The 144,179-nt window shown below is 37.4% G+C and overlaps 1 protein-coding gene and 1 pseudogene across 2 annotated transcripts; one reads left to right on the top strand and one right to left on the bottom strand.

Annotated features, from left to right (window-relative positions):
• Positions 1-2,659: 2,659 nt before the first annotated feature.
• On the top strand, positions 2,660-3,756 carry LOC136316237 (S-phase kinase-associated protein 1-like; annotated as a pseudogene).
• Positions 3,757-8,208: 4,452 nt separating this feature from the next.
• Positions 8,209-102,673, bottom strand: HBS1L (HBS1 like translational GTPase). Of its 2 annotated transcripts, XM_066247781.1 has the most exons (19): positions 102,486-102,673; positions 97,222-97,287; positions 90,310-90,435; positions 85,899-86,093; positions 84,130-84,273; positions 45,971-46,079; positions 40,040-40,299; positions 39,412-39,577; positions 36,782-36,899; positions 32,581-32,727; positions 29,646-29,720; positions 28,964-29,081; positions 28,476-28,544; positions 25,027-25,131; positions 21,363-21,453; positions 20,851-20,959; positions 13,530-13,630; positions 10,005-10,149; positions 8,209-8,851 (listed from the first exon to the last, which is right to left on the bottom strand). In XM_066247781.1, exons 1-19 carry the CDS (start codon positions 102,526-102,528, stop codon positions 8,840-8,842), a joined length of 2,199 nt encoding a protein of 732 aa, XP_066103878.1. In that variant the 5' UTR covers positions 102,529-102,673; the 3' UTR covers positions 8,209-8,839. The 2 variants fall into 2 exon arrangements, with proteins under 2 accessions (XP_066103878.1, XP_066103879.1); XM_066247782.1 differs by lacking the exons at positions 8,209-8,851; positions 84,130-84,273 and having other exon boundaries at positions 9,987-10,149; positions 102,486-102,672.
• Positions 102,674-144,179: the final 41,506 nt, after the last annotated feature.

Genomic DNA, 144,179 nt, shown 5'->3' on the forward strand with positions numbered 1-144,179 from the left:
CACCATCTTTAACAAAGTGAGCATAATATATTTCATCTGCCCAACATATAGTTACATAAATGTCATATTAAATGAACTGGTGTGTAAAATTGCCTGGCATATGGTAGACACCTAAGCCAGGGTAGTTATTTTTACTTCCCTGATTGTTGAGCAAATAAGTTTGTAAAATTTGTGTTATTCGGTTTTGCTCACTTTTATTGTTAAAAATGGCCGCTGACCACGTGATTGCATTGCCCAGGTGACTTTTCTGTTTGGGAAGAGGCTTGTTTATGCTGTGTCCTGGAGGAGGCATTGTCTCCTGAAAAGTTGTAAGAAGGAGGAGCTGGGAGGCCATTTTTTGTAGAGGCCACGTGGTTGCAAAGGAGATAGGCAGCCTAGATGGAGGCATGCGGATGGTGATGTCTGAGACCAGGGGAGCCTTTGATTCTAGGAAAACTCAAATTCTCCTGGTTGTGGAACCGGAGAACATGTGAATAAGTTTTGGCACCCATGTGTTTGTTTTTACTTGCTTGCCGGTGAGAGTTAGAATAAAAGGATGGCCCACCAGTTCTTAACTTCGTTGTTTCATTATCGTCTGTCTGAATCAAATAGGAACCTGCACAAGTCAGGTGGCTGTGATGGCCACGACTACTGGACTTACACCTGATACATCTGTGACTTTATTTCTTGCAATCTCTGGTTTCGGGGCATATCTTTTATAAATAGCATATCATTAGCTTTGCAGTTTGAGACTATCTTTTTAAGAGAAAAATCTAAACTTAATGCTTTTTCTTTCCCTACTCAATGCCCCCCCCCCCATATTTGAGGTATAATTGAATTGACTTATTTTGTTTTATACTGTTGCTACTTCTGCACATTGAAGTGGTTTCAATGTGAGAGAGAAAAAGAAGCTTCTGGAACTACAAGTTGGCCTGGAACTCACAGCCCAGCCACGAGGGATACCCTACTGAATTTGAACAACTCCTGGATCAGCGCCAGACACGGTTACTGTGCAAATCATAAAAACGGGCAACCCCCTCTTGTGGCTAACATGAGCAACTGCTGCTGCTTTACCTTGGTTTATTTCTACCTCCCAAATAAAAACTGATAATTCCAGAATTCCTCTCACTTTCTGACAGCACCCAATCCAGAAGAAACCCTCGCTCACATGAACCTCACTCAAAATTACCTCCACAGGTTCAAATTCTTTAACAAACTCCTCCTTACATCTTCTTACCAAGAAGCACCAAGGTCTGTGGTCTGTGTTGCCACAGCAAGCCTCAATGAAAATAATTTTGACTCCAGTTGTCTTCGTGGGTCTTTGAGTAATGACAACAAATGAAGGCACCAGCATATGCCTTCTGAATTTTCTACCATGACCTCCCCGATTTTAAAGCTTTGAGCTACCTCTTGATGATGAACATTTTAAATCTTGCCTCCCTACTCCCTCCACCCCTCTCCCAGGACATCTTCCGAGACCTTCTTCCCTTCACCTGTACGCAGTGCCCTCTCTGAGTAATGAATCTGGGGTTCACGGCCCCTCTAACTTACAGTCCTGTAGAGGAAGCTCCTATGTGCCTTTGTCTTCTGTCTCCTATATGTGCTGCAGAAAGACTGAGGCTCATCTTGTGTTCTTGAAGATGACTTTGGAGAGCTTGTTTTGCTCCCAAGGTGTCTTCATCTTACAATTTTAAACATTTTAACAGAAAAAGTGGCTGTAGTCCCTTTGTGGTGCTTTACATAAAATACAGTGCCGTCTCCCTGTGCAATACTGGGGTGTTCCTGTTCATCTACCTGCAACCTAGGGGTGGCTCCCAAGGACAAGGTCTACATCATCAATTCCACTTCCTATCATGAGTAACTATTTTTATAGCCTCCCATGAATATTTGCACTTTTGTATCATGATTTAGGTGCCCATGCAGTCACTTGTAACCTATCCTGATTCCTCAACTCTGCAACCGCTGCTTACACTTACAGACACCACGCAGCAGTCACTAAAACATGTTTCCTGCAGTGCCCCTGCCTCCACGGCTGAGAAAGCTACTCTTCGTGCACTGCAGACGTCTGCACAGGCCTATTGCTGTATTTTTAAGTTATCATGAAATAAATATACCCAAGCCCAGCGTTGGTAAAGCAAGAATGCATCAGTTCCCCTCCGCCTCTCACAGGCCCCTTGAGAGCTAGGCGAGTCCCTGGCAGCCGGTGGATGTGGCTGCCTTTCTGAAACACAAGCCCACTTGAATCTTCAGGCCCAGGAGGCTCCCCCAGTTCAGGAAAGTCCAAACCAGGGCTGTGGTTCACCAGACAAGAGGACAGAGAGCAGCAGTCCTGAAGTTTGCTTGTAACAGGTTTTCCTGTTCCTTCACTATAAAGATAGCCCCCTACACACAGCATTCTAATGGAAATTAAACCTTATAATTTTCAGGGCTCACTAGACAGAAATTAAAACCAGCCATTATGTTACCACCATTAATGCTTTCATCCATATAACAATCCAATGTGCTAGAGACTAATTTCTAAATCAGCAGAAGTTTGTGATTACAAGTTGAGTTACTTGCACTCAAAAATCTTTTCTACAATTTGGCTTAGGGCAGTCCCTGCCTGAAGGACCCTTGCAGGTCACGGAGTACATCGTCCAGTTCCTGTTGCCTCTGAGGATGGCGAGGCCAGCTTTCGAGGATGTCCTCAATTAAATTGCAGAGTTCTGATGGAGAGATATTTGAAGTCGATGTTGAAATTGCTAAACAGTCTGTGACTATCAAGACCATGTTAGAAGATTTGGGAGTGGATGATGAAGGCGATGATGATCCAGTTCCTCTATCAACTGTTAATGCAGCAATATTAAAAAAGGTCATTCAGGGCCCTGGCCGGTTGGCTCAGTGGTGGCGCGTCGGCCTGGCGTGCAGAAGTCCCGGGTTCGATTCCCGGCCAGGGCACACAGGAGAAGTGCCCATCTGCTTCTCCACCCCTCCCCCTCTCCTTCCTCTCTGTCTCTCTCTTCCCCTCTGGCAGCCAGGGCTCCATTGGAGCAAAGATGGCCCGGGTGCTGGGGATGGCTCCTCGGCCTTTGCCCCAGGCGCTGGAGTGGCTCTGGTCGCAGCAGAGCGACACCCCGGAGGGGCAGAGCATCGGCCCCTGGTGGGCAGAGCGTCGCCTCCTGGTGGGCGTGCCGGGTGGATCCCGGTCGGGCGCATGCGGGAGTCTGTCTGTCTCTCCCCGTTTCCGGCTTCAGAAAAATACAGAAAAAAAAAAAAATAATAAATAAATAAATAAATGGTCATTCAGTGGTGCACTCACCACAAGGATGATCCTCCTCCTCCTGAGGATGATGAGAACAAAGAAAAGCGAACAGGTGATATTCCTGTATGGGACCAAGAATTCCTGAAAGTTGACCAAGGAACACTTTTTGAACTTATTCTGTCTGCAAACTATTTAGACATCAAAGGTTTTGCTTGATGTTACATGCAAGACTGTTGCCAACATGATCAAGGGGAAAACTCCTGAGGAGATTCGCAAGACCTTCAATATCAGAAATGACTTTACTGAGGAAGAGGAAGCCCAGGTATGCAGAGAACCAGTGGTGTGAAGAAAAGTGAAATGTTGTGCCTGACACTGTAAGGATTGGTCCAAATACTAGTTTCACTGCTCTGTTTATAATTGTTAATATTAGACAAACAGTAGACAAATGCAGCAGCAAATCCATTGTATTAGCAGAATATTGTCTTCATTGCATGTGTAGTTTGGGTACAGATTCCAAACCTATGGCTGAGTTTCTTCCAGTATGATCAAAAGTTTTTTTCTTTGCTCTGAATAAAACTGAATTGTGGGTTCTCTATATATATAAAAAAATCTTTTCTATAAATGAATTTTTCCTTCAGGATCACTGGCTCCCCTTCCTCCCCTAGTCCCTACTACATTGTCTTTAGAATATATCCCTCCTGTATGTTTTCCTAGTATGCTTTATTATCTGAGAGAAAGAAGGGAGAGGAAGGGGGAAAGATAAGCATGAACTCATTGCTCCACTTAGTTGTACATTAATTGCTTCTCATGACTTGACTGGGGATTGAACCAGTGACCTGAGGATCACATTGTGCCCTTGGGCTCAAGCCTGAGACCTTGAAATTATATTAGCAGACAGCGACCTTGAGATCATGTCAGCGGCCTCAGGGTTGAGCCAGCAAGCTGGCAACCTTGGGTTTTGAACTGGCAACTTCAGCATTCCAGGTTGACACTCTATCCACTGTACCACCACAGGTCAGGCTGTTTTTATGCTGTTAATTCTCATCTGTAGTTTCTGGCACTGAACACCCCACTGATGGCTGTTATCCTGTGAAGACCTGAGCTCCAGAGCTCTCTGCTGTCCCTGGAATATGGCTGGTTCATATTTAGGGAGAAAAGAATATTTTTCTATTCATATACTTCTTTGGCTATTTTAGAGGGAAATTAGAAAATGGTGACCTAGCACTTTTTACTGGGCCTTCTTTTCTAGAACTTATTGATATGCTTTTTTGGTTTAATATCTTGACTAATTCCTACAACTGAGGTTCTATAATTTGCATTTTACATTACTTTAATCCTTTGGGTAGTACAACCGTTCATGTACATCCTTGTGCCTCCTGACCATCCAGAGTACGATTGATTTATTTTAAAAATGTGTAAGGCAACATTTAAAAAAGGCAAATGTAAATATGTTCTTCTTGTTTCCATAAATTGGTTATCAAACAAACATGATTTTAAGTTATTAATAAAACTGTAACCGGAATTAATTTCATTTTTTGAAAAAGAACTCATTCCCACGCATCAGTGAGCATGAAAATAACTCACTACTCTCAGGATTAAGAAGCTACTAATATTTCCAATGAAAATCTTCACTATATTAAAATGAAAAGATTCTAACTAATGATCACTCTATGTAAAACCATAAATATGCAATGGAAAGACAAAATAAATCCATCAAAGCCTGACCAGGTGGTGGCACAGTGGACAGAGCATCAGCCTGGGATGCTGAGGACCCAGGTTGAAAAAGGTCGCCAGCTTGAGCACGGGCTCATCTGGCTTGAGTGTGGGCTCACCAGCTGGAGTGCAGGGTTGCCAGCCTGACCATGGGGTCATTGTCTATGGTCACTGGTCACTGGCTTGAGCCCAAAGATCACACTAGCTTGAAGCCCAAGGTTGCTGGCTTGAGCAAGGGGTCACTGGCTTGGCTGGAGCCCCTGATCAAGGCATATATGAGAAAGCAATCAATGAACAACTAAAGTGCTATACAACAAGTTGATATTACTCATCTCTCTCCTTTCCTGTTCCTACCTGTCCTTCTCTTAAAAAAAAAATCCATCAAAATGTTAGCAGTAATATAGTAATATTTAGGCAATGGAACTATAGATGAATTTTATTCTTCCCTCTACTTTTCTGTATTTTCCAAATTTTCTAAAGTCAATTATTCCATTTGAGCAATGGTTGAAATTATACTGCTCACAAAACTTAGGAGATATTTCAAAATGAGTATGAAGCTATAAAATATGCCCTAATTTTTTTTTAGAGACAGAGACAGAGAGAAGGATAGATAGGAACAGACAGACAGGAACAGAGAGAGATGAGAAGCATCAATCATCAGTTTTTCGTTGTGACACCTTAGTTGTTCACGGATTGTTTTCTTTTTTTTCTTTTCTTTTTTTTGTATTTTTCTGAAGCTGGAAACGGGGAGGCAGTCAGACTCCCGCATGAGCCCGACCGGGATCCACCTGGCATGCCCACCAGGGCGATGCTCTGCCCATCTTGGGGCGTCGCTCTGCCGCAATCAGAGCCATTCTAGTGCCTGAGGCAGAGGTCACAGAACCATCCTCAGCGCCCGGGCAAATCCTGCTCCAGTGGAGCCTTGGCTGCGGGAGGGGAAGAGAGAGACAGAGAGGAAGGGGAAGGGGAGGGGTGGAGAAGCAGATGGGCGCTTCTCCTGTGTGCCCTGGCAGGGAATTGAACCTGGGACTCCTGCACGCCAGGCCAACAACCACGGGCCTTCATTAGACCGAGTAACCCCTTGCTTGAGCCAGCGACCTTGGGTCCAAGCTGGTGAGCTTTTTGCTCAAGCCAGATGAGCCCGCACTCAAGCTGGCAACCTCGGGGTCTTGAATCTGGGTCCTCTGCATCCCAGCCTGATGCTCTACCCACTGTGCCACCTGGTCAGGCAAAATACGCCCTAATTTTTGTGAGCAGTATATTATCAAGGTACATATTCATGGAAGGAAAAAACTATCTAGAAATAAGTTTTATAAAACACCTCTCACAATACAGAATGCTCAAATATTGTCAAATAATAAACATGTGAAAATATCCTAACAAGTATAAAAAAACACGGGTCTGTAATGCTTTCAGCCCAGGTCACCCTATAGCAATCTATCAGAAGAGCCTCACAAAGAGGCAAGAACAGAGGACAAAGCGACTAGAGTGAAGAAATGGTGAAACCATAAATAGGAAGAAGTCAAGACAAGGAGAACATGAAACCAAACGACACAAAATGGATATACTATTTGGTGTGGACAGATATTTCATCCTAAAGAGTATGAACACAGTATGAGAAGACCAAAACCAAGCATGGGCATTATTGCATGTCTTGTCACTTAACCCACTTCCAACACTCTTCTCCCACAGTGGGCCCTCTTAGTATCACCACCACCTTCAACAATAATCAATTGCAAACGTAATATGCATAAAAAGATTGCACCTTGTCACAATTTAAGGAGCAAAGAATAAATGCGCTCACTTCTCTTACTGCTACTATTACTAGTTTTATACTAAATTCTTAGTTAGAATTTGTCATTCTAGCATGGCCTATCTCATAGGTTAATGTTTCTTGTTTTTGCCACTGTCCCCGCCAATCCATTTCCCCTTCCTCATAGCACCCTGGATTCCCAACCTTCCCACAATTCTCAGCTGTGTTTTAAGTGATATTCACTTCACACCCAACCTCAAGAATGCCCCAAGGAAATAAACCCAACTACAGTCAATGAGGACATGTTTCTAGGGCTTCTGGTAAGACACGCTTTTCCCCTGTCATCGCCCTGGACGAGGGTCTGGAGCTCTAAATGTAGACTCTCGGGGGTCCTGCAGGGAGACCGAAGGCAAATCAACACTAGAGAGGGCAGAATAGAGCGGCTCCTCCTAGAGTCTAGGGCAGGGGTAGCCAACCTTTTTACACCTACCGCCCACTTTGGTCTCTGTTAGTAGTAACATTTTCTAACCGCCCACCGGTTCCACAGTAATGGTGATTTATAAAGTAGGGAAGTAACTTTACTTTATAAAATTTATAAAGCAGGGTTACAGCAAGTTAAAGCACATAATAATAATTACCAAGTTCTTTATGTCGGATTTTCCCTAAGTTTGGTAGAATAAATCTTTATAAAACAACTTACTAGAGTTAAATCTGTTTATTTATACCGGGTTGCTCCACTACCGCCCACCGGGAAAGCTGGAACGCCCGCTAGTGGGCGGTAGGGACCAGGTTGACCAGCACTGGTCTAAAGTGATACGAAGTCCGGGCTACTGCTCCTCTCTCTTTCTGCTTGAGTCACTTTAAATTAAGTTTCGGTCAGATGCGTGTGCTAAACTCCTGATGAATATAATATACAAATAAAACACTTTCTCACCGTAGCAAGTCACTCTGAAGTGGTAACTACACAAACACTTCTCAGTAAAGAGATTAGACGGGTATGTTCACTTTGTGATCACTGTGCACTTTACCTTGGATGATCTTCTCCAACTAAGAAGAAACGCCGTGTACATGGCGAGCCATCAAGACACACATCACGCCATTTCCCAATTTTAAAAGCGTGTCATAGGATCCACCAGATCAGAACTCCAGGCCCGGCTGAGGATGAAATCTATTCTAAAGCAGCCTATATCCGGGAGCCAGCCCAAATACTTATCTAAATATACCTTAGTTTGATGTGAAAACTTTAAGAAAATCATAACTGACTCACAGGGGACTTAACAGTCTATAAGATATGCAAGATAAAGATAAAATGATCATATATGTAGTTCTAAAAGTGGGAATGGGAAGAATCAAGTTAAGTTATGGCTAGAAATGGATAAGCCTAAATTTGATCTGCTATTAGGGTAAAAAGCAAGGATTCATGTGAAGGAGTTGGGAAACTCTTAGGTGAAAAAGATCCCATAAAATCCTAGTAGAGAATCTTATACACATTTAAGAAACAAAACACATTTTGCTGTTATGCTCAAACTAAGACATTTTATTAGCTGGCTTGTCACCTTAAATAATAGCTTGAATAACAAAGGAAGAGTTTCCACTAATTCCAAACTAATCCTTCAAAAGTTTAGTTCTTGGAGGAAGAACATACCTTATGCTCAACACGAAATACCTTTATTATAACCTTTAGCAATTCATTTCTTAGAGTTAACTAAAAAAATAAAGTGTGCTGGTCAAATATTAACTATCTCAATCATCCAATTTAGTTGTTTTTCTGTAAAATGTATGCTGTAGAGTTGAAAACCAAGAGAAAACTGTAAACATTCTGTGGTTTGGCAGGAAGTAGAGTTCATTTCAGGATGATTCAATGTCTTCTAATGCATATTTCAGACAGTTTCCATAAATCTCAGCAAAGTAAATCCACTTACTAACAGTTCAAAGGGAAGGCTGGTTTGTAAAACGAAAGTGCAGTATTAGCTTCTCCTGCCAGCTGGCAACTTAACTTTTTGCAGGAGTAATGAGTAATCCTTCTTTAATTTTCTCTCTGACTTAAAAAAATATCAATTGCACATTGCTCCTTAAACTGAGTAATTGGATTCTTCAGAAACAGAGGTTAGTTATGTCCTTGCATGTGGAAATATGGTAGAAATTCTGACCCATCATTCTTTTATCTGTAAAGGAGAAAGATATATTTGCTTAATCAGTTTAATCAATCACATTAAAACAATCAACAACAAAAGGCAAATAGTAAAATCATTATTCAAGGTGAAACTTTCTTCCTTTTTCCTGCTACTTTTCCCTTTCCTACTCATACTATTTCTAAGATTAACTATAATCTCTCCATTATTTCCCACAAGAAACTGTATCTTATTTTTAGAATGCTCTTTTATAAAGAATGCTTAGGCAAGTTATACATAGTGTTGTCGACAATGATATTAGATAAGATTTATTGAACACTTTATATGCCCCAGTTACTGTGCCAAGTCTTTCTACAGATCACTTTATTTCACATTCACAACTTCACAACTCTGGGAGGCAGACTTTATTACCCATCTTTATAGGAGGGTAAATGGAAGGAGAAACGTGTACTTGTGCTGCTAGGAACCCATGGGTGGTTTAACTCCAGAGCCTACATGATACACGTAGAACTGAATTTATACAACCTAAAGCCCTATGTTCAAAGTTTACATCTAATTAAATGACTTGATAAGCTTTATGCAGAAAATATATAAATGAATAAATCCCCACTTAAAAATATAATACTCATAAGATTTCTATTAATCATGACAGTGTAGAAGAAAGTTTAAATTACTGAAATTTTCTGGCTCATTCATTTCTGGCTATTTTCAACAAAATTCAACTGCACCTCACTTTATATAATAGGGTTTTTTCCCCAGAAACATTACTAATATGTTAATGGAACTTTTTGAAAAAATTATTTCAAATGCCCTGAAAGCCAATTATTTAAAGGAAAAATTTTAATGAGGGCTAGACTATTAAATAAAATTATTACTCTGAATTCACTTGACTTTCAAAGTCTGAATTCTCCTAATTTATAGGGCAAATTTATAGATTTCTCAATGGATTTCTTTTCATTCTGAGCAATGTTACTAGTGGACAAAACAGTTTGGAAGTCTCACTATGGGAAGTTCTAAGACCAAATATATATTTTGTCCTATCTTTTAACTTTTTAATCTAAATTTTAAAATTTATTGTTCTAATACCATAACTATGTTCCCTTAAGCTGTAAGATCTCAGTAATCATTCTTAAAAGGGAGACAATGACATGACAACATGGAAACACAGTCAGTCCCTGTAAAATACCTCAGTGACCACCCCAGCAGCTATTGTAGACCCGCTGTAGCGCAGCATGAATCTCCCCAGCTCCTTAAAGTCTTTGTAGAGCTCCAGAGCGACCGGTCTTTGTGTCTGTAGCTCTACCAATGCATTCTGGCCCTTAGTCAACAATCTAGCAAGGAAAAAAGGAGAACAAATCAATACCCAATTGTGGTGAATAAATGAAATAATCAGAAAAATAAAGAGTACACACTCGATCAACAAATCAACCCATTCTTTCAAATATTTAAAAATAAAACTTTTTTTTCTTAAAATGATGTGTTCTTTGAATTTTAGTGGATTAGCTGAAAACAACAGAAATTCTAGATTTAAAAAATATTAGCTAGTTCATATAAATTTTTAAAGAAATATCAGCCAGTTCATATCTCTCTCTCTGCATCTATCCATAAAACTAATCTTTCAGATATAACTCTGTCCCCTGAAGGGTGCTATAACCTAAAGTATGATCAAGGCCCCCTCTACTAAAACCTTCCCTGTCATTTCCTTAATGAAATCCAGAGGTTCAATTATCTAATAAAGAAAGTGAGGCACTTGGCACTTTAAAAAAAGAATGCAATGCCCTCTGCTATGCCTTCCCTAGTAAAATTCTAACTGGTAGATTATATGTTAGGAAGTTATCTGTAAAGAGGGTAATCTAGCACTAACAGACTACTCTTTCTCTCTCTCTCTCTCCTTCCCACCTTCCCTGCTCTCTCTTTACTCATATAGAAATAGTGATTCTTTAACAGAGGTTCAAGACAAAAATCACATAAGAAGATTTTTCCACAATACAATGGTTCTAAGGAAATGAAGAGGGTAGGGCATGGGGCCAGCTGTAAAGAGGTTCACACAGAAGAGCAAACCAATAAAAACCCTTACACATGGGCACAACACCCATACTTTCTAACAGAAGTAGAACACAAAAGGGGACATTCTGAAATTGTTCTCTAATTTAATTTTGATGTGCTCTAGAAAGACAGAGACAGCAATCATAAACCCACCTTCTGAAAAATTATTTCAGAGACACACTGATAGAATAAGTGAAACAAGTTTCTTAAAAAAGTATTACAAGCCCTGGCCGGCTGGCTCAGCGGTAGAGTGTCAGCCTGGCGTGCAGAAGTCCCGGGTTCGATTCCCGGCCAGGGCACATAGGAGAAGCGCCTATCTGCTTCTCCACACCTCCCCCTCTCCTTCCTCTCTGTCTCTCTCTTCCCCTCCCGCAGCCGAGGCTCCATTGGAACAAAGATGGCCCGGGCGCTGGGGATGGCTCCTTGGGCCTCTGCCTCAGGCGCTAGAGTGGCTCTGGTCGCAACAGAGCTTCACCCCAGAAGGGCAGAGCATCGCCCCCTGGTGGGAAGAGCGTCGCCCCCTGGTGGGCATGCCGGGTGGATCCCGGTCGGGCGCATGCGGGAGTCTGTCTGACTGTCTCTCCCCATTTCCAGCTTCAGAAAAATACAAAAAAAAAAGTATGACAAAATTTCCAAATACTGGTTTAGACAATTTCAGTCCAAAGTCTCATTCCTCAGGAAGGAGAAAGTATACGGTCTACCAGAAAGTTCTGTCTGTTTTTGGAATAAAACAAAATACAAATTTTTCTTACCGTCAATAAACTTTATTAAATAATATAATTGCCATTATTATTAATGATTTCTTGCCAGCATGAGGGCAATTTGTATATCCCATTTTTGAAAAATGTTTTATATTTTGATGCAAAAAATTGAACCAAGTGCTTGTTTGATATCTTCTTCATTTTTGAATTTTTTGCCCTTCAAAAAATTTTGTAAGGACAAAAACAAGTGATAGTCGGAGGGTGCTAAGTCCGGGGAATATGGTGGATGCAACAGACATGCTTCTGTAGCATTTCTTTCTTGTTGAAATTCGTAAAAATTACAGTGGCATAAATGAACTTTATCAGTAGCCATGGGTACACTATGGCTTCACACATAAGACTAACGTGAATCAACTTTGTTTTAGTTAATTTGCTACGTCAGTATGTCTACATTAAATGATAAAAATAGAGAGGCACACATGCGCCAAATAAACGTGCTTACGTGTCGAAACTTGTTGTGATGGAAACGGATAGAACTTTCCGGTAGACCTTATATTTATGATTGAACTTAAGTTTCTAGAAAGCTCAATTCCCCTTCATCTGAAGCAACCAAGTCTACATGGAGCCTTTAGTGGAAATAAAAAGGCCAAAGAGCGCTGGTGTAAAATAAAAGGGCACAGTTAAAAATAGGATGGCAAGAAAAACTAACATGAAAATATACTGAAAACTAATATCACTGAATGGTAGGACTTCATAGCAGGAAGGGGAAAATTCAGGATTAGATCTGATGAGCCAGTTTCAGATTGAGAATTCTTCAAATCACTTGTCTGGGTCAAACCACCTGTCTCCTGTCAAAAAGATATAATTTATGTGAACCAACTCACTGCGTCAGAATCCTGGTTCTGCTACTTGCTAGCTTTGAGACCTTGAACATAATATATAACCTCTAAATCTCAGTTTCCTCATCTAAAACATTGGGAAAATAACAGTATCTGCACTTCATACGGTTCCTGAGAATAAAACCATGTGAAAACATTCACGACAGAGCCCAGCTTCAGTGGTCCTCAAGAAGTGTTAGTCGTTACTTATAATATCACATTTCTCAGAACATTATGGCAAACACCCATGCTAGAAGCTAAAGGCTGAGGTTAAAAATAAAGAACTATCTTTAAGAGATTAAATAACCATTTTTTCATAACTAACGGAGAAACAGGATGAGTTTAGAGCAGTGTGAAGATCCTCTCTCCCACCTGCAGCCAACCCAATAACCCACTAACCACCTCTGGCCTCTTACACAGGTGCAAATGAGGAGAAACACCGAGGGCTGAAAAGGGGGGATTTTGAGGTGGGATTCCCCATAGAACTGAAGAGAGGAAAACCCCAAAGCTGAAGCAGCCAAGCCAAACTGTGGTTAGCCTTTAGTTGAATTAGGTTAAGAAACTTAAGTTTCTCAGGAAGCACTTCCTTTGAAAAATCCCAAACTCATCCACGCCAAAGGGGAATGGTCCACAAGTAGGTCTCGATATTAATGGTAAGCAGAGGGTGAACATGATGGCGATTAGCTCAGCTTAAGGTTCCAGGTGGACACTGAGCAGGAGGAAAAGACTTTCCAGATAGAAAAACTAGGAGCTACAACGTATGCAGTTCACCTTCTCCCTGGGCGTTCATAGCATGGGGAGTGCTCTCATAAGGAGATGACAAAGTTAAGAACACTCAGCTGAATCTGGAACCAGAGGCAACATATGATTCAAATTAATCTTTTAAAACATAGGACTGGTTTTTTAAATGGCTTTATTTTTACATGGCTTGATGCATACATATGAATTTATATTTCCATTTTTATTTATATTTCACACCCCCCCCCCCCCACAATACAGAACAGAAATTATACCTAGCACTCGAACCTATGGAAAAGCTTAAATATTTCTTTTTGTGTCTTATTATTTATGCATTAAAACACTTACTTAGGTTTCTTCTTGGTGACTTCACCGGTGCTTTTGTTTAAGACACTAATCAATCGTTTAATAACAGCAGGTTCACTGACAGTTTGGTAGTGTAACAGCACCTAAAACAAAAAATTAGAACACTAAAACACTGCTTATCGTAGTATCTTTGGCCTACTATTTGGATGCTCATGTTTAATCACATTAAATGCAGCCTTAGAGCCTTCTCAGGATCTCCAGTTCTTCCTGTAAGTCTCACAACTCCAGTCAGGCCGTTCTTTTACGGCACTTACACCCCTTACAGTGTAAAGTTCAGTGAATTGCGTAACCTTCCTTAAAGGGTGTTGCTGAGAATTAAATAGGATCAGAGACAGTGTCTGGTACAGTAGCTCTTCATGAAAAATGTGACTTGTTTCATCAAAAAAGTAAGGGGGTAAATAATGATATTCAGCAGGAATTAATATATATTCATTGTCGGATAATGAAAATAAAATAGTATATGAAAATTCAGACCAGCTTTCCAGTCAGATAGACCTGAGTTCAAATCCTAACTCTACACCTTCCAGCTACACAATCTGGGGCAAGTCCTTTAACAACCCTTCACCTCCCACACCCCCAGCCTCAGGGTCCTTATCAATGAAATGAGGAAAATCTGATGTTATTGTAAAGTGCTGCCTAGGCACTTTAAGACGGTACACATTCAGCTAATTAATGGTCTTACTTCTTAGCTGCTATTGTTCATATTTTATATTTAAGAAAATTTAATATCAAAAAGGCTAAGTAACTTAATGTGGTTGCAGTGATGTGTGTCAGAGAAAAATTTTTGCTGAGGGCAACAGGAGTCCATTAGACTGTCCTTCCTTCAAATAATAAGGATGGAGTGTGCACTATGTCTGTAGTTTGGGTTAGCGGAGAGATCAAATACCCAGGAAGTGGCGAAGCTATCAACATTTGTTTGGTTTGTAAATACCATTTTATGCTGTTTTTCTGAAGAAACACTGACACTTCTACCCTAAAATTTCCTGGCTAAGAGTCTGCACGTTTGGAAAACAGAAATACTGGTAAGTACAAGGAGGACTTGTGGATACACATTCTTGGACTTAAGAACTTTCTAAAAACAGAGTCCCTTAGTCGGCTGTTTTCTAGTTCTGTCTGGTTCTCGCTTACCTCTGTGACAAAAGTCACCCAGGATGATCATGTCTCATCTGAATTAAGTCTGCTTCCTGGTATCACTGCCCCACTCCTGTCCTGCATAACCCATTCTTCATCCATCTACCAGACTGATTTCTCAAATACAAATGTAATGATATGTCCTTGCTATTTAATGCTATAGAGACAATTCCACTACGAGGCACCAGGCCCTTCTCAATCTGACCCTGTTGATCTCTCTAGCCTCAACTTTCTCCGTCCTCTCTTCCATTCTGTGCTCCAGCATATAGAGCTTCTACTCCCTACCTGCACCAAGCCCTTTCTAATTCAGCCTTTACAGGCACTATGCCCTCTGGGAACACACCCTTCCAACCCTACAGCTTCGTCTAGCTAACTCCTCCTCATCCTCGTACAACCGCGCATCGCTTCCTGCAGGAAGCCTGAACCGAGGCTGGGCTCGATTCCCTGCCTTCATGTCCTATAGTCCCATTACGTAACATCTCACTTTCACTGCACGTGCTACTTTGAATGTCTGTCGTCCATGCAAACATGAACTCTGTGAGGAAAGGGTGCACACCAGTGCCCGACACTTAACTGGCACTCAGTAAATATTTGTGAAATGAATGCAAGAATAAAAAAATTAAGAGCACCTAAAACACATGGAGAAAATCAGTCACATGGTTTGGTTTTGTTTGTTGTAAAGGCACAGCTGAACCTCTGTTACTCTACGGAGGCAAATTAGTTTCCTTTCTGAGTGTCATTTCACTGCTAAAAACTGCAAAGTCCAGAAAAAAATTAACAACCGACTCAGGGAAAATAACACAACGTCTACAATGGGTGGTAAGTAAAGTGGTGAAAACCGTGTTTGTACATTCAATCAATTCTGATATCAAACAGCACCAATGTAACATAAATGTAGGTCTACATACTCAGAAGCATCTCTTTCACAACAATGAGGTAAACAGGTTGCCCCTTCACGGGGCTCAGATGTAATTGAGAAATTGGCACCGGTCTTATGGTTTGCCAAATTTAAAAAAAACAGAGGCACATGAACTTAAGTTTCTTCTAACCTTTGTGAGCTATGTGTGAGTTCCAGGGAAAATCAGGTGGATGAAAAATGGGTTGTGGCAGTGAGGTGTTAGGTTTTGTCTGTCTCCACCGTGTCTTACAAATAGTAGCAGAAACAAAAGGCTTGTTGAACACAAATGAAAAATCTATACGGAAATAAACAGGAAGTAATGATATATTATCTTAACATTTTAATTCATATTATATATATATATAACCATAGTCACCTGTAATTCAAAATGATCCATAGCATAATGTAAAAAGAAATTAAAAAGTAGTACATTTCAAAGTGAGAAGTGCTAAGAGTCATCACTTAATTCCTTATTACTCAGACAGCTACAACCTCTTACGAGTCTCTGATTCCTCATCTGTAAGTGGGTACAATACTACTAGAAGTACACAACCCTGCAATTTCAAAATCCCAAAACAAAGAAAACCGAAGTTCTAATTCTGTTATAAATGCAGTTAAGTAGTATAATGGGATTTGTATTAAAGTGATGCCATTTATAGTCCTCACTTATTTTACTTAAGCATACTTTTTTTTTCAATAATTTTATTTTTTTATTTATTTTTTTATTTTTTCCCCCTGAAGCTGGAAACGGGGAGAGACAGTCAGACAGACTCCCGCATGCGCCCGACCGGGATCCACCCGGCACGCCCACCAGGGGGCGATGCTCTGCCCATCAGGGGCGTCGCTATGTTGCCACCAGAGCCACTCTAGCGCCTGAGGCAGAGGCCACAGAGCCATCCCCAGCGTCCGGGCCAACTCCGCTCCAATGGAGCCTTGGCTGCAGGAGGGGAAGAGACAGACAGAAAGGAAGGAGAGGGGGAGGGGTGGAGAAGCAGATGGGCGCTTCTCCTGTGCCCTGGCCAGGAATCGAACCCAGGACCTCTGCACGCCAGGCCGACGCTCCACCACTGAGCGAACCGGCCAGGGCAATAATTTTATTTTTTTAATGGGGCGACATCAATAAATCAGGATACATATATTCAAAGATAACAAGTCCAGGTTATCTTTCGTTCAATTATGTTGCATACCCATCACCCAAAGTCAGATTGTCCTCTGTCACCTTCTATCTAGTTTTCTTTGTGCCCCTCCCCCTCCCCTTTCCCTCTTCCTCTCCCCCCTCCACCTGTAACCACCACACTCTTATCAATGTCTCTTAGTTTCACTTTTATGTCCCACCTACGTATGGAATAATGCAGTTCCTGGTTTTTTCTGATTTACTTATTTCGCTTCGTATAATGTTACCAAGATCCCACCATTTTGCTGTAAATGATCTGATGTCATCATTTCTTATGGCTGAGTAGTATTCTATAGTGTATATGTGCCACATCTTCTTTATCCAGTCATCTATTGACGGGCTTTTTGGTTGTTTCCATGTCCTGGCCACTGTGAACAATGCTGCAATGAACATGGGGCTGCATGTGTCTTTACATATCAATGTTTCTGAGTTTTTGGGGTATATACCCAGTAGAGGGATTGCTGGGTCATAAGGTAGTTCTATTTTCAGTTTTTTGAGGAACCACCATACTTTCTTCCATAATGGTTGTACTACTTTACATTCCCACCAACAGTGTATGAGGGTTCCTTTTTCTCCACAGCCTCTCCAACATTTGCTATTACCTGTCTTGTTAATAATAGCTAATCTAACAGGTGTGAGGTGGCATCTCATTGCAGTTTTGATTTTAAGCATACTTATTATTAAGTCGGGATACAAAAATGTTCGATTACAGTGTGTTGCTCCATTCCGTTAGGGGTATATGTAACATGCCTACATCATATAACCTTTCTAAAATCTGAACATTTCTGAATTCTGAAGCACACTGACCTAAAGGATTGGGACTCTATACTTCATGTGGGGTTGTAGGAATCAAACTATTTAGTGTTTTATAAACTATAATAAGCTACATAATCTTTTAGATGGCAAAGGTAATTTCTTAAAGGAAAATTGAAGGGCTATTTTCCAAAGGAGGTAAGAGTTCAGGGTACTTATCAAAAGATGAATGAATAAACAAAAAAATGGCATTTATATACAATAGAATAAAATTCAGCCTTAGAAATGATTGAAATTCTGATATGTGCTACAATATGACTGAACCTTGAAAACATTATGCTAAGTAAAATAAGCAAGGTGCAAAAGTAAAATAGTATCAGATTCTATTTATATGAGGTACCTGGAATAGTCAAATTCAGAGACAGAAAGTGGAATAGTGGTTACCAGAGGGTGGGGGTGGAGATGGAGAGTTAATGTTTAATGGGTACTGTGTTTCAGTTTGGGATAAGGAAAAGGATGGGGTTGATGAATACATAACAATGTGAATGTACTTTATATCACTACACTGTACACTTAAAAATGGTTAGATGGCAAGGTTTATGTTATATTTTACCACAATAAGAAAAAAATTAAACATGACTTCAACTAAATTCTTCCATTTTCTCTTCTTAAATATATAGAGGTCCTGGCTGGTTGGCTCAGCAGTACAACATCGACCTGGTATATGGAAGTCTCATGTTCAATTCCAAGTCAGGCACACCTGAGAAGCAATTATCTGCTTCTCCACCCGCCCCCTCCTCCCTTCGCCTTCTGCTGCTACGGCTTGATTGACTCTAGTGCATTGGCCCCGGGTGCTGAGGAGGGCTCCCTTGAGCCTCCGCCCCAGGTGCTAATAGCTCCGTTGTGAGCATGGCCCCAGATGGGCAGAGCATCAGCCTAAGACAGAAGTTGCCAGGTGGACCCCATCAAGGCACATGCAGGAGTCTGTCTCTGTATCTCCCCTATTCTCACTTAAAAATAAAAAAATAAATAAGTTAAAAAAAAATATATATATATAGAGAGAGAGAGAGAGAAAGAGAGAAAGTTTACCATATAAATCAAGGGAGACAGATATATAGGGTGGGCAAAAGTTGTTTGTATAAAAACTAATACAATAATTAATAAATAATAATACAAGAATAAACTGTTTCACATAAAACTGTAAACCTACTTTTGCCCCACTCTGCATTTATGTAGCATCAAGGAATTAGTCCCTAAATAGTAAAATTTTAACTACTTAGGGAGCCTTTTCTTGGTTAAAAAATATATTTTTTAAAGTTTCTTCCCAAAGGAAGTGGACAATGACAAAACATGACCATTCCTTCTGGAACAAATTTCATCCTGCATTCGTGAACAGACATGAGTGGAATCTCATTAAGCGGCCCTGAAAAACTTTCAATTCATACTTATTATTAAGAAACTACTGTAGACAGGAAAACAGTCTTACAAGGGACCTCTTGACCTCTCTACCTCTCCAAGGGCAAAGACTATTGTTGCAGGAGTAAACACACGCAGTAACCAACCTCTTACACTGGACGTACTGCTTTCTAAAAATGAGTGCCATTTATTTATAGCAATTAAGTTGTAGTTTCTTGTCTATCAATACATGAATTCTGAGTATTTAAAAATTAAATATTTTCAACTAAAACAATTTTTTGGAAACATTTACTCATTTTTTTAGCATATGGGAGAAATGGAATATAATTATAAAACTAGAGTACTTAAATAGTATCTTATAAACATAATTTTATATGATCAAATTTACATAGAATTAAAAATAATGGTAAGCAAAGTACATAGTTAATTCAAATAAAAATGTCTAAGTATAAAATGAATTTAAATGAGCAGGAAATAAATGAGTTATTTCCAACCCCTAAACATTATATCACCAATTTATATAAAGTTTAAAGGTCAATTACTATCACTGTCTTACTTTTATTACAAAGATGCATCAGATGGTGAAATGATGTGTTTATATTTTCAAAAGCAAGTCATTTAATTCCACTGAGAAACAATTTTTACTGTCATGCAGAATCTGTACTATATAAGCTAATTGAGAAAAAAAAGTCTAATGGGAAAATGTTTATTTGTTAAGTGGCAAAAGCAAGGTGCCAACCTATAAACAGAGTATGCCCCAAAATATCTGGAAAAAAATTACACATAAAACAAGGAATTTATGCTAAGCACAAGCAGCAGTATCTTTTCTGGGTAAGTAACATTACAGCATAAAACGGCCCTCTTCCCATAAATGTGTACGTTCAAATGATGCTGGTCAGTGATAACCTGCAAACCAACCTCATAGCATGTAGGATTTGAAGGTGCTGCTTCAACACAACTGAGTTTACCCTATGGCAAGCATCCCTGGAACAGACCCATAAATACCAATGGGTGGACAACACGTACACAGAAAAATACACTGAAGTGTACAGGATATCTATGTATAAATTATGCAATTACAGAACATTCTTACTAACTTTATTTTGTTGTGTTTTCCAAAATTTCCTATAACTATGTATGTATTATAATTAGAAAAACTACAAATAAGCATATTAAAACAAAAACATAAAGACCTACTCTATGATTAGTCAGGTAACCTTTAGAACACAGTGAAAAAGTATCTGCTGATTTCCCTAGATAAATTTCATTATTATCATTAGTTTGCATCCTATTGATTATAAAATGTCTACTCAGAGCCTCTTTGAAAAAAATATTCAGGCTCAAGGATCAAAATAAATATTATTTTCAAATTGTAATTTCATGTTTTTCTGGATTAGAGTAATAAGATATTAGTTGAAAATGACCATAGCAGCCTGACCAGTCAGTGGCACAGAGGATAGAGCGACGGACTGGGACTCAGAGGATCCAGGTTCAAAACCCAGAGGTCGCTGACTTGAGCGCAGGTTCATCCAGCTTGAGCACGAGCTCAACCGGCTTGAGTGTGGGCTCACCAGCTGGAGCGCAGGGTCACTAGCTTGAGCATAGGATCATAGACATGACCCCACGGTTGCTGGCTTGAGGCCAAAGGTCGCTGGCTTGAGCAAGAGGTCACTCACTCTGCTGCAGCCCTCTGGGTAAGGCACATATGAGAAAGCAATCAATGAACAAGTAAGGTGCTGCAACGAAGAATTGATGCTTCTTATCTCTCTCCCTTCCTGTCTGTCTGTCCCTATCTCTGACTCTCTCTCTCTCTGTCAAAAAAGAAAAAAAAAGAAAAAAGAAAATCACCATAGCATCATCGCTTATAAAACAATTATTACGTTTTAGAATAAAGTGAGTTTTCATTAGCAATTAAACATTTTGAAACTTACAGGAAATCCTTTAGTGATAGGAACTTCAATATTAAAGATGAGGATTCGGGCTCTGAAACGAGTGCAAGCTTTGATGGGTTCTTTGGGGCCACAGAATATGCAGCCAACACTGTGACCAAAAACAAAGGAGAGAAGGTTGGGGGACAAATAAATACACATCCAATAGGAATACCTCTAACACCATTTACAAAGTAAAACAATCAAGCAAATTAGGGACTTTTTCTAAATGTTCCCTTCTGGCTTAAAGCCTGGCTCTCTACCACTACTAACCTTACATCAGATTCCCACACCACAGCTTTCACGCAAAGAACATTGTGTGCGCCAACAGGCATTAACTTCAATTCTAAGTAGGTTTTGCTTATCATTCTTATACTTCTATGGTGCCTGTTTTTGACCAAATGAGATTCAGAATTAATACTCATTCTTTCATTTGAACTGGTCAACTGCAAAATTTATGTCTTCTGAGGTCCTATATCCAAAACAATGGTTGTAGAACTCATTTTTTCACTCACTTGATTTTGATGATATCCATCCCAACCAATGTAAGACTAACATGATCGCCTGCTGCTGCCCAGTCGACAGGTTCATCGTGCAGACTGATTCCTGGAAATGAGTAAGAACCGAAGAATACAGGAAAACATCTCAATATCAAACCATAACAACCAAGAGAGTTTGGCTGATTTGTGCCTCATCAGTCACTACTCATCATTTTCAATATGAGTGGATTGAGAGTGAGAAGGTAACTGTGAACGCTGAGGAAAACGCACTTCCTCTAGACTTGACTCTTCTGGAAAACCACCCTAAACACAGAGTGACTTCTATTTGTCCATAAAAAGCTGATTTCTGCTTTTTGAATCATGAATTTTAAACTTATTTATACAACTGAGTATATTCATTAAATATGCCCCATTCAAATATTTCTCTTTATTAATGGATGCAGGCATAACAATATAGTTCAAATTATTTTTAAGAACATAAAATAGGGGACTGGGGAAGGCGTTGAGTCTCTAGTTTTATCAAACAACTACCTACACCAGGCATCCCCAAACTACGGCCGGGCCTGTGGGCTGCATGCAGCCCCCTGAGGCTATTTATCTGGCCTCTGCCGCACTTCCGGAAGTGGTCAGTGAGAGGAGCACTGTATGTGGTGGCCCTCCAATGGTCTGAGGGACAGTGAACTGGCCCCTGTGTATAAACGATCCCACGTCCTCCGAGTACCACCCGGTCATCAGTGCTCAGAAGACCCTTTCACTTATTCCTGTCTCAAAAGCACTGCTCCCCAGAGAGAGAGAGGCACAATGGGAACTGGTTATATGGAAAGGAAGAGATTAATAGTATAAAAAAGTTTTAATTTAAAAATGATCCCAGGTGCTGCTACATCCATTTCTAGGGAAAATCCTGGAGAACAATTACAAGGGCAATACTCAGCTACCTTATTCAAAGCCTTATAAGGAATCTCGTATTTTATGATTCTACAGGGTAAGTTTACGGAATACATTCCTTTCCACAGAACTTGAAACTTGTGAAGACAGCACACAGGCCACCAACTGAATAATTCATGAATGCCATGTTTTCAGTAAATTATAATTTACCCTCATATTTCTGGAAATACTTATTTTTCCAATGTAGCATACACTTAAGCAAGTTTCTTTAAGACTCTTTGAAAATTAAAGGAGAACTTTAAGGGCTCTGAAACAACCTCCAGTTTTATTCAAAATTTATGTGCACATCTGAATTATCCTGACAAGACGGACCATAACTTTCAACAAGGTATCAAAGAGATTCTTGACTCAAAAATTGTTAACAATTATGACATTAAGGAATGTTTGTTAAATTTTCACCTAATTAGGCCCTGGCCAGTTGGCTCAACGGTAGAGCGTCGGCCTGGCATGCGGGGGACCCGGGTTCAATTCCCGGCCAGGGCACATAGGAGAAGCGCCCATTTGCTTCTCTACCCCCTCCCCTCCTTCCTTTCTGTCTCTCTCTTCCCCTCCCGCAGCCAAGGCTCCATTGGAGCAAAGATGGCCCGGGCGCTGGGGATGGCTCCTTGGCCTCTGCCCCAGGCGCTAGACTGGCTCTGGTCGCGGCAGAGCGACGCCCCGGAGGGGCAGAGCATCGCCCCTGGTGGGCATGCCCGGTGGATCCCGGTCGGGCGCATACGGGAGTCTGTCTGACTGTCTCTCCCCGTTTCCAGCTTCAGAAAAATACAAAAAAAAAAAATGTTTCACCTAATTAAATTTAATTTTTAAATGTAGATTTTAAATGATCATATCTGATTTTGTTATGAAATGTGGGATTGAGGGAGCTAGCTGCTTAACATACAACAGAGATTGCCTTAATTTAAGTTTGAACAGCATTCATATCAGAAGTTCAATGAACAATATAAAAAAATCTAAAAGATAATATATAACCCAATCCCCCCCCAAAAAAAAATCTTCATAAGGACCTTCTTCACTGGACAGACATTACAAACAAAAAAGTTCTTTTTCAGCACTCCATGAACCTGATGTTAATAAAGTAAAAACGTAATTAAGAATTTCCATTTTTGGTTGCAGATTTAGTCACTTCTCTCTTTTAGGATACCACTGGTTAGTGAGCCATGGTAGCACCTAAAGTGTTCAGATAGAAATGTGCATTCAAGACCCAAGTGAATGAAGCAAAGCAGTAGGGTTAGAAATTGAGAACCGAGAGCGTCTAGGCTGGGTTAGAAACACAGCTAGCTCTCAAGGAGCGGGCGCTGCTCTCCAGGTGCTCTGATTCGCTTCCCTTGAGCAACCACTGGGTTGAAGTAAATGGGTAGAGTTTCCCTGGAAGTGACCGAAAGGAGAAAGGGAAAGAGTGTGGGCCTTTCTGTCAGAAGTGGTCACAAGGGAGTCAGTGTGTAAGCTCTGTGGATAACTTTAAAACCATGGTTTTAATTGATGTCTACTAATTATTTTAAAAAAAGAACTTCCTATTCTCAAAAAAGTTTGTTAACGTAAAATTAGTATTTCAAAAGTATTGTAGTTCTTGATCACTTTAAAAACAAAAACAGAGATCTGAACTTGCAAACAATACATTGATGTAAAATGATTCTTTGTAAAAAAGTGTATATTACTTTTGATCTAAACATAATTTTCTTGATCTCTGAACAAACAGAAAGAAAAAGGTAAAATGGAAATAATTTTGGCTTTCATCCCCCTATAGATCTTTAAATTCAGGTTAAACTCTGTTACCCAAACAGATATTAATTTCTTAAAATCTTTAAGAAATTAGCTTCTTAAGTAAGCAAATTCATTTTTAAAAGTGCATATTCAAATTTATAAATTAGTAAGGTGCAACTTTGGATATAAATTATAAATAAGAGTAACAGAAGAAGTACTGAAATTTTTAAAATTTTTAACATTCCCAATTATACTTTAGCTAAAAATTGTTACAAATACTACTACTATACTATAAAACAGAGCTTCAGTTTTATGTAGAACTCAGAGGCTTAGTTGAAAGATTTAATCTTAAGGCAAGTATAAAATCATAAACTTTTGAGCAGAATTCAGAAAAGAATAACATGTATACATGTAACATCAAATGATTAGAAAATGAAAATAGTTATCAACCATCATGAAAGGTCATATATTAGGTTATGTGCAAAAGCAATAATTGGTGTACTTGAGCTCACAATTTCTCTTTTCAACATTAGGATTCTCTGCATTTACATCTTATTTTCTTTGGTCTTTATGTAAAAAAATTTTTTTGGCTACAAACATGATCAAAGCTGTTAACGTATAGTAATTCTGAAATACACATTTCAAAGCAACAGACTGTAGCAGTCTGCTGTGCACTATTTAGTGGGGTTGAATTTAATTTCTGCTACTGAATACTATTTTAATGTATCTGTCAGGTGTCTATAGTACATCTGGGTTCAAGCCTAACCAGACTTTTCAAATCAGCGTCAAAAAAAAAAAAAAGAAATGCTACCACAGTTAGAACACTATAGGTACATATATACACACATAGTCACAACAGAAAAAAAACGTTTAATGTTTTCACATTTTTATCTTCAACAGTTAGTATCATTTTGACAGTCAGTTACAATTTCAGTAAGAGGTTATTTATTCTGGAATTAATAACTATACTACGTGTAAAATCTGCTGTCTCAACTTAAGGGTTGTTTAGCAAAAGAAGCTTGCAGAAGAATACCTTTTGCAGTACAAGTTTCATTAGGAGGCATTGCTAGTAGTCGGTCACCGGTCTGGATAAACCCAGCTTCAATTCTACCAGTTACACAGAATCCAGATCCTTGATCTGCAAAACATGCCCAAATCTTATCATGATTAATAAGGCAATGTTATCTGATGATTAATGCTATTAGCCTTATTTGGTTCCCTGGTAATTAATTATATACAACTGTAATTCAATGAAAATTAATGACCACCTCAGAATATTTAACCTATCTAGCAAATGTGCCATAACACACATTCTACTCTTGATTTTCTTACAATTAAAAATATTCACATTAAAAAAAGTAGGAATTCTCTTTTTCAAAGATTTATTGAGTATACTAAGTAACAGGCACTTGGGGGATAAAAAGATGAAAACATAACCACTTGCCCATAAGGATTTACACTGGTGAAGAGAAAGACAAAACAAGCCAGAGACAAATGCTATTTATAATGTACACTACAAACAGAAAAAAGGTGCACAGAAGAGTTTATGTTGAGGAGGAACAATTATTCTTTAGCCTGCACTCAGAAGGAACAGATTACCAGGTAGCTTGTATGTACAGGTAGGAGAAGAAGGAAAACCCTATTGGCCCAGGAGACTGCCTGTGCAAAGGCACAGAGGTAATCACATGTGGGATGTGCTAAGACATATGGGTCAGTTAAATGGAATTGATATGGGACCACATGAAATAATGCAAGAAGGCAAGACATTAGGTAACAGAAGTAGACAGGGACAAATGATAAAGTGGCCTCATAAATCACACTTAGGGCTTGAAGTTCGTCCTCAGTTAAGTAACGGGAGCCAGTTCAGAACTGTGAATCAAGAAGGGACATGCTGGCATTTTCGTATCAGAGAGGAAGGGAGTTTGATCGAAATGCACACACTGAACTGAAGAAAGGAAATAAACTAGAATTTAGGAAGGTGGTATAACACAATTAGGCTGATAACGGGAAAAAGGGAGAAATTTGAGATGACAGTGCATTAACTGTGAGATAGAAAATTAAAAAATAAGACCCATTTTAGCCTTGTTGAATTTGAAGTGTCTACAGGACATACAGGTGGAGAAGATGCATCTCAGGGGACCCCAACCACACCAAATTCCATGAGGATGAGCCCGGGGAGCACACTCCCCGTGGGATGTCCAGTATCTGGAGAACATGAACAGGCTTGGGTTGGAGGGACAGACTGGGGAAGCGTCAAGGCACAGGAGGCAGCTAAAGTCACGAATGTCCATACAAGAGGAGCATGTGGAGCAAGAGGACTGAAGCAATAGAATGCGAGTTAAGAGACAGAAAGAGGAGCCCACAGAAAAGATGCAGAGAGGTCAAAGACAGGAGAGCAGGAGAAAGTGGGTCACAGAAAAGTTTCAAGGCAGATGTGACTACTGGTCTCAGAAGTCGTGCCAAATTCCAGTAAGATGGAAGACAGAACTGAAAAAGGTTACTGCCTTTGGCAAACAAAAGGTCACTTAACCTCACTGGGAACCCTGAGGGGAACAGTGTGGGCAGAAGCCAGGAGGTCCCCTAAAGACAGATGGGAGACGAAAGCATCAAGTCAGCACACACTGTTAATCAAAAAGGAAACGAAGCACCACTTGTATTTTAAATTGGTAACAGTAATTTGGAAAGCATTACCGTATTTCCCCGTTCCTAGAATACTAGAAGCTAATAACAATGAGAGATTTCAGTTTTTTTAAATGATTTTTGTGAGGCACCTTCATTCCCTCATTATTAAACATTTATTAAGCATGTATTCGGTGCCAGGCACTGAGTTAGGTGATACAGATAAAAGCCAGTACTGACCCTCAAGGGAGTTCATGATCTAAGTGAAATAAATTATTCACTTAGCACTAAAACAATTATAGTACTGCATGAAAAACGCAATGACAGAGGATGCAGAGAACACGGAGGAACACCTTACAGTACGTGTTGTGCACTCTCCAGTTATCAATTTATTGCTTCTCAGTTCTAAATCCACTCTTTACTGCCTGCTCTGGGAATAACAGAGATCAGGAGGACAACTGACATCTGTATTGAACTGATTATTCTAATATACAATGTGTCCGGAAAGTCATGGTGCACTTTAGACTGGTCACAGGAAAGCAACAAAAAACAATAGAAATGTGAAATCTTCGCCAAATAAAAGGAAAACCCTCCCAGTTTCTGTAGGATGATGTGGCAGCATGTGCGCATGTGCAGATGATGACATAATACCGTGTATACAGCGGAGCAGCCCACGGCCATGCCAGCCAGTCGAGATGTGGATGGCATAGAGGAAAGTTCAGTGTGTTCTGTGGCTTGCTAAATTTGAATCCGTGACCAAAGCACAACGTGAATATCAGTGCATTTATAACAAAGCACCACCACATAGGAATAACATTACTCGGTGGGATAAGCAGTTAAAGGAAACTGGCAGTTTGGTGGAGAAACCCCATTCTGGTAGGCCATCAGTCAGTGACGAGTCTGTAGAGGCTATACGGGATAGCTACCTAAGGAGCCCTAAAAAATCTGTGCGTAAGCCCACATGGAACTGCACTGAATAGGTATGAAACTGGGAGAATTTTCCTTTTATTTGGTGCAGATTTTACATTTCTATCGTCTTTTGCTGCTTTCCTGTGACCGGTCAAAAGTGCGCCATGACTTTACGGACACACTGTATAAATATCACATATAATATTTATAATATATAAATATTACATATAATATATAAAGATATAACTATCTTTCTACTTACTGACATCTTTTATTCCATTCCCATCTCATAGTTTTCTGTCTAGAGTCTTGTTTGTACTCATTAAGTGAGATGCTTCCTTGGGTACTTAATACAATACCTCCTCTGCAAAGGCTGCACCCCTCCTGTGTCTGGGTACTCGTCCTCAGCCCCAGGGTTCCACATAGATTCCTTATTCTTAAAGTCACTCTTTTATCACAGTAACAATTCTTTATATTAAACTTCCCAGTTTACCTATGTGTGGTATCTATCTCCTGATTGGACCCAGGCTCCTACAGATGGGGAGGAAATGACTAAAGAGCAAGAGAGCAAAACATGGGTAGACAGAGTGGCAACAAAGGCCCTCCTGTGTGGTTAAGAAATCGTGAACGGTCCAGTTTGGTTGAAGAACACAGAAACTAAGGGGATCTAGTAGGAGAAAAAGACTACGAGGCTAAAAGATGAAGGATAAGGTTTTTCATACCTGGAAGATAAGGAGGAGATGGGAAATGGTGAGTGAACTGAAGATTTTTCTGGGCTGGGGAGTTAAGTAACTAGAAGTAGGCTCTTTAAGATTAATTTGGCAAGGATCCTCACACTGGCATAAAGAAGGGAGAATCTGAAAGACAATATAATAATTTTGTCCAACAAAAGAGGTCAGGAGAGAACAGAAAGGCAGGGGTCATACTGAAAAGTAGTTTAGAGGTAGCACTTACCTTTGAAAACATCAGATACACATAATCTAAAAGGCTTATCGATAGATCTTTGAGGAGGCTTGAAGGAATCTGGGGAAAAAAGGGCAAAAAAGCAGGGTTTAATTTAAAAGCAATTTTTGACTCATATCTAAGTAGCCCATTAAAGCCCCTTGTGTCATAGAAAATAATATTTTTTACAAATATAAAAATTAATAGCAAATTGCCTGTCATTCATATAATACTTTGTAGTGTATAAAGTGTATTCACACATGCTAAGTCATTTAATGTCAACAACAGTCTGGGAGGTAGGTAGGGCAGAGATGAGCCTCATTAATTCAATAAGGAAAACTGAGTGTTAGTTTAAATATTGCATGTGGTTTCAAAACTGGTAAGCTTCTCTGACTACAAATCCTATGCTTTTGCACACATATCACTGTCTACTATAAAGAACTCTAAACAATTAATATCAAGTTTATAATGCATCAAAAGTAGTAAGGCAGTATTCTTACCAATTTGTTCTAATAAACATAGTCCTTTATACCATTTTGTAAGTTCACTCGACTGAGACCTTGTGATTAGATTTTCACCACTGAGACCACTTGTAGGGATAAAAGCGACATCACTTTCCTATTAAAAAAGAAAGAATATATGAAACTTAATACAACGTTGTTTTTCAAAAGTTAAAGGTTCACTTTACCATAATTGAACCACGCTGGCAAAAGCAACATCAATTTTCTTTTTAAAATGTAATAGAAATCATAGAACTATAATCTTGAAGTTATCTCATCCAACAGTTTCAACACTTGATTTTGTGAGAAATTTACAAATAGGTTACAAAACATGCAAGCATTTTTTCTCCAGTAACATAGGTAAATATTTTTATTTTTGTTGGAGAAATTCCTCTCTAATAGTTGCCATTTTTCTCTGTGATGTCCCTAAATCTCTATATCTAAATTAATAGGTGGAAAGAAGTCTTTCAGTTATATTAAATACTAGTCAATTTATAAAACATGCAATTTAAGATGAAGTAATCCAAAGAACTAAGATAAATACACACAATACTGGGAGAAATAAGAACAGTAAGAATTAAAGATACTTAAAAAGACAAAAAACACAAAGTATCAGTTTTTTTCTCACAACAATAAAATGAGACTTAAGGAAAATAACTAAATAAATTTAAAATTATCTTACCTTAAAACCTGCTTGCTTAAGAAAGTGCCCAAGTTTTCCAGTAATCTCTTGAAATCTTTCTTGTTGCCAATTAACCTGATAAAGATTCAACTTAATTTTAAAACTATGCTGCCAACCATGCTTTATATAAAATTTAAATACATGCAATAAAATATAAATAATCAAGACTATAAAATATAAATATAAAATCTACTAAAATAAAGTTTTTTAAAACTAAAATTCAGAATATAAGATCTTAGTATTAATACGATCTAAAAGTAACTTCTACAGCAGAAAATCTAGAAACAAACTCCAACACAGATAGAAATTTTTGTACATGCTCAAACTGATACCACATTTGGGGAGAAAAAATGATAATTTATTAAACTGTGTTTCGGACTACCTGCTGAAATAAAGTCAAGTAGACTAAAAATTGTCACATGAACTCTAGTAACATTATGCATGCTGTAGTATTTAAGGGTAAGTATAACAATCCTGTTACTTGGAAATTCTTATCAAAATAAAATGGATTCCGGATGGATATAGTGGTACATAGACAAAAATGTGACCAAGCAAGTAGTAGAATCTTAAGTAGTGGGTATAATATAGGTATTTACTTTTTTCTTTTTTTTTTTCCTTTTTTCTTTTTTCCTGAAGCTGGAAACGGGGAGGCAGTAAGACAGACTCCCGCATGCACCCGACCGGGATCCACCCGGTACGCCCACCAGGGGGCGACGCTCTGCCCACCAGGGGGCGACGCTCTGCCCACCAGGGGGCGATGCTCTGCCCATCTGGAGCATCGCTCTGTTGCGACCAGAGCCCCTCTAGCGCCTGAGGCAGAGGCCATGGAGCCATCCCCAGCGCCCGGGCCAACTTTGCTCCAATGGAGCCCTGGCTGCGGGAGGGGAAGAGAGAGACAGAGAGGAAGGAGAGGGAGAGGGGTAGAGAAGCAGATGGGCACCTCTCCTGTGTGCCCTGGCCGGGAATTGAACCCGGGACTTCTGCATGCCAGGCCGACGCTCTACCACTGAGCCAACCGGCCAGGGCAGGTATTTACTTTTAAAATTCTTTCAACTTTTCTTTATATTTGAAAATTTCCATACTAAAATACTGGGGGAACAAAGGTTTATATGTAAAACAAGGTAGGTGAATATGTATCTGATTCTAGGGTAAGAAAATACCTAAGCATAAAGAAAGTCAAAAGGAAATATTTATAAATTTGAATATATGTCAAAAATAAAGCACAAACAGAATGAAAAGTAAAATAATAAATTGGTAAAAATATTTAAGACAAGATAAAAGATTAACATCTTTAATAAATAATGCTTACAAAATAAGAAAAATGTTGCAAAAATAAGCAAATTCATAAATAATTCCAAAAGAAATAACACAAATAGTCAATAAATATACAAAGTATATTTACATATTATTGGAACTATTGAAATATAAATTAAAAAAAAGAAATATCGCCTGACCAGGTGGTGGTGCAGTGGATAGGGCATCAAACTGGGATGCAGAGGACCCAGGTTCGAGACCCCGAGGTCGCCAGCTTGAGCGTGGGCTCATCTGGTTTGAGCAAAACTCACCAGCTTGGACCCAAGGTCGCTGGCTCGAGCAAGGGGTTACTTGGTCTGCTGAAGGCCTGCGGTCAAGGCACATATGAGAGAGCAATCAATGAACTAAGGTGTCACAATGAAAAACTGATTATTGATGCTTCTCATCTCTCTGTGTTCCTGTCTGTCCCTATCTATCCCTCTCTCTGACTCTCTCTCTGTTTCTGTAAAAAAAAAAAAAAAAAAAATTTAAATCATGTTTTATATACTATTAGACTGGAAAATAATCCTTTAATAGCAGGAGTGTTGATAACAGTTTGGGAAAATGACCATACCATACGCATCAAGAGGGAAAAAAACCAGAACTTTTCTCAAAGACATTTTCATCTTGTACAATAGAACAACTCTTAAAAATGAATAGGTGCAGGCCCTGGCCGGTTGGCTCAGCGGTAAAAGCGTTGGCCTGGCATGCAAGAGTCCCGGGTTCGATTCCTGGCCAGGGCACACAGGAGAGGTGCCCATCTGTCTCTCCACCCCTCCCCCTCTCCCTCCTCTCTATCTCTCTCTTCCCCTCCTGAAGCGAGGCTCCATTGGAGCAAAGATGGCCCGGGCACTGGGGATGGCTCTGTGGCCTCTGCCTCAGGCGCTAGAATGGCTCTGGATGCAACAGAGTGACGTCCCAGAGGGGCAAAGCATCGCCCCCTGGTGGGCATGCCAGGTGGATCTCGGTCAGGCGCATGCAGGAGTCTGTCTAACTGCCTCCCTGTTTCCAGCTTCGGAAATAAAAAAAATAAAATGAATAGGTGCAAAAGCCCAGAAATTTCCATAGAATAAACTTATTCTACATACATGCAAATACACACAAAACTGGAAACATTCGTAAGTAGGGGATTGTCTGAATAAATTATATCTTTAAAATAGACTGAAGCTATAAAAACAACCTCCTTATACAAAAGTTATTTTTTACTTGAAAACATATATAATTGTCATTTTTTTTAAAAAAAAAGCAGATAATAAAACAGATCTTAACCCAATATATAAATAAAAGATTATTTAAAAAAAAAGAAATTGTTTGGATATACAAAATGAATAGTACAGTATCAAGTTTTTTTAGGGGGAAAATGTTAGGAATATAGGTTATTCCAGGTTTTTAACTAAAATAAATGGATATTATTTTATAACTAAAAACAATTTTAAGATATTTTAATTAATTTTGAAAATAAGACATCTTTTTGCTTAAAAATTAGTCATCTCTCATTTATTTAATATCAGAATCATGAATTCATTTTTAAAACATAGCAATTGGACTAATAAAATACACTAGTCCCATCTGAGGTCATCAATATGGCAGAATAACATCTTAACTAGCATCTAAGATGAATTCTCATAAAGCCTTTAATTACCTGGTCCATTTTATTGACCGCAACTGCAAGCTGCGTTACTCCAAGAGAACGAACCAAGAGGCCGTGTTCTCGTGTCTGTCCGCCCGTCTCAAACCCAGCTTCAAACTCTCCCCGGCTGGCGTCTACAACTAACACAGCCACATCCGCCTAAGGAGGAGGAAGACAGTCAAAACTAGAAATCATATCACAGCATTCTAATTCAAAGACCAGATTATTTAATTATTTGTGTTGGTCTGATTTGAAAGGCATAATTGAACCTGACATCAAACACCAAAGCAAATCAAAAAGAATTATACAGATGGATTAAAATTTTTTAATTAAAAAAAGTACTATTGTGCAGCAGAGAAAAAATGACAAAGGATTTTAAAATTCCCCATATTTGATTGCATAATTAAAATATTTAGGTAAAGGAGGGAAAACATAAAGTTGAAACATAAGTAAACAGGCACAAATACTGGTAACATAGTATATAAGGTGTAAGTTACAATCAAATAAGACTATTCCGCAAAAAGGACTAAACGACATAGCTATAAAAAACTACTTCAAGGACACAAATATTTGCTAAAGAAACATAAATGGCCAATAATCATGAAGAGATTAAAATTCATCGGAAACCAAAGAAAAGAACATTAAAAATACAACATATCCTCCCTTTTCCCACATTTACAAATTACATTCGCAAAGATTTTTTTTGGAAAAAACTGTTCACTGAAAGTAAGGGTGCAGTGAGGAGGGCATTCACACCACGCCTGTGGGACTTGAAGTACACAACCTTCTGGAAGGTATCTTCTCAAGAAGTTTAATATATATATACACACACACACACACACACACACACACTTTTGTTTCTCATCAGTTCCACCTCAGGGACCCCACCCTAGAGAAATAATTATGGCTCTACAAAGATATTTAGCACTGTATTGCTTATATTAATGAAAACTGTGAATGAATAAGTTATCAAAAAATAGCATCTGACCCTCAACAGCCACTGAGAAAGAACCTGGAATAACACGTTTCCTGACCTTTATGGACCATTTTGAGAATGAGATGCAAGACGTTTCTCTCCTCATACACAATTTACACGAAAGAAGGAAAGAGCGAACCTCAGCCAGAGCTCATCCCCTCAGGAGCCCTACTGACTGGTTCCACAGGCTCCCCTCTCCCTTGTGACGCTTCTTCACATGATTCCACTCACATCACAGGGATGCAGCCTTTGAAAATTTGCAGTAAACAGTGTGTGCAACCATGGAGGTGCCTTCATTTTCTTTCTCGTCATTTACTTCTGTCAATGTACTGTCAGGACATTGTTAAAGAAACACGCATTTTTCCCTGTTACGGCGTTTGCCTTTTCTGCATACCTGTTCTCACAGAAACCTGCTTTTCTGTCATCCAGGACAGTGACTACATTTGGCATTCCCCTTTAGCTATCTCAGAATGTTACATGATATAGCCCTGTCTCAAAGGTCCTTTTCCATTCCATCCCCATCAAGTTGTCTGGCCTTTTGGTCAGAACAGGTCCACAATAACTTTTCTCTTTGTTGTTTTCTCAACAAAGGAAAGAAAACTTATGTCTGTGCTGTCCAGTTTTTAAAGAAATTCACATACATTATCATATATAATCCTCATTATCATGGGAAAGAAAAAGGCCATAAAGTAAACAAAAATGTTTTTTGTTTTATTTTTTAAGATTTTATTTATTCAAATTTAGAGAGAAAAGAGAGAGAGAGAGAGAATAGGGAGGAGCAAGAAACATCAACTCCCAAAAGTGCCTTGACCGGGCAAGCCCAGGGTTTCGAACCAGCAACCTCAGTGTCCCAGGTCAAGGCTTTATCCACTGTGCCACCACAGGTCAGGTAATAAAGATTTTGCACTGAATAGAAATCAAATACTTTGCACTGAATAGAAAAACTTTGTAGTTTAGAGTCTCATCCACATACTTTGGTGGGGCAATTTACACTATTATTTCTTTTACCTTTTATTCTCACCCCATAATTCCTTCTGCTTTAATTCTACATGTAAGTGCAACATTCATTTTCATTCCTTCGTAACTTAAAATGGTGAATTCTGGTTTCTTTAATGAGACCCAGTTCTTTTGCTCACGGGTTCTTTGTTAACAGCCCAAACGAACAATCAATGTGAAAACTGGCTCTTTCACTGTGCCACCAGCAGATATCACATGACAAGCAAACTGTGTGATGTCTAGGTACAACTATTCTGGGTATTCATTTACCCACTTCACAGAAATACTGGGGGTGGGTGGGTGGAGGTAGATTATATAAAACACCCAACTCTAAGCTCCAAATTCAAATCCAAATGGTAAATCTCTTTCATTAGGTTGTGCTGACAACTGTCAAATTATATTTACTAAAAAAAAAAAATTATATTTACTTACTGAGGCTAAAATTGAAATTCACTGACCTACTATAAAGATACCTAAGGCCATACTATTCTTCTTTACCCTCTTTTTCCTTTTTTTAGAGTGAAGTTCTCTTATTTATTTATTCATTTTACAGAAGAGAGACAAGAGAGAGTGAAAAGGGGGGGGGGCAGGAAGCATCAACTCCCATATGTGCCTTGACCAGGCAAGCCCAGGGTTTAGAACCGGCGACCTCAGTGTTCCAGGTCGACGCTTGATCCACTGCGCCACCACAAGTCAGGCAACCCTTTCTTATTACCATCGCCAAAAAATTACTGGTCAATTTCTCTATTCTTTTTGTGTAAGAGCTTATCTTTCAGAGCTCAAATCTTAACACACTTTCAAGAAAGCCTTTTTAAGCAGTATAGAGCGCCCTCTCCTTGTCCTGCATACTGCACAGATTCTTCTTGCGGGACATTTGTGCTGGCCTTTTGTCCTTACAGCTCGTACCTTCCTACACTGTGATTTCCTTAAGAGGCAGAGGCAGCATGTCCTGCATGCTTCTTTGTGTCCCCCACACCTGCTACAGTTTCCTCATTTGTCACTTAATAGCATTCAATTAGATAATCTCTAAAATCCTTTCCTACCCTAATTCCATAATGAATTTGGAGTCAATTCTCTTTATGATCACTCTGGCTCTAGAATTCAAAAACATTTGACTGTAAATACTTATTCTAGTGTTTACTTCTCCCATTAAACTATTAAAATGTGCTTAGTAGTTCATCATATCCCACATTTCCTACCATAGTGCTTGAAACATGGCAGCTGTTCAATAAGTATTAATTAAACAAAGGAAAAATACATATGTACACAGATACATGCATATAAGAAAGAGAAAAATATGTATCCTTTGGTAAATGCATTGAAAATATACTAATTTAAAATAGGGATAATTTGTACTTCATAGATTAAATGCATACAAAAACTATATAAAGTATACAAAAACTATATAGTGTTTGCCAATATTATGTACTGAATCAATAGTGATTAGTTGTTTTTCAATCTCCATTATCTCATACAGTTCATAAGACAAATTAATATTATAAATTATATATAAACTTCCTAAAATTGAATCAAATACTTTTTCATTTCTTCAAATATATATTTAATTTATTCATATAATATCCTTTTTAGGTTGACAAATGCTCATTACAACATTCTCTTTTAACGGGTGAAAGAACTCAAAAAATGGTCAATTGCTGAAGTCCATACTTTTGCCAAGTGACACAGGCAAACTTGTGAACTCTATTTTCCAATAATCCTCTATGATAAAAGAAATCAATGTCCTATATATGGAGTGTTAGTTTCATTATTTTAATTACTTTGGGTTTTTTTTAGTATTCTTATTAAGAATCATATAAGTTAAAAAAAGAGAAAAAAAAGAATCATATAAGTTTACAAACTGTACAGTAATTGTTTTTTAACCCTACAAAGAAAAGGAAATAAACCACAGGGGAAAAATTCCCAAGGTTCATTATTTCTGCAAAATTAATTATTAATAAATACACAGGACTTGAATATAAACATAGTAAAAAGGCAGATGTTGAAATAGTCACTCCAACTTAACAAAGAAATTATAAGGCTACATATACCTCCTCAAGCATTTTACCATTATTTTTACTATAAAGAAATTCATAGCTTTTACACACTGTTTTCTTTGTAATATTTTTCAAAAATGTTCAAGAATTAAGAATTTTAACTATTTTGAAATAACCCTAGAATTATAGCCTCAGCATCAGGAAATTTTATGTACAATCAGTGCAGCATAGCTAAGGAAATATCTACCTGGGCTGCTCCCGTAATCATATTTGGAATGAAATCCCTATGGCCCGGAGCATCCATTAACGTAATAACTTTTGTTGCGGTCTCAAACTTTGTCATACCAACATCCATTGTTACTCCCCTTAAAGAAAACATAAAATGGTTAGAGTGTACTATATAATCAGTGTTAGGGATTAAATTATTTCATAAGTTAAATGACAGTCTAAATTCTTAAGTATTAATGGGAATTTTATTATATAGTCTATTACTTTGAGAAATTAAGCTACCAATATAGGCTGGAATTTCTGCTGCAACAGCAAGAACTTAATCAAAATGATACATATTTCTCATTTCCATTTTATATATATATATATAAGCACTGTAGATTGCAAACAAAACATATGGGGACATTTCCAAAAAAGGGCACAGTAAATACTGCACATGAGAAACATTTAAATGAAGAATGACCATTATCAGAAGGTAGTTTTCCTCATCTTCATGTTTACACTTCATTAATTGTATAGAAATAAACTTTCATTTGCAAGACTGGTCAGGTTGTTATACATTTAGAAAACTAGATATGAAAGGAGATGCCCAATTTTTTAAAAGTTGAGAAAGATGAATATCCAATTCATCCTTCTTAGAGACCAAACGCACTGCTTCTTCATAGCCACAAAAATGTAGATTCAGAGTATATGAAAACTCAGGGAGAGTCTACAAAGGTACTAAGTCACTCTGGACTTCAGGAATTTAGAAGGAAAATCAGGTGGGCAATGAACTAGGTTCATCTGGTTTGCCCAGGGTAACGCAGAGTAGTAAATGAGCATGCCCTTTCACTACCTAGTATAGCAACAATTATAATGATAACGTCATGCTCACACTAGCAGTAAAATAACTGTGGGTCTCCTTACTCAAGGCATTCCAGTTTAATCTGAAACTATGGACCATTAGAGTTCCTGAAAATGATGCTTCATTCTCTTTAATAATCGCTAAATAACTACTTTGAGATTAATGATGAACCAAGACTAGTTACAAGCTCCTTCCTAGAATTCTTTGACCACAATATACACCTTTGACCCAGCTCTGGTCTGGATCTGTAAGCCAAAGAATATGAAAATGTCATTAATTTTACTAATTTATGTTAAATATATAAGCAAAACAGACAAATTACAAATATTTAACATGCTGGGATTAAGCAACATGTTATATTTTTGAAATGTTATTAAGGAACATATAGTAGTGAGATAAAACTCCCAATATGTATCTGGAAGCTTCCCCTATCTATAGAATGAAGGAATATTCTAAAAATTGCAACATGCTGAACTAGCAGCAGTAAAAATATGACAGACAACCAGCAGATGTATTATAACAAAAAGCACTAAAAGTATTCATTATTCTAGGAATGAGATCATTACCTCACTTGCCAGCTCAACTCACACATTAAGTAAATTCAAACAAGTCATTCTAACCTAAATTATAGTGTTCTCATTCTGTTTACCCACTTAATAGATGACACAGAAAAAAATCCATATACTTTAATATCTGCATGGTAAACTGATGAAAATAATTTAGTCTTCTAATAAGACATCATACAAAATTCTACTGTTTTTCAATATAAGTTTTCTAAAAATTTGCAACTGTCCCACTAACTTTTCTTACTAGATTGGAAAACAGGTTGTGATGCTATATATAAAAACGACCTATAAGAAAACACTATAATATAAATTCCTATTTAACAGAAGAACTAAGGAATATTGTGACCCCTTTTATTGAGATTTACTTTCTATATTACAATATAGACTATCCAAGACTCCAAGAAAAAATACACATTTTAGAAAGGATGAAAAGCCAAATATATTCTCTAATCAAATTACAGAATGAAGACATCAGGGAACAGAAAATAACCCCTCTGTTGTTTTAGGACTTTCAAAGGACTTCGGAGTCGTTAGAGTAATGACTTGTCCACAGCTGATTATTAAGGTGTTATCTTTCTTTCCTCACAAAAGAGCTACTGCTGCCCCGTGATATACATCCCCATTCGGCCCCGAGTATGAGCAGCAATCTCCTGCCAAAATCTCCACGACATTAGCACTGAACACTGAGTATAAAAGAAGTCACTGACTGAATTAACCTATCTGATAGGAGATAGAGTATAATCACTTGTTGACTTTTGTTTCACAAAAACAGTACAAAAAGTATAAAAATGAATTAAGTCTGATCATTTGCATTTACTAGTCATTCTGATTCCAGACAGAGGACAGTTTACCACAAAAAATTGCCTTTCCTTTATAAGCTGATATAAAATTAAGTCTTGCTTAATTTTAATTCAAAATCAAGGCAATCTGACATAGTCTTAGAGAAATAACAATAGAAACTTCTTCCACTGAATAATTAGCTAAGTGTTTCTACTGATTTAAATTTTTTAAAAATATTCTTTTAAGAATTTGGAAGAGTACAAACCATATGCAGATTCATTATGTATGTAATAATGAAAACTACAACGGAAATATTTCCCAAAGAATTGAAAACTTTTTTAAAGAGTCTAAAATATTTCATGGTATGCTTCATACATATTCAACATATTTTACATATACTATTTAATTAAAAAGACTATATATCATTGCAGACTGAAAATTTTGAAATATAGCGACTACCTTTCCCTTTCTTCTCCAGTCTCATCCAAGACCCATGCATATGCAAACGAAGCTTTGCCAGCCTTTTTAGACTCCTGTTCATACTTATGCATAGTTCTTTTGTTTACATTACCCAGAAGATAAAGCATATGGCCCATCAGAGTACTTTTCCCAGCATCAACATGACCTAAGGAAAATTGATTCAGGATTAATACGAGGTGCATTTTCCAGCCGTTGTTCACATTGAGGTACTGTATTATATAATTCAACAGTTCACATCAGTGTTTAGAGTAATAAACACCAATTTTTATTAAATGATATTCAAAACATCAAATGGAGGGGAAGAGCATGTCTTTTTGAGAGAGGAGGGGAATTTCCCTGATTTTTGCAAATTAAAATTGTCAACAAGACATGCCATTTTTAAAATGTTCACCAAATGAAAATGTCACAATGAAATCTAATGACCTTGGTAACTCGGCATTATTTCACTCAGCGTGACCAGAAAGCATTGTGATGCAATGCCTCGCTGCTTTATGTCCACTACACACAGAGAGAAACTCAGAGTGGAACAAGAGTTTCCATACTGCAACTAGGAAGCTGTCAGGCCGAAGTCGAGCTGCCCAGCAGTCCCGAGGAGCAAAGACATTACCAATGACCACCAAGTTGAGGAGCTGCTTCCCCCCTTGCCGCTTCTCCAGCTCTGCTCTGACATCTATTTGTTGCTTCAGCTTGCTGGACTTTTTCACTGGTGTCTGTGTTGAGCTCTGCTCTTCTGATTGAATGGTGTGGGATGGAAGAGCTGATTTGGAAACAGTCTCAAGAACATCAGAAGAAGCAACGCTGGTATCTTCACTAGGATGTCCTTTTTGAGGCGTGTGGAAACTATGACCATTTTCTTCAGCAGTTACTCTAAAGATAGCAGAGATAGGAAAAGAGAGTTTAAATAAACTTGATTGATGTCCTATAATGTCAGACAGGCAGAGAAGTTCTCTTCATATTCCTTACACTTGCACACCAAAAATGACCTCTGCTAAGTGGTTAGTCTGTTAAGGTAGAAATGATAAGTAGCTAGACCCAAACCACACAAATACAGACTTTGAAGATCTCTGCAGAAAAACAGTCTACAAACACTATGATAAGAAAAAAATACCCTGTAAAGTAACTGAAATTCAAGTCTAAGCCCATAGCCTTAGCCATATAATCCTATCAAACAGATGGCATGAAAGACATTTTTAAAAAATTGACACCAAATGTGTTCCAGGAGATAAATTAGTATTTAAAAAAATAAAAAGCTTTTCTTCTAACAAGAAAGAGGTTTACAATCTTTTGCTCAAACACTATCTTTAAGAGAGCTATCTGTACATGTCTAAATATTTTTAATACTTTTGGCAAAGGAGCTTTAATTCATAACTCAAAAAACACTTGATTTACTAAAACTTACAATATATACCAGGCATGGATATTGAGAAGAAAAGGTGAGACAGAAACGAGAAAATTATCTACTACTCCCAAAAGCTTACAATCTAGTGAGGGGCTCATCAAGTAGAAACAAGACCACCAAGCTTAATTTATTCTCTTCTCGACAACGTAGATGCCTCCAGCAGTAAACACCTGTCTCTGTTCTTCATCAGCTCTTTGACTATTCCCATGGAAACAACAGCAGTGTCACCTGTGCACAGCTACAAAGGATGTGATCTAACCCACCAGGCTGCGATATGCCTTACACTGCCTTCATTGACTACAGATAAATAGAATTAGGATAAAGAACAGGTTAAATTGCAAGTTATTAAAAATAAAGCCAATTATATACAATTTAATTACAGCTGACGGAAAACTAGTTTATAAAAATCACTTACGATAGCAGCATAGTAAAAATGTGTGAGAACAGTAAATCTACTTTCTTCTTGCCCACTGTTCCAAAAACAGATTCATTTTCTCCCTCTCAGAGCATCTGTATATGTTTGACATTGACGCTAAATCCAATACCTCAGGAAAGCGACAGAATTTGTGACTTTGTTAAAAACTTCAAATTCGCCTGACCCGGCGGTGGTGCAGTGGATAGAGCTTTGGACCCAGGTTCGAGACCCCAAGGTCGCCAGCTTGAGCACGGGCTCATCTGGTTTGAACAAAAAGCTCACCAGCTTGGACCCAAGATCACTGGCTCAAGCAAGGGGTTACTCGGTCTGCTGAAGGCTCGCGGTCAAGGCATATATGAGAAAGCAATCAATGAACAACTAAGGTGTCGCAATGCGCAACAAAAAACTAATGATTGATGCTTCTCATCTTTTTGTCCCTGTCTGTCTATCCCTGTCTATCCCTCTCTCTGATTCTCTCTCTGTCTCTGTGAAAAAAAAAAAAAACAACTTCAAATTCATTCCCATTTTATTTTGCTTTGCAAATCTCCACTGGACTATTTTGGTGTTAATTTTTTTAAATTCGTTTTAGAGGGGGAGAGAGAGAGAAAGGGAGAGAGAGGGAAGAGGGGAGGAGCAGGAAACATCAACTCCCATATGTGCCTTGACCAGGCAAGCTAGGTGTTTTGAACCAGTGACCTGTGCATTCCACGTCATCGTCATCGATGCTTTATCCACTGCGCCACCACATGTCAGGCCTTGGTGCTAATTTTTTAACAATACTTAAACAGAACAGCTTGATCTTGAACTACAGAGAAAGTTTTACTAATGTAAAAAATGCTCCCATTCTTTTAAAGGATTCCAACAGGCTAACTTAAATGAAATCAAACTTAGACTATAATTTGCAAACATTTATTGTACATGAATGCCCAGAGCTAGTTCTAAAACCAAAACATGACAATTCTGCATTTCGTCATAAAAAAAACAACAACAACTATGAATCACAATAAAGGACTCAACCAGAATAACTACACATAGGCTTTGGCTCGAATCAGACCTGGGAGAAATCACAATCTTTGGCTTCTCATCTTTCTCTTTTTAGTTGCAAAAGCTTTGCAAAGGTTTATGCTGACTCCAACATGGAAAACCGTAGAGGCAGAACGACTGTTTGACAGACAGGTGAAAACCTGACGCTCAGCTCACCCACCAACCCAGTCAGCCCTCACAGGGGCTGCTCAGGATAGTCAGGACTTCACACAGCATGGGTCTGACTTGAGAATTTTATTTACAATTCAGTACCGTGAAGAGTTTGTTTTTCTCTCACTTTCATGATAATAGTCCCTTTTAAGTAAATCTTAGGTAAACTGAAAATTAACTCACTAAACTGTATACAGGTAGAGGGAAGTGATGAAAGTAATTAAAAAAGCATTCCGGGTAAGTTTGTACTTAGTATAAAATTCTGCATATTATGAAATAAAAGTTAATGTTTTAAAACTTCAAAAAGTCTTTAAGATGAGATCTAAAAATGACCATTCTGGGTTCAAGGCCATAATTATTGACCGATATGAAAAAAAGAATAAGTTGGTTGAATGTTTATTCAGGTGCTTTATGATATAATTTTGTAACCTTAATTATTATTATAAAATGACTAGTCTGTTTTGTTTCTATACCATCTTTCCAAAATTGCAAATATTTCTACATGAATCTAGAGGTTTAATCTTTCTTCTTGAATTACTTAAATAATACTAGGAAGCTAATAGTTTAGATTTAAGAGGTTAACCACAGAGTATTTGTTCTCATACAATGTTATAACCATTTTTATTCACATGCATTTTCTAGAGAGGTATTTACTATCTCTAATACTAGTGAAAAAAGAAAGTTTGCTATTTGAATTTCTTCTAAACAATAAATTATCTTATTTTTTAATAAGCTGTCATTGGTAATCACACTATGCAAAAATCTGATGCTGAAATTTTGAATCCAAATGTCTCATTGTATTTCTCTGTGCTTTCTTGAGACCTAATCAAAACAACAGCCCAAATATTATCCCTACTATAAATTTCCCCCCAAAATCTTATGAAAGTATCTGGTGCAAATATAGCTTGGTCCTTGAGCAATCTGTACCTACAAAGCTTTCACATTCTGATGACTTCTCCCACTAGGCCACACAAAAATATTAACTCAAAGAACTCTGATCAACAAATATTTAAATGACTATTCTATGAAGAATACAATGATGAACGTTAACGGGGTCCCTATCCTCATGAAGCATACAGTCCTATAAGATTCTGAAAGGCTTACATTATACTTGAAAAGTTCAGAATTGGGTTTTCAAAAATTATTACTTGTACTTATTTTTTTATCATTTATTTCCCCTTATTCTTATAATTATTCACACAGACAACTATGCATTTACTCTTCATATGATATAATAGTTTGGGCTTATTTGAATGTTACTTTCTAAAACTTCTGAAACCTTTTATATTTCATTTATCTCTCAGTGGAAATAAACCCATAATAGGATTAAATGGCACTTAAGATGTAAGAGTAAAAAAAGTTGCCTGACCAGGTGGTGGTGCAGTGGATAGAGCATCAGACTAGGATGCAGAGGACCCAGGTTTGAAGCCCCAGGGTTGCCAGCTTAAGCACAGGCTCATCTGGTTTGAGCAAGGCTCACCAGCTTGAACCCAAGGTTGCTGGCTCCAGCAAGGGGTTACTCGGTCTGTTGAAGGCCCGTGGTCAAGGCACATATGAGAAAGCAATTAATGAACAACTAAGGTGTTACAATGTGGAATGAAAAACTAATGATTGATGCTTCTCATCTGTCTCCATTCCTGTCTGTCTGCCCCTGTCTATCCCTCTCTCTGACTCACTCACTGTCTCTGTAAAAAAAAAAAAAAAAAAAAATTTAAAAAGGCATTTATGATTCTGACAATCCAATCCCAATTCAGAGAAAAAAGACATACATTAAGCTTTTTATAACTGAGTGGCATTCAATATTGTTTAATGGGCTAAAGTCATTAAAAATTAACTCTTTCATTAACCTAATCATTCAGTTAACATATACTGAATACCTATAATGTTCTAGATATGGAGTTCTTTCCCTCACTAAATCTGAAATCTTGTAAAAATCTGAAATCTTGTAAAGTCTTGCTTTTAAAAAGCAAAACACTGAACCAGGTGGTCATGACTCTTCCCAGTGAAGAGTCGTGACACATCCATTGACTTAGAAGAATGTTGTACGGAAGGGAAAAAATCCACAGTTTATATTTCTCGTAAGTTAAAAGAAATGCCCTATTTTTCATATTTGATAATAATGCTTCTCATCTAACTGGCAGAGAAAATACATGTAAGTAAAAATTTAGAAAATGATTAAAAAATCTAAAACATCTTAAAGAGGTCAAAAGTTCCTGTTTTCCAGCTGTGCTGTTAAACCTCAAGCACCCCACTACCCTTGTCTATGAAAACTGCTGGGAGAATTCTAGAGACTGATAAGAAAGAACAAGTGAGTGTTACTAATGTATAACATTTTCATTTCTCATCAGATATTTAAAATGGGAGCAGTTTCATTTTATATGTTATATCTTTGTTATACTCATCCATTTTACTCAATATGAAAATCTAAGAGTTTAAAGATAGTAATTAGCAAAAGAATTTTAAGTTATGATTCTATGATTGACCAACTACAACAGGGATCGGGAACCTATGGCTCGCGAACCAGATGTGGTTCTTTTTTTTTTTTTTTTTTTTCATTTTTCTGAAGCTGGAAACAGGGAGAGACAGTCAGACAGACTCCCGCATGCGCCCGACCGGGATCCACCCGGCACGCCCACCAGGGGCGACGCTCTGCCCACCAGGGGGCGATGCTCTGCCCATCCTGGGCGTCGCCATGTTGCGACCAGAGCCACTCTAGCGCCTGGGGCAGAGGCCACAGAGCCATCCCCAGCGCCCGGGCCATCTTTGCTCCAATGGAGCCTTGGCTGCGGGAGGGGAAGAGAGAGACAGAGAGGAAAGCGCGGCGGAGGGGTGGAGAAGCAAATGGGCGCTTCTCCTGTGTGCCCTGGCCGGGAATCGAACCCGGGTCCTCCGCACGCTAGGCCGACGCTCTACCGCTGAGCCAACCGGCCAGGGCAGATGTGGTTCTTTTGATGGCTGCATCTGGCTCGCCGACAAATCTTTAATTAAAAAAATAATAACATTAAAAATATAAAACATTCTTATGTATTACAATCCATTCATTTCCTACCACTCATGTTCATGGTTGCAGGTGGCTGGCGCCAATCACAGCTGTCCTCCGGGACAACACCAAATTTTTATTGGATAATGCATAACGTACACGGGTCGTTGTATGGCTCTCACGGAATTACATTTTAAAATACGTGGCGTTCATGGCTCTCTCAGACAAAAAGGTTCCACCCCTGAACTACAAATATATAATTCCCAAATGCTGCTTTGCCTATGCCATCTAGTGGCACAAGGAGTCTCTATCTCACAATGTTATATTTCATAAAATCATAGGTTTTTTTGTTTAATTAGCTATAAATAATTTAACTGAGAAAATTGATAGTGAAATTGATTAACAGAAAGAGATAAATCTAGAATTAAGTCTAATTTCTCATATCCTTCTTTTTGTACTCTGACAGATTGAAGACTGTGTTAGTTCAATGCTAAAGGGAGACAAACTATTTATTTTTTAAATGGGGGAAGGGAGGGGTTATAAACCTTACCCAGGCACTTCAAATCCCATAGTTTGCTTCTTTCCAGATACAGTCATTTTAGCAACTTTAGGCACAATTTCAGATTCACTTCGAGATGACTGGCAATCTACTGATTTTCCTAATTAAGGAGAAAAATACAAATGCCTAATTAAAGTTAATTTCTAAAAACATATATTACATATTATATAATATATATATTATAATTACATTTCATAGAATTCGTGTCTTTATAAACATATATGTTTCTCTAAAAATTGTAGTAAAATAGTAAAAAGCTGAAAAAAATTCTTCTGTCACTCTATTCTGGAAAATCCCCTATATCAGGACTTTGTTATACTTAACCTCCACCAAATCTCTTCCTAATTTTGAACTGCCTCTACAGTTTCAGTATTAAGAGGTCACAAGGTGGTTTCTGCCCCAAGCCTTGCGCTGACAATACACTAGACCTTCCTCTCCTGCTCCCACCACACCCTTTCACAGTGCTAAAACTGTCCAGTCAGTTAACAGATGGCTCAACTATTTTTAATCCTGTGATACCTACAAGCTGATGAGAAAGTTGAGAGTCTGATGAATTGTGCTGAACACTGCATTTATTTTACTTGCACACAATACTAGACTTAGTAAGATAGCTGCTCTGTATAAAGAATATGGGGGAAGAGGTCAGTGTAGAAAAAGTGAACTAAGAACATGAGGAGGATAAATTATGAGCTGGATCAAAGTAAGACTTATACATTTGATCCTTTAAATATATATACATAATTATATAAATATAATGGAATTCTTCAGAATGCCATCAGGAATGGATCCACATAAAACTACAGAAACTGCATTGCTACACTGGTAAATATATATACAGAACTTACTTTTCAAAAGTAGAAAAGACATTGGACCTAGCCAGTTGGCTCAATGGTAGAGCATTGGCCCAGTGTGGATGTCCCAGGTTTGATTCCCAGTCAGGGCACACAGGAGAAGTGACCATCTGCTTCTCCACCCCTCCCCCTTCTCCTTCTCTCTTCCCCTACTGTAGCCAAGGCTCAATTGATTTGAATGCATTGGCCTGGGCACTGAGGATGGCTCCCTCAGGTACTAAAAATAGTTTAGTTGTGAGCATGGTCCCAGATGGGCAGAGAGCACTGGCATCAGACAGGGTTTGCCGGTGGATCCTTGTTGGGGCACATGCAGGAGTATAAAATTAGAAAAGACAAATGAATGTACAGAATTCATTTAAAATGTTTGTTATTTAAAAAAAAAATGTTTGTTATTTGCCTACTATATGCCAAGCACTATGCTGGAAATGTAACAGTGAATGAAAGCAGAAATAATCCTTATACTGAGAGAGCTTACAGTCTAGTGAAGAAAAGGTATTAAGTGATCTCAAAAAATAAGTCAAATCAAAACTATTATTATAGCCTGACCAGGTGGTGGTGCAGTGGTTAGAGCATCAAACTAGGATGCGGAGGACCCAGGTTTGAAACCCCAAGGTCGCTGGCTTGAACGTGGGCTCATCCAGCTTGAGCATAGGGTTGCAGGCTTGTGCGTGGGATCATAGACATGACCTCATGGTCACTGGCTTGAGCTCAAAGGTCACTAGCTTGAAGCCCAAGGTCACTGGCTTGAGCCCAAGGTTGCTGACTTGAGCAAGGGGTCACTGGGTTGGCTGTAGCCCCCTGGTCAAGGCACATACAAAAAAACAATCAATGAACAACTAAGGAGCCGCAACAAAGAACTGATGCTTCTCATCTCTCTCCCTTCCTGTCTGTCTGTCTCTCTCTCTCTCTCTCTGTCTTTGTCACACACACAACCTATTACTATAATATTATAATCTGCATATATTTGGTGATAGAACACTTGAATTAGAGCACTTGAACAGAAAAGCAAGCGTTGAACAAAGATACAAAAAAATGAATAGGAATTAACTATATAGAAGGAAAGAGCATTCTGACTGGAGGGACCAGATCGCACATCGGCCCTCTTGTAGGAGGCAGCATGGCAGTACTTCAGAGAGTAAACAGAAGGCGAGAGGGAACAATGTTAAATAAAAGGAAGCGGCAGTGGCCAGGTATTGTAGGGCCTTAGGCCATACCAAAGACACTAATGTGTGCTAAAAGAATTGAAAGGCACCAAAAGTATGTATACAAGAGGAGGGAGGGGCAAGAGAGAGGATAAAGGGTCAGGCATAAAGGAGAAGTCTGAAGTCTGGGCTAAAGCATTTATTTATAATTCATCCGCAGATAATTAAAAGCTGAAGTCATAGACACTAGAGCGGGGGTCTCAAACTCGCGGCCCGCTGAACAATTTTGTGTGGCCCGCAGACTAATCCACGAAGTTCAAAATATTTTGGATAAAATTAAGTAAGCCTAGGGGCCTACTTGTATTTTTCATTTCTCTAGCATCCTAGCTAGATATTAGCTTAGTTAACAGCAGTTGTGATGCGAACTACAGTTTCTGGTCGTTTTGTGACACTGAGTAAACTGCATGTATGATTGTGCTTGTTGTACTGATTTTTTTTTGTTTTCAACTGCAGTGAGAAAAGTGTTGCGTAACAGTTGCCTTTTGTAGACCTAGTGCGGCCCGCCGAATGGCTGTGATCTTGCTCCGCGGCCCACATGCTGAGTTGAGTTTGAGACCCCTGCACTAGAGGGATCACCAAGGGAGAGAATGTAGGGTAAGAGGAGGAGCGGTCCTAGAAGAAAGCCTTGGAATAAGCCAACATTTAAATGAGAAATAAGAGGGCAATGAGCCTGTAAAAAGGGGACAGAGGAGAGCCAGGGTAGGTACTGCCAAGAAGGTGATGGGAAGAGAGTGCTTAATGGAGCTGGCATCACCAGTCAAGTGAATTGAGGACTGAAAACATGCAAACATCTAGCAACACGATCCTTTAAGACAAAGGTCATTGGTAGAGTTAGCCAAGAACCATTCGAGATAAGTGAGAGAAGTAGAGCCAGAATAGTTTATAAAAAGGAGCAAAGTGCAAAAACAGAAGTGGCAATTGTGCCCATGATCTCTCTTCCATTATTTCAAAAGCCAAAACCTCTGAACAATTAAAGCTTTTTTGTTTGGTTTTATTTAATAGCTCCTTTGGAAGCAAAACCTGACCTGGACTGACAGGAGACTATTTGCAGCCCTTATTTATCTCACTTTAAGTGAAAAGTTGTACATTTCAATGCAGAAATAACATTGTGGTGACTATGGGCTCATACTATAGATGGTATATACATGTTAATGCCTTTCTAAATCCAAAAAATTCTGAATTCTGAATTAAATCTACTCTCAAAGGCTTTATATGATATAAGAGATTAAAAATATGTAAAAGACTCAAACAGTCTGGCTGGGGCCATGGCTGGATGGATCAGTGGATAGAGCGTCAGCCCAGCATGCGGAAATCCGGGGTTCAATCCTTGGGTCAGTGCACACATGAGAAGTGACCATTTGTTTCCTTCCCTCTCCCTCTCCCCCTTCTCTGTCTCTTCCCCTCTCACAGCCAGTGGCTCAACTGGTTCGAGCATCAGCCCCCGGTACTGAGGATGGCTTGAGTGATTCAAGCATCAGCCCCAGACGGGGGTTGCCGGCTGGATCCCAGGTAGCAGCGCTTCCGAGAGTCTATCTCCCCTCTCACTTAAAAAAAAAAAAAAAAGTTTGGCTGGAAAGGAAAGAATGTGGCCGAATGTTAGCAAAAGAGGGAGGTGGGATCAGTTGATGGAAAGACAAAAATGAAAGGGGCTACTGGAAAGTACTAGGAAGAGAACAGATCATTTTAGATACTTCTGAATTTCTGAGAGGGCAGTAAAGGGAAAGGGCCCAAAGCACAGGAAGGCTGAACTAAGACAGAGACAGGCTCTTATACTGACTACAAAGGAAGGCAGATCTGTACGTTGAGGAGCTGGAAGATGAAAATTCCTAATGGCCAGCTTCATTTCCTCACAACACAGCAAGCAGCTAGATACCTGCTGAGACAGGGTGAACGAGGAGAGTGAAAAGACTGGGAAGCAAATCAAGTTTCAGTAATTGTCGCCCAAAGGAACATATATTAAAAATTTAGGAAAACTGTTGGATAGTACCAAGAGCTCACTTACGGTTGGCAATAGTAATTTATAATGGACTCAATCAGCCTTTCTATGCCACTTTCTCTAGCAATGTTCAGCAACTCAGGAACAGGGTTAAGTTTCTATCCAACAGGTGCAAAAAAGAGCAGAAAAACAAGGTAGTTGAAGGTATTGGCAAAAGGGGAGGAAGACTGAAATTATAAATCATAAACTTAATGCTTAAAAATATAACATGCACTGGGAGGAAGCAGAGAGAGGCCCACAGGTCAAGGAAAGGTCCGGAGTGAGCAGCACGACCAGGTGGTTGTGGTTGGAGTAAAAGGTGTGAATTTTTCATTTTGAAAAGGGGGCATTGGTGAATTGCTGAGGAGAGGTGAAGGTCACTGGAAATGAGGTGGTAAGGACCTGAAAGTCCAGGGTGTCAGACTTGGTGTTTGTTCACATCGATGCACAAGTAGGCTATGGTCATGAAGCACTCAGGGGACAGGAGAAAATTGTAAGCAGCTGCCGAAGTCTTCAATGCACAAGAAAAAGTGGTGTGAGGTTGTTCAGTAGGTGACAGCAGTGAGGACCAACAGAGGGCTGGTTCAGGCAAAAAGACAGGAACTTTAAAGGAGCAGAGATTTAAAGAAAATAAATAGGGTAGAGGAATAGCAATTTTTGAAAAGGCAGCAAAGAGAACAACATTGACCTTCCAGACCCTGAGATTTGAAAGAACATAAATGAAGTAAAGAAGTAGAAAAAATACTAGGAAAACAGATTGAGAATTATAGAGAGATTGGCTTTTCATGAAAAACAAACAAACAGATAAACCAGTTCCTGGAGTCAGAGCATGCTAACGTAGACAGTGAAAGGTTGAATGAGGTTAGGAAGGAGGAAACAGAGCTTCATCCCGATGTTTTCTTTGTGTCTGAGTGTTGGGGTGGGGGTGGTGCAGACCACCCTGGCTGATAAAGACAAGACGAAGAGGCAGAGTGGATTTAGGTCTATTAAAAGAATAGGGAGAAAGAACTATAAAGTAAAAAAATATCTCAATCCAGGCAATACAAGACTATTTCACACTTCCCATGTAGATTCATTTTAATACTTTACACACCCATTTTGCACGAGGAAAATTTGACACAGTTAGTACACTAAAATACTGTAATTTTGACTTTTAAAAAAATAGGTAGGTCATAAAATCACAATAAAAGGTCTCTAAAGGTATTTCTTGGGATGCAATAAATATATTATTTCTCATTTCTGGTGATTCTTATTTGTAGGACACCAAACCCAAGATGTAGTATTTCAAATAATTGGTTATGTAAGTGAAAAAGTGAAAGTCTTTTTTTTTTTTTAGAGGAAAAAAGTCTAGTATTAAGGATCTGAACACCACCCACTAAAGAGTAAGTCTTAAACCTTTTATTTCAGACTTGCTGAATTTGAATGAAACCCTCTGCTTGTACATCCACATGATTTACCGTCTTTGGACTCAGTCCTTTAGTCTTTGGGCACACTGAATATTCCATATTGTAGTAGTTTTTTGAGGGTAGGAACTGCCTTAGAGATATGTTCACCCAGCCCACAGAACATGACACAGTGCTCTGCCAACACGTATTCAATAAACACAGTTTAATGATGAACTCCTAACGGTTTACCATTGTGAAACCATGAGTGATCTATATTGCTTTGCAAGTTATCTTAGATCTCTTCTTGAACAGTAACCTCCTCAATTTTACCTGCTCGACCTACTTCTTGCACTTAATACCAGCCACCTCCTAATGTCAAGACCTGGGTTCCTGAAGCCAATTTGGCGCTTGCTGCAGTCACTGTCATGTGCTCCCCTTCCAGGTGCTCCACAGGCCCTTGACCTTCATAGGGTAGGTTTTTACTTCTACTTTAGATCTGCCAAAGGCTATACAACCTGTGACACGGCCAGATTAAAAATCTATATATGAATCATACGGTGGGTGTTATCAACAGGCTCATACACTACTTACTGAGAGACAATAATAAAAGCTGTAAGGTGAATGATGGAGAGAATAAGCAAAAGAATTCAAAGTATGGACCTGAGTGATTATGGAAGACTTAAATGAAATGAGACTTAACCTGACCCTGGAAAACAGAGAGGAAACAAAAATAATGTGAGAAAACGCATTTTTAAGTGTCAATGGGCAAAAATTCTGAAAAAAACTGGGCAATGATCAATAAACTTTTATAGTAGGGCTATATAATTGAGACTTTGAATGAAAGGCCTTATTTAAAAAAGAAAAAAGGACCTTTCATAGTCTTATTTCCAAAGATTCTATTTTTCTCATCGAATAGATAAAAAAGCACAAAGAAGTAGTATTAAATATTCTAAATTAAATTAGGAAAGATAATTACTGAGACTGTTTAGAAATTGGGAAGGCCAAATTATGATTAGGTAAAATAAAAACCATAGAAATTTATGACTTGCCCACAAATGATGCTGCCATGCCTCATCACCATATAACTCCTTTACTCCCAAGTCACTAATGAGGTATCCTCCTCGAGCTTCAATCCCAATTTTTGCTTATGCACTGCCGAAGTGACGTACCAAGCTTTAGTCATAAGATGCTGTTTAAATTCTACAGTTATTGTCTACCCTAAAGTAAACAGCTCTAATTAGTCTAGTACGGTTCAAGTCTACGGCTCTGCCACCAGGAAACTCCAGAACCTGAGCCTTGATCTAGTCATCAAATATTCCAGAGACGGAGTTTATCCCGCTGCAAAATGAGGGTATCACCATCTATACTGTCTATCTCACTAAGATGTTTTAACAAAGATCATATATGTAAAAGCACTCAACTACTAATTTAAAAAATATTCTCAATTCTCAAACAAAACTGAAAAAAAAAAGAGAAGACTTTTCTTCTATGGAATTATCTCATCAGTGTTCATATAACAATATCCTTATCATAAAAATCTTACGTCAACAATAATTGTTGAGCCCTGGCCAGGTGACTCAGTGGATAAAGCACTGTACCAGTGTGCTAAGGTCACACGCATGGTTAGATTTCAGGTCAGGGCACATGCAAGAAGCAATCAATGAGCACACAACTAAATGGAACAACTAAGTGGAATGCCAAACTGATGCTTCTCTGCTTCTCTTCCTCTCTCTCTCAAATCAATGGGAAAATTAAAATAACTGCTGCAGTTCTTGATCAGTATGTGTTTACAGTAATTATTTTTAGTTTGACTGAATACTATTGTACCCAATCTCTCTTTTTAAAGTGATTTTAGGTGACTGGATCAACAAATGCTAGATGCACCTGTTCATAGATAGACAGTAATACAAAAAGTTTGCCTGCCATACTCTGGCTTGAACCCGTATTCTTCTTTACTTACTTAAGTATCATCCAAGAAAGGAGAAAAATAAAAAAAATAAAAATGACCCAGGTGTGCAAAATCCAATCAATGGAACTATTTTCAACTTGATGTTGAATTCATCTGGAAGAGCAAATGTGAGAGGATAACCAATAAAAGGCTCCATTTTACATTAAGAATAATGGCAGAGGAACTGAACTACCAGTTAGCCAGAGCTCCTATAAAGCTGAAGTAAAATAACATGTGGTAATGGCACAAGAGTAGATTCATGAATTGGAATGAGTATCTATAAATGGACCAATTAATAGGAATATATTTCATCTGATATATATAGCACTGTATCTAGGGTATATGGAAAAATATATAGAAATATGTTATATATACTTATAAACAGAAATTCAGAATATGCAGAGATGTCTCAGATCAGTGGAAAAGGATGGGTGATCCAGTATTGTATTGGGAATACAAGCTATTGAGGAAAAGGCTCTATCTATCATGTCTATGGTGTATCATATAAATTTCTGTTGATTAAAGATATGAACATAAAGAACACAATTATAAAAACATATCTATAAAATGCAAGTAAAATTGATGGATCTTATATAAAAATTTTAAAATTCTCCCTGATTAAAGATACCACAAGGGAATATAAAGTATGTGGAAAGATATATACAAAGAATTAATATATAGGGCCCTGGCCGGTTAGCTCAGTGGTAGAGTGTCGGCCTGGCATGCAGGAGTCCAGGGTTCGATTCCTGGCCAGGGCACACAGGAGATGCGCCCATCTGCTTCTCCACCCCTCCTCCTCTCCTTCCTCTCTGTCTCTCTCTTCCCCTCCCTCAGCCAAGGCTCCATTGGAGCAAAGTTGGCCCGGACGCTGAGGATGGCTCAGAGGATGGCCTCTGCCTCAGGTGCTAGAATGGCTCTGGTTGCAACAGAGCAATGCCCCAGATGGGCAGAGCATCGCTCCCTGGTGGGCATGCCGGGTGGATCCTGGTCGGGCGCATGCAGGAGTCTGTCTGACTGCCTCCCCGTTTCCAAGTTCAGAAAATACAAAAAAAATAATAATAATTAATATATATAATAAAAGAGCTCTTACAAGCCAGTAAGAAAAAACTCAGAAAGTTAGCAATAACTAGACCAAGTCAAAATACACAATTCAAAGAAAGGTTTCAAAGAAAGGTGTGGCAGAGAAAAGGGAAGACAGGAATGGGGAGGCAGGACAAGGGGGGAACTGAAAAAGGAGTCAGTAAAAGAGGGGGTACAGAGGGAGAGAGAAAGGGAAAGGGATAAGTAAAAGTATTTCTGCTTTATTAGCATCCAGCGTTGCCAACGGAAGGAAGAAGACCGATTTATAACACTGTTGGCTAGAGTACACACTAATATACCTATGGCAGGGAGAAATATGATAAAATAAAATAAAGTTACTACCATGTACAGTATCCTTCAGGGAATATGTTTTCTCTTTCATTTCTTTTTTTTTTTTAAGAATATAGTAAAAACATACTTAGCAATAACACTTAGAATTACTCTAACACAACCCAAACTCTTTCCATCAATGATCCTGATTACAACATAATTCTGAAAACATCCACTGGAAAGTTCATGTTCTAAACAAGGTTAACAAAGATCATTCAATCAATCATTCAATGACAACTTTATATTCAGAGTGCTCTAGTAAGGCTGAAAGTAATGCTCTAAGTAATTCTGTCTTTTGTGTTACATAACTGATCCATTTGTTTAGCCTCCGAGGTTCCCTGACAGCAGGGAGTGAATCTTTTGGATTTTTCTATTTTCACAACTCAAGTATTTGATACACTGTACAAATAAAGTCATTTCCTGACAGCTCTTTCAATGCTCTGTTAAATTTCTAAAGAAATGAAGGTGAAAACTAAAAGGGAATCATAATGTGACTTCTTTAAACATGTATTGTTACAAGGTTAAAAAAAAAAAACTCATGGTAAAATCTATCCTGCCATCCTTGGATCTAGAGTTGCATTTCTCAGCCTTGGAACCACTGACATTTGAGCAGGGTCTTTCTATGCTGTTGAGGGCTGTTCCCTGCACTGTAAAATGTTTAGCAGCATTCCAAATATATCTCCAGCAAAAGAATTAAATAGATATTACAAATCCTACATACAGTCACCACCTCAAACACATACACATCATCTAAACTTATCCTCTTCCCAACAAAATGAGCAATACTGAAGTTATTTCCCATCCAGCCAAGCTTGAAACCTCAGTCATTGAATTGACTCCCAATTTTCTCAAAACCTCTCTAATTAATACTAATTTTATTACCTTTTCCCTCCTAAATATTTTTCAAATTTGACCTTTTCTTTCCTTTCCGACCTACCTAGACCATGCCCTTAGGATTTCATGACTGCAGTGATATGTCTCTCTTCTGTGTCTTACTTATCAAACTATGTCCTACCATTGTCATGAGGTCACCTGCTAAAATACTTAGTGACACTGAACAAAAAAAAATGTACTTTTATATAGTCCTTAAAAACATGACCCCAACTTACCTTTCCAGACTCCTCTCTCTCTTACTACTCCCATAAGCAGACTGGGTTTCTCCAGCATAAAAACTGTTTTCTCACACCCATGGCCCATGCTACTCCCATATTGATGCAAATGCCATTATTTTCATGAAAATTATTAATACAACAAAGCCAAGGCTTCCTGATAATGCATGAATCACAGAGGCCAACTTCAGCACTACACAACCAAAGACTTCGATTTTTCCCACACGGATTCACCAAGACTGTAAGGTAGAATACTGAATAAAGTACATGTAAATTTACTTGTATACTTTATACTCCTACAGGAGAGCCCAATAACCACTACATGTCAAAACCCTCCAAATCAGTAGTTACTTAAAGAGTTTGGTAAAAGAGGTAATACACAGACCCTGCTGCCGGACGGCCTGGGTTGAATCCAGACTCTGTCGCTTATTAGTTATGTGACTTCATTTAACTTCTCTCTGTGCCTACTTTCCACATCTATAAAATAACAATAATTGAAGCTACCAAACAGTGATGCTAGAAGAATTAATAATATATGTAAAGTGCTTAGAGCAATGCCTGGTATATATTAATTACTCAACGCTTCACACCATGACAGAAAGCACCATAATCTGTGGGTCTTTGATGTCACCAAAATATCAACTTCCTTTTCCTCATTTAACACCAGACAGATACAACTTACTCTCTGGCAGACACATATTAATTCATGATGGGAAAGAGAGAAAGGCCAACAGTATGACACTGTGATAGGTACTGGCATAAACAGACCAAAGAATAAGATATGAGTCCTACCCTCAGGAAACCTAAGTCTAGTGGAGATACCACAGAAGCATATTATTATGATGTGAACTGCTATAATGCAGGCACAATGAGAGTGCGTATAAAAAGTACTAACCCGGCCCTGGCCGGTTGGCTCAGCGGTAGAGCGTTGGCCTAGCGTGCGGAGGACCCGGGTTCGATTCCCGGCCAGGGCACATAGGAGAAGCGCCCATTTGCTTCTCCACCCCTCCGCCGCGCTTTCCTCTCTGTCTCTCTCTTCCCCTCCCGCAGCCAAGGCTCCATTGGAGCAAAGATGGCCCGGGCGCTGGGGATGGCTCTGTGGCCTCTGCCCCAGGTGCTAGAGTGGCTCTGGTCGCAACATGGCGACGCCCAGGATGGGCAGAGCATCGCCCCCTGGTGGGCAGAGCGTCGCCCCCTGGTGGGCGTGCCGGGTGGATCCCGGTCGGGCGCATGCGGGAGTCTGTCTGACTGTCTCTTCCTGTTTCCAGCTTCAGAAAAATGCAAAAAATAAAAAAAAATAAAAAAAAAGTACTAACCCATCCAAAATGATTCCTAATGAATCCTGGAGGAAAAAATAAGGAAAAAAGGATCAGGGAACTCAACAATGCATATGACTGTCATTAGATTAGCACGGTTGGGACACAGAAAGAGATCAAGTGGTGAGAGAGAAGGATAGAAAAGCAGGCAATTCATTTAGAGCCATGAACAACACTTAGACACTTAATTTTGAAATATAAGAGCCACTAAAAGAATTTAAGCCTTGTAAGATCATACCGTGCTTTTAAAACTTACTCTGACCGCAGTACGTAAAATGGATTGTGGAGGCAAGACTGAAGGAAGTCAGTAAACTATTGTACTAATACACGTAAGAAATGTTACAGAATGATCAAAGAACAATGGAGAAAGGGATATCTAAAAGATAATATAGGTAAAGTTAGGTACACTTGGTGCCCCAATATATGAAGGGAAGTGAGAGAAAGGACAGTTCCCAGTTCCCATGTTTCTAGCAAGGAAAAAAGACTGGATAGTCATCACCAAATGTGAATACAGTAGAGAGAACTAAAGGAAGTCTGTTTGTTAGTCAGGCTCTTAACTTCTCTTGGGTGGTCCTTTTACTAGACGTAAAATTATAGCAGTCCACAGAGGAGGAGCTTCCTCCTAAATAAATGGGGATTGCCACCAGACTTTATTCTTTTAAATACTACCTAGATACTATCTCAGGTCTTTACATTTTTCAAGATAAATAATGACATGTTCTTGGCACTGGGGATACAGAGACAAGTAATCGTCTCTATTTCCAGGTAACTTTCATTCTAGATATGATAGACATTTACATAGACAAGATTGAAAGAAAATACAGACAAGGAAAATAAGAAAATTCAGCAAGAGACCACAAGTGCTATGACTGCAGCTGAGCAGGTGCAAGAGCACAGAAAATGAGTAAGAGGCATGAGACACAATACATTAAGAGATAAAGGTGATACATTAAATGTTAGGGAGAACAAAGAAATGAGACCTAAATCCCTAGAAATCTATATTTGATATGAATATAAAACACACTGGGTTTGAGATTCTTTCTAGAAAAACAGAAATTGGACAGAAATCTGGATGATCCAGCTTGCAAGGCAGAAGAATTGAGAGCACTATTAAAATACATAAAGCAACGTAAGACCTGGGAATAGGTGAAATAGCCTGCAGAATACGGAGAATGGGAAGGTGGCCAATGAAGGAACTCTAAGAGGCAGGCAGAAAAGAAGGATTCCCTTTCCTTGTGAAGTCCCTACAGGAATTTTAGATTCATACAATTGTGCAATTTTGTGAGCTATACATTTTTAAAATTTTTTTTAAATTTTTTTTCATTTTTTTATTTATTCATTTTTAGAGAGAAGAGAGAGAGACCAAGAGAGAAGAAAGACAGAGAGAGAGAAGGGGGGGAGGAGCCAGAAGCATCAACTCCCATATGTGCCTTGACCAGGCAAGCCCAGGGTTTCGAACCAGCGACCTCAGCATTTCCAGGTCGATGCTTTATCCACTGCGCCACCACAGGTCAGGCCATTTTTTAAATTTTTTAAAACTTACTGATTTTAAGGAGGGAGGGATGGGGCAGAGGGGGGTAGAGAGGCAGAAACAGAGAGAGCCAGAGAAACATCCATCTGTTTCTGTAGGTACTCTGACTGGGGACCAAACAGGCAACCTTTGTGTATCAGGACAAAGGCCTAACACCAGGGCACGGACTCTATTTTTTAAGAGTTCATTTGGCTTAACCCATTATTTTACATACGAAAATGTAAGTTTCTAAAGATCACAGGCCTACTCAGGAGTTCGGTCTTGCTTTCTCCAGGCTGCTTCCAAGGAACCCGTCCTCCCCTCTCCACTCTGTTCCTCGTTGTACCTCCTCATGGCCGCATGGAAGTGATTTTCCAAGATGACTGAGCCAGGTTATTTTAAAGGTAAATGCATACAAAAAATTGCTTAAAAAGTAACTCTATAAAATGTTAATGCTTTGTACAGATCTTGATTTTGTGATTTTGGGGAGGCTAATAATTTCAGATACTTCTGATAATAGTGAATAATAAAATAATTCTGATTTGGTTTAATATTTGCAGTTCAAAATCCTAAAAATAATCTATCAATAGTTAGAGCCTACCAGTTAAATCATTCTCTGCTTAACAAAGAAAAAGCTCTAATACAATTTTAATTTCCAATGGGAAACCAGAAAGCTATGCTATTGTTCCTAATAACACACACCTGGATACTAACTTTTTACCTTTGCTTATGCTGATTTTAGGTGGGGAAAGAAATAGTTAGGCTCTAAAGAATACATCTAGCATAATTCTATCAATTTTAGGTCACACATAATCACAAGTTCTTGAAAATTACTCAAGTCCAAAATGTTATGACTTGACATGAAAAACCTGTATTGTATATCCTCATGTAGCATGTTATTTTATCTGTATTGTAAAACATCAATATAATAATGTGCCTTACCTCCCCAACTAACCTATGAGCACCAAAAGGGTACTTCTGATATTTTCCACAATATCCAATCCAGTGCCTGGTACATACTAATCAGTCAAATATTTGATAACATTGTGTAGTTTTATATAGGAAGAAAGTGAGGAGCCACTGAGCCACTTCACCCGCAGGTGTTGTAAAGTACCAAAAGCTACAGAATTAATATTAATATTTTAAGAGGCTTGAAGAACATTTTATTAATTTGGGTTAAAGTGTGCAGAGAACTTTCGAGAATAATCTCTGTACTGTGATTGGCATTGTACTGTAAATGCAAAGGGAAGGAAAACATGGATTCCCAGACATTCCACCACACGTGTGGGGAAAGGGGTGAATGGCTAGCCAGGTGCAGGAAGAGAAAAGCCAAAATAAACCTTTTCTTATAGCAATAAGCCATTTGCGGGCATATGTCCCCACGGAAACTACCTCTCCTATGTAAATGCATATGGTTAATGTGTGTGACTCTGGACAGAGAGATGGCGGATAAACATTAGAGAATATAGGAATGCCTTTTAATATGTAAAGAGACATCTTTCTACCATTGTGTTAACTTATCAATTTTGTTTTCTCCAAAATGATGTATGGCTTGCAAATTGAACACGGTCCTATCATGTTAAAGGACATATGACTATAACCAATAGTGGTAAAGGGCACCTAATTGCAATTTTTACTTCTGTACTTCCCACTTACAAAACTATAAAGCTTTGATGTGCAATCATGGATTTTGTTCATGTCTTCAACATGTCAAGTCCCTCCGGATTAGGCTTAACAAAAGTAATACATTCTCCAAGCCAGTGATTCTCAGCTTGAAAGAAGTTAGCTAAAAAAAAAGAAGAAAAAAAAGATATCCTTGCCTCTCCCTCTTTGAAAATCATTGTCACTGGCAGATACTGATGCTAACAAGAAGGTTGTCCTGGAACAGAAGAAAATGATTGAGAAGAACTTATCCGGTATAAAACCAATATTATAGATGAAAAAGTGCTGTTCATGTAGGTTAAACAACTTGTTCAATCCAGTCTAACATTCTTTGCAAATTTTAACTGTGGATGAAAAAAAAACTGAAAGGGCCACCAACTAAATCTGACAAGCTCAGGTGAACCCTGCATGTTTGATGATAGCCTTGCAAACTCAGAGTCCTAAGAAATCACACAGGATGGTCTAAAATTAAAGTTTTCTAACTAGAAGCAGTTCATGGTGGGTAGTTCTGTCTGAGGGAGGTATTTTTCCCTAACAAAGGTCAATGCTTACCTTAATTGAGCCTATCTGCTGTCTTTTGCATCTACAATAAGGTGCCTGATAGCATGCCTTTAAAATGTAAGGGTTATCTTCTTTTCCTGCCCCCATCAGGGCAGGCATTACACCATAACAATAACCAACAAACCCCTTCATTGTTATCATATTAATTAACTACCTCGTGCCTGCCTGTGTAAAAGAAATTTCAATACATACATTTTTTTTTTTTTTTTTTTTTTTATTTTTCTGAAGCTGGAAATGGGGAGAGACAGTCAGACAGACTCCCGCATGCGCCCCACCGGGATCCACCCGGCACACCCACCAGGGGGCGATGCTCTGCCCACCAGGGGGCGATGCTCTGCCCCTCCGGGGCGTCGCTCTGTTGCAACCAGAGCCACTCTGGCACCTGGGGCAGAGGCCAAGGAGCCATCCCCAGCGCCCGGGCCATCTTTGCTCCAATGGAGCCTTGGCTGCGGGAGGGGAAGAGAGAGACAGAGAGGAAGGAGAGGGGGAGGGGTGGAGAAGCAGATGGGCACTTCTCCTGTGTGCCCTGGCCGGGAATCGAACCAGGGACTTCTACACGCCAGGCCGATGCTCTACCACTGAGCCAACCGGCCAGGGCCACAGTACATACATTTTTACTTTTTATCCAATCCCAGAGACTTCCCGGTTTACTTTCTCCCGCCTCCCTAATCTGTCACCAATCAAAGTCCCGTAATCTCCTTACATCTTCCCTTTGACCAGGGGTCCCCAAACTTTTTACACAGGGGGCCAGTTCACTGTCCCTCAGACCGTTGGAGGGCCAGACTATAAAAAAAACTATGAACAAATCCCTATGCACACTGCACATATCTTATTTTAAAGTAAAAAAACCAAACGGGAACAAATACAATATTTAAAATAAAAAACAAGTAAATTTAAATCAAGAAACTGACCAGTATTTCAATGGGAACTATGGGCCTGCTTTTGGCTAATGAGATGGTCAATATGCTCCTTTCATTGACCACCAATGAAAAAGGTGCCCCTTCCGGAAGTGCAGCGGGGACCGGATAAATGGCCTCAGGGGGCCGCATGTGGCCCGTGGGCCGTAGTTTGGGGACCCCTGCCTTTGACTGTAATGCATAAAGTAAGTGGTGAAACCGCTCTTTGCCAGAGCATTTTCTCAATCTGCTGAGACTGCTTCCTGGCAACTGTTGACAGTTTGGCTCAAATAAACTCAAAAAGTTCTTGTAAGTTTGGATGTTTCTTCTGTTGACACTAGTCTACCATTTGTTCGCTGGTTTTAAGTTCATAATCCAAAAAGTGTTTAAAAGCTAGATCAGATGACCTTTTAAGGTTTCTGCCCTCAAAATCCTATTTTTAAAAACTACTACTTAGCCTATTTGATGAGAATCTCTTCTACACACACACATATGTAGCAGTAATCACTAAATGACATCAACTGAAATATTTTGAATATTCAATACTATCATCCATATCAAATAGGGTATTAGTTAATGAAAACTGCTGAGGAAATAACATTCTTAAATTCCATCAAAAACATCCTAGGTTTGGGGTTTTTTTCTTTTTCTTTTTTTTTTTTTTTGTATTTTTCTGAAATGAAAAGCAGGGAAGGAAGGCAGAGAGACAGACTCCTGCAGGTGCCTGACGGGGATCCACCCAGCATGCCCACCAGGGGGCGATGCTCTGCCTATCTGGGGCATTAATCAATTGCAGCCAAAGCCATTCTAGCGCCTGAGGTGGAGGCCACGGAGCCATCCTGGGCCAACTTTACTCCAATGATCCTTGGCTGTGGGAGGGGAAGAGAGAGGTAGAAAGAAAGGAGAGGGGGAAGAGTGGAAAAGCAGATAGGTGCTTCTCTTATGTGCCCTGGCCGTAAATCGAACCCAGGACTTCCACACGCCAGGCTAACACTCTACCACTGAGCCAACCAGCCAGGACCTGAGGATTTTTGCATATAAAAGCCATAACTAAACATTAGAAATATTACTAGGGATATTTTTTTAAAGTAAACTTTTTCTACCTGACAGCATTAAATAATTTCAAATTTGAACAGTTCCAATAAAGATATATAAAAAAAGATTTGTACAGAACACTAGTTTTTGTTTTAAATTTAACGTTTTCTATCATTTCTTAATGTTTTAAAAATATTTTCTGAATCAAACTGGGATCGAAAAAAATGCATATTTAAAAATGTATGTGCAGACAGATGAATAGGTATAGATATAAAATAAAAAGAGGAAAAATATAGGAAACAAAATTGTATGTATAATAATGGTACATAAAAACCTTAGTAACATAAAGAATAAAAATAAATAGCCTGACCAGGCATTGGCGCAGTGGATAGAGCGTCGGACTGGGATGCAGAGGACCCAGGTTCGAGACCCTGAGGTTGCCAGCTTGAGCACGGGTTCATCTGGTTTGAGCAAAAGCCCACCAGCTTAAACCCAAGGTCACTGGCTCCAGCAAGGGGTTACTCAGTCTGCTGAAGGCCCGTGGTCAAGGCACATATGAGAAAGCAATCAGTAAAACTAAGATGTTGCAATGCGCAACAAAAAACTAATGATTGATGCTTCTCATCTCTCCATTCCTGTCTGTGTGTCCCTGTCTATCCTTCTCTCTGATTCACTGTCTCTGTAAATAAATAAATAAATAAATAAAATTAAAAAAAAAAAAAGAATAAAAATAAATAGAAAAAACACACCCAAAAAATATGGCAAAAATGCAAGATTGTTGTCTTCGGGTAAAAAAATCCTGAGTAACTTTTCCCCCATTTTCTACATTAAGAATATATTACCTTGACATTGAGGAAAATAGTAAGTTAATAGGTGGCTTGAAATTTTTCAAAGGATATACAGTAATCTTTTTATAATTCCATAGCCAAAAGAAATATTCAAAATAAATTCACAAAAGGCTTTTAATGTAAAACAAGTCCACAATTTAAAGTGACTCAGATAAAAAAACATCTAGGTTATTCAGAAAAAGAAAAAAATAAGTTTTCCAGGTAAGTTCCTTTCTGCTATCAATCATCTGTCATAAATGTTTTAATATGAAGTACATATTGGCACATGCAAAAAAAATGACTCTCAAAATTTCAAAGAAATCATTGTTAAATTTTCAGTGAAGAATAACTTCAAATATGCAATCAATTCACTGAATCTGGCTACACATTTAAATTCTAGTTACCAGATGTACCTAAAAAGTACACCAACAGGCTAGAGAAGAAACCACTTCCTTATATTCAGCTGTACTGTGATTTACTCAGTATGAATGATTTTTTCACTTTAAAACATCCTTTATTGCATAACTTGCCCCATCAAATCCATCTTGCAGTATACATTTTCTATCACACAAAAGAAAATAACTTTTTTACCCCAAAAGATTCACTGGGATCCGAGGTCAATTTTCTAGAAATATAATTGAACCAACAATTTTTTTAAATTAATGAACTTTAACTGAACAGGCTTCAACCTATACATTAGATTGGATTACACATCTTGAGGTAGAATGTACAAAATTAATAATCTAATGTATGCAGTAAGCTTAAACTATGATATTATGGCGATTTTTATATAAATAGGAATTCTTGTTACTTTAAGAGTTAAGGGATGAAGGCAAAATGAGTTACTAATGATTTTTTTAAAAGATAAACCATTTCCATCTTATTTGTAAATATTTATTGCTGAGGTAAAAATTTTGTCAGACCAGAAGCCTACAAAACCTTTTTATTTTACAGAATAAAATTATATATATCAAAACCCTTAAAAAGTACTACACAAATATATCAGCATTCCTCACCATTCTTTGTTAGGCCTTCTGTTTCACTTATTATCAACTCTCCCTGAGAGATCTCCTCTATATACAGTATATCCCCATCCCTGGAATTATCTACCCTTGAGCAGCTCCTTAACAAATTGCATTAATCTTTCATGTCTTAAATTTAGGTATGATACTATCCATTATGGGCAAAGCTAAGAATGTATATTTGAGAAATACTTCTTCAACAATACAAAATAATCTAAATTTAATGAGCTTCTACTATGTGTCAAGAAATGATAAAATGGCTTAATATATACTTCATTTAACATCACAACTACACTAAAAAATAAGAACTATTATTATCCTAATTTTGCAAATGAGAAAACTGACACAGGATGTTAAGTAACTTGCTAAGAAGTTCAGCTGGAGTATGACCCCAGCAGTCTACCTGTGCTCTCCCAAATTACTGCGGAAACTGACAGTAAGAAGCAGCAACTTCTGCTGTTAATAAAATCAAATAAACACTGAATATTTCACAAAGGAAAAGGTACAGGGGAAATAAAAGTTCCAATGTATGCATATGGGTTACATTAAGAAAACCGTTTACAAGAATACTGTTGAAAATTTTAAGACAGGGGTCTACCTATTAACAAATGATAAATACAAATTAAATAGTACTAATGAAATCTAAAAGGTATTAATTCCATTAATAGTCTCATTATTTAAAGTCACATACAGTCATTTTAGTGACTATAAAATACACACACATGGATACATACAAAGGCCTACACAGATTTAACCTAATCCTTATCTTAACCTAGTTCTGAATTTCTTCCTTAAATCCAGCCTTTGGAATTTTCAAGAACATACCTTAAAGACAGAAGATGCTACTGTACTTGAATAATCCTAAACATACTTAAGTTTTAGAAAGACAGGAAGTCACACTATCTCTAGACATCATGTTGAATTCATGTATGGGATCAAGAGACATTCCTAAATGGTTTAAGACATGGTAATATCCAATATTATTTAGTATCAAGAAAAACTCCATAAGAATGAATGCAATGAATGTTAAAGCAATTAGTAAAAGGAAGGAAAAGGAAACTAACCTTGTTTTAAGGGACTAATACATGGTTAAAGGATAAGTCATCCTAAAGCTTTGAAGTAAAAGATAAAAATAACTTTGAAGTAGACATTACTGCCATTGTGAAGAAGAAACCAAGCCTCAGAGAAATCCAGCAACTTTATCAAGGTCATGCAGATAGTAAAACACAGAGGAGGGCTGCAAAGGAAACAAACACACTGAGCTATTATGTGAGAGCTACCTACCTTCCCGCTGTAAAACACACTACATGTCACAGCATAGAAACTGACCGTTCTCTACAAGCTGAACAACAATTTTAGAGGAATTAAAAGTTTTAATGTAAAAAAAATGCATATAATCATTATCTTAAAATTTTTTAGAATAGGTATATCCTAGAGCAGGGGTCCCCAAACTTTTTACACAGGGGGCCAGTTCACTGTCCCTCAAACCCTTGGAGGGCCAGACTATAAAAAAAAACTATGAACAAATCCCTATGCACACTGCATACATCTTATTTTAAAGTAAAAATACAAAACGGAAACAAATACAATATTTAAAATAAAGAACAAGTACATTTAAATCAACAAACTGACCAGTATTTCAATGGGAACTATGCTCCTCTCACTGACCACCAATGAAAGAGGTGCCCCTTCCGGAAGTGCGGCAGAGGCCGGATAAATGGCCTCAGGGGGCCGCATGTGGCCCACGGGCCATAGTTTGGGGACCCCTGTCCTAGAGGCTGGGTTTGTTCTTGCCAAGACTGGAATCTGTTAAATTATAAAAGACAGACTGTTATCAAGTTTTTTAATTTTTCTGTAAAAAAAGAACAGACTTGTAAAAATTACTTACAATGCATATAACTACTAAAAAAAAAAAAAAGGTTAATACCTGTAATATAAAAAGAGAGTTCAAGTTAATAAGACAATCCAATTTAAAAATAAAAAAAACTCATGGACACGAACAGCACTGTGATGACTGCCAGAGTGGCAAATGGAGTCTAAATGGCGACAAAGACCTGACTTGGGAAGGGAAGCTGAACACACAATATGGTGTACAGGCATGTATGGTAGAGTTGGGTACCTGAAACCTATATAATTATGTTACCCAGTGTCACCCAAATAAATTCAATTTGAAAGAAATGGGTATGGAGGCCCTGGCCAACTGGCTCAGTAGTAGAGCGTTGGCCCAGTGTGTGGAAGTTCCGGGTTCAATTCCCGGCCAGGTCACACAGGAAAAGCACCCATCTGCATCTCCACCCTTCCCTCTCTCTTTCCTCTCTATCTCTCTTCCCCTCCCGCAGCTAAAGCTCCACTGGAGCAACATTGGTCCAGGCGCTGAGGATAGTTCCATGGCCTCCGCCTCAGGTGCTGGAATGGCTCTGGTTGCAACAGCAGAGCAACGGCCCAGACACCCAGAGACATGCCCCCTGGTGGGCATGCTGGGTGGACCCCAGTCCGGCGCATGTGGGAGTCTGTCTCTCTGCCTCCCTTCCCTGCTTCTCACTCCAGAAAAATACCCCCCCCAAAAAAAAAATGGGTAAGAAGAGTCTGACTAGTGGTGGCTCAGTAGATGGAGCATCACCAGGAATGCTGAGGTCACCATTCAAAACCCTGAAATTGCTGACTTGGGCACAGGCTCACCAGCTAGCGAAGGCCACTGACTTGAGCATGGGATGAACAGGATCCCAAGGTCACTGGCTGGAAGCCCATGGTTGCTGGTTTAAGCCCAAGGTTGCTGGCTTGCCCAAGAGGTGGCTGGCTCAGCTTGACCCAAAGGTCTAATCCCCAGTCAAGGCATGTACAAGAAGCAATCAATGCACAACTACAGTGAAACAACTATGAGTTGAGGCTTCTTATTCTCTCCTCCTCCCACTCTCTCTCCCCCTTCCTCTCTCTCAAAAAAAATTAAAAAGGGTAAGGACATAATTAGCAATTCACAGAACAAGTTCAAATGGCAATGACTGTAAGAAAAATAGCTCAACTTCATTAATGGTCATGGAAATACAAAGCAGAGTAGCAATGAGACATAACTTCTTGACAAACTGTACAAAATTAAGAAAAGTAATGACACTTACAGCTGTAAAAGGGATGAATCATAACACTTTTCTTAAAGCAGTAGTTACATCTAGTAAAAGCAAACAAAATATTTTTCACCCCAGCAATTCCAACATAGATCTATATTATAGAATCAAAAGCCCTAGTTTGTAGGATATGTACAAGGATGTTCTATAAACACTGCTCATAGAACAAGTAAGAAATAAATGTCCTCATTAATTTGACATGGAAAATCTCGATCTGAGGAATTTTGAATAAAGTATAGGTCAGCCATATTATAGAATATAGAATATATAATCACCAAAAAGAGTAAGTTAGAATTAATCCAGTTGACAGTGTATTATGAAATAAGACAAATAAAAATTAGAGTACATATTTTTTACAAGAGCAATAAAAAATCCCTGTATGTTTATTTTTTGTAAGTGATTATATGAAAATAAAGAAGTATATGGAAGAATCTACATAAGGCTGTTAAAAATGGCTAAATGCAGAGAAAGAGGATAGGTAACCCCAGGGGATTTCATAAAATCATGAATGATTTTTTTTATAAAAGCCCAGAAGAGTCAGAAGTCATTTGAGCACCTCATTCATTAGTTTTTAATATAGTCACTTTTAGTAGCACTAAAGTGTTGGGTAGTAATAAAAGAATATTTCTTGAATTAAGTTCAGTTATTACTTGTCGAGAATTTTCTATGTGCCAGACACTATACTAAATACATCACCTGGGTTATATTTTGCTTCCTACAGAATCTTCACAGTTAAGTACCACTTGCCCATAAATGGTATTTTAGAAACTGCCAACCTATAACACCATGTACAATGCACAAGTACACAATTTTCGGGGACACACAGGTGACTGTCATCAAAGCCCCCTCCCAAAACTGAATAATCCTTCTTGGACTCTTATCCACTCTATAATGAATAAAAACTTCTGTATCAATATCAAGTTTTTCAATGGAATATAATTATCCTTTATAAAATACCACTATCAATGTTATCATGATTAACAATTAATTTTAAGTAACTTCAATCTTTCTGAAGGGTAATTTCACAAAAGGATTAAAAGCCTAAAAAATGCCTGTATCTTCTTTTCCAGCAACACTATTCTAGAAATACCTTTTATAAAATAATTGAAAAAAATGCACGAATGTACAAAAAATGTTTACGGAAGCAACTTTTGTAATAATAAATTGAAAATTTCCTATGATAGGTGTTAGGTTAAATGAAATAAAAGAATATGGTACTATGATACATGAATTTATTGGTATACAAAACGAGGTCTAGCGTGGTTGCTAGGGGCTGGGCTGGGGAAGGGGAAAATGGAGAGTTGTTGAATGAGTATAGAGTTTCAGTTTTGCAAGATGAAAAGTTCTGGGGACTGGTTGCACAAAAATGTGAATATACATAAGATTGCTAAACTGTATGTTTAAAAATGGTTAACAAGCTAAAATACGTGTATTTTACCATTAATACAATTAAAAATATAATTTAACCAAATTTTTAAAAATATGTAAGTAGGTCTATAACACATGATTACGTTAAAAGGGATTTAAAAAGGAAAGTATGCCTCATATTTCTAAAAACGCAGCAATATTCCCTATATGTAGAAATATGTACACATAAAAATATTCAAGAGAAGAGAGCTTTGATATTAAAAGCATCTCATTCTGAATGTTGGTTCCATTTTCTAGTTTTGCAGCCATTGGTAAAATGCTTAGCCATTCTTGAGCTTCAGATCCTCCAGCTATAAAATTAGGATAAAAATAATCCTTATTCTAATGATTATTGTAAATATATATTAAAAAACAGATATAAAATTTTAGTACAGTATTTGGTATGTAGTTAAGTGTTCACTAACATCGCCTACTATTATTGCTTACATGTGTCAAAATGCTAACAGTTCTAAATTGTTTTTCTTCCACTGACTTATTTAAATTTTCTCGTTCTACTCAATAAAGATAAATATGATAAATATAAAAATAGTATTTATTGATGCTTGTATTTAAAAATGGCACCACACTAGCACCTATAAAATAATTAATTATTTGGCATTTTAAATCAAACAGAATTGTTGCTTAAGCTTACTTAAGAATCCTCAAGCCTGACCCCTGGTGGCGCAGTAGATAAACCGACGACCTGGGAACACTGAGGTTGCCAGTTCAAAACCCTGCACTTGTCTGGTCAAGGCATATACGGGAGTTGATGCTTCCTGCTCCTCCCTCCTCTCACTCTCTCTCTCACCCCCCCTCCTCTCTAAAATTAAAAAAAAAAATCCTCAAGCTTCCTTAGAATCAATGACCACAAATTTATTTAAAATTAAATAACCTAGAAAAGGACTTTATTTTTTAGGATTGTTATTTGCAAGTATTTCGAAACTGACCAATTCTCCATATATGAATGTCAAAGTCTCTCAAGTAATACTAGCAGAAAAAATATTTCAAATTAATTTTTAAATACCTCACATAATAAAGCTGGTTTCCCTAACAAACCAGCTTGTATGCTTAAGATACTTATCAACCAAACAAGATAAAATTATCACAATATAATATTTTGTTGCAAGTAATATATAATGAAAAGGACACGAGTTCAAAAGAACTCTATTTGAGTTACAACTCTATTTGCCTTAGTAGTCATACAGAATAAAGCAAATTATTTATATGAGCCTCATTTTCTTCAATCTACCTCACAGATTCTCATAATGACCACATAAAATATACACAAAGCCTGACACATAGTTTACACTCAACATATTAATTCACTTCCCTATCATCACTTGAGAGGCAGCTGCTCCCACTTTAAACACAGCCAACAAAAAGAAACATGTAACACACTGAGAAAGAAAACACCTGACTACCTTGGGTGCTGTTCTTCAATCCTATATACTTAGCCCTGAAGGACTACTGTAAAGGCCCTAGGCCCTAGAGTCTCTAGGGTAGTTTGTGACTTAAATCTCTGTCCCCAATGGCTACATTTTTCTGATAAAAAGTGATCATGTAATACATGCTGGCTAACCTGAATTTATCTTTTCCCTCTCTTCTATCCCTTGTTAAAATACCAACCACTCAAAAAACAGTAAAAGGATTTATAATTGCCTTGGAATGAAACAAGAAAGTATGTATACATGAATACAAGTAATCTGATTATAATTTGCATGGTAAAAAAATGTAATTAAAAGAAAACTACACACTTAACATTTATGAAATTCGTATATTCATAAAGATAAGCTGTTTTGAGTCTGTAGCAAATTATTTTTAAATTAAGCAATTAGTGTTTCAGTTTTTCCAGTGTAGGTGTATATACAAAGAGAATCTTAAGATATATCTGAGAAAATTCTGAACTAGTTTTTTTTCACTCAAATAAACCACTTCCTTTCAAAGGCCCACATAATTTTAAAGCAGAAAGTTAACTGACTCTAAAGTTTTCTGCACAAGTATAAAATTGCCTTAATTGCTTGAACGATATTAGTGATTGAAAATTTTATCACCAATTTATCTAAGAAAAAGGGTCGTCAGAAAGTTGTAGTTAATTATGCCTACAAAAAAAAGAATTCAGTTAGTAAAATAAAATATTTAAGTGCATTCTTCAAAAAGTTCATATAGATTTAGAAGTATTCAAAACATCTCATATAAATACTTGTAATACAGACTTTTCAAATTAATCATAGGATTTACTTCCAGGATAAGGATAGAATCTTATAATACTTTTGACCTGAGAAAGGAGAAGGAAGTTACATCTCCTCCTAAAAATCTAATATTACGCTCTCTTCCATTTCTCAGTCAGGTAACATCAAAGGAGGTCACAGAACAATAAACAAGTAGAAAAAAATGATCTTGTTGGAAGTGTTTATAGCTCTGCTGTATCTTTTCAAATTTCATGCATCTTCCCTAGGGAACAACCATCAAGACTCAAAAACATAAGAATCAATATCTGAGTATAGATATAAATTTTACAGGTATTCAAATTGTAATATAAAAATATACAAAGTTTGTTAAGTACACTGTTGACACTATAAAATTAGTAAAACCAATACTAACAAATAACTATACCCTCATTATGTATAATTAGGCTTTATTTTCTGGTTGAAACTTTACCTGAAGGGAAAGCCACATGAAATTCAAAGGGAAAGGAAAATGATGTACAATAGGTTTCTAAACGGTATAAACAAACCAATATTTCTAAAGCAAACCTTTCCAAAAATAGACCAATTGTACAGTACAGTATTAAAGAATATTTTTCCAAAGCTTCCAACACTAAAATAAACAACCAATTCTTTTAATGGTCTGATTAATATAAATATTTATAAGATACTTTGTGAGGCACTGGAAATATCAATTTTAAGAACTGTACAAAATGTTACATTTAAATTAAATGATTCTTTTGCCATATCTGTAACTATTTTTTCTTAATATTTACTCTTTTAGATCAACTACTTTTCCAAATATACATAAACCTAATGTTAGAAAGAGGCACAAAAGCAATCAAAAGTTATACCTTACTCTCACAATCATATTCATTTTGTCAAAACTATTCCCTTTTCAATTTATGTTGACCTATTATAAAATTTTAAATCATAAATAGTATTAAGATTTTTCCACAAAGACTGTTTCTTTCAAACAGTAATACTATATATGTATTTCAAGCTCTGGGTTTTTTGTGGAATGAGACTTTATGTTACCTGGTTTTATAGTTTTGGGAATGTCTTCCCCTTTGGTTGGTTTAAGTTGGCAAAAGCACCATCAGAAAACTGAAAGACTGTCCTACAATTTTAGTCCCTAAATATTCACTTTTTTGGCAGTCCATTTATACAAATGTATCACAAAATTACATAACCCACTCTAAATTTAGTAGTATTTGCTATTGGTGACTTTTGATATTATATATGCTAACAAATGAACCAAAATGTTACCTAAGGAGACATACTAACACTTAATATATTATTTCAGAAATTAACGTTCCAATTTACTAACATGATAAAAGGCTAATTTTTATATCAATATTAAATTCTCATTACAAAATCTAAAAATATTAGTATTGGAAAATTCCCTAAATGAGTAACGAAACAAACTTCATTCTAGAGTCTTCAAGAATGTCATGATAAATTCAAGCTGATATAGATAGTGGAACCATTATACCTAAGCATCTAAAGCCGATATGGATAGTGGAATCATTATACCTAAGCATCTAAAACTTTGGGACAAGGTCTGCCGTATCACATAGGTAGCTAGAAAGTACAAGCCTCTCAAATCAATCTAGTATCACAGCAGAAAAGGGATTTAATCTTACCAAGTATCCAAGGAAAAAATGTCCAGTTAAAGAGACAAAGTAAAGATGTTTCTATCCTATTTTTCTCCCCCAGAAAGAGAGAGAGAGAGAGAGAGAGAGAGAGAGAGAGAATTACAAAAAGTAATAAAAAACAACAGAAAAAATAAAATTCAAAAGTTATGCCAGCAGTGTGTGTGTGTGTGGGGGGTGACCGGAACAACATTACTACAGAAATAAAAGCCACACTAGAAACAGCAGAACAGGACTAGCTAGCAATACAATAATAGAAAATAGTACAACAATATCAGCAAAGTCCTCCAGGAAAGAAAGAGGGGCCAAAGACTATTATTGGTTAACTGTTTATGCAAATATAGGTCACAATCATTTTCATATATTTAATAACTTGAGAAATATTTCAAGCATGTATATTTTGGGGAGAGGGGAAGGTAAGAGGTTGAACTAGATGTCAAACAAGAGACAAAAAGAAGCCTAATCATGAGAATCAATTTTAAAGTTAAAAGTAAGGACATATTGAGTACAGAATAAAATGAAAATGCTATAATCCTGGCAATAAATAACATGACAAAATATCAGGAGAAAAAGGGAGAGAGGAGGTCAAGTATGAGAATGGATAACTCTGATGAGCTCAACTTCTAATGCCAGGACTCATTAAATAACAGTTAATAATTAAAAAGGTAGAAAGGTAAATAAATACCTTATCTAAGACTTAAAATATTAACAAAAATTATGAGAAATAAAAGAGGTAAAGTATAAGTGTATTAATTTATTCACCTTTCATAATGAGATTATCAACACATACTGTTTAAAGTTGGCAAAAAAATTTTAAATGTTAACAGTATTACCTTATAAAGATAAACTACAAATATTCCAAGTTATCAAATAGTATACACAGTCAAAACAAATGTAGACAATGTATCAAAATAAATATAAAAGAACACTATATATATTTTTAAGTTACAGAAGGTATATCTTAGCTATACTATCGATCCTATAAATGGAAAAAAGCTATTTATTAAAACCAAGTCTCTGACAAACCCAATTATTCAGAAAATACCACTAATCCAAAACGAATCAAAACAATGAAAGCAAAAGAATGAACAAATAAAACTTATGAGAAAGCAAGTCACATTATTATTAAAGAAATTGAATTTAAGCCAAAAAAAGAAATATAAAACAAGTCAAAAATAAAACTTCGTATTAATGAATATTTAAATCCACAGAAAGATCAGGTATCTTCACATATCAAAATCTACAGTGTAAAATTTGTAAGTAGTAAAATGAAATAAAAGTATTACATTTTAACTTACCTCAGCCTATAACGAATCAAGAAACAGAATGTATATTAAAAATACTGAACTCTAGACCCTGGCCGGTTGGCTCAGTGGTAGAGTGTAGGCCTGGTGTGCAGGAGTCCCAGGTTCGATTCCCGGCCAGGGCACACAGGAGAAGCGCCCAACTGCTTCTCCACCCCTCCCCCTCTCCTTCCTCTCTGTCTCTCTCTTCCCCTCCTGCAGCCAAGGCTCCATTGAAACAAAGTTGGCCCGGGCGCTGAGGATGGCTCCATGGCCTCTGCCTCAGGCGCTAGAATGGCTCTAGTTGCAACAGAGCGACGCCCCAGATGGGCAGAGCATCACCCCCTGGTGGGCGTGCCCGGTGGATCCCGGTTGGGCGCATGCAGGAGTCTGTCTGACTGCCTCTCCGTTTCCAACTTCAGAAAAATACAAAAAAAAAAAAAAAAAAATACTGAACTCTAGCCTGACCAGGAGGTGGCCAAGTGGATATAACGTAGGACTGGGACTCGGAGGACCCGGGTTCAAAACCCCAAGGTCACCAGCTTGAGTGCGGGCTCATCTGGTTTGGGTATAGCTCACCAGTTTAATCCCATGGTCGCTAGCTTGAGCAAGGGGTCACACGCTCTGTTGTAGCCCCCCTCCCCTGGTCAAGGCACGTATGAGAAAGCAATCAATGAGCAACTAAGCTGCTGCAAGGAATTGATGCTTCTCATCTCTCTCCGTTCCTGTCTGTCTGTTCCTCTGTCTCTCTCTGTGTGTCTGTCACACATACACACACACACACACACAATACTGCACTCTATAATAGAATATATCTTATTTTGTATTCTTCTGTGTAGGGAGGAAGGACCAGCTTTCCAATCTCTCTGGGATACAACCTCCCACTATCCCAGAATACCAAGGTCAAGGTAAAACAGTAATAGGGAAATTCCTCTGTTGGGCACACACCTGGGGAAAGGATCAGATTATACAAAAGACACAGAACCCAAGAAGGCCCAGGAAATGGATTGGTGGGGTCAGAACCCAATGCAAGCCCACTAAGGATTGAGAAGTGACTGGTTAGTTTGAAAAAGTGCCCGGTGCCTGTCTCCCCAAGTGCAGGCCCCAGGCGCCAGCAATGCAGTGCCCACACAGCCCAGCTGGGAGCAGACTCGCTAGCCAGGCAGGAACAAAGGCGAAACTGGACTAAGGCTAAGCCTTGGCATGGCACAGACTCTCTGGACTCTGGCCTTTCTTCTGGTTTGACGGAGACAAGGCTGGACTTTTCCCGCAGCAGGACCAGAGAGAAGACACTGGGAGCCCAGGGGCAAGCCTTTGACCCTGCCTCTACAATAAATCTTCCCACTACACCTTGTTCTCCCGTACATGGGTCCCCGGAAGGTGAAAGGACTCAATTTAACAAAAATCAATCTCTCTCTCTCTCTCTCTCTCTCTCTCTCTCTCTCTCACACACACACACACACACACACACAGCGCTCTGAAAATTTTAAAACTTTCAGATTCTCATCTTATAAAGGAAATCAAAATTAAATTGTGGACTATCCAGAAAATAACAATAACTAATAGAAACCAGGAAATCTCAAGAAGAACCCATATGCTCCAGCAAATAGAGTATTCACAGGAAAATAACTAGAGACAGAATATGTAGGAGAGAATGGGAACAATGGTATCACTTCAAGGCAGCGGGGAGGAACAAAGAGAGGGTGGAGGCAGGGTCCCAATCTAACCATTTATTTCTTACAACAGAGAGATCTCAGTTGTGTGGCAAAATGTTACTTTCTGTTAAAAACTAAATGGTGGGTCTGTGACTGTTATACTATTTTCTGTTTGAAATGTCATAAATTCACTTTTAGAATAAAGAGTTAAAAATACATTTAAGTGCAATTAAATGTTCTACTCAAGAAGGAAAGCAGATTAGGTGTTATACAGAAAAAGTCACTAATAATGATTTAAAACCAGAAAAACTAATTTTCAATCTAGGAGCCAATCTTTGGGGTAAAGATATAAATTACAAGGTAATAAATCATGAGAAAGAAAACAGCTGGCAAAAGGGGAAAGTAGAAAAAAGGCAACAGTATTTAAAAATAAGAATGAAGATTTAACCACAATTTGGAAAAATCTAAAAGAATAAGACAAAACTGTGCCTTTGGGATACTGATTTTAAGCTGGTTATTAAGAACAAGACCCAGAAAGAACCTTTGATCCTCCCCCATTCCTGCCTAAAAGAGTGAATAGCAGGCCTGCTCCAGGAAGAAAATCGTAGGACGCTAGCTTTAGCCTAATTTGAGTTGAGTACAGTGGACGGGAGGGCTCCAGGCCTGGTAGCTAGATCAGCCTCTGTGCCCCACTGAAGGAAGATCATGCCAGCTGTCCCTGTTCTGCTCTTCCTCAACAACCTGTAAATTGCTTATTTCCTTTGAAATTTCAGATTCCTGCTCTCCTTTTGTCCAAAATGACATATACACCTAATTTTACCTCATATTCTTTGGAAATTTTCATGCTATGTGAATTTCCAGTGCACACATATCAAAATTTGATTTTTTTTTTCTCCTGTTAATCTGCTAGTATGTCTTTGAATTATTAGCCCAGCTAGAACTCAGAAGTGGAGAAGAAATTTTTTTCTTAGCCCCCACAGTACAAATACATCTGTCCACCTGGATAAAATGACTTTCTAAGAAAATTAAATTTTGAAAAATTGACCATAGAATATTAAGAAGGATAAATTCTACCATGAAACAAATAATTTCAATGCCCTTTAAATTATTTAAGGGCCTGACCTGTGGTGGCGCAGTGGATAGGGCATCGACCTGGAATGCTGAAGTCCCCAGTTCGGGACCCTGGGCTTGCCTGGTCAAGGCACATACAAACAAGAAACAACTACTATGAATTGAGGCTTCCTGCTCCTCCTCCACCTTCTCTGTCTCCTCTCTCTAAAAAAAAAAATCAATCAATAATTTTTTTTTTAATTATTTAAGGATTAAGAAAAATTTTCTAAATGTTCTATAAAGACATCACAAGAGATCGCTTTTCAACATTTTGGCTAAGATCAAGTATAAAAACACCACTAGAGAAAGCAAAATCTGACAAAGAACACACAGATAACTGTAATTTAATTTTATAAATAAAATAATCTTAAATAAAATATCAGCAAAGGTAAGAAAAAATATGAGATGTTCTAAATTAAAATTACAGCATCTGGTAAGTGGGTACGCCTTCCCTGAAGACCACGCCACGTTACTGCGTATCCTTCCCCTGTGCACAACCAAACCAGACTGTCCACGTAGTCCGTAAGTGCGACTGCGTAGTCGCAATACTCGTGTCTCAATTTTTTAAAGTTTTTATGTGAGTTAGCATCGTACACTCAAAATGCCGTATGTCGAAACGGTCGTAACCCAGGGACCCCCATATTCACATAGGGGGTATGATTTTAACATAGGGTGGTATTAAAAGGAATATAGGGAAATAAATACGTGTGCATATGAAGGTTTCCCTTCCACAAGACTAAGAACAAAGTGATATATCGATATAAACTACAACCCAAAGAGCACTTAGCCAGGAGGAGATGACGGGGGTGTGGTGGGAGGGGGGTTGCAAAGCACAGAAAACTCAGGTAGGGGCTCATGAGTGGGCTTGGAGAGGGGGCACACAAATCAAATCTAGTTCATAAAAGGTTTTAAAAAATAATTTATTCTTTTGCTTGTTTGTTTTGTTCTTCGTTGCTTTTTATTTTTCTTATAAAATAATCTATAGGGTTTAAACAGGGGAACAAAAAATTAAACAAAAGTATAGAAAGTGTTTTAGAGGAAATAAACTGAGAAGAAACCAGTTAAATGTTTCAGTAAATCTGCCGAAAGCTAAGGGATTTTATGAGAAAACATAGCGATAAAGACCAGAGTGGTGAGTCGAAAACGTCCAGTAAATCCTCATTATTCAGCGATTCCAAATTTGCTAATTCACCTACTGGCTCAAATTTATTTGTAACCCTAAAATCACCTGCAGTGCTTTCAGTCACTCCAGACAAATGCAGAGGAGCAAAATACTTGATATTCCCGGCTGAGGTTGAACAAGGTAATACACCCTGACTTTTACAACTCATATATACTGTACACCAGTATCCTTTTTGTGACCTGTTTAGTGCCATCTGTTTTGCACTGTGGTTTTAGTTTGTAATTTAGCTGTTTGAAATAGCCTCCAAGAGTAGTGCTTAGGGGCTGTTCAGTGTTCCCAAGAACAAGGCAGCTGTGATGTGCCTTACGAATAAAAGATGTGTTAGATAAGCTTTGTTCAGGCAAGTTATAGTGCATTGGCCATGAGCTGAACATTAGTGAATCAATAATACATAAACAGCATATATTAAATAAAATATCTTTAAATAGATCTATAAAATAAGGTTATGTATTAAATTGGTTGGCAAAAGTGCTGTGACCAGAATAACAGGAACCTAACCCTGTGTTTCCTATAGGAACAATGGTTTGGGATTTATACATTTCATTCGGTGTTCACTAATTTATGACTTTATAAAATACAACTACCACTGTATATGTACATACGTATATTTACTTATTTGTAAAGCAGAATGGAACTGGCAATCAGTTACAAGAAGTAAATAAAGGAGAGAAATCTAAGGCTATGTGAGCTGGGTTTCTGATTTCAGCAACTGGAAGATGGTGATACTACTAATAAAGATAGGAAAGCAGAGGAGGTGGTGGCCGCTTGGATCAGGAAGGCAAACATGCCAGCAGTGAACAGAGTGGTCATGTATGCCACACTGTAATAAATAGAATTATGTGTTTAAGAACTCAAATCCTCAACCCTTTGAGAGTTAAGAATTGTCTTTTTTCATCTTGGTATATCTCCTGCAACTATATATACTGCTTGCAAAAAGTAGGGGATATTTCAAAAATAAGTATGAAGCTATAAAATATCCCCTACTTTTTGTGAGCAGTACATATAGTCACTATATATATATATATACACACACACACACACACATATGTGTGTATACACATATATACACACACACATATAGTCATATGATATAAACCAGGCATATCAACACCAGAATGTACACTTTATCAATTCTTTTACCTTCCACTGCCATCTTTGCAAGTACATTACTCATATTCACCATAATCTATAAGTGTTTCTATGTGAGTCCTAAAAAAGTAAAAATATCAATATATATATACATAATTTTACCTTTTTGAAAGCAAGAAGTCTAAATGACAAATAGTATCTTACAAGAAATTCTGCACAACCAAGGTAATTTGTTTTTTAATTTGTTTCAGAAACATAAAGCAGTTCCTTCAGCATAAATCATTGAAACACCATTCTGAAATATCAAGTTTATATAAAAAAATCTGAATGGATAAATTGTTTCACACTTAAGAAAACCTCAGAATTATCATTTATTTCAATGTAGCTTTTACAAAATGTTTACATATACTCAAAAAGAAGTCTTTTTGTACCTTAAAAACTAAAAATTACAATATACAAGTACATACACGAAGCCTTTATAGTTATAAAAGAAAGCTAATAAGAATATTTATATCAATCCCTGTCTGGTTAACACAATTTCTAGGCTACTACAAACTGATTTTACAATATATTTGTGTGAATACGAAACAAAAAACTTGATACACCATAGTTCTTCCTGAAAATATAATTGTATACTTTTTTATTTGTAATGGTCCATATAGAGATTCGGGGTTAATTTAAAAGGTAAGTAATTATATGAGAATCCATTATTTTTCTTCTATGTTTATCTTAACAGTGCTTCCTTTTATATACAAAGAAAAACACTGTATTAATTTTATCTTTAGAGTGATAATTAGTTGTATGATGTCCCACTGAATATTAAAAATTAAATATATTAAACCCTGGGAAAGTTATTACTACATAGATGATAAAAACAAAAAGGGTAAAGGAAGAGTTCAAGAAGAAAAGGATTCAAAGACAAAGGGAGAAACAGAGGTTAGAATTCCAGTTTAGAGTAGAAAATAGGAAAAGGTAAACCAAAAAAGAAGAAAAGTTAAGCAAATTGTTCTGTACAGAGATAAAACTCTAGTTCTTGGAAATCAATGGTAAGAACTGTAACCAAAAAGCCAACCAAAGACTTGAGCAGGCAAAAGGAATAAACATCTGTGAACATCTGAGAACTTGTTCCTTTTCCAAAGGCTAAGGGCAAAGGGTGGAAGAGGTAGGGGGTCCTCTTGGTTCGACTCTCTGTATCACAAGATCGTGACACTTCCTTCATCAACAAGGCAAGTGCAAACCATGTACATACATGCCTGACAGAGCAGTAGCCATGACAAGGAAAAATATAGGGAGACATTTAAAAATTGTTGCCTTCTCTATAACCCTGTAATACAGAATTTTCCCCCTAAAATAATCTCATAAAGGGTAGTTATAATTTCCACTTGAAAACTGGTTTAAAAGGTACCACAGCCGGACCTATGGTGGCTCAGTGGATAAAGCGTCAACTTGGAAAGCTGAGTCACTGGTTCAAAACCCAGGCTTGCCTTGTTAAGGCACATATGGGAAGCAACTACAAATTAATGCTTCCCGTTCCTCTCCCCCACATCTCTCTCTCTCTCCTCTCTTTCTCCTCTCCCTAAAATGAATAAAAATCTTAAAAAAAAAAAAAAAAAAAAAAGGTACCACAGTTCAACTTCAATACGGGTTAAATAAGTACATGTGGAATCATGTACAAAGTGGACCACATATGTAGCACTTACTCTATCAGGAATTATTCATTCACTTTGACATTGGAGACCGCCTGCAGTTGATAAGTCATATACTAAAAGTTCAAAATTACTAAAATGTTTCATCAAGGTTTAAGACTAGAAAAAACAAAATCAGCACTTGGGGCAATTCAAACTTTACAATCAATCATAAAATTGTGATTTATCTGCTCTCCTAATCAACAGTATGATATGCACTGAAACAAGCAAAAAAAAAACCTGAAGACATTATGAGAAAGTGTTCGGTCAAGAACAATAAAGACATAATGCTGGCTTAAGTATTCCCATCAAATCAGTGAATATAACAACAACAGCTAAAAAGATAAGAATGTCATGTCATTCTGCAAATAAATAGAAACTAGAAATATGAAAAAAAAGAATTTATCAAAAGCACAGTGAAGCAGCTGCCAGAGAAAAATATTATTTTTTACTGGTAAAAAGTCAGCTATTTAATTTTCATTAAGAAATAATACTTTAGATAACACATTTTTCTGCAAGAAATACTAAAAATATTGGTATCCTCTTATGTAAAAACCCATAATTTCTGTTTAGCAATTTTCTTTGGTATTCCTGATTACTAGAAAATATAAATTATATATTCAAGTAGGATAGATGTTATTCTAAGCATTAGTAATTCCTTTCATTCTACTGATTTCTTTCCCAAAGGCAGTAGTTCTCCAGTGGAACTGACACATCAGAATCACATAGGGACTATTTTACTTTCCCAAATGTCATTCCTCAGGGACTGGTTGACCATGTCTCAAATGAAGCCATAGTATGTGTTCTGAAAAAATTCCACCAGTGACTGTGATTGTGAGATGAAGAAACTGCTTTAAGTGAAGAATTATTTACTTGGTCTACTGACTAGAAGAGCTCTTGTTTGGTCTGCCACTGCTGAAATCTACACTGTAGCACACAGAGTTGTCAGTAGCTAAGAGGAAAACTCTAAAACTCCACAACATATTACTTATAGTAAAAGAGTTAAGACAACTGATAAAATTACCTATTCAAAGAACATGCAACCATTTTTGAAAATACTTTCTATATATTTATTTTAATGTATGCATTTAGGACAAATGGTTTTGAAACTGTATAAAAATAATTTATGCATTAATGCAACCTCAATATTTACATGGTCCCTTAAAGGATTTTCAACAAAAATCTATTTCAACAACCTCCACAGTATTCTTAATGTCAGGAATTTAAGATTTTTCTAATAGAAAAATATTAGTATTCATCTACAGAAAAATAATAAAACTTGGAATGATATCACTAATATTTTAAAATGTAATTATGTCTCAGCTATGCTATGCCACATAGAAGAAAAATCTTTATCACTAAACTTTAATAATCCTAAGTGGCAGCATTTGGTTTAAGAAGAAAGCACAAAAATAGTTTATACAAGAAAATGTTTCATTGTAAAAAAGTTCAATACTTCAAACAAAAATACTGTATCTGAGTTTGATTTCACAATATCAAGTTTTCATGTGCAGTTTGTAAACATACACCATTATTGGCTATCAACTTAAATAAAGCCAGTTATCACTAAAAAACAACATGAAAACGTAATTTCAGTGCAGAAATACATATCAACTAGTTATCAATTAAGACAATTTTAATATAAAAATCACAACTTAAATCCAAAATAAAAAGTCATCCTATAAAGACTTTAAATCACTTTAAGCTCTACAACTGTTACGAAGTTTTCCTTTTCTTACTATTCTCTAGTAAAAACTTTCTTCTGATTAGCTTTTACAATGTCATCAGGAGATGCCGATTTGAAGTCAAATGGTGTTATTGCTATTAGAGGACTTATCTCTTTGTCCTTTATGTCCTGAACTTGTCTACTATAAAGAAAACTCTTATAAAGGTCAAGGGTGCGTCGCCTGCAGCTTCTCAATGGGTAACGAAGACACAGTGTTGAAGCAAAAGCTGAGGGTCTAGCAGCGAGGGCCTTGGTCCAGGCCAGGGTGAAAGGTGGTTTCCTAGTCAGATAGCCTTTATTGTTCTGCTTCTTATCCTTGGCAGAAACGGAACTGTTCCCTAGCTTCGAACTCAGAATTTTAGTTCCTGGTGTTAGAGCAACTGATTGGTCTATTACAGTTTCTGGAACAAAATCTGTGGTTTTTATAAGAACACTAAGATCAATATTTGAGTCTATTTCAGGGGACCTCATTTCAGATAAACTGGGCTTAAAGGAATCATTCTTAATCTGAGAGTTGTCTGTGTCAATTGTTTCTGCAATCAAATCAGAAAGTGACAAATTCTCAAAGTCCCTTACAGGAGAAGTTTTATGAAACGCCAAAGACGACAGTGATCCTGTTAATTCTGATACTCCAGTCGAAGCCTGACACCGATCTGCTAGTTGTGATAAGGGAAAGGATCCCAAACTGAGATCTGTGAAACGGGCAGATGACTGATTACAGAGATCAGATAAAGGGCAGCATCGGCTGGGGCTGCTTTCCTTGTGGTCCTGGAACAGTTCTGCCAGAAATGGACGTGCACCCTGGGAAAAGTGCAAACTGGAATTCTGCGCACTTTGTTCAGCTGAAGACATATTTCCAACTTCAGTCTTTTTATGAGCATTTAAATGATCAAGAGCCATATTTTCTAATGAGTTACTTAGGAGCAAAGGATTACTTAAACTTTCTAAACTGCTTTGTACTGGAATGTTTTCCAAATCAGGTAGTGAATTATTTTGAATACATAAAGAGTTATTTGGTGTCGTGTTGTTTATCATTAAGGATTTTAAATCTGGTATTCCTTTGAAAGTAGAATCATCTTTGGAAACACATTCAGATGCACGAGGTCTTAACAAATCAGTATCTAGACCCGTTGAAAGTAGACTTTTCAGACTACCTCGTGATGATAATCTGAGCGATGACTCATTTTTACAAGACTCTCCTGGCATACCATCAGTTAGTTCAGCTAGTGACAGCTCTCTGGTTAACTTACATGATTCTAGTTTCTTTTCACTTTTAGGCCTGTCAAGTCTGTTTTTTTTATGGAGTAAAAAGTGACTTGGCACACCTGAGGAATTATGATATATTCCATATTTTGCTACTGGACCAGAAAAACCAAGTGGTTTGCTACTGCAATCCAAATGGTTTGCAGACTGAGGACAAGAGCTTTGAGCATTATCAGTTGAAACTTCAGAGTAAGATGATAAGACTCCTTACCTTACAAGAGCCATTGATTTTCAGGTGAATAGGTTCACATGTGCAGAAGACAGTCACAGCAACCAGAAGAAAACATGAAATGAGGCATTTAATTACTAAATGTTTCTTTTGATTATGACCTAAATAAAGTGATACTTGGCCATTATTTAATAAAAAGTGAACACTCTAAAAATCAATAATAATTTTACTTTCCTTTAACCATCTAAAGTTCATACACACACGCGCGCACTCTCACACACACACACACACACACACACACACACTGACCAAGTTAATCATTGTCCTAATTTCCACAAATTTTATAATGTGAGGTTTAAATTATTATAGTCAGGATTGTCTCAAATTAAAAATGTCGAGAAAACCAATGGAAAGAACTAGGTTCATCTTCTATAATTATAATGTATTTAAAAAGGCAAACACTACCTGATAATTTCTACACTGACCTGGGAAAAACTATTGGTATAGATGACATATTACAGACTCATTCTCATATTGGCCATTTAAAAGTACATCACACTAAAATTTAAAAAATATAAAACTAAACAAAATAAAAACCACCCTTATTTCATGTAGCAAACTGCATATAATTTTGCTGTGTCAAAAATCTAGTTCTCAACTTCCAGCAAATAGCAACCCTGTTAACAAATCACCATGTTTCTTCTGATAGACCTCATATCAATTACTATAAAAGTATTTCAGTTTACTTCTTTTGTCAATTAAATTCCAAATTTAACCCCAAGTTCTACAAACTTAAGACTAAGCATCAGGCTATCAAATGTAAGAGCTGTATAATTATGATACTTATGATATTTAAATACAACTAAATTATATTTATAAATACCATAAGCACAAAAGGATTTTTTTTATATCGTTGGGCTATTAATTTCCATCTCATGACCCATTAGAGTTAAAAAACAAGTTAAAAGCTCTCTAAGCTACTAACAAAAAGCCAAAGGATCTTGTCTTACTTTTAATAGGATTTTATTTCCCCTATATCCCATTAGTTATGAATATAAGTAGGGAAACCCTAGCCAGTTGGCTCAGTGGTAGAGCATCGGCCCAATGTGTGGATGTCCCAGGTTCGATTCCTGGTCAGGGCACACAGGAGAGGCAACCATCAGCTTCTCCCCTCCTCTCGCCTCTCTTTCTCACTCTCTCTTCTGCTCCTACAGCCATGGCTCAACTGGCTGGAGTGCATTGGCTCCAGGCGCTGAGGATGGCCCCGTGGAGCCTTGGCCTCAGGTGCTAAAAATAGCTTGGTTGCAAGCATGGCCCCAAGGGGGCACAGCATGTGCTCCAGACAGGGGTTGCCAGGAAGATCTCAATCAGGGTGCATGCAGGAGTCTGTCTCTTTATCTCCCCTCCTCTCACTTGGTTAAGAAGGAAAAAAGAAAGAAAGAAAGAAAAGAAAACAGGGAAATTTTTTTAAAAGCAAGAATGGGCTTTAATATAGGGAACACAACATTCAATTTAAAAATCCACAAACTAGAAAGTCAATTCATAATAATCTAGTTATTGCGACATGCAAAATCTTCTGCTCATTTTCCTTAACAGCTCAAGCAAATCAAAGCCTCTTTTAAATCAGTAACTATAAAACAAAGAGAACAGGTAAAAGCATACCTTTTGCTATCTTTCCTGTAGATATTGTTCCCTCACTCTTGACCTTTAAATTCTGCATTTTATCTTGTTCCAGAACCATTGACAAAGCCTTCTGCACATCAAACTTGTTCTTCAGAACTGCTTCAATCAACATGTCATCGGGCACAGCATCTCCAAATACCTCTCTCATATGATCAAGGCATGAGTAAAGACGAGCTAGAATCAACAACAATTAAAAGCTATATTAAATGTTATGAAAGAATGCTCAATCTTCAAACCTGAAAGAATAATTTGAAACTATAAGATGTTCAAGTCTCCTTTTTCTTTTATAACTTATTTATAATGATTATATTTTTATCTATAGCATGCCTATCATCCCTTATCAAAGGAACAATTATATTAAGAAATCAATTTAAGAAATGTCTCATAAATAACACTATTGCTTAAAAAAAGTAAACTATATACATTAATATCTATTTTCAATGATGATGTTTTACATATGTACAAAGGGTGTGAAGATATTTCTAACTTGTTATAGTGAATCCAGTAATCACTGAGTATACTTCTTGAAATTTCTTAAATTACTATTACTTTAAGTTTTGTGGGGTTTTTTGTTCGTTTTTTGGCTAACTGCAGTTTTTACCAGCCAACTAAAATTACCATATTAACTCTTTAAAAATGGGCAAGATAACCTGATTTTTTTTTTTTTTTGAGAAAGAGATAGGAAGGGAGAGATGTGAGAAGCATCAACTCATAGTTGTGTCATTTTAATTGTTCACTGATTGGTTCTCATATGTGCCTTGATCATGGGGCTCAAGTTGAGCCAGTTAACCATGGGCTCAAGCCAACGACCTTGGTCTTCAAACCAGCGACCTTCGGGCTCAAGTCAGCAACCCTGGGATCATGTTGATCCTGCACAATAGCTGGCGACCCCATGCTCAAGCTGGCAACCTTGAGATTTCAAATTTGGGACCTCAGCATCCGAGGTTAACACTCTACCACTGCTCCACCACTGGTCAGGTAAGATAACCTAATATCAAAATGCCATAAAATAAGAAAGTTCATACATTAAGAGAATGGACATTCATTTTCTTTATTTATTATTTTTTTTAGAGACAGATAGAGAAACACAGAGAGGTAAGAACATCAATCTGTTACTGTATGTGCCCTGACCAGGGATCGAACAGGCAACCTCTGCACTTTGGGACAACATTCCAACCAACCGAGCTATACAGCCAGGGCTTAATTTTTTCTTTATTGATTGATTTTTAGAAAGACAGAGAGAGAGGGGAGGAAGAAGTGAAACAATCATTTGTTGTTCCACTCAGTAATGCATTCATTAGTTACTTCTCATGTGTGCCCTGATCAGCAATCAAACTAGCAACCTTGTCATTTCCAGACAATGTTCTAACCAACTAAGCTGACATTCATTTTTAAAATAAAACTTAAAATCTGAATGCCTAAATCTTTAAGAATTTTTATTTTCTGATGACATTAATTAGTTATAAAAATTGCAAATAATATTCATTAATGATATAAATTCCATGAGAATTATATTCCTGGGTCCTAAAATAGGCACTGGTATAGGTCCCTGAATAAAAATAAACATATTAAATTTATTTCTATAGCATTTGAATTTCTAAAATAGTTGATATATTTTGGCATCCTCACAATAACTCTATAACCTAGATAGATCAGGCAAATTCTAATTCATAAAGATAATCATGGAATTACACCCCACAATGACAACCATACTTTCATTAAAAATACAATTAAATATTATTGAGGAGGTTTAAATAGAACTAAGGTATGCAGACTATCTACTCCATAAATCAATTTCAGAGAATGCAACTTATATCACATTTTATATGCTTAAATGTTTAATAGGAATCTACTAGCAATATCCCATCCTTGTTAAAAATAAAAAAGTATTTGATACTTTTTCTATTGCTTTCTTTTTTAACTAGTCATACACCACATAATGATATTTCAGTCAACAATGATATACCATGGTGATGCCCTAAGATTATTATGGAGCTTAAAACTTCCCACCACTTAGTGACGGCACCATCATAATGTGCTCGAGTAAGGTGTTACTCGCATGTTTGTGGTGGTGCTGGTGTAAACAAGCGTCCTGTGCTGCCAGCCATATAATAGTACAGCACAGATAACTAAGGAGAGTACACAACACTTAGTAATCACAATAAATGATTATGTTACTGGTTTATGTATTTAATACACGTTTTATCATTACTTTAGAACAGTGGTTCTCTACTGATGTGCCACAAAAATTTTAAGACATGCAACACCTGACTAGTTGGGGCACTGACTTCTTTTCCCTTAGATTATCAAATATAAAATGACAATAGCTAACACAACAACAGCCATCCAGTGTGAATGAAACAAAATTATATCTATTGTTTTTGTCAAATAGGCAAAAAATATAACATATTTTTTGGTGTGCCAGATTTTTAGTAATTAGTTTATGTGTGTCATGAGCTGGAAAAGGTTGAAAATCAGTGCTTTATAGTGTACTCTTTCTACTTACGAAAAGAATTTGCTATAAAACAGCATGCCATGTTATGCTGGCAGTGGCCCTGTATACCTCATTTACCGAGTCTCGATTTAATCTCCCGTTTTACACAGCAGCATGAGGCAAGGCCTGTAGGCTGAGAGCAGTAGGCATGCAATACAGACTAGGTGTATAGCAGGCTACACCACCGAGGTTTGCGTAAGTCCACTCTGTGATGTTCATACACCGACAACATCCCCTAACAATGCACTTCCCAGAACATAACCTCTTGTTTAATGGCACATGACTATTAAAAATAAATTCCTCAAATATATTGGGTAATTCTGCTTTGCCTGAGTCCAAGATTAATTTTAGGTTAATAATCTATACTTGGAAAACTATACCATCCCTATTCCACAAATACATGAATTACTGAAACAGGAACAGAATACTTAGTATAACTAGCATCAAGGCCATTTCTAATTAATTATAGCAACTATTTTCTATGCATACACAAGGAAGAGAGATATGGAGTAAGGCTGTTTTGATTTATATCCAAATGCCATCAAGCTGGTGCAACCTCAGCCAATTTACCTCTCTGTCTCATTTTCCTCGCCTCTAATATAAGCACACTAATTGACCTACTTCATAAAACTGCTGTGAAAATTAAACGTTAATATCTGAACAACATTTAGAAAACTACCTGGAAAGCATTTAGTAAAGGTTAGCTACAAGGTATTATTGTTATCGTGCAATTACTTACATTTGTCCGATGGGAAGAATGATTAACTTTTACTTTCAAACATAACTTTGAATTTCATACCTTCTTAAAATCATTCTAAGGCACAGCAAAAAGGTATACAACTTCAACTCTACTCTTACCCTTTCACCCAGCAATAACAACTAAAATACTTTCTTCAAATACACAAATACTATTAAAGAGTTTAAGTAGCAACTCCTCTACCAAGTTTTTTCCAGATTGTTAAATGTATTTGCAGTGGATAAAGTTTTTTTATTCTATATCTGTTGTTTCCCTTTCTGCTTTCTAACTTTGTATCATTTGTGCCTTCTCTCCACTTTCTGGTTTGAAAGAAACTAGTTTGGTTAGAAACTAATATATATTTTATTGATTTATTAAGTGATCAGCTCTCAGTTTTGTATACCCTCTTTCTTTTTTCAAAATAATTATCAATTTTCAATTTATAAACATTTGCAGGACAAAGTCGCACTCTAGAGAAATCAGCCTTGCTCATTACCAACAGACTGTTTTACTATTAAACCTGGCCATTTTAATTTGCTACACTGTTCTTCAAATGATGGCTTGAGTGATATGTTTGAAGCAATGTCAGGATTGAAATTTACTTATAAAAGACAAAATGCAAATATCTATGTTAAAATGTTTAAGAAAATTGAAAAGATGAAAACTCTTAATCAATGTTATTACCATTTATGAGTTATATCTTGAAACTTAATTTACATGGATATGACCCATCAAGACATTTGTACAGTGTTACATTAGACTTAAAATTAAAAAAAAATTTTTTTTAAACAGACTTCTAGAACTTAATGTTTTGCAAGGAAATGCTACTTCTATAATCTAATTATAAGCTCTACATAAAGCATATGAAACAATAAATGTTACTAAAAGAAAATAAATCACTGAAGATCAGATGAAGATTTTGATGAAAAATTCCAATTACTAAATAATAGTAATACAATCAATTTTCAAATATATAGTTAATCATACACTCTGCACAAACATACTTAATAAAATGTCAATTTTCCTAGAAAATACAAGATGCATTTGTACTATTGCTGCCCACCATTACTATCATGAACAATAACAATGAAACCATTAAGCTCTAGTATATTGATTATTATGCACTTTTAGATAAGAAACACAGACTAATTTTACTATACCTTGATCAAATTCACTTAGCTGGTGGTTCAAAAGAGAATTGGAGGATTCTTTCAGGTCTTCATAATCATATTCTTCAACAGGCTCAACAACAGGTTTGTCACGTCGTGAGTAAATAAACTGAGCAGCTAGAATAGAAAATGAAGAATGCTTTTGTACAGCCATTTCTCATTAACTATTTTTTTAAGTAAAAATTAGGGATTCTGATTTTTTACTTTTTTACTTACCTACAGCCATTTATCTACATTTCATAATGAATAAAAACAAAACATATCATACCCAAATCTTCTTAAATATCCTTACTATTTATTAGCCTCTTATAAATCATCTTCCTTCTTTCCTCCAATCTCCAAGACCATTCCCAAGACTACTTTCCCTACAGTTTTCAAAAACTAGCTTTCCTGATACCTCGGCCTTGCCTGCAACTCCATCTTCCTTAACATTTTCTCTTCTTTGGTACAAATATCCCAAATCTCTTCTCTAATTTCCTTTTTTGCATAATTAATAAAATACTAAAAATAGAGTAGGTTTTCAATTTCTAAGAATTGATAATTTTCCTGACCCTAAAAGTTGACCAAAATCATACATCTTAACTTTTGAACAACCCATCCTTTCAATCACACAGTGAGACTGTATTCTAGAGTCATGCTGTGACTTTCAGACACCAGTCTCTGCTACTCTGCAGTATGTAATTGGGTTTATTTCATTAAAAGGAAAAAGACAAAATATCCAAGTGCCAATCAATATATGCCTGATGATCAAACAGAAAATACAAGTGAGAAAGAAGAAAATCATCATGCCCCAAGAATGGACTCCTCTGCCTCAACCCAATGAACTCAATTCTTGGAGACTGGATTCACTTGTGAAGGAACAAAATTAAAGAATAAGTTAAGAAAGATAAAATATCAATACAGTATTCTCAAAGCAAGGTGTTATTAGGAATTTTAGATTATTTAGCTTCTGGAAGAGCATGTGACATGTAAGTCTGTTGCTCAATATTCCCATGTTTGACTTTTGTGCATGTTTTCAGGAAGTCACTATTAATGGAAGTAAGGAAAACTACATTCAAAATGTACAGATAATGCTTTAATAAAATGCGATAGTACTAAAGTATGTGATCTGGGCCATTTTGTGGCTGGTAACTTACAAATTACTTTCTTGACTATAATAAACCATTCAGTTTAACCTAAATGTAATAAATATACTCTCCCCAACTTCCTCTTGCAGTTCTGAACTATGAGGAACAACCTAAGACAAAAAAGTTAAGTGAGGCAAGAAATCAGATACTTCCTTCAGCAATTTTCGCTTAGGATATCCTGACAGAGAGGAGGAAGTGTCAGTGTCCAGGCTTCTACTCTACCTCCTGGATCTTTTTTCTAGAGGGTTTTCCCACCCTGAACCCACACACAGATTACCTCCGAAACCTACACTGTGGCCACTGTTTTGGAAGCAGTAGTGGCTGGATTTCCAGGGGAGTGGGGAGAAGCGGAGGGTAGTCAGAGAGAGAAAAAACCGTCCATTATATTCTAAGGTTGAAATGAGAGCCAACAGGTAACAAATACAATAAAAAGGTAAATATAAAATGTTATTCCTTTCTAAAAAAATTAAATGCTTTCTGAAAAACTGGACACCCTTAGTGACTTAAATTTTAAGCATTCTGAAAAACATAAAAGTTCAAAAAATTCAAAGCCTGACTTCTGAAATTGCCTAAAATTGTTCCCCAAATGCCTTAAAATAAAAATCATGTGAGGCATTCATTCCAGATTTGGCTTTCTAGGTCTCCTGCCCTGGAGGCAGCTGGACTCTGTGGTGCTGCAATGAGGCAGGGAATCTGCATTTTTAAAGTCACTCCTCGCTGACGGGTCTCACCAGGGAAGCCTAGGAAGCACTAGCCTACAAGTCTCCCCTATTATCTGTCTCACCTGCAGTCAGTCCACTTTGTACCACATCATCAGTTACTTTCCTAAAATACCACCCCCTACTCAAAAACCTTCAAGGAGCTGACAGCACACACCTAAAACAGAAAACTGCCTCCCGCAATCTGGCTGTTTTCTTTCCTAGCCCTCTTTCCTACTGCAATTGCACTGATCCTCAGTCTCCCCCAAACACACCTCACCGGATGCCACTACTCTCGCACTGTTTCTATGACTAGGATGCCCTTCCTACTATTGTATTTTCCAGTCCCGATCACACCTCCTCCCAGAGTCTTTCAGGCCGGACTATTTCTTTACCCACCACACTGCTCTCTAACACACTGTCTGAATGGGACTTTTAATTGGCTGCCTTATACGACACTACCTTATAAATTACAACAGGCTTTTTTTTTTAATTTTTTTTATTTATTCATTTTTTTAGAGAGGAGAGGGAGAGACAGAGAGAGAGGAGAGACAGAGAGAGAAGGGGGAGGAGCTGGAAGCATCAACTCCCATATGTGCCTTGACCAGGCAAGCCCAGGGTTTTTGAACCGGCGACCTCAGCATTTCCAGGTTGATGCTTTATCCACTGTGCCACCACAGGTCAGGCACAACAGGCTTTTTCTTACATGTTAATGGACGCTCAACAAAGGTTTTGAGTTGGAATGAACTGAATAAGGATCACTACTGTTAAAGTAACCACAGAAGGAGGCCACCAGACAGAGGTGACTCTAATGTCTTGGTGGCAAACAGAAAACTAAGCCAAATTGAGTTCCTGTAAATGCCTCTGGATTACGAACAACCAATCACAAAAAGCCAACAGGCTTTCCTTCCCAAATAATGTAACCACACAGACAAGCAAATGACTTCCGTGTTTACTTTGTTTCTTCTGCATAAAAGCTTCACTCCTACTTCCTGTAGTGGAGTGCTCCTATCATTTGCAGTTCGGTGCAGCAGGATTCAAATTGTTGTTTACTCAAAAAAACTCTTTAAAAAAAAATCTTAATATGCCTCAGTTTATCTTTTAACACTTCTAGTTATATTAGTTGAAACAAAATTCATAAGTGTTCAAATAAAATTTTATATAAATAGGCTCTTTTTCCTATCTAGAGCTCCTTGATATATGGTCAATATTTAGTATAAAAGTCAGTCCTCCTAACAGAGAAAAAAAGCTGTAACTTTTAGAAATCACCCTTTCATCAAGAAAACTGTGTTTAATAGAGTTTAAAAAAATACATGTATTGATGAATTTTAAAAATTCCTACTGACTGATAAAGCCACTCAATGATCAGAATTCATTAGACCAAGAATATGATCATCTCCTGAATGACATTAGCTGCTTCTTTAAGAAAATATCCTTCATTTTCCATGAAAAATCACTCGGAAAACATACCACTAAAAAGAAGTTCCTGATATGACATTGCTATTTTATACAGTCAGGCATTGCTTAACAGCAGAGATACATTCTGAGAAATGTGTCGTTAGGAGATTTCATTATGCGAACATTGGAGTGTACTTACACACACCTAAATGATATAGCCTACTACACACCTAAGGTATGTGGTATACCAATGTCGTATATGTGGTCTGTCATTGACCTAAATGTTGTTATGTGGTACATGACTGTACATTTTGAAAAATTTTAAAAACCCAAAACCACATGCTTTAGTTAAAAATATCCAGTTTGTCATAGAAGAAACTCAAAACCATTTATCTCTTGCTTTGATAAAGTCAGTTGACTTTTTGGTATGTACAATAGTAACTCTTAAAGAGTCAGACTATCCTGGATATGAACCACACACAAGACACGTATCAAGAACTGTGATAGACAAGGGTTAATTCTAGAAATTCAAGAAAACTAGGCCAGAAATGCAAATCTCAGAAAAACACTCTCAGAATGCCTAACCTTGTATACTCTTAGCTCCTTGCTATATATTAAACATGATTTATCCATATGAGTCTAGGTACATGAATGTGTTAAGCTGCAATATTAAGATGTTTTTCAGTACACAGTCCCTCTCTCTAGGAAGGTTTTCACCTTGTACAAGCCATACTCAATCAACTTCCAAGTCCTACAGACATTAACACCTGTAATTACCGGTATTTCTTGAACCTATTTTCAAATCCAGTGCTATTACCGTTGTCCTAAATAAATGGTTCTCAAATCAAGTCTTAGAATATCCTTGGAGGGCTTTGTTAAAACAAAAGCTATACCCCATCCTCAGAGTTTTTGACTCAGGAATGGGGCCAAAATTTGTTACTTTTCTAACAAATTCTCAAGTGATGTTAAAGGCACATGGACCACATTTTGAGGATATTGTCTAAAATATTCTCACCTCTTCCAGTGCAATTTAATAGTCTCCTAACTAATCTACCTACATCTACTCATGTTCTGCCTTCAATCCAGTCTCTACTATGTGGAAGAGGTTTTTGTGTGTGTGTTTTTTAATCTCCTAATTATCACCTTCTCAATTTCATGAACATGCCATGCTCTCTATTGAACATACAATATGAGTGATCAAGTCAGTGCTACCAAACATCACTGTCACCTACAATGTAGGACCCCAAAGGGTGATTCTTAATCTACAAAATGTGGTCTTTTGAACCCCTGTATGAGCTTTAAAGGAATGTTGATTAAGCCACTTCTCAGCTTCTAACCAGCCTTCTTTACTCTGTTTTGTGATACTAGGGTTGATGCCTATGCAAAGCACGTTTCTTTGACAGCTGGCTCCCCTTTAAGGCCAGTCAACAGGCAGATGCTAAAGGAAGACTGGAAGACTGGAAGAGGAAAACTCACGCTCCTTTCCTTTTTGCTTCTTTTCCAGTCACTGTTCCTCCAGCAACACTTCATCTTCAAGAAGCAGTTTGTTCCAGGAATAGCAATTTATATCAGTTTGCAGTTTTCCAGAACTGCCAGTACCAGCTTCAACATGCCCATCAATCACTTATACCCTCTGATGCTGTATCAGCCAGCTGGATAGAGCTGCCCCCTCAAAGGCCAAATCCTAGCTTCACCGATACCCTTCGGGGGCACCAGTACCAGCCATGTGCCCTCCTGAGAGGTCTGAGTCCCGGCTCCACAATATTTCCTCTGAACTTCAAAGACAAAACAACAAAGGGGAACCCTCTTATCACAGGTCTAAGTCCCAGCTCCAAGGAGTGCCTCCCCAAGCTTCTAAAAGTTTGGCTTCAACCTCATCCATTTGTTCCTCTAGGATAGAATAGTAAATGTTTAAGTTACCACCTCCTTGAAACTTTAGTTGCCCTTTTTGGATTTTTGGTTCTCTAATACCTAGTTAATAACTTTTTATATTAAATTTTCTCCAGCAAAGTAACTGATGCAATTTCTGTCTAATAGGATACTGACTGGTAACAGTGTAACACTAAAGAAGAAGAGAAAAGTCCCTGGTTAGTTAGGCTAAATGAAGAAAGTATAAAAAAAAGAACCAGATATATTTCAAAGTAACAAGAAAAAATGATGACAGGAAGAATAGAAGTACTAAGACAACTTCTAGAGGATCTAGGGATTTATAAAGAATTGGGAATTGCGCCTGACCAGTGTTGGCACAGTGAGCAGAGCACTGACCTGGGATACTGAGGTCCCAGGTCTGAAACCCCAAGGTCACCAGCTTAAGCGTGGGGTCACGGGCATCAGTGTGGGATCATCGACATGATCCCATGATAGCTTGCTTGAGCCCAAAGGTCACTGCTTAGGCTTGAGTGCCCCCCTTCCTGGTCAAGGCACATATGAAAAGCAGTCAGTGAACAACTAAAGTGCCGCAACTCTGAGTTGATGGTCTAAAAGTGGTACAGCGTCGGCCTAGCGTGCGGAGGACCCGGGTTTGATTCCCAGCCAGGGCACACAGGAGAAGCGCCCATTTGCTTCTCTACCCCTCCGCCGCGCCTTCCTCTCTGTCTCTCTCTTCCCCTCCCGCAGCCAAGGCTCCATTGGAGCAAAGATGGCCTGGGCACTGGGGATGGCTCTGTGGCCTCTGCCCCAGGCGCTAGAGTGGCTCTGGTCGCAACATGGTGACGCCCAGGATGGGCAGAGCATCGCCCCCTGGTGGGCAGAGCATCGCCCCATGGTGGGCGTGCCGGGTGGATCCCGGTCGGGCGCATGCGGGAGTCTGTCTGACTGTCTCTCCCTGTTTTCAGCTTCAGAAAAACGCAAAAAAAAAAAAGTGGTACAGGTTGACAGGGCAGGAGACCACAGTGTATTAAAGAAAAGGTACACACTGATGAAAATGATAATCACTTTTAAAAGAAAACTTTTAAACTTGTAGAAAACTAGTTTTATGAATTTTATTTATGTTATATCTAACTATATTTAATTGTACCACCCTTTTATGACATAGTAAAATTTAGCAGGGCATTTTAACTAACTGTTCACAGTAATCTGTGAAATTTGAAGCCAGATACATTGTTAGAGAAATGAATAAGAGAAAAGTCTGGCAAAGAAGAAAATTTTTGGCAGATTAGACAGAATATACAGCTCTGATGTGAATCCTATAGAATCTGAACTGTAAATCACTTAGTATCTCCAACAGATATCTGAATGAACTACATGCATCGGGTTTACTTACCACACTATTTAACAATGAATACACTAAAGTATTGTACAAAGAGAATTCTCTGCAAAACACCACAATGTGTCTAATATTCAAGAGATTTCTGAGGATATATAAATTAATGTCTGCCTTCAGAAGTTTCAGTTCTAGATAAAATTACCATTTTAGTACAATTTAGATGCAATGAATATTGCAGGAATATTGGAAAAAGCAGTTATCTTCAAATTGTTTAAAGCTAGATGATGGAATCAAAACTGCAAATTTTATTCACAGGTAAAGAAATTATTTTTATACACCTTTAAAAAGTAACCTAGAATATTTTTAAATGGTTTAAAATATTATAGTCTTATAGCACACTCTAGTCCTAAAATGACAATACTTAACATTTTTAAACACCCAAATAATGAAAAATCAGTTATTTTTTAAAATTCACCTGTTGATGGCGAAATACAATAATCATCCTCTACAGACTGGCCATAAAAATCATCATCTTCAAAATCTAAAATAAAAACACAAGAGAGAAATCCATTTACAAATTCTTCTCATATTCTTTACTATTAATGAGAAAGCATCTGAACTCTTTCCAAAAGAAATTAAATTACTCATCAAAACTAAAGAAACTCCAAATATCCACTTTTCAAAAAAAATTCTAAAAATTTTACCTACAATGTAGGTATTTACTGACTTTCTATATTTACAGATATATACACTTATAGAGATACACTATATAGCACTCTTCAGTTTTTAAGCTAATTGGGTTTTATTGTTATGCCAATTTTTCAGTGCATGTAATCAAAAAGTAATAACCCCACAGATCACGTAGTTGAATTGTCTTTCAGTGTTGACAAATATCCAAAATGAAATCCATCTGGTTTTATTTTCACCAAATGCCTTCTATAACCAAGCCATTTATTTTTTACGCACAGGGTATATAATCAAACCATCAACGCAGTTATTCTTCATGTAGAACAAGGTTCTCTCTATAAAAACCAGCTTATCCTAAACTCCCTTGAGGTCACTCTGATTGGGCTAACTAGCACTTTTTCCTACTGACTAAAATATACGGTCTACCGGAAAGTTCTGTCCATTTTTGGAATAAAACAAAATACAAATTTTTCTTACCGTCAATAAACTTTATTAAGTAATATAATTGCCATTATTATTAATGATTTCTTGTCAGCGTGAGGGCAATTTGTATATCCCATTTTTGGAAAATGTTTTATCTTTTGATGCAAAAAATTGAACCAGTGCTTGTTTGATATCTTCTTCATTTTTGAATTTTTTGCCCTTCAAAAAATTTTGTAAGGACAAAAACAAGTGATAGTCGGAGGGTGCTAAGTCCAGGGAATATGGTGAATGAGACAGAATTTCCCAGCCTAGTGCTGCAATTTTTTTTTTTTTTTTACAGGGACAGAGAGAGTCAGAGAGAGGGATAGACAGGGACAGACAGACAGGAACAGAGAGAGATGAGAAGCATCAATCATCAGTTTCTGTTGCGACACCTTAGTTGTTCATTGATTGCTTTCTCATATGTGCCTTGACCGTGGGCCTTCAGCAGACCGAGTGACCCCTTGCTCAGGGACCTTAGGTCCGAGCTGCTGAGCTTTTTTTGCTCAACCCAGATGAGCTCGTACTCAAGCTGGCAACTTTGGGGTCTCGAACCTGGGTCTTCCGCATCCCAGTCCGACACTCTATCCACTGCGCCACCGCCTGGCGTGCTGCAATTTTCTGACGAGTCCCCAAAGCAGCATGTGGCCTGGCATTATCATGATGTAGTATGATGTTCTTCCTATTGAACATTGCCAGCCTCTTTTCTAGGACTGCTGTCATTAAATTATCCAGTTGCTGACAATACTTCTCCGAATTGAGCTTTTCGTTCAGTTTTAAAAGCTCATAATGTATTGGTCCTCGAATGTCCCACCATATACACAACATTCTCTTATTCAGAGTCAAATTTGGTTTAGAGGTGGAAGGGCTAGGTTTTCCGGGTTCACAATATGCCCTTTTCCTTATGATGTTTTCATAGGTAATCCACTTTTCATCCCCAGTTATCATCCAGTTCAAGAAGGGCTCGATTTTGTTCCGAGCAAGCAGAGATGTGCATATAACGACTCGATCATCCAAATTCTTCTGACTTAATTCATGTGGCACCCATCTTGAATATTTCCACACCAATCCTATCTTCCGAATATGGTCTAAAATGGTTTGCTGAGCTGAATTAAGCCTTTCTGCGATCTCTGATGTTGTCAGAAAAGGATCTTGCTCCAACATGGTCTTAACAACGTCCTCATTGATCAAGGATGGTCGCCCAGAAAGTGACTTATCAGAAAGGTCGAAATCACCTGTTTCAAATTTTTCAAACCATCTTCTGCATGTCCTATCAGAAACTGTACCTTCACCAAACACTTTCAGTAAATTTCTACATGCTTCTGTAGCATTTCTTCCTTGTTGAAATTTGTATCAAATACAGTGGCGTAAATGAACTTTATCAGTAGCCATGGGTACACTATGGCTTCACACATAAGACTAACATGAATCAACTTTGTTTTAGTTAATTTGCTACGTCAGTATGTATACATTAAGTAATAAAAGTAGAGAGGCACACATGCGTCAAATAAACATGTGCTTATGTGTCGAAACTTGTTGTGATAGAAACGGACACAACTTTTCAGATAGACCTGATATATTTTTTACCAAATTTCCTATGGCTGTTTCCTCCTCTTGGTTAAGGTCCCCACTCAAGTGTCACCTATTTGCAGAAGCCTTCCCTGATTGCTCTGGGTAAAAAACAGCAAGTCCCCTGCCAATTTTACTCTCTAGCACACTTCTTCAACCCAGAGTCTCAGAGCACTAACCCTGTTTCACTCCATGAGACTATAAGCTTCTTCAGGGCCAACTACCTGGCATGTGTTTGGCACTAAATTAATACTTGTTTTTTTGTAAATTTATAAATCAAACAATTTAAAACTAAAAAAACCACAAAGAACATAAATACGTCTGCATAATGTATCTATTCCTTCCACAAATACTAACACTATGTCAGGGACTATTAGAGACCTTTGGGGTACAACACAGAATGACAAGCACACTCCAGATCTCTATAAACCTGCAAGCTAACTGGGGACAGACAAGAAAATGGGCAATTATAAAACCAGTGACAAGTGTTTGACATGAGAAATACAGAACTATTGGGGAATACTCATACGAACAACAAAAACAGACCTGAGAATGGAGTTGCTAAGGAAAGATCCCAGGAATATATTTAAACCACTTCTAAAGGCTAGTTAGCTAGTTTCTGAGGGTATTCATGCAGCAAGAATGCATGTACAAGACCTGAGACTAAAGGTTTATGGCCAAGAAAAATTAAATAAATGCTACTATTGCATTAAAGTGAGTAATTTAATAAATTAGATCACAATCCCAAGTTAATAACTTATTAACAAATAAATGAAGAGCTATTCTCAAAAAAATACATTTTAGATATATAAAAAATCTTTTTTAAGATCAGTTTTTCCATACTGAAATTGATCCTAAAAATACAATATAAAAATATAAAGAGAATTCTCCCCTAGGATTTCTGTAATGTGGTTCTTTTTCTCAATAAAATTTTGGGAGTATTTACTTCATGCAAGCAATGTGGTGGCTACTGGAGTAATATCAAGGGCAGACTTTGCCTTCCTGGCACTTTTAAATAACATAGTAGCTAAGGCAGTCCTGTAAAATGTTATCTAAATTACAGAGAAGGACTAGTGAGAGGTTTTGGAGCACAAACTCTAATAAAGTTATATTTGTTTGTTTGTTTTTTAATTTTCTTTTAACTGATTTTAGCCAGAGAGAAGGGGAGAGAGAAAGAGACAGAAACATTGATCTGTTCTGTATGTGTCCTGATCAGGGATCAAACTGGCAGCCTCTGTGCTTTGGGACAATGGTAAACAACCAAGCTAATCAGCCAAGGCAAAGCTATATTAGTTTTGAGAATTTTAAACTTATTATTCTGAAAGTACACAAGCTTAACTGGGAAGAAGAGAAATACACTGGACCCTTGACCCTCCTATGCTATAGGAATCGCTTGATTATGATGTCATCAACTGTTCCAAACAAACATGAAAACCTAACATGGGGTCGCCAAGGTAAAGAGGACATTTAGCACTCACTCCCTCAGGCCAAGCACTTCTCCAGAAAAGCTTTCCCTCACATGGAAATCCTTTTCAAACTCCTCCAACCCACCCTGAACACGATGCTCTCACTTACGGAACCAAATTTTGTGAGTACTTTTTGTAGCATCTCATACTCTAATCATTTGTTACTTGTTTAACTCCCCCTTTTAGACTCCCTCAAACATCTATCTGCCCCCAAAGCTTAGAACAGTACTCTTAAGCATTCAATTAAAGAAGAATAAGCATTTGATGTTAGTTGGGGAAATGGTATTTATTAAAGAAAATTACTAATGAAATGAATTACTTTATTAACATAATTAGGTCTATTCGTGTCTTTTATAGCATATCTGCAAAAATATCTCCCAGGCTAAAGTCATTGCTAGTTAACTGTGGTCCACATGCAATAGTTACATCCAATGCTATATCTGAAACGCCCTCCATTCTTAAGTGAATATGAGGACCATAACATATGCCAGGCTGATTGAGTTAGTCCACAAATGTAGCACAAGGTTAGAGCGTACCGATGTTCTACAATAATCTGTGGGACTACCAATAACCACCACCATTTAAGCATGGTACATGTTCTGTGCTTTACAAAGTAATAGGTCTTTATTGCTCTTCTGCACTTCATCACTTCTGTCTTTTAAGTCTAGTTTATATGATACTTAGCGTGGCCCATAATTATCCACTGTATGGAGATGTGTGCCTGTCCTAAACAAATTCTAACTTCTTTTAAACTCCTCGAGAACATTCATATATCAATACATCTTCTTTTATATATGTTTTAATCATTAAGTCCTTTTCGATGCCCTCTCTCTCTGTTACTGCTTCTCCCCCCATTCCAAAATGCATTTATATTGAGAATTACCCACCAAGAATTAAATAGACACTTACTTAAGACTATCTAACCAACTTATTCTTTAGGCCTTTTTAATATGTATCTTTTCTATCGTCCCCTAAATCTCCAATTTAACTTGAAACTCACAGAAGACAAATTAATCAGTTAGCTCACGCCAGATTCTGCACTAAATATTCATGAAAACACAAAGGATTGACCATGTCAATCTAACACAGTTAAAAACAGTTGAATATAACCATTAAGTCAACCCGTGTTTTATCAATGTGCAACGTTTCCTGGACATTCTTGAAAGAGAGTCGAGGGGTCAGGAGATGGAGCTATAGAAGTGGGCCATGTGTACGAGCTTGGAGGAAACAATGGGAGGGAGAAGTGATAATGCTTACGTGCATTCACACCACCGGCTCCCAACCAAAGTCCTTCCCATATGACGCCGCGCAGCACCTCCCCCGCCCTAAATACGATCAATCCCAGAAATCACAGACATAAACGCCATTCCCAGGCACGCCAACGACTATTACGTTCTCCAACTGAGCCTCCTCTCAATTCCACGCTGGCACCACCGGCAAGGAGCTCACAGATCGAAGTGGATGCCCATACGCGGGGATCCCGGCGGGGATCCCGGCTGGAAGGGGGAAAATGACATCCCTCCTCCCTCCCCCCCCCAATAAGCGTGCCACCTACCTTCATCGTAGTTATAGCCCCGAACATTCCGATGCCGGGCCATGGTGAAGAGGGCGTTCGCCACAGCCCCTAACAGTATACCCGCTCAGAAACCGATAAGGCGCCGACCGCGGCCTGGAGAACACCTAAACGCCATATTGGCTTCCGGCAGGCCTCTGTGCCGAGCGCCTGCGCACGCCCGACGTCCTGTCTGCGCACTGCGCGACGGCAACCTCTCAGGGTCACCCGCCCTCCTAGGGACGCGTGCGCACTCGTGCGGACTAGGGTTCTGTTTTGACATGGCCCCGCCTACGTGCAAGTTGTCTGATATTCCAAAGACACGGGAGGATATCGCTGCTCACAGTTTGTTGAGTTGGAACTGAAAGTAGCGAGCGTCCTACACCTACACCCCTGTACATTTGGAATATCCAGATGATATTTCAAATTTGGTTTTTCATAATCTAGTGAAAAAGCTGTGTGCTGAATAAGAGCCAGCACCGTGTCTTATACAACTGGCATCTTTGAGGCTTTCATGGTTTCATGTAGATTAGTCTTGCATTAATACCTCTAGTAAACAACTCTCTCCTTTTAGCCTCATAGGATTATCTGCATCATAAGAAAGGATTCACTGAGCATTCATTTAACATGCTAAGAGTATTAAATGTCGTTTTCTGGACATAGTACATCTAAGACCACTTATGGTAATGATGAATGTTGATGATGAATAAATCTATAACCTACTATTAAATGTCCTCATTTCTTGGAATACAAAGTAAATGATGTTATGTAAAAAATATATATATATTATTTTACTGACAAAACTACACTTCAGTTTTAGCTTTTTGAAATGGTGATACTTTACATAAAGGTACTCTCAAATTCAAGAAGTGACTTAAAAGCTTAACAGCTTTTTATTATCCATAATAGAAAGAAATATGAAGAAAATTCAATTAACATTTTGCGGCTTGAAATGTAATTTATACATGCATTTGAAGGTGTCTACCAAATGTTCTGAACTATCGTTGTTTAATGTATCTCCAAGACAAAATTTTATGAAAATAGTTGCTAATTTTATATCTCTTAAGTGTTTCCTTTATTTTACTGTTTTAGATTATTTTTATGTTACAATTTGTTTATTAGTCAAATAGAGATAGTAATAGTATACAACTCAAAGTTGTGAATAATAAATTTATGTAAGGTGATTTCACACAAATCTTAGTAGGTGCTTTAAATTTCAGATGTTATTAAAATACAAATGGCAACTTTCAGCCCACTGAAATTGTCAATTACAAACTGTAGTAACTCACTGAGGTATGAAGTAGATGAGTTATAAATTTACCACACAAACAGAACTATAGGAGCAATAAAGAAGAAAACATTACTTCTGCTTGAGGGATACTATATAATTTGCCTCTGAGTCATCAGTAATGCACTCCCTTAAAATACTAAATACTTGAGAGCCTTGATTGCATCTCAAGCAATGAAGCTTTAGTTAGGAAAGCCTTCACTGATTTTCTCAGAAAGTTTTAAGGATTTTATCTCCTGCCCCCACAGCTCTTTAAATGCGCTTGTAACTTTGTACTGTGGTTTGATTGGAAGTACCATGACTCTGGAGTCACAGAAACATGGATCTCAGTAGCTGTTCTGCCACTTCCTGTATGGTAACTTCTCTGGGCTACATTTTTTCATCTGTAAACAGGTATAAAAAGATATGTCTTCTATTTTGTGCAAAGTAAATGAAGTGGTGGAAGTAAAAACAGTAGCTGTTACATAATAAGTACTATAAGGGAGTAAAAAGTCTCTACCCTCTTTAGGTCTCTGATGGAGTCTAAGAGCTAAACTGACATAAGACAAGTTAACAAGAAAAAAGCACACAAGTTTACATTTTTACTGGTATATAGAAACCTTCTCAAGAAAATGAAAACCTGACTATGTGACCAGAGCAAAAAGCTCTTACACCACTTAGACAAAGACGCAATCAAGTTATGAAGAATTAATAAGACAAGGGAACTTATCCTAGTGGTAATAGGAAAGTGACTAGGAGATATATGGTGCTGGGAACAGTGGGAAGTGGGGTGGGTGGAAAAAATAATGAAAGATAATCCAAAATATACAAAGAACTCATAAAACTTAACAACAAACAAGCAAACAATCCAATAAAAAAATGGGAAGAGAACATGAACAGACACTTCTCCCAGGAAGAAATACAAATGGCCAACAGATATATGAAAAGATGCTCATCTTCATTAGCTATTAGAGAAATGCAAATCAAAACTACAATGAGATACCACCTCACACCTATTAGATTAGCTATTATCAACAAGACAGGTAATAACAAATGTTGGAGAGGCTGTGGAGAAAAAGGAACCCTCATCCACTATTGGTGGGAATGTAAAGTAAGTACAACCACTATGAAAGAAAGTATGATGGTTCCTTAAAAAATTAAAAATAGAACTACCATATGATCCAGCAATCCCTCTACTGGGAATATACCCCCATAACTCAAAAACACACATGCAGCCCCATGTTCATCACAGCCAAGTCATGGAAACAACCAAAAAGCCCTTGAATAGATGATTGGATAAAGAAGATGTGGTACATATACACTATGGAATGCTACTCAGCCATAAGAAATGATGACATCGGATCATTTACAACAACATGGATGGACCTTGATAACGTTATACTGAGTGAAATAAGTAAATCTCAGAAAAAACTAAGAACTATACAATTCCATACATAAGAATGAGACTCGGACATAAAAATGAGACTCAGATATGGACAAGAGTGTGGTGGTTACCGGGGGTGGGGAGGGGAAGTAAGGGGATAGGGGGAGAGGAGGGGCACAGAAAAAAAACAGATAGAGGGGTGATGGGAGACTATATGACTTTGGGTGATGGGTATGCAACATAATCAAATGTCAAAATAATCTGGAGATGTTTGCTCTGAACCTACATACCCTGATTGATTAATGTCACCCCATTAAAATTAATAAAAAATGAAAAAATAGTGAAAGATAAGGTTTATTTCAGTAAGTTAATACAAATTTATTTCAGCATCAATTTCCAATCTTCGATTAGAAGGATACTCTCTCCTCCTGGCATAGGGAGGACACCTTTCTCGTGGGAAATTTTGTGGCCTGTTTTACATAGAAAAGGGTAGGTTAGACAGCTGTTCTTGCACCTGCTGTTTCTCAAGTTCCTTCATCTCAGAATAATATGATATGTTGAGGGGACATGCCCTGAACTCCTGCAGTACTTAATAAAGGCTAGTTCTCTATCACAGTAATTGGAAAACTTCACCTGTTTCTCCAACACTCTAATATCTGGCACTCTGTTTGCTGAATGAATTGCTGAATTAAAAATCATAAATATAGTTTCTGGCTATGAGGTATTTAACAAATACCATAAACGACTATATAATTGTTTAACTTTTATATCAATTTGTTTTAAAAATTATAAATGAAAGTAACAGCTATATTACTGAAAAGTTTTAACACCTTTGTTGAGGGATCCTTGACAAAAAATAACGTACACATACTTAAATTATACAATTTGATGTTCTGAAATAGGCCGTTACCAGTGAGACCATCAACCAAATCAAGATAATGAACATATCCAGAGTCCCAAAAACTTCCTCAAGTATCTTTATAATCTCTCCCTCTTGCTCCTCACTGTCTCCTCACCCTTCCCCCTGGCAACAACTAATCATCTTTCTGACACAATTGTTTAGTTTGTATTTTCTATATAGAGGAAATCATATAAAATGTATTCTTTTTTATCTGACTTTACTCACTCGGTATAATAATTTTTGTATTTATTCATGTCGGTATATGAATCAATAGTTCATTCCCTTAAATTGCAGAGGGGAGTTCTTTTATAGTATATAGATGCACTGCAACTTGTTATTTAATTAACCTGTAGATAGATAAATGGGTTTTCAAGTTTAACTACAATGCATAAGGCTGCTATATAATTAATGTACAACTCTGTATGGACATAAGCTTTAATGTATCCTGGGTAAACACCTAGGAGCAGAATGGTTGCATGACGTGATGTTATATTTAGCTTTTTAAGAAACTGTCAAACTGTTTTCCGAAGTGGTAGTAACGTTTTACATTCCCATCATCAGTGTACATTCATTTTCTCCACATACTCACCATCACTTGGTATGATCTAAAGATATTATGCTTATTTGACATTTCTATATCTTTTTGGTGTAGTGCCTAAATTGTTTTGTCATTTTTTAATGGGATGTTTGTTTTCTTATTTTTATTTTGAAGAGTTCTTTTTATATTCTGCATATAATGTCTTTATCTGATATGTAATTTAGAAGTTTTTTTTCAGTTTGTAATTTGTCTTTTCATTTTTTTAAATTATGTCCTCCAAATAGCAGAAGTTTTTATTTTTGATGAAGTTCAGTTTATCAATTTTTATACCATTTATGATGGGATTGTGTTATTGATTTTGTATCTAAGAAATCTGTGCCTAACTCAAGGTCACAATTTTTTTGGGGGGGGACAAGACAGAGAGAAGCAGAGAGAGGGACAGACAGACAGGAAGGGAGAGAGATGAGAAGCATCAAGTCTTTGTTATGGTATCTTAGTTGTTCATTGACTGCTTTCTCATATGTGCCTTGACCTGGGGGCTACAGCCGAACCAATGAGCCCTGGCTCAAGCCAGTGACTTTGGGCTCAAGCCAGCGACCTTGGGCTTCAAGCCAGCGACCTTGGGCTTCAAGCCAGTGACCTGTCGCTCCAGCCAGCGACCATGAAGTCATGTCTATGATGCCATGCTCAAGCCAGTGACCCTGCACTCAGGCTGGTGAGCCCACACTCAAGCCAGGTACCTCGCTTTTTCAAACCTGGGTCTTCTGCAGCCCAGTCTGATGCTCTATCCACTGTGTTACTGCCTGGTTAAGCAAAAAAAATTTTTTTTCTTTTTTTTTTTTAAATTTTTTATTTATTCATTTTAGAAAGGAGAGGGAAAGACAGAGAGAGACAGAGAGAGAGAAGGGGGGAGGAGCTGCAAGCATCAACTCCATATGTGCCTTGACCAGGCAAGCCCAGGGTTTCGAACCAGCGACCTCAGCATTTCCAGGTGGACGCTTTATCCACTGCACCACCACAGGTCAGGCTAAAAATTTACTTTTCTTTCCCCCCCCCTTTTTTGTATTTTTCCGAAGCTGGAAACGGGGAGAGACAGTCAGACAGACTCCTGCATGCGCCCGACCGGGATCCACCTGGCATGCCCACCAGGGGCGATGCTCTGCCCCTCCGGGGCGTCGCTCTGTTGCGACCAGAGCCACTCTAGCGCCTGGGGCAGAGGCCAGGAGCTATCCTCAGCGCCCGGGCTATCTTTGCTCCAATGGAGCCTTGGCTGCGGGAGGGGAAGAGAGAGACAGAGAGGAAGGAGAGGGTGAGGGGTGGAGAAGCAGATGGGTGCTTCTCCTGTGTGCCCTGGCCGGGAATCGAACCCAGGACTTCTGCACGCCAGGCCGATGCTCTACCACTGAGCCAACCAGCCAGGGCAAAAATTTCTTTTTTAAAAAACAAGTTTCACAGTGTTGGGTTCTAAATTTAGATTAATGATTCATTTTCAGTTGATTTTTGTATATAGTGTAAGGTTTGAATCAAAATTTATTTTATATATGTATATATTCAAGTGTTCTGGCACTATTGTTGAAAAGAAGGTCCTTCTCCACTGAATTGCATCTATATCAAAAATGACTTGTCCATATATACACAGTATATTCCTAGACTCTCCATTCTGTGTCATTTATCAACTGATTTACTGACCTAGCTTGACACCAGTACCATGCTGTCATGATTATTGTAACTTCATAAATCTTAAAATGAAGTAGTGCCGATCTTCTAGTTTTGTTCTTTTTTAAATTTCTTCTAACTCTTTTATGTCCTGGGAACTTCCATGTAAATCTTAAATGAAGTTGCTGCAAATATTCCTGCTAGAATAGATAATTTAGAGGAAAACATTCTAATAATGTTACAAACATAGTCTTTCAACACATGCACATCATGTTTCTCCACTTATATATTTAATTTAATTTAATAATGCTTTCTAGTTTTTAATGACTGAACTTGCGCTGGAGATTTAATTTTAATTATCTCACATATTTTTTATTCTAGTGTACATTTTTTAATTTCAAAGTAAGAGTATATAATTAAACTATTAAAATTAATAAGTTAATACTGTCACTACACAAAAAAGTACTTGTATATGACAAGGACAAACAGTTGGAAAATAAAAGTTAAAAAATAAGTTAGCTATGTTAGCGTAAAAAAATGATTAAATACTTAGGATAAATATGAAGAAAGATGTTGGTTCAGCCTAAACTAAAACTAGAAACTATTGCTGAGAGAAATAGAGAAATTCACATCATTTATGGATTGGAAGAGTCACAATTATTATGTCAAATGGAAGAAATGCCAATTAATCCAAATTTAATCTGTATTCAGTGTTATTTTAGTCAAATTTTAGCAGTTTTTGGGTGGAAATTGATAGTTAGATTCTGTAACTAAAATACAGCAACAAAAATCCTAGAATAATTAAGACAATATCAATAAAGAATAAAGTTGGAGAATTTACACTATCACTAAAACTTGCTTTGATGCAATAATAAAACTGTTATATCAATACAAAGATAGACAACTATAACATTGAAACACTGTGGAGGGAGATTTTGAAAAGACCCTCAACACCATTAAACATTTAAAAAATGCAGATAAGGCCCTGGCCGGCTGGCTCAGTGGTAGAGAATCGGCCTGGCGTGTGAAGTCCCAGGTTCGATTCCTGGCCAGGGCACACAGGAGAAGCGCCCATCTGCTTCTCCACCCCTCACCCTCTCCTTCCTCTCTGTCTCTCTCTTCTCCTCCCGCAGCCAAGGCTCCATTGGAGCAGAGTTTGCCCGGGCGCTGGGGATGGCTCCATGTCCTCTGCCTCAGGCACTAGAGTGGCTCTGGTCGCAACAGAGTGATGCCCCAGATGGGCAGAGCATCGTCCCCTGGTGGGCATGCCAGGTGAATCCCGGTCGGGCGCATGCGGGAGTCTGTCTGACTGCCTCCCGGTTTCCAGCTTCAGGGGAAAAAAAAAATACAGATAAGCCTGACCAGGCGGTGGCGCAGTGGATAGAGCCACAGACTGGGATATGGAAGACCCAGGTTCAAGACCCCAAGGTTGCCAGCTTGAGCGCGGGCTCATCTGGCTTGAGCAAAAAGCTCACCAGCTTGAGCCCAAGGTCGCTGGTCCCAGCAAGGGGTTACACCGTCTGCTGAAGGCCCATGGTCAAGGCACATATGGGAAAGCAATCAATGAACAACTAAGGGGTTGCAATGAAAAACTGATGATTGATGCTTCACATCTTTCTTTGTTCCTGTCTTTCTGTCCCTATCTATCCCTCTCTCTGACTCTCTCTGTCTCTGTAAAACAAAACAAAAAAAAATCCAGATAAAATAATAATGGGTATACCCTAACCAGAATGACTCAACAGTATTGTCAATAGTGAGTGTTGGCAAGGATATGTTGCATCTGGAAATTTCCATCATGGTTAGTGCATGTGCACAATGGTGCAATCACTTTGACAAACTTTTGGCAGTTTGTCCAAATACTAACCTTATGTGTTCCCTGTGACCCAAAAACGCCACTCTTAATTGCATACCCAACAAAAATTAATGCTGTGTGCAAGAATGTTTATGGAAATAGTATTCATAATAGTTCCCAAAAGTAAACAAATCAAATGTTTGTCAATAATAAATCAATAAATTGTGACATATCCATTTAATAAGAAACCATATAGCATTGAAAAACCACAAAGGAGGTTTTATACATATATAAATTTTTATTGTGCTGTGTATTCAAGATTTATGCACCTTGCAGTATATATGTTCTACCTCAGTTAGGAAAAAAAACTAAATAAAAATAGAAAAATTCTTCAATGAAATTTTAAACTATCTTTGATATCAAAATATGTGTGTGTATTTCTATTGTTTCTTTTATACCTTCATAGTGTCTTGTTTTAAAAATATGACTAAGACCTGAGAACTTTTATATAGTGGGGTTAAAATTCATTCAGCAATATATGAGCATTTCCCAGAGTGCAGTCTGTTTCTTATTTTATTTTTTAAACTGAACAATTACTGATCAATTTGGACTTAAATTTAAATTTTTCTGGTGTTGCTCTTAGCAGCTACTTAAACACTCAGTGGAGTTACGGTGACTTCTGCACTCAATAATTTTAATAAAAAGGAATTTATCTTAATCATTAGGAAAGAAGAAGTGGGAAGGAGAGAGGACAGTTGTAATTGTGATATTAAACACATAAGAAAAATGCTAGAGTTTTCTAATTAAATGCCCAGGAAAGTATGGCCTATATAAACTATAAAATGACATAAGTGTGTAAAAGGATCCTTTTGAGGTCTTTTGCAGTTCTGTGATTGTAATGATATATTACTAACAAATCTTTTCATCCTGATTCTTATTGCCAAATATCTGTAAAATCAATAAACAGATGACTCAATTTTTCTGTTGATCTTCCAAATTAGTTCTATAACTCTGTCGGAACTAATGATATTCTTACCCTCTCTATGGAATTTTCCTTGACTTTCTGCACATATTATTCATCTTTTCTTTCTTCTTTTTATGTTTAAGGCAGAAATTTCGCTGAATGAAAATTGGCAAGATCCAGTGAACAGGTCCTTCATCAAGACAAAGCTTTGCTCCCAAAGGGCTTGAGGCCATCCAGGGATTCCATGCTTGACAGAAGCCATGACAGCATAACCAAACAAGAAGCTACTCAGGGAAACTGAAAAAGGATCTTCAAAGAAGATTCAGTGGGTGATTTTTAATTTCTGGGAGGTATTATAGAGCTTAATGCAAAACATATCAAAACCTTAGAAAGGCAATGGTAGGGTCATGAACTTCATAAAGCAGAATGATTCTCGAGAACAAAAAAAAAGAAGTCAAGAGTTTTATATTTAGATATGACTACCAAATGGGAAGTACCAGCTAAGTAATAACACCTGGGAAAAACCTTTTCCTTCCACAGGTAGATGCTTTCCACCATTAATCCAGAGCTATTGGGCTGTCAAGCTTTTTAATCATAAACTAATAATAACATAAATATAGATCAGAAGTTTTTTACAAGATTCACTTATCAGAGGTTCACCTTTGTCTTATGGTTCAAGTTTAAAATCTTTCCATGGATCTACATTACTTATGAAGTCAGTCCAAACCCTTAGAAAGACCCAGGAGTCCATGGTGATTACACTGCTACCTGGTTCCCACTTTACCTTTGCCACTACACCACCCTGCCTGAAGCATTCTATACTACATCTCCTACTTCTAGGAATTCAAGTCCAGCCATGTTCTTCCTGCCCTAAAGCATTTGCATTCTATTCCATCTGCCTAGCACGCCTCTCAATCTTCATTTCCTCTTATGTTGCTCAGGAGAGCCCAATAATGTCACCTCTTTGACTCAGACAGAATAATCACCCCCATTCTGTGACCTCAAAGAACCTTCTGTTTATCTCTGCTATAACATATGTTTGCTTTTACTCTTCTCCACCTCCCTAACTAGATATAAATTCCTTAAAAGGAAGACACTCTTTAGTTTATCTTGTATCTTCAGCATCCAATAGAGCTGCTAGTACAGAATTGGAATAAATAAAATACATTTTTTGAATGACTGTTGTACAAATTTATAATATAAAAAATAAATATATTTGCAAGGTAGAAGAATTTTATGACTTTGGAGACATCAATATCAGTAGGATTCTAAAGGAAGAAACTGTAGGACATGAGAAAGAGTGGGTAATGTGGGAAGTAAAGGTTGTGAGTAGAAATATCTAGATTACAAGGGTCTCTTTTATATTCTGTATACTGTATGGGGTATATATTTACAATAAAACTTGTACCTATTTGGTCTAGCAACATTATTCATGATATATAAAAAGTAGAAATAACTGAAATGTCCATTAACTGATGAATAGATAAATTAAATGCAAAATATCCATAAATTAATATCATTTAATCATAAAAAGAAATGAATCACTGATAATATGCTATAATATGGATGAGCCTTGAAAACACTATGCTAAGTGAAAGAAGCCAAACACAAAATAAACAACATATTGCATAAGTTCATTTGCATAAAATGTCCAGCATAGGTAAATCTAAAGAGACAGAAAGTAGATTAGTGGTTGCACAAGGCTAGGGGGAGTTGGGGTAAACAGGGAGGAACTGCTAATGGGCAGGGGGATTTTTTGGAGGGTGATGGAAATGTTCTAAAATCATGATGCTATTTCTGTACATATATTAATTCAGTAAATATGCCAAAACTACTTTAAAAATTGTAGACTTTTAATAGGTGAATTGTATAGTATGTTAATTATTTATCAATAAACTGGATTTTTCACTTTAAAAATGTTTTAAGATATTTATTGAATATTGACTATAATACAATTCCCTGTATTCATAAAGTTTTTAGAGTTTAGTTGATTTAGATGTATAAAAATTTAAATTATATCTTTGCCCAAAATATATTCCAACCACAAATTCTTAAGTTCAAAAGCCCTGCTCTACACATCTTCCTATCCTTTGTATTTTCTTCTTCAAACTACAGCAATCATTCATATTATACTTGTTCTGACCCCACTGAAATCTCCTGAACCTCTACTTTTCTGTCAGCCTCACTCAAGAACGTTTCTTCCTTCCCTATCCAGCTCTCCCTTAAAATATTCTCAACTTATTTTCACTGCAGTATTCCCAATGGTTACAATTTGCCTTCATGCTCAGAAAATATGGCCTAGGACAATGGAAAAAACTGGTATATATTGAAATCATTGCAGATGCCTGGTCTCTAACCCACCCAAACTTTCAACTCTGCTTACCACGCTAGCTTTCCTTTTTAAAACATTTTATTGAATTTATTGGGGGTGACATTAGTTAATAAAATTATATACGTTTTGGGTGTACAATTCTATAATACATTATCTATATATTTTGCTGCTTAGACAGAGAATACTGTAGAGGCAGTCGGGAAGCTACCAAAGAAAAAAAAGGAAATAGTGTGGTTTGGTTGCTGTGTTGTTGAAAAAAGCATGACCAAGGGAAATGTATCAGTTTGAATTGGAGAGTTGAAGAAAGCTGGGTAAGAAATAAAGTTGGGTAGAAATGTGTTCATCATGGTCTAAATCCAGGCTAGCTGGACATGCATTGTTAGTGTACGCACAGACTTCTTTTAGGATTGATACATTGCTCACTTCTGAATGCTGCCTGTTTCTAACTTAGGGACACACACGACTCCTTACCCACAAAAGAGGTATATCCACAGTACAAGATGCTCCAAGTCACTAACAAAATATTAATAACAAGGCAAAGGCAAAAGCATTTTAAAACCCCAAGGGGAAATTCAAAACAAAAAAAAAATTGTACATCAAATTTAATGGAGAAAAAAAAGCATAAACATAAAAAGTAAGATTTGAAAAGGTAAAATAGGCTCTCATTAGAAGTCATTTAGGGCCCTGGCCGGTTGGCTCAGCGGTAGAGCATCGGCCTGGCGTTCGGGGGTCCCGGGTTCGATTCCCGGCCAGGGCACATAGGAGAAGCACCCATTTGCTTCTCCACCCCCCCTTCCTCTCTGTCTCTCTCTTCCCCTCCCGCAGCCAAGGCTCCACTGGAGCAAAGATGGCCCCGGCGCTGGGAATGGCTCCTTGGCCTCTGCCCCAGGCGCTAGAGTGGCTCTGGTCCGGGCAGAGCGACGCCCCGGAGGGGCAGAGCATGCCCCCTGGTGGGCAGAGCCGGGCCCCTGGTGGGCGTGCCGGGTGGATCCCGGTTGGGCGCATGTGGGAGTCTGTCTGACTGTCTCTCCCCGTTTCCAGCTTCAGAAAAATAGAAAGAAAGAAAGGAAGGAAGGAAGGAAGGAAGGAAGGAAGGAAGGAAGGAAGGAAGGAAGGAAGGAAGGAAGGAAGGAAGGAAGGAAGGAAGGAAGGAAGGAAGAAAGAAGTCATTTAGAACAGTGAACTGTTTGAGGAATTTCCCTTCTTCACTTTGTTATGCTCCGTTTTCTTTGAAAAGTTAGAAGATGGGTTATAATATCACAGTATGCTATTTAGGAACCTAAATCTGGAAAAACTTGGAAGACAAACATAAATTATTTAAATCAAAACTATGTAAACCACTTGAGATAGTTCTTATTATATCTTCTCAAAAGGAGATTGTTGAAAAGTAGCAAAAGCAGAACGGAAGCATTCCCCCTTCAACTCACGTTGTGTGTATTACTAGAAATACTGGTCATCTTGAAAAACTGGGATATAGAACAGTCACGCATCAGTGTTGCCCGTGTATTGGACCACAGATTTTGTAGACAATCCCATAATATCCATGAACAGTTTTGCAAGCAATCACACTGAGAGGAGGTCACTGGTTACTGATTATTTTTATGTAATTTGACCAAAGTTCATTTACAAGACATTTGGCTCTAAATTTTTACTTCTCCCTGGAAAAGATTCAATGTGATTAGTCGTTTTCTCCTTTTTCTTATATACTCACTTGTGATTATAAGATATACATAATCACATTGATATAACTAGAAGCTTTATAGCCATGCAAACATTTAGATAAATAGAATAGACACTAGTCCTTTTCAAGTAGAACACCAAGCAACAATTAATTTTGATGATTTCCCATAACCATTTTGGTAGGTTATATTTTTCTAAAATGTCCATACCAAATATATACATCCAACATGCTTCCCTTACCATATGATGCTGACTCATCACCATTATCACCATTGAGAGGTGAGGGTCTACAGTTTTCCCCCTTAAAACTGGGCAGACCGCCTGACCTGTGGTGGAACAGTGGATAAAGCGTCAACCTGGAATGCTGAGGTCGCTGGTTTAAAGCCCTGGGCTTGTCTGGTCAAGGCACATATAGGAAGCAACTACTACGAGAAATAATTCCTACTTCTCTCCCTCTTTCTCACTCTCTCTCTCTTTCTCTCTCTCTCTCTCTCTCCCACCTCTCTCTAAAATTCAATAAAATCTAAAAAAAAAGGTTAAAAAAAAACTGGGCAGAATTGTGACTGCAATGGAAGCACTATGTGTGTCTTCTAAGACTAAGCCAAAAAAGATTATAGAGCTTCCACTTGATCTTCTTGGGATGTTCACCCTCAGAACCCAGCTACCACATTGCAAAAAAGCCAAACAACCACATGGAAAGGCCACATGTAGATGTTCCAACATCAGTATCATCTTAGGTCCCAGATGATAGCCAGCATCCACAACCATAAGACTTGACATGATCTTAGTTCCCGGTCTTCCAGACGCCCAGCTGATGCTGAGTAGAATAGAAAAAAAAGCTTTCCTCACCAATCGTACTTACAACAAAAATAAATAGTCTTTGTTTAAGCCAATAAGTTTTGGGTTGAGTTGTTATGTAGCAATAAATAACCAGAGTAATTATCAACCCAAAAAATATCTCAGAAAGAGAAAACAGTAAGTATCTCCATGTTTTAATAAAGAGCTCCATGCTCATGGTGGTTAAATAAAGTTAATGATAAATAATATTGATTATTACTATTTATATGACAAAGAATAAAAGTTTAGGGTTTTTTTTTTTTTTTTTTTTTTGTATTTTTCTGAAGCTGGAAACGGGGAGAGACAGTCAGACAGACTCCCGCATGCACCCGACCGGGATCCACCCGGTACGCCCACCAGGGGCGATGCTCTGCCCCTCTGGGGCGTTGCTCTGCCGCGACCAGAGCCACTCTAGTGCCTGGGGCAGAGGCCAAGGAGCCATCCCCAGCGCCGGGGCCATCTTTGCTCCAATGGAGCTTTGGCTGCGGGAGGGGAAGAGAGAGACAGAGAGGAAGGGGGTGGTGGAGAAGCAAATGGGTGCTTCTCCTATGTGCCCTGGCCGGGAATCGAACCTGGGTCCCCCGCACGCCAGGCCGATGCTCTACCGCTGAGCCAACCGGCCAGGGCCTAGAAAGTTTGTTTTAAGTGAGGGTTTTTTGTTTTGTTTTGTTTTGTTTTGTTTTCATCACCAGCCACAGTTTTGAAAAACCCCTTCTAGGTATACCATGAATAATCACAAAACACCTTTTTATTCCATTCCACTGATATTTTATACTTAAGTGACTCAGGAAAGCTAGTGCAACAAGGAGTTGATTTTCTAACTGGAAAGTTTATATTATGAAGTTGTGTATTCTCCACTCTTTAATGTATTACTTAATACATTAATTGACCAAAAAGTTTTAAGGGACAAATATTGTATTGAAAGGTTTATGGTTTTTTGAAAAAATTATAGCTCAACAAAGAAGCTTTTGATAAAATGTCCTCTTCCCAAGTAATATTAATGTGGGTCATTTATGATTTTTTTAAAGTATTACTACTTGTAGTGCGTGAAGGGCAACGATTTTACTTATTTTCCAGAAAAGTGCTCCCTTTTGCTTGATGGTGAAGTAACATTGTAAAAAAAAATAAAAAGTGCAAAGTCTGCAGGCCTTCTGTAAAGCTCTCTCCCTTATCTTCATATCAACTTCTCACATATCCCCTTTCTATTCCTTTCTCCTAAATCCTCAACTTCCCCCTCCCACATCACGTATCTCATTGGCATAAATCATACAAAAATATACGGTTGAGGGTTTAGCCCATTTTCTGTTTTTTCCCCTCCTAAATTGCTATAATGTCAAAGTCCTTGGATGCCTGGCCTATCGTTAGCCTTGGGCATGTCTTCACAGTCATTGATATCAATAGCATTAAATTGACTTTCTAATTTTTCTTCTCTATCTTCTTCTGGTTAATCTGTCAACTCTGGTTCTATTTTGGGTCAATGCCCCAGTCCTCATCCTGAAAGTCAAAATGCTTTCTTATGTCTGGCTAAATCTCTTTATTAATCTTGTTTTTATAATTACTAGTTATTATATTTTAATTATGCTGATGGTTGATTCAGACTTATCCCAAGGACTATTTGTTTCTTAAGTCATTTTTTAATTAGTGACTGAGAACGAGGGCAGGAAATAAAGCAGCATGCTATTAGCAATTTCACTAAGACAGTCCTAATATAATTCAATAAAAACACAACATTATCTGTAAGAAAGCTTTTAAACCTTCAGTAAAACACTCAAGAATTAACAGTTCTCTTCCAGGTATTTTAAACTTGGCGAAAGGTGAGACAATATTGTTCACCACATTCAGACCATGTTAGTATATATATGTATGTCTGTTTTAATGTATAAGTAAGTGATGACCTGTGGACAATCAGTTAAATAGAAAACAATAAAATGTTTAAGATAAAAATAATATTGGAAATTATAATTTTTTTAGAAATAACAATTTGGCCAGCAAGTTCAATAAAAAGAGCCAAACATAGACTTATATTTATGTCAGCCCCTCTTCTTTTCAGCTCTGGACCCAGGGAGGCATTGGCTTGATGAAGTCTGAACTCTTTGTATAGAGATCTAGCCTTTGGCAATTTTTGAAAAAGATCCTTTAGGGGGTGTACCAATGCTTAGGGAAGGAGTATCTCAGAAGAAAAGATATTTAAAAGTAGTTTTTGAGCCTTAGAATAAACACTCCATTGAGTAGATAATAAGTGGGGAATTTAGAAAGAATCTAGATCATTCTGAGCCATGGTAGACTGAATTCTATCAATTTATGTCAAAGAAAATTTCCAGTCTTTAGGGAAACTACAGTATTTCATTTATCAGTTTAAGCAATGACAAAAGAAATCTTTGTCATGCAGAAATGCACAGGAAGACTCCTTGGTTGTGCTTCTTTCTAAGGAGCAACTTGGTTCAAGGGAAAGAATAGTTGACTGTAATGCAGGAGTGCTGGTTCTTGTCTAGGTTACTGAGAGCAACTGTTAGGCTAACTCACTTTACACTCGTTCTTTGTTTTTTAACAGAGTTTATTACATGACCTAGAAGTTTCTTTTCAGTTTAACATTTTCATGATCCTTGAATCACAGCAATACCAGTCATTTTTTTAATGTAAAAGAAGAAAGTACACATATAGTGTTCTTCACTGCATCTGAAAGTAAAAGCAAGTTTGTACCTTTAATGATTAAAGGAAAACAGTTCATGCAAAGACAACAAAATGCTGGTATGACCTGACAAATCTATAAGGAAGTCTGTATAGATTACAGGAAACAATAAGCTATATTATAAATGTCGATTTCCATGCATAGAAAACTATTTGAAATGTCCAATCTTGATATTTATCTTAATAATGATTTTAAAATTTAAAATTTTGCCTATTTATGTCTTTTACTATATGCTGTACAAATGAAACATAAGAAACAACATTAGTCCTTGCTTTAAAATTGTTGATAAGCAATATGAACAAATTTGGACCTTAGACACAATGTAAAAATTATATTAAATAACCAAATAAATATTAATATGAAATAAATGCTTTTTAGGAAATTGATGAAAAGATATAAGAATCAGATGATTATACACAGAAGGCATGAAAACTGATAAAGAATTAGGAACCAAGGCAATAGTAATGCTCTGCTTTAGAAAAAAATGAGTGAATGACTTGGAGCTAAGTAGTCTAGAGAAAAGAGACCAAAGGAAGATATGACTGCTGTAATCAAATATATTAAGAACTACCCTATAGTTACGGAATCAATTTATTGTGTGTTGCACTGGGAAAGTCAGCTTTACAAAGACGAAAGCTTCATTTGAATATCAGGACAATTTTAACCAAGTTTTCCAGCAATGGAATGGTGTGCCTTAGGAGAGTAAATTTCCCATTACGGAAAGCAACCTGTTGAGAAAATTTTAAGAATATTTCCTCATTTGGGAAGAAAATGGACTAGATGTTCTTTCAGGAGCACATGCAACTCTAGTCTGTTATTCTATTTTTAATTAAATAGTAAGCTAAGGCAAGAAAACATATTAAGCAAAAAATAGAAACTGAAAGAAAGCTCGGCATTGGGACAGTAATAGGGATATAATTGGGAACATAAGCCAAAGAGAGTATGAAATAGGAAAAAACAAGATTAATAAAGAGATTTAGCCAGACATAAGAAAGCATTTTGACTTTCAGGATGAGGACTGGGGCATTGACCCAAAATAGAACCAGAGTTGACAGATTAACCAGAAGATAGAGAAGAAAAATTAGAAAGTCAATTTAATGCTATTGATATCAATGACTGTGAAGACATGCCCAAGGCTAACGATAGGCCAGGCATCCAAGGACTTTGACATTATAGCAATTTAGGAGGGGAAAAAACAGAAAATGGGCTAAACCCTCAACCGTATATTTTTGTATGATTTATGCCAATGAGATACGTGATGTGGGAGGGGGAAGTTGAGGATTTAGGAGAAAGGAATAGAAAGGGGATATGTGAGAAGTTGATATGAAGATAAGGGAGAGAGCTTTACAGAAGGCCTGCAGACTTTGCACTTTTTATTTTTTTTTACAATGTTACTTCACCATCAAGCAAAAGGGAGCACTTTTCTGGAAAATAAGTAAAATCGTTGCCCTTCACGCACTACATGTTACATTTACATATTAAATTTAATACATATTAATTTACATATTGAAGATTACACACTACATCAAGAAGGGTTGCTAACACCCTCATATCCTGGTCAAATGTCAAGTTGAAGAATTTTATTCTTCTGCCTAAATCCTCTGCTATTTAACTGGGGGAAGTCATACTTCACTTGACTTTCTTAAAAGCTAATAAAACATGTCTAGAGTTGTTTACACTATGCGGCATAATGTAATTCTTAGATTTTTAAAAGTGCACAGACTCATTAGATCCCTCAAAAATACCCTTTATATCAGGGGTCGGGAACCTTTTGGGCTCAGAGAGCCATGAACGCCACATATTTTAAAATGTAATTCTGTGAGAGCCATACATTATGTTTAACACTAAATACAAGTAAATGTGTGCATTTTATGTAACACCAACACTTTTAAAGTACAATAAGTCTCTGAATTCTTTTTAATAACATTGTTATGCTGTTGCTAACCAATGATGAATAAAGTACTTCTTATCATTAATGCAACTTCTGGTGCTATATGGTTTTGCTGATGGCTTTGTAGTCTGGTTGATACGCAGTGAGGTTAAGCTTCATGCAGGTATTGATACTTCCATCCGGTAAACGTGATCGTAGTTTGGTCTTAACATTCTTTAGATGTGAGAAAGACTGCTCACATGCATACGTAGAGCCAAACATTGTCAGTACAGCAATACTCACACGCTGCAGTGTGTGGTATGTGACGAGAAGCATGTTCCAAGTTTTGACAATCAGCTGGTCCGCGGGTTGAAGTTTTATCATTTCTCCCCACTAGTGTTTGCTCATCAATTCTACTTGCTGTCGTGCAAGTCTTTCCAAATCTTCATTCAGTGACTTGAACTTATTCACCCACATGTCTGAGGCCTTCAGGTCAGCTGCTTGTAGCTCAAAATCTCTGATGGAGACACTGGGGATGTAACTCAGGTCGGCGCTGTCCACTGCACACTCATGTGGATGGGTGATGAACTTCAAAAGATGAGTGCACTCACAAAATTCTCCAAAACGCACATTGAATGACTGCAGGAGATTAGAAGTGAAGCACGCTAGCCGCTAGAGATCAAGATGTTGAGCAGGATCACTGGCTGTGCATGCATCTTTAAACTCTCCCAGTTTTTCAAAGAGTAGTAAACGACCTGTTTCAATGTCGGTGATGAAGAGTTCCAGCTTGTGTTCAAATGCAAACACTGCTTGTTGAAGGGATAAGACTATATTTCCGAGGCCTTGCATTTTCACATTGAGCTGGTTCAGATGTTCAGTCATGTCCATGAGATAGTAGAACTTCAGGAGCCACTCAGCATTAGCTAACTCAGGATGCTCGACGTTTTTCATTTCAAGAAAAGTCCGGATTTCGCTCAGACAAGCCGTGAAACGGCTGAGCACCTTCCCTCTTGACAACCAATGGACATTGCTGTGCAGAAGCAGACCAGGATAATTATTCCCAACTTCATCCAGCAGTGTTTTAAACTGGCGATCATTTAAAGCTCGGGCAGCAATAAAGTTGACCACCCGAATGACCAGCAACATCACCTCACCAAGCTGTTCACCACACATCTGAGCACAAAGCACCTCCTGATGTAGGATGCAGTGAAAACTTAGGATGGGTCTCTTTTCATGTTCATGAAGAAGCGCTACGAATCCTCTGTTTTTCCCCACCATACACAGAGCACCATTAGTACACACCAAAATGAGTTTATCCATTGGTAGATTTTTTTCTTTAATGAACTCAGTGAAAGACTTGAATAAATCCTCCCCTCTTGTTGTCTCTTTCATAGGCAAAACAGCAAGACTTTCCTCAAGTAGTGTGTCACCAACAGCATACCTTGCAATCACACTGAACTGGGATAAATGGCTTATGTCTGTTGACTCATCCAAAGCGAGAAAAAAAATGGTGCTGCATTTATGTCCTTCACTTGTGTTGCCTCAATTTGATTTGCCATCATGATAATACGATCGTGAACAGTTCTTGCTGACAGAGGCATGTCTTTTATTCATTTGATTATCTTGTCTTTATCCAAAAAGTCGTCAAAAAGTTCATTGGCAACATCAAGTATGAAAATTTTGGCATACTCCCCATCTGTGAATGGCTCTTTGTTTCTCACAATTGCTAAAGCACCAGCAAAGCTAGCCAAATTCCAGTCACCTTGTTGGGTCCAAACATGGAGTTGCTACTGACTAGCTTGCACTCTGCACATTAGCCCTTGACATACTTTCTTTCTGCTATCCCCGGCCAGATATTTCGATGCAAATGTAGTATGGCATGTGTCAAAGTGCCACTTTATATATGACCATTTCATCAATGCAATTTTATCATTGCATATTAGACACACTGCAGAACCTGCTCTCTCCACAAAGGCAAATTCCTCTGTTCATTCCTGCTGAAAAGTACGACACTCATCTTTTTTTTCTTTTAGCCATCTTCTTCGTCAAAAGGGTTTCTGCAAGTATGGTGGTTCCTCAAAAAACTGCAAATAGAACTACCTTATGACCCAGCAATCCCTCTACTGGGTATATACCCCAAAACCTCAGAAACATTGATACGTAAAGACACATGTAGCCCCATGTTCATTGCAGCACTGTTCACAGTGGCCAAGACATGGAAACAACCAAAAAGCCCTTCAATAGAAGACTGGATAAAGAAGATGTGGCACATATACACTATGGAATACTACTCAGCCATAAGAAATGATGACATCAGATCATTTACAGCAAAATGGTGGGATCTTGATAACATTATAAGGAGTGAAATAAGTAAATCAGAAAAAAACAAGAACTACATGATTCCATACATTGGTGGAACATAAAAATGAGACTAAGAGACATGGACAAGAGTGTGGTGGTTACCAAGGATGGGGGGGGAGGGAGGACATGGGAGGGAGGGAGGGAGAGAGTTAGGGGGAGGGGGAGGGGCACAGAGAACTAGATAGAGGGTGACGGAGGACAATCTGACTTTGGGCGAGGGGTTTGCAACATAATTTGATGACAAAATAACCTAGACATGTTTTCTTTGAATATATGTACCCTGATTTATTAATGTCATCCCATTACCATTAATAAAAATTTATTAAAAAAAAACAAAAACAAAAAACAAAAAAAAAGCAGAAGCTTTGGAGATAATACAAAATTAAAACAACAACAACAAAAAACAAAAAAAAAGGGTTTCTGCAATTAGCTAGCTGACTACTTGATTAAAAGGAGGGAAGTTTACTTCCTGACCTCACAACGACCCATGTACCTTACGCATTATCCAATAAAAATTTGGTGTTGTCCCGGAGGACAGCTATGATTGGCTCCAGCCACTCGCAGCCATGAACATGAGCGGTAGGAAATGAATGGATTGGAATACATGAGAATGTTTTATATTTTTAACGTTACTATTTTTTTTATTAAAGATTTGTCTGCGAGCCAGATGCAGCCATCAAAAGAGCCACATCGCAGGCCATAGGTTCCCGACCCCTGCTTTATATTTAGGTTGTTAGCACTTTTCACAGCAATAATATTTTGAATCTTTATTGTGTTATTAATATATGTTTATGGAGTTTCGTGGTTAGGGAATCTACTTTAAGATGATTATTTTTATTTAGTAGGGTGCCATTTTTCTTAAAATGATAGAAAGCAACTTTCAACTTTTCTTGTACCTTATTTGCTTCTCTTTGCCATGTTTTTTAGGCTCAACATATAAATTTAAGAAAACAACTGCTTGCTTCTTTACTTCACCCCTCGCTTGTCAGTTTTTCTGAATTCTCCGTTATATTAAAGCAAGACTTAACTTGGCTTGGTTGTTGGAAAATCCTGGCATCATAGGAGGGTGAAAACTTGGCCCCGATCCAGTTAACTTTCATGATAACAGCCTTTCAACTTCATTTTGTTGGTTTAATCTGATAACCAGAAGGAAAGGAACTACTTAAAAACATGTCAGCTTACTATCTAGTTTGGTTCACATGTCTAATGTGTAAAATTCTATCACCCATTGCTAGGATAAATGTCACATCTTGCAAAGACTAATCTTGTTCAACGGATGCACTTTTAGAATGTAAATCTAACTTGAAAACCAATCTGATAACAAAGACATGCCTGCAAAAGGATGATTCAGTTGTATCAATGTACTTGTCACTCAGACCTCAAACCCCTAAAAAATAATGTGATGGGGCTGGGTGGGTGTTAAAAACATGCAAAGTCTCGATAATAGGAAAACATTACCCACAAGATGAAAAGAAGAAGAAACATTATTTTTAACTTCCAGGCAAAAGATTGTCTAATAATTTTCTTAAAAACTTTTATTACATGAGTACAAAGAGACAAGCTGTCAATTGCCTGAAAAGTTAGTGAAACTTATGAAAGGTTTTATTTATCTCGGACTTTATTATTATTTCAAAATTGAGATTACACATATTGTCCTAACTCATTCTCAAATGACATATTTGAAATTGGAAATATACCTCTTCCTTTCTTCAAGCATTGTGGTCAGTTTTGTACACAAGTGAGAATGAAGGGTTTTTCCTTAACTGTATTTACAGAAAATGTATTCTATCTCCTCAACGTTTCTCAGTTTCTTCTGTTTTCTTGCTCCAGAATCTTTAATTATTTGTAAATATACTGCTCACAAAAATTAGGGGATATTTCAAATTGAATATGAAATGATAAAAAAAGAGGCATTTGACTTTTATTTTATTAAACAAGAACATCAGAAAAGTGAACAAGTCAAAGAAAATTGTTCAATTATGAAAAATGAGATGCAAAACCAACTTTTATTTCATTGGTGAAAATGCATTATACAAAAGGCTGAAAGTATTGGAGTATCTGTACGTTCCCTGTTCCCCTAATTTTTGTGAGCAGTGTATATTATAATTTTACCTGTAGAAGTCATTGGCCGTGTTCAGTAGCTTTAATGAAAAGTGATGCTTATTTTCTAGACCTTCTTTAATACTTCAATAAAACAGTTTAACTATGTCCAATTTTACTTAAGTAACTGTTCCTCTGAAAGCTAATTAAACAATTCTAAGATAAGAATATATTTAATAGTATGCAAAGTCTAGCCCTTCAAAGCCACATTTGCCTAATTAATTCAACCAGCTTCTCCCTACCTCAGAAACCTAATCCATACATGCATTGTCAAAGAACAGTAGTAGTATTTGATATATTGGTCAGGGTACTCCACTATTCCCAGGGATTTAATTTTTTTTTTTATTATAAGCAATTAGGCTCTCTATTCTTACTTTGTAAATGTATAATTAATTGCTTTTCACCTGATTTTTTTCACATCTGCTTGACCTTAACTTGATTTTTTAGTGTGACAGAAAGAGAGGTTATTATTCTTTCTTAACTTTCTTCCCTCTTTCTTTTCTTTCTTTCTTTCTTCCTTTTTTGCTTGTTACTTATCTAATTAAGTAGTTAAGAATTTAACTAAAGGACTTACTTTGTTTTGCTCTTTAATTTTTCGTTTGATTGGCTTATTCCTTTGGTCTAGCTAGAAATTTTTTTATATAGACCTGTAAAAGAGCTCATATGTTGTTGTTATTATTATAGTCATAGAATAACCATTTCACCTTTTACATTTTTAAGAATTTTGTTAGAAAAATTCACATACAAATAAGTAATTTTTCATTCTTATGTCTATTTAAAATGCAAACATAAGCCTGACTTGTGGTGGCACAGTGGATAAAACATTGACCTAGAATGCTGAGGTTGCTGGTTTGAGACCCCAGGCTTGCCTGGTCAAGGCACATATGGGAGTTGATGCTTCCTGCTCCTCCTCCCTTCTCTCTCTTTATCCCTCTCTTCTAAAATGAATGTCTCTCTAAAAATGAATAAATAAAATCTAAAAAAACAAAAACAAAATGCAAACATAAAAAATATTAAATGAATTAGCTGCAATACTTTCTAAATCTACTTTAGAAAAGTGAGAAAATAATGTTAATATTTTTTATTTGAAAGTTCTAGGTAAAACTAAAACACAACAACATCTGATAATAATTTTTTATTATTGACTGAATATGACTGAATGTATTCTTTTTTTAGGGGAGTAAAGTTTTGGATTTTAAACTGGGCTTCCTGAAATTCAAGTGCCAAAATCTAAAGATATGAGTGCCTAGTAGTTGGAATCTTGGTCACCAGGAAAACTGGAGGGGTTCAATATTTTCGGAAAAGTGAAAACACATTCACTCATTTATTTTTCATTCATTTATTGAACACCTACTATATGGCAAGCCTTTTCTTAAAAACTGGAAATACAAACTGAAAATGAAAAATAATATACTGCTCACAAAAATTAGGGGATATTTTATAGCTTCATATTCATTTTGAAATATTTCTGTGAGAAGTATATAAAACTGTAAGGAGATTGTAGCCTGACCAGGTAGTGGCACAGTGAATAGAGCATCAGCCTGGGATCCTGAGGATCCGGGTTCAAAAGTCTAAGTTCACCGTCTTGAGCATGGGTTCATAGACATGACCCCTTGGTCGCTGGCTTGAGCCCAAAGGTAACTGGCTTGAAGCTCAAAGTTGCTGGCTTGAGTCCAAGGTTGTTGGCTTGAGCAAGGGGTCACTCGCTCTGCTGTAGCCCCTAGGTCAAGGCACATATCAGAAAACAATCAATGAACAACTAAGCTGCCGCAACGAAGAACTGATGTTTGTCATCTCTCTCTCTCTTCCTGTCTGTCTGTCTGTCTGTCTCTTTTTCTCTATCTCTCTTGCCAAACAAACAAACCAACAAAGTGTAAGGAGATGGTTGTCTAGAGAAAGCAATATGATCACTTACTATGAACTGTTCTCTACCTGGAGTATGCTCTTCCACTCTTTTCTCTGGACTCCTTCCCACTCCAGTCACACTGCCCCATGCCCTTCTTCTCTCCCCCTCACACTTTCCATCACCCTTTCATCTCCTATTTCTCCATCAGGTTTCAATTTAAACTTCATCTTCAGAAAGACCTTCTCCAACTCCATAAACATGGCTAAGTACACCAGCTGTAAACTCAACTTTTCCTTATAATGAAACCCAACAATTTTATTATGCCTGTGTTTAGAAATTAAAAGCAGAAAACATCTTGGTTTTTCTTTCTTTCTTTTTCTTTTTTTTGCTACAATATACCCAATACCTTGCACATTTACATGCCCATGAAATGTGCTCAATAAATACTTTTTGAATTAACAAATGAGTATTACAGTTCAACATTTACAGAGAATAAAGTATATTTATTTAATAGTTAGGTTGACTTAAATAGAAAATAATTTTTGAAGCTGAAATTTTTGGGTGAGATTCAGAAATCTTTACAGGTTCCCACTGATAATATACATCCCTGGTATAAAATTTTGATTCAGTTAAAATTGTGATAATTAAATTAGACACTACTAATTATGGAAAACGAAAGGCACAAATATTGGAGCTAGTTTTATGTCATGTTTGTAGTTACAATATGCCTTATTTGGGGGGAGGCTGTTCGCCCACTTAGTCTCACACATAAGGAACCACAAAAGTCAACAGCTTTAATGCATTAAGCATGCATTTTACTATAAAAAGTGGGGTGCTAAAATGTCCAAAAAGGCACATGGAAGCTGCTCCACCAAATTCTGAATTTGAGAGTCCCTTAAAACCTTTTAAACTTAAATTAGATGAAGTAAGCCTTTATGGATGCTTTTCATAGTTAGTGTCTTTAGAATTTTTATTAACTTAAACAAAAAGTCTTATCATGCTGTAGGGCATATACAAAAAGACATCAAATTTAACAGAACATTTAAAAACATTTTGAAACATTACCACTCCATATGCCAGAGGGCATACTGCAGTATTATAGTGAATTGTTGGAAGCGTGGTTTCCCTGTAAGATTTTTTTATACTAATAATGATATTTAAACAGACAATCTGTTCAAGACTTCTGTCAGCTCAATTATTATACTCTAGTCTAATGTAAGCATAACAAATTTATTTCTGTGAACAGAAGTATTTTTCTGTAGAAAGAAGGTGTTTGTAAGCATTACCACATGGTCCTTGCTGTCTGAGTGCAGTAAGACACTCATTTTTTTTAAATTAGAAAACAAAGGCAATGCATAGACTAGAGAGAAGTAGTATTGAGTTTTGTTATATAAATATGTTTTGAGGATTTTTTACATTGCTTTTAACTTAAGGCACAGAAGGTAGATGATGTGGTATAAAAGTAATTCCTCTTTTACATAATAAAAACTATCTGCTTGAAAGTTAAAAGTATGCCTCATCACATACACATACACATACACACGTACATAACACACAGAGCGCCTCAGCAAAGGGAGAAGCTTAGTGGTTGAGGCATTTAAAAGTATCTGTGACCTACTTGACCATGTTATATAAAATGTTTGATAGCCCAGAAAACAATGATTGATCATTTAATTATAATTTAGAGCCCCCCCCCCCGCCAAATAAGTGCTAAAATTCTTAAAACCAGAAAAAACAAATCAAATTTTTAGGAATAGTGGATGGAGTATCTACACAGTCCCTGATCCCGTAATTTTTGTGAGCAGTGTATTTATTTTAAATATTTTCATAACAGACATGTGACTATGGCTACTCAATATTTTATTCAATTGCCAAAAAACTATCATAACCTATTCAATAGGATTTATTCAAATACAGCAATGTATTTATTTAACCTATTACTAACTTACTTTTAATTCTTATAATATTATTTACTATTTTATTGTTTCATTTTTTTAGTCTTTTTTATTGAGAAACTAAATTTAATGGGGTGACAGATCAATAAGAGTATGTAGGTTTCAGGTGAACATCTCTATAGCATTTGAACTACTGACTGTGATGTGTGTACATCTACCAAAGTCAAATCATTTTTTGTCACCATATAATTATGTCTCTCTACTCCCCTCCTCTCACCCCCTAACTTCTTTTTAACTCTGGTGTCTATATATCCTCCATCATTACTTACTTAGAAAAAGAAACAAAATAACTTTATTCCAACAGGTGATGAGATGCCCACGATTTCCACAAATCTCCTTGTATCACGTTCTTTCATGCATGCTTTTATTGTTGAATGCAATCTGAAATAATTCATTATATCATTGGGTATCATATTAAATGCCTATCTTTATTACTTTATAGAATTTATTGCCCTTTAAAGAAACACACAAATATTTTTCTATTAAATGTAAAAGTAAAGAGGTGCTGTGGTCAGATGGTTGGCAGGGCCATCAACAGCATACAATGTTTATCATCCTAAGGTTTGACATGAGAAGACTAATTTCTAGCAGATCCTTGGAACAACTATTATCTGGAAGACCTAGGAGAAAGAAAAAATACAAAGGAATAAAGAAACTAAAAAAATAAGCCACTTTTACATAGCCATTAACTATAGAGAATATGGTTTATGCTTTTATAAATAAGTCATTTGAAACGTGATGGAGAGGGGAGGTCCGAAGCAGTGACAAATGCCTCAAATGGGGGCTTAGAGAGGGACACACAGTATGGACTTAGAAACAGGCTCATTATTTCTTTTTTATGTTTTAAAGCTTTAAAACTACAATGAATCTCCTTTTCATTTTTTCTTTATCTAAGACCCTCTCACCTGAAATGTCCTTATTCTGCTCTAGTGTCCAGATTTCAGAAATATACTTCGTCATCTTTTGCTATGAACCAAAAAGTTTATATAAGAATAAATTGAAAATTAATGCTAAGTACATCCTTCAGAGATAAATCATTTCTACTTCAGCAATCCCAGACTACAAGATATTCTTACAAGTTCTAAAAATTCTTAGACCTATTCATCAAGAATACCTTTCTGTCTAATCACTGAGGATATTAGTTTGATTCTTCCTGTGAAGAAAATATACACTAACAATTTTTTGGTTGTTTTCATACATTTGATCAATATATCCAGCTAATTTCAGTAAATATGGTGGCTTAAAATAAATATTTTCTTCAGTATTTTATAGGTTTTATTTACAGCTGCTCAACCCTTTATCTATTCAGAGGAAAAGTCTCAATACATATTTACTTTAAAATTAATATATTCTATCTATGATATAATATCCCTAAAAACAACCTAATTAGAAGTAGTGTTTAAATAGTCAAATATAGGATACCACAATTTGGTAAAGAGTGGCAACAATAAGTAAATGAATAAATAAACAAATAGCAGTTTCTGAAATTCAATCTTCATTCTACTCAACCCGTTCAGAATGGAATGTGTGCTGCAAATTTAAAACATGGCCTCCTAGAAAATATCAAAATTAATGAAAAATTTTATAAATTTCGTGGAGATGCTGAACTCATCAAAATAATCAGGTATAAAGTTACTGTAGCCTTAGAGGTAACTTTTACTAAAAATTACATACAGGAAATATTTCACCAAGAAAACCCTAAATAAGAACAAAAATCTATGTTGTTGGCTTTGGGTAGTCAAAGCAAAGATTATCCTCGATAAATAAGAAGTGGAGGAGGAGGATTACAATGCACTTTCTAAAACAGCACATTGATATATGTCTTCAGGTCAAACTTGAAATTCCCCTTCCTCACAAATAAATAAGCCAGGCTTTAAAACTACTTCTCATTAAGCTTTTGGCTTAGGCCTGGGGGTCCCTAGCCAATTTCAGAAGATCTGCTTTATCCTCTTTGGAGCCAGCAGGAAGCCCCGTAGCAGGGGAGTCTGTGATGGCACATGCTCATCTGGCATCCTTGGCACACTTCTTGCCAGTGTCGTCCATGGCTACAGACACAGACGAGATGGGCTGCCATGGATTGACTCTAAGGATGACCTGAACAAGGTCACCTAATTCAGGAGAATGCTTTAATGTGTTTCTGTATTTGCAGTCATAGCCTAGAACAGGGGTCGGGAAACTTTTTGGCTGAGAGGGCCTTGAATGCCACATATTTTAAAATGTAATTCCGTGAGAGCCATATAATGACCCGTGTACATTACGCATTATCCAATAAAAATTAGGTGTTGTCCCAGAGGACAGCTGTGATTGGCTCCAGCCACCCGCAACCATGAACATAAGCAGTAGGAAATGAACGGATTGTAATACATGAGAATGTTTTATATATTTTTTTGAGAATGTTTTATATTTTTAACATTATTATTATTTTTTATTAAAGATTTGTCTGTGAGCCAGATGCAGCCATCAAAAGAGCCACATCTGGCTCACGAGCCATAGGTTCCCAACCCCTGGCCTAGAAAGACAAATTCAACTGCTTTCACTTTACTTTCCTACAAGGTACTTCTCTTAATGTTTATGTTTTCTCTCTTTTTTTAATGTAATAATTTCCTCCAGGCTGACTGGGTTTTAAGTTTGTTATGAATTTGATAAAGTCTCTCCATTTTTTGTGTTTCTAGATTGTACACCTTCTGTGTGTTACTCTTGCTGTAGTTCTACACTCTGGATTTTAAAACCTCAGAGAAAATCATGGTCAAGTTACTACTGTTGGCTCTGTTTAAAATATTCCGTCAGCGGGAACACAGCACAGGTAACTTTCACTTAAACGTGGCTCTCATAAACCCTTAAATACCTTTCTACTTAAATGATGGGTTTTAAAACAACCAATGACACTTATTTTAACTTCAGCCTCATTTGGAGGAAGATAAGGAAATTTATTCTCAAACCATCACTTGCATTTTATTGTGTTTACCTGACTGCTAAAACTGGGAAAAATTAGTCTGAGATTTAGAAAAAGCAACCAAGTAATTTATTCCCAAATCTCACCCACAATGACTAGACTGTGCCCCACCCACCAAAAAATTCTCCCAAAAAATAGAGAAACAAAAATATTGTTTTAGAACAGTAGAAAATGTGCAAGTTTAGAGTCACATACAGACTCAAATCCCTGGGTAAGTGCATTTTGTTAAGCGGTTTAATATCATTACACTTCAGTTTCCTTATCTATAAGATGGAAATGACACCGCCTTCATGCGATTGCTGTGAGAATTACAGCATGACGGGAGAACTCTGATATTTGGCACACAACGCACATTCAATATATGGGTGCTATTACTGTTAGGAGCTATTATTCCTCTTTCTGCTCATGATATGGACAAGTGATTGAGTAATAGACCAAGGTATTTATGGTGACTATGTAGAAAGACTTTGGATTCTATGGCAATGTCATGGTTATAGAAATTAAGATATAAAACTTTCTTATCCTTTTGTGAGTCTCAATGGAAAAAGAAAGAGCTGAGAGTGTTGAGGGTTAGGGATCAGGGCAGTGATGGTTGAATTACCCAGCTGGACTGGATGGTTGAGGACAACCATCTCCTTCTCCTTCTTAACCTATAAACCCTAGAACCTGTGCCTCTTTGCATGAGCTTTATCCGTTCATGAAGCAGTTAAGATCTCCCACAACTGGTCCCAGTTGGCACCTCTAGCAATAATTGTCACTAAATAACTCTTTTGTCCTGCCCCCCTTCCATGCCTTTCTGTCCTTTCACTAACAGTAATAAACACCTTTATTATTTATTATGATTATGTTTTATTTCTTTAAGCAAAATATTCTGACATCCCACATAGAATTACATTTAAACCCTAAGTTCCACTACTTTATTAATGATTGTGTGGTTGTTGTATTTTTATTTTTTCCTTGAGGGAATTTTGCCTCTGAAGAGCATATGGCAAAGGGGCAAGACAACACATGAGTCACAGGACACATGGGAACAAACAACCAAACAGCCAGACGTGAAGACAGACAGTGTCACAACAACTCCAGAGGCTGATAGTTTCTGGGCTTCTGAAGTAGATTTTTTTCTTTTAAACTAGGCAAACCACAGCTTCTTGTGTGGTTACTGTGTAGCTAAAGGCCATGTCTCTTCTATCACATGATCTAACACAAAGCTGGAGTACTTCCAGTGAGCAGGTGCTAACGGACCCCGAAAACTAGTTTTTAAAAGAGACAATAGAGGGGTCAGAAAGACACCTCTAGCTCTTGTCTTGGAATGATATGCTTTTGAAATAGAAGGAAACCCAGGTTCCCCAGAAAATGACTATCAAAGTTGAACAGATATCCCAGTACCTGAGCAGGGCACAACTTACCCACAATTTATCTTAATTGAGCACTTACTGTGTGCCAGGTACTCTGTACTGCCAAAGCTTTGTCTGTGTAAATTCTGCTGTTTCTTTACATCTCAAGGAATCATCACTTAGGAAGGCTTTTACTTCCTGTCCCGGCCAGATCAAATCCTCCTTTTATATACACAGGTAATACTATGAATCCCTCTTTCACAACTCTTACCATACTAAATTTTACATTTATTCATGTTCTTCTTTGAATAACACCAGTCTCCTCTACCAAGGTTAGCACCACGAGACTGTGCCTGACTTTGGTCATCACTGTACCCACAGTGTGTAGCAGGCACTCAAATATATTTGTTAACAACTGCAGGTCTTTATGTTGCCTGCAAACTTACATGCTCTGAAAGTGATAGCATGTAAGCTCAGCTGACTTGGCTTGGGCTCAGCTGAGATGAAGTAAGTAGATATTGAAGAATAGTGCATATTTACTCCTTAGGGAGATAGAAATTACCCACGCCAATGGTGAGTTGGTAAACCAGCTCTCCAAAAGCTGGAACTTTAATCCTTCATCTGCCTATACCTTCACTATAAATAAGAATAAGAACAGGTAGAAATAACCTCAGTGGGCCCTAATACAAGGGAGCAGAAGTATTGGAAATTTGCCTAAACAGGTTATTTGCTTCACACTTATTATTTATTCATTTCCTCACCATCGAACCAGCGACTTCTCTTTAGATTTTTGCAATGCCTAATATTTTACTTTTCAGTTGTGTATTTTAGGTTAACATTTATTCAGCAATTACATTTGTTAAAAATATCTATAGGAGCTGGAGATATAAATCTTTAAAAATGGTTAGTTTTAATCATTTGAAACTCTCACATGAATATGACTAAAAATTAACATTGATTTTTGCTAATTAAAAGCACCAGAAGCCAATTATCTAAATGATTATTGTTTTCTTAAAAGCTGTTGCCTTGGGAGGCTCTCTATGTATTACAATATTTCTAACATTTACCAGAGTCTCTGGAGCTTTCAATAACCTCCATGTCAGCAAATCTTTGAGTCTGACATTGAAAGAGGATTGATTCCTGAGTACAACCAGTATCATATGGAGCCAAGTCTAGACGACATCTTGAGTTGAGTGTTAACCTGGTGGACACTCCTGGGAACAAATGAGACCCACCTCCCAATAATGGGAGATACATCTCCCAGACACACTGAGGATTCAGTGCCACACACTGACACGTGTTGAAGCCTCTAGCACAGGCATGTACTCAAAAAACCTTCATTTGTTTCACTATAAACTGAAATATATGAAACAAGACCTCTCTAAAAGACCTTATGGTTGAGAACATATTTTATAATAGGTACGAGTCTGAAGCAGTAAATGGGGGCAGATATGACAACAGAGTCTTTGATGTCAACAGAGAGTCACACTGGAAAATAGTCATCCTTCAGAAGCTGAAATCCACCCACACTGGAAATTGTCACTAACGTGACAACTGACACTAACTACCCTTGCCTAGGAATAACACACACTCTGAGTTGTCAAGTTTGTCTTGTTCTTTGACTCTTATAATAAGAGGTCAAGGGCCAGAGACAGTGAAATTTACAGTTCTAATAAAGTCAGGTGAAATACATTAGAACTAAGCTGGGTAAAATATGATAAACAAACGCAGACACTAAAACCATGGGAAGTTATGTGGTCCAGATTTTAAAAGTCTAGAAAATCATTATTCTTCTGATATTCTCAATCTATATCAGGATAGCCTCTTGGCTTTGAAATATTTTATATCTATTCTGAGGGATTAGGCACTTCCCCCTTCACTTAATCACACTACTCGGCTTGTGATAAAAATCATCTGCAGCCTGACCAGGCGGTGGTGCAGTGGATAGAGCGTCAGACTGGGATGCAGAGGACCCAGGTTCAAGACCCTGGGGTCGCCGGCTTGAGCGCGGGCTCATCTGGGTTGAGCAAAAAGCCCACGAGCTTGAACCCAAGGTCTCTGGCTCCAGCAAGGGGTTACTCGGTCTGCTGAAGGCCTGCGGTCAAGGCACATATGAGAAGGCAATCAATGAACAACTAAGGTGTTGCAACGCGCAATGAAAAACTGATGATTGATGCTTCTCATCTCTCTTCGTTCCTGTCTATCTGTCCCTGTCTATCCCTTTCTCTGACTCACTCTCTGTCTATGTAAAATAAATAAATAAATAAAAGAAAAAAATCATCTGCAAATAGCTCATTAACCAAATACAATATATTTTTGCTTTGTGATCATTTACTTCATTGGGTATGCTAAAGTATTAGCTGTTGTTTTGCAAGAAAATATAGAGCTGTGGTCATTTCTCAAAAGATAGATATTTGCTTTATGAAAAGCTGTAAAATAATAAAGGTTTCCATAGATGTCCAAGTCCTCAATCTGGGCATATGTTCCGTTTACATGGAAAAAAGAGACTTTATGGATGTAAAAATAAAGATGTAAAGATTAAGACCTGAAATGGGTAGATTAACCTGGATTATTTAGGTAGAACCCACCTAATCCCATGAGTCCATAAAAGCAGAGAATATTTCCCAGCTGAGGTCAGAGTGAGAAGGAGGTGTGATTATAGGCAGGTTAGAAAAATGAGCCTGACCTGTGGTGGTGCAGTGGATAAAGCGTCAACCTGGAACGCTGAGGTCACCAGTTTGAAACCTGCACTTGTCTGGTCAAGGCACATATGGGAGTTGATGCTTCCTGCTTCTCCCCCCCCCTTCTCTCTCTCTCTCCTTTTTAAAATTAATAAATAAAAAAATTTTAAAAAAAGAAAGAAAAATGTGATTTGAGGAAGCAATCCGCTGTTGCGTTGTTGAAGATGGAGGAACAGACCCGTGCCCCAAGGGATGTGACCAGCCCTCGAAGCTGGAAACAAATTTTCTCCTGGAGTCTCTATGAAGAAATGCAGCCCTACCAACATCTTGGTTTTAGCTTGGTGAAACCTGTATCAGACTCCTGATCTATAGAACCATAAGATAGTAAACTCGTGTTGTTTTAAGCCGCTGAATGTCTTTACATTTGTTATAGAAGCAATAGAAAATGAAGGCAGCTATGATTAAATGTCTGCCCCCACTGCTTTCTTTACATGCCTTTTTTTTTTTTGTACACACCTACCTTTTCCTTCAATGCCAAATAATATTATACTCTTTTAAAAGACATCTTATATGACAATTAAACTCAATACATGTCGTGGCAACAATGCATGTAATTAAATTCAATCAACCATAATACAAACAGCTATGACAAGTTCGTGCGTGCTCAGGCAATGACAGCTACATTACAACGGCCATCTCACTGACAGTGACTATAGGATTGTGAGATGTGCTCCAATTTCAGAAATGTTAAAACGCAAACAAACAGAACCTATGAAATATGGAAGACAGGAAATTTGCTTTCCGGGTCTTCACAATTCCCACCGCTCCCTACCACCAACTTCCTCTGCTCACTAGCATGACTTGCCTGGCCTCTGAGGTCCCTGGTTAAATCTCTCGGTTTCCTCTTTTGTAGACAGGAAAAATGATAACCATTCCATAGGTTCATAATAAGGGTGAAATAACATTATAAATATGGAGACCTGTGGCTATTACAGATTATCGTGCAGATGACCAAGGTGCCCTAAGGCTGCTAGTTATCAGATTGGGATCTATAGAACCCTTTTATTCTTTTCCCTGTCCTCTTCAATCCACGTCCAATAGAGCCTTAGATCTTCCCATATATCTTTTCTTTTTCCTCTGCCCAGTCCTCATGCTAATGCTTAATTATTTTAATAGCCTCCTAATGATTCTAACTCTAGCTGCTTTTTCTCTTCTTCTCCTGTCAGTTTTACAAAACCAAAATCTTGTCTATGTCTGTCTTTCTTGACAAGCAACTACAAATTTTTAGTGGTTCTAAATTTTGATTGAAAAAGCACAAATTCCTTAGCCTGTAAGGTATTAGATAAGTTTTTAAAAGATGTCTTTTTAAAGGCCCATAGCAATGTTGTTCTCCACAAACACACCATAAACCCTGCGTGCCTTTTCTAAGAGCATTCTCTCTTTACTCTTCTATGCATAGTTAAGTGCTAGGAGTTAGAATGGAGCTGAAAATCCATCTCAAACATGAAGCCTTTATTAACCAATGTAGGCCTTGATTGTTGCTCTCTCTGACCCCCTTGAATCACATGTCAAATGCCTCTGAATTTTCTGACTTATCTAACATTGTTCCTTAAATCATGCAAGATGGCAAGCCCTGGCAGGTTGGCTCAGTGGTAAAGCGTCGGCCTGGCATGCAGGAGTCCTGGGTTTGATTCCCGGCCAGAGCACACAGGAGAGGCGCCCATCTACTTCTCCACCCTTCCCCCTCTTCTTCCTCTCTGTCTCTCTCTTCCCTCCCATAGCCAAGGCTCCATTGGAGCAAAAAGTTGGCCCAGGCACTGAGGATGGCTCCATGGCCTCTGCCTCAGGTGCTAGAATGGCTCTGGTTGCAACAGAGCGACATCCCAGATGGGCAGAGCTTCGTCCCCTGGCGGGCATGCCGGGTGGATCCCAGTTGGGCGCATGCGGGAGTCTGTCTGACTGCCTCCCCATTTCCAACTTCAGAAAAATACAAAAAAAAAAAGAAAGAAAAAAGAAAATCATGCAAGATGGCAATTGTTAATGATTATGAAAATCTTCCCAGGTGTTTTATTATCTTTTAACTCTGTTATGTTTACTGCTGTATTGTCAGTTTACTGATGCATTTCATTTTGTCTGAAACACCTGTCCCTTACATGTAAACTGTCTAAATCCTACTCACCTATCAAGGGGCAGCTCAAGTTTTCCATGTCTCCTAAGAACTTCACCATTTTAGCATATGCCATACGTAACCACTGTTTGAATCATTAATTTGGACACGAGTTTGTTCAGTGCCATATCTCTGTTTATCTAGTTGATGTGTGTAACTCATGGTTTTTCCTTCAACCAAATTTCAAGTACATACTTCAAGACAGGAAACTTTATCATATTTTTTGAATATTAGAGTTCTACTCCTGCCACATACTTGCTGTATGGTGTTGGGAAAGACACTCAATTCCTAAAAGTTCAATTTTTTTATTTGCAAAATGAAGAAATTATATGACAATAGATCTATCAAAGTACCTGCCATACAGTAAATCCTCATTAAATGTTTATTGTTTGTGTAATATTAGTTTATAAGCTTCTATCCCATCCCATTCCCACCACTCTGTCACGTATACATAAAGGCTACTTGTTGAACTAATTATTTTATCCCTAAACTGGTGTGATTCTAATCTTTGGAATGGTTTGTTGCTCACCACAATGACCACAGCTAATGATACGCTATCCAGAGACAGACACTCCCAGAGGTTGGTATTTTGCTAGTAAGATACTGAAGAAAAACAGTGTCACCTTTTGATCCTGCACTTTGTATTTTTGGCCTATAATAACACTTGCTTCCTTAATAAGAGTTTTGTGATGTTTAAATAGGATAAATTATGTAAAAGTGTTTTATATATTTTATAACATACTATTAACATATATTATTCCAATGTCTTATTTACAATTTTTTTTTAATTAAACTGCTTTCACAATCACAGTAAAAGCGACTACATACATACCATGTTCAAAGATTGCTCATTTATCCATTCACAGTATTTGTCAACAAATATTTACTGATGTTCTATTACGGGCAGAGTAACTGTGCCAGTCAACAAAACTCACATGATCCTTTTTTCCTTCTTCCCTTTTACCTTAAACCATCCTGTTTATCAACTGAACGTTTTACGTTTCTGCACACGGGACCGGACGGGGTGGAGAAAGAAGCTGAGTAGGTGACACTGGAGGGGACTCATCTGTATGACGAACCCTGTTGTACCATGTGAACCGCAAGAGCTGTATTTATAGTGTCGTGTTCTTCTAGAGATGAAAAGTCTCGGCCCCAGAAAGCAAGGCCAAATTATAAAAAAGTCTGAAATCAGAAGAAAACCACCAAAAGGTATTCTTTTTTAAAAAAGTATACCTACTAAGGACTCTGACCACATAACATTATGACTCATAGTAATATGGTCCTCGGTGATCCACTGTGACTTATTTTTTCAAGCATGATAATTATCTTTCCTGCTTAAATTAAGTTTTCTTTTTTTTTTTTATTTCCAAAACAATTTTTTTAAAAAACCCTTGAGGCTTTGTTGGATTTTTATTCCTCTGTTTAATGTAAATAAGATTAAATACTCAATGAGCCTTTCAAGTCTCACATGAGATCTGGTTACACTTCTGTAATACAGGATGTATTTTGAATTTCCATTCTTTATCATTTTAGGAAAGAATAAAAACATTTTTTAATAGCAAGTTTGCTATAAAGTAGAATTTTTAAAGCTATGCTACAAAAATGCTAATTCAATGTATTTACACTGAGCCATTAAAGATAAGCAAAGGAAGAGAGAGAAGGAGGGAAAGAGAAAAGTCTATGAAATACCTTTTTTGCCTTGACTTAAACATTACCTTCTTTCAAAACCAATATCAGTTTCATAGTGAATGAGTTTTGACATGTGCAAGATTGTGGTTAAATTTAAGTAAAAATGGCCTGGCCTGAGGCTGAGAATCTTCTGAGATGCTAACCACTTAGATATTCCTTTTTTTATTATTATTCAGTTTAGAGAAGAGAGACAGAGAGCAATAGAGAGAGAGAGAAGAAGAAGAACCAGGAAGCATCAACTCCCATATGTACCTTGACTGGGCTAGCATGGGGTTTTGAACCGGAGACCTCAGCATTCCAGGTCAACGCTTGATCCACTGCGCCACCGCAGGTCAGGCTAGATATTCTTAATACTTAATACTCCAAGAAAGAAGTTGTGAGGATTAGAGATAATACAGTCAGCACTGCAGAAAGTAATATATTATAATCAAGTGGTTAATCATAATAATATCTGAAGTTATTACTATTATTCTCATCAGCTTGAAAGGACACTTCTAGCTGATGGAACAAATGGGACTACAAACTAGGTCTTCAGATCTCCAGTCCAGCCTGTGCAGACACTCCTTGTCATGCACTTCCTCTGTGTTAGCAGGGACGAGTTAAATCGCTTTTACATCTACTTAATACCAGCATCAGACTTTCTAAGCACACCATTTTTAAGTTTTGTTGTCAAGCTTTATTGTGAAAATAATTTGGTGTTATTTCAAGAGAACAAAGCAGTTTGGTCTTTCTGATTAAGGGACTCGACTGACACTACATCAGGATTAAACTCACTCTGGAAGGCAGATGTTATTATATCAAAACCACAATATGTTATCAGGGCGGTTCCCTCAAAAGACACTTACTGGCAAAAAGTTAGGACATTATCAAAAATTTAACATTTTCCTCTTTATAAGAGTTTATTGTAGAAATTTTAGAAAAGACAAAGAAAAAAGTGTAAAATTCAAATCTCCAGAAATACTGTGAGAAAAACACAGGCTTGTGGGGGAAAACTGGAACTGTTTTAAAGTCTATGCAGTATTGCTAATTTGCATTTTATATCTACAATAAACTTTTATGGCATTAAATATTCTTGTACAAATCACCTTAAAAAGCTGTTTGGAATTCTATTGTATGGATACACAGTAATTTAGGTAACTGAACATACGGTTGTTAACAGTTTTTTCACTTATAGGCAATATTGCTGTGAAGATTCTTGTGCTTGAATACAATCAAATTCTTAGAATAAAATTCTGGAAGTGGATCACTTGGTTCAAGGTTTTAAATATTTTTAATGCTTGCCATTGTGTTTCCAGCAGTGAATGAACTTTGCTGACAATAAATACTATCACTAAAAACTATCTTTGTCCATTTATTGCTCTTTTAAAGGATACCTTTCTAGGTTTTTTAAAACCCTGTATTTTTGGTTACAATATAGTTATCTCTCTTTATATATATCTATATCTATCTTTACATAGATATATTTCTGTGTGAAATAACTATTAACGTACCTCACCATTTTTATATTGGACATTTTTATTATTTATTTCTGTGAACTCTCATAGTACTGCTTTGTTATATAAGTAGCAATATTTTCATCAGCCTCTTTTTTTTTAGATTGTTAATTTTTTATGTTTTTACCAGAAGAAAATACCTTCAAGATTTTCATTCATTTTTACATAATTTAACCTGTTAACTTTGGCACTAAACTTAGAAATTCTCACTCTACCCAATGATTGTAAAAATAATAAGTTATTCTCTGGCACTTAAAAATTTTAGTTATAAACTTTCATGGCTGAAATTCTTTATCTTTTTTTAAATTGATTTATTTTTGAGAGACAGAGAGAGGAAGGGAGAGAGACAAAAAGAGAAAGAAGCATTCATTTGTTGTTTCTGTATATGTCCTGACCTGGGATTGAGCCTGCAACCTTGGTGTTTTGGGACAATGCTCTAACCAACTAAGTTAACTGGCCAGGGCCAATAATTTTAGTTTTAATAATTAAGAACATAATATCTCTAGGGTCCTTGTTAAACATTACTTGACAGGAATGCACACATACTATATATATAAAAGGATGCATATGATATGTATTTTATGTCTTCTCCCTGAGTTATTAGGCTTTTTTTTTTTTCATTTTTCTGAAGCTGGAAACAGGGAGAGACAGTCAGACAGACTCCTGCATGCGCCCGACGGGGATCCACCCGGCACGCCCACCATGGGGCCACGCTCTGCCCACCAGGGGGCGATGCTCTGCCCATCCTGGGCGTCGCCATGTTGCGACCAGAGCCACTCTAGCGCCTGAGGCAGAGGCCACAGAGCCATCCCCAGCGCCCGGGCCATCTTTGCTCCAATGGAGCCCTGGCTGCGGGAGGGGAAGAGAGAGACAGAGAGGAAAGCGCGGCGGAGGGGTGGAGAAGCAAATGGGCGCTTCTCCTGTGTGCCCTGGCCAGGAATCGAACCCGGGTCCTCCACACGCTAGGCCGACGCTCTACCGCTGAGCCAACCGGCCAGGGCCATTAGGCATTTTTTAAAGACTATTTATTGAATAAGTATCAAATTTTCTGTTGATTTGAAATGCCACTACTTCCATACTACATTCTTGTTTTGAGTTGTGCTTATGTACTTTTTGTACTATTGTTGCCTACTCATTCCTATACTAATCCACACTTTTAATTATGGTGGTTTTATATATATTTTTAATCTTATGGGACAAATCTTTCCAATTATTTTTCATTTTATAAAAGTTTACAGTCAGTCTCACTTAGATTTTCTTCCAAGTAAATTTAAAAGTCATTTTAAAATACTTTTACAGCTAAAAATTCCAAATATATAGTGACAAAGATTAAACTTTGAATGATGAACAAACAACACAACATACAGATGATGTGGTATAGACTTGTACACTTGAAACTTCTATAATGTAATTAACCAACGTTATAAATTCAGATAAATTAAATAAATAAATAAAGCTAAGGCTCTACAATTTGTCCATTAGTGATCTAGTAAATTATTTTTATTCCACAAAATTGCGATTATTTTGTATGGTAGAAGAAAATAAGGTTGTAGATTATGGAACATAATACTAGAAAAAGCTGTAAGTTATTTTTTTCTGTGTCTTTAATTCTAAAATAGTCATTTAGTAAAGACAAGGTGTTAGACTCATTTCTACTTATTCAAAAAAGTTTATTAATTTTCCCACAATATTTCTGAGAGTGTGACCTCTGTGAATCAGGCCCAGAATCATGGAATGTTTTAAATAGTGAAATTTGTGAGTCAAGAATAATTTTGTTAAACTTAAATGTCATGAAATAGATATGTAAATTCTATGCTTCCTTCAAGATCCAGATTACATCCTTTTCCTCCAGGAAGTCTTCATCATTCTTTTGAGACCTTCGTGTCCTCTCTTTCACTGACAACTAAAATCAGACAGTCTCTTGGTATATATGACCTTTTATTTTTGGGGGATGTGTGCGCCTGTGTGCACGCACGCATATGTGTTTGGTTTTGTATGTATCCAGTCTCTCTGCAGCAGATTGCAAACATTCTACCAGCCCACTGTCCCAAAGACAGTACATAGTCAAAATGTACTATGGAGACAAAGATAATTAGGTAATTAGAAGACAAATAACATTTATCCAATGTATAAATAACTTTGTCCTAGAAATAACATCTCAACAAACTTAGTGAAAAGATTATTTAAAGATGAAATTCAACAATATTTTTTTCTAAAATGAGGAATAGCTAATTCTACACATCAAATGGACACACTATATACTAGGAAAGATTGATGCAGGTTGCCTACATTGGTTAACTTGCCAAGCTCTAAGGCTAAAGAAAGAATTCTTCTGAAACCCAAGCAGAAAAGGGAAGTCATCGACAGGTGAGGAGGGAGGGGTGTATCAGTCAGGCCTCAGGAATCTTCACAATCATGTTCAATACCATAAGACAGTAGAGTAATGCTTATAGTACTCTGAAGGAGAGAAAAGATGATTCAGGAATATTGTAGCCTGCCAACTGACATCAATGTACAGGCATTCTTCAATGTAAAAGAATCCAAGGAAGAGAACCGTTCTTGAAAAACTTAACTTGAACAATGAAAGCTAACCAACTTTGAAGTGAATCAGAACTAAAGACTTGATATCATAGAGGATAATAAGTAAAAGGAATGATAATAATCGGTAAATTCATCTAAATGGAAAATTAAAACTAAAAATTTGAGAAATTGTATTTTCAGAATAGTGTGTAAGTATTATAAACCCCAATAAAGTAAAAGTAATATAAGCAACTTGGGAGATTAGACTAAAAGACATGTAAGAGTGCTAATAAGATTTATTTCATGGCATGGAGTCAATCATACAGTATCCAAATTTGAAACATGAACTTTAATTTATAGAGATATTTCTAATCTCTTTTTTTTAACTGGGTCTTCTTGTGGAAAACTTCTCTAAATTTCAGCAATTTCTTCAGGTTTTTTTTTTCTTGTGTTATATTTAGACCATATCAAATATAACATTTCTATTTTAAAAGTAGTATGTTTAGCATGATCTCATTCTTATTAAATTGTTTTTTTATCTCTCTATTCATACAATTGCCAACCAATCTTTCCATTTATTTAACCATTTTAAAGAAAGGCAGAGAGATGTCTGATATTATGCTCATCATGAAGTGAGGCAACTGGGAAACTTGTTGCTTTTTACTTGGTATTTTTCTCTCATCTAAAA

The sequence above is a fragment of the Saccopteryx bilineata genome, chromosome 12, assembly GCF_036850765.1.
Source record: "Saccopteryx bilineata isolate mSacBil1 chromosome 12, mSacBil1_pri_phased_curated, whole genome shotgun sequence".
NCBI classification, from domain to species: Eukaryota; Metazoa; Chordata; class Mammalia; order Chiroptera; family Emballonuridae; genus Saccopteryx; species Saccopteryx bilineata.

Excerpts from the sequence above, each read along its gene's own strand:
- HBS1L (XM_066247781.1), bottom strand. The coding sequence starts at position 102,528 with ATGGCCCGGCATCGGAATGTTCGGGGCTATAACTACGATGAAG. Across the intron at positions 36,900-39,411 it reads ACTGGAGAAGAAAGGGAAAG|GGGAGTAACAATGGATGTTG; the intron begins GTAGTCGCTATA and ends GTTTTCTTTAAG. Across the intron at positions 28,545-28,963 it reads ATGTTTATTAGAACAAATTG|ATTCCTTCAAGCCTCCTCAA; the intron begins GTAAGAATACTG and ends TTTTTTCCCCAG.